Consider the following 106,154-nt stretch of genomic DNA (forward strand, 5'->3'; position numbering starts at 1 on the left):
ATAATTTCAAGAAAAAGTCAAATTTTGCTCAATTTTGATAAAAGTGCAAGGCTAACCCCTTACATTTGTAAATTTCCAGGAAAAATCAAATTTTGCTCAATTTTGATAAAAATGCAAGGCTAACCCCTTACATTTGATAATTTCAAGAAAAAGTCAAATTTTGCTCAATTTTGCTGAAAATGCAAGGCTAACCCCTTACATTGGTGAATTTCCAGGAAAAATCAAATTTTGCTCAATTTTGATAAAAATGCAAGGCTAACCCCTTACATTTGTAAATTTCCAGGAAAAATCAAATTTTGCTCAATTTTGATTAAATTGCAAGGCTAACCCCTTACATTTAATAATTTCAAGAAAAATTCAAATTTTGATCAATTTTGATAAAAATGCAAGGCTAACCCCTTTGCATTTGATAATTTCAAGAAAAAGTCAAATTTTGCTCAATTTTGATAAAAATGCAAGGCTAACCCCTTACATTTCTTAATTTTCAGAAAAATTCAAATTTTGCTAAATTTTGATTAAAATACAAGGCTAACCCCTTACATTTGATAATTTCAAGAAAAAGTCAAATTTTGCTCAATTTTGATGAAAATGCAAGGCTAACCCCTTACATTTGTAAATTTCCAGGAAAAGTCAAATTTTGCTCAAGTTTGATTAAATTGTAAGACTAACCCCTTACCTTTGTAAATTTCCAGGAAAAGTCAAATTTTGCTCAATTTTGATAAAAATGCAAGGCTAACCCCTTACATTTGATAATTTCAAGAAAAATTCAAATTTTGCTCAATTTTGATAAAAATGCAAGGCTAACCCCTTACATTTGATAATTTCAAGAAAAAGTCAAATTTTGCTCAATTTTGATGAAAATGCAAGGCTAACCCCTTATATTTGTAAATTTCCAGGAAAAATCAAATTTTGCTCAATTTTGATAAAATTGCAAGGCTAACCCCTTACATTTGATAATTTCCAGAAAAAGTCAAATTTTGCTCAATTTTGATCAAAATGCAAGGCTAACCCCTTACATTTTTAAATTTCCAGGAAAATTCAAATTTTGCTCAATTTTGATAAAATTGCAAGGCTAACCCCTTACATTTGATAATTTCCAGAAAAAGTAAAATTTTGCTCAATTTTGATGAAAATGCAAGGCTAACCCCTTACATTTCTAAATTTCCAGGAAAAATCAAATTTTGCTCAATTTTGATAAAATTGCAAGGCTAACCCCTTACATTTGATAATTTCAAGAAAAATTTAAATTTTGCTCAAGTTTGATAAAAATGCAAGGCTAACCCCTTACATTTCATAATTTCAAGAAAAAGTCAAATTTTGCTCAATTTTGATAAAAATGCAAGGCTAACCCCTTACATTGCATAATTTCCAGAAAAAGTCAAATTTTGCTCAATTTTGATAAAAATGCAAGGCTAACCCCTTACATTTGTAAATTTCCAGAAAAAGTGAAATTTTGCCCAATTTTGATAAAATGCAAGGCTAACCCCTTACATTTGATAATTTCAAGAAAAAGTCAAATTTTGCTCAATTTTGATAAAAATGCAAGGCTAACCCCTTACATTTGATAATTTCCAGAAAAAGTCAAATTTTGCTCAATTTTGCTGAAAATGCAAGGCTAACCCCTTACATTTGTGAATTTCCAGGAAAAATCTAATTTTGCTCAATTTTGATAAAATTGCAAGGCTAACCCCTTATATTTGTAAATTTCCAGGAAAAATCAAATTTTGCTCAATTTTGATAAAATTGCAAGGCTTACCCCTTACATTTGATAATTTCCAGAAAAAGTCAAATTTTGCTCAATTTTGATAAAAATGCAAGGCTAACCCCTTACATTTGATAATTTCCAGAAAAAGTCAAATTTTGCTCAATTTTGATAAAAATGCAAGGCTAACCCCTTACATTTTTAAATTTCCAGGAAAATTCAAATTTTGCTCAATTTTGATAAAATTGCAAGGCTAACCCCTTACATTTGATAATTTCAAGAAAAATTCAAATTTTGCTCAATTTTGATGAAAATGCAAGGCTAACCCCTTACATTTGTAAATTTCCAGGAAAAATCAAATTTTGCTCAATTTTGATAAAATTGCAAGGCTAACCCCTTACATTTCTAAATTTCCAGAAAAAGTCAAATTTTTCTCAATTTTGATAAAAATGCAAGGCTAACCCCTTACCTTTGTAAATTTCCAGGAAAAGTCAAATTTTGCTCAATTTTGATAAAAATGCAAGGCTAACCCCTTACATTTGTAAATTTCCAGGAAAAATCAAATTTTGCTCAATTTTGATAAAAATGCAAGGCTAACCCCTTACATTTGATAATTTCAAAAAAAGTCAAATTTTGCTCAATTTTGATAAAAATGCAAGGCTAACCCCTTACATTTGATAATTTCCAGAAAAAGTCAAATTTTGCTCAATTTTGATAAAAATGCAAGGCTAACCCCTTACATTTGTAAATTTCCAGAAAAAGTGAAATTTTGCCCAATTTTGATAAAATGCAAGGCTAACCCCTTACATTTGATAATTTCAAGAAAAAGTCAAATTTTGCTCAATTTTGATAAAAATGCAAGGCTAACCCCTTACATTTGATAATTTCCAGAAAAAGTCAAATTTTGCTCAATTTTGCTGAAAATGCAAGGCTAACCCCTTACATTTGTGAATTTCCAGGAAAAATCTAATTTTGCTCAATTTTGATAAAATTGCAAGGCTAACCCCTTATATTTGTAAATTTCCAGGAAAAATCAAATTTTGCTCAATTTTGATAAAATTGCAAGGCTTACCCCTTACATTTGATAATTTCAAGAAAAATCAAATTTTGATCAATTTTGATAAAAATGCAAGGCTAACCCCTTACATTTGACAATTTCAAAAAAAGTCAAATTTTGCTCAATTTTGATAAAAATGCAAGGCTAACCCCTTACATTTGATAATTTCCAGAAAAAGTCAAATTTTGCTCAATTTTGATAAAAATGCAAGGCTAACCCCTTACATTTGTAAATTTCCAGAAAAAGTGAAATTTTGCTAAATTTTGATTAAAATACAAGGCTAACCCCTTACATTTGATAATTTCAAGAAAAAGTCAAATTTTGCTCAATTTTGATGAAAATGCAAGGCTAACCCCTTACATTTGTAAATTTCCAGGAAAAGTCAAATTTTGCTCAAGTTTGATTAAATTGTAAGACTAACCCCTTACCTTTGTAAATTTCCAGGAAAAGTCAAATTTTGCTCAATTTTGATAAAAATGCAAGGCTAACCCCTTACATTTGATAATTTCAAGAAAAATTCAAATTTTGCTCAATTTTGATAAAAATGCAAGGCTAACCCCTTACATTTGATAATTTCAAGAAAAAGTCAAATTTTGCTCAATTTTGATGAAAATGCAAGGCTAACCCCTTATATTTGTAAATTTCCAGGAAAAATCAAATTTTGCTCAATTTTGATAAAATTGCAAGGCTTACCCCTTACATTTGATAATTTCCAGAAAAAGTCAAATTTTGCTCAATTTTGATAAAAATGCAAGGCTAACCCCTTACATTTGATAATTTCCAGAAAAAGTCAAATTTTGCTCAATTTTGATAAAAATGCAAGGCTAACCCCTTACATTTGATAATTTCAAGAAAAAGTCAAATTTTGCTCAATTTTGATGAAAATGCAAGGCTAACCCCTTATATTTGTAAATTTCCAGGAAAAATCAAATTTTGCTCAATTTTGATAAAATTGCAAGGCTTACCCCTTACATTTGATAATTTCCAGAAAAAGTCAAATTTTGCTCAATTTTGATAAAAATGCAAGGCTAACCCCTTACATTTGATAATTTCCAGAAAAAGTCAAATTTTGCTCAATTTTGATAAAAATGCAAGGCTAACCCCTTACATTTTTAAATTTCCAGGAAAATTCAAATTTTGCTCAATTTTGATAAAATTGCAAGGCTAACCCCTTACATTTGATAATTTCAAGAAAAATTCAAATTTTGCTCAATTTTGATGAAAATGCAAGGCTAACCCCTTACATTTGTAAATTTCCAGGAAAAATCAAATTTTGCTCAATTTTGATAAAATTGCAAGGCTAACCCCTTACATTTCTAAATTTCCAGAAAAAGTCAAATTTTTCTCAATTTTGATAAAAATGCAAGGCTAACCCCTTACCTTTGTAAATTTCCAGGAAAAGTCAAATTTTGCTCAATTTTGATAAAAATGCAAGGCTAACCCCTTACATTTGTAAATTTCCAGGAAAAATCAAATTTTGCTCAATTTTGATAAAAATGCAAGGCTAACCCCTTACATTTGATAATTTCAAAAAAAGTCAAATTTTGCTCAATTTTGATAAAAATGCAAGGCTAACCCCTTACATTTGATAATTTCCAGAAAAAGTCAAATTTTGCTCAATTTTGATAAAAATGCAAGGCTAACCCCTTACATTTGTAAATTTCCAGAAAAAGTGAAATTTTGCCCAATTTTGATAAAATGCAAGGCTAACCCCTTACATTTGATAATTTCAAGAAAAAGTCAAATTTTGCTCAATTTTGATAAAAATGCAAGGCTAACCCCTTACATTTGATAATTTCCAGAAAAAGTGAAATTTTGCTAAATTTTGATTAAAATGCAAGGCTAACCCCTTACATTTGTGAATTTCCAGGAAAAATCTAATTTTGCTCAATTTTGATAAAATTGCAAGGCTAACCCCTTATATTTGTAAATTTCCAGGAAAAATCAAATTTTGCTCAATTTTGATAAAATTGCAAGGCTTACCCCTTACATTTGATAATTTCAAGAAAAAGTCAAATTTTGCTCAATTTTGATAAAAATGCAAGGCTAACCCCTTACGTTTGTAAATTTCCAGGAAAAGTCAAATTTTGCTCAATTTTGATAAAAATGCAAGACTAACCCCTTACGTTTGTAAATTTCCAGGAAAATTCAAATTTTGCTCAATTTTGATAAAAATGCAAGGCTAACCCTTTACATTTGATAATTTCAAGAAAAAGTCAAATTTTGCTCAATTTTGATGAAAATGCAAGGCTAACCCCTTACATTTGTAAATTTCCAGGAAAAATCAAATTTTGCTCAATTTTGATAAAATTGCAAGGCTAACCCCTTACATTTGATAATTTCAAGAAAAATTTAAATTTTGCTCAATTTTGATAAAAATGCAAGGCTAACCCCTTACATTTGTAAATTTCCAGAAAAAGTGAAATTTTGATCAATTTTGATAAAAATGCAAGGCTAACCCCTTACATTTTTAAATTTCCAGGAAAATTCAAATTTTGCTCAATTTTGATAAAATTGCAAGGCTAACCCCTTACATTTGATAATTTCAAGAAAAAGTCAAATTTTGCTCAATTTTGATGAAAATGCAAGGCTAACCCCTTACATTTGTAAATTTCCAGAAAAAGTGAAATTTTGATCAATTTTGATAAAAATGCAAGGCTAACCCCTTACATTTTTAAATTTCCAGGAAAATTCAAATTTTGCTCAATTTTGATAAAATTGCAAGGCTAACCCCTTACATTTGATAATTTCAAGAAAAAGTCAAATTTTGCTCAATTTTGATGAAAATGCAAGGCTAACCCCTTACATTTCTAAATTTCCAGGAAAAATCAAATTTTGCTCAATTTTGATAAAATTGCAAGGCTAACCCCTTACATTTGATAATTTCAAGAAAAATTTAAATTTTGCTCAATTTTGATAAAAATGCAAGGCTAACCCCTTACATTTGTAAATTTCCAGGAAAAGTCAAATTTTGCTGAAGTTTGATAAAATTGCAAGGCTAACCCCTTACATTGGATAATTTCAAGAAAAAGTCAAATTTTGCTCAATTTTGATGAAAATGCAAGGCTAACCCCTTACATTTCTAAATTTCCAGAAAAAGTCAAATTTTTCTCAATTTTGATAAAAATGCAAGGCTAACCCCTTACCTTTGTAAATTTCCAGGAAAAGTCAAATTTTGCTCAATTTTGATAAAAATGCAAGGCTAACCCCTTACATTTGATAATTTCAAGAAAAAGTCAGATTTTGCTCAATTTTGATAAAAATGCAAGGCTAACCTCTTACATTGGATAATTTCAAGAAAAAGTCAAATTTTGCTCAATTTTGATGAAAATGCAAGGCTAACCCCTTACATTTCTAAATTTCCAGGAAAAGTCAAATTTTGCTCAATTTTGATAAAATTGCAAGACTAACCCCTTACATTTGATAATTTCAAGAAAAATTCAAATTTTGCTCAATTTTGATAAAAATGCAAGGCTAACCCCTTACATTTGTAAATTTCCAGGAAAAATCAAATTTTGCTCAATTTTGATAAAATTGCAAGACTAATCCCTTACCTTTGTAAATTTCCAGGAAAAGTCAAATTTTGCTCAATTTTGATAAAAATGCAAGGCTAACCCCTCACCTTTGTAAATTTCCAGGAAAAGTCAAATTTTGCTCAATTTTGATAAAAATGCAAGGCTAACCCCTTACATTTGATAATTTCAAGAAAAATTCAAATTTTGCTCAATTTTGATAAAAATGCAAGGCTAACCCCTAACCTTTGTAAATTTCCAGGAAAAGTCAAATTTTGCTCAATTTTGATAAAAATGCAAGGCGTACCCCTTACATTTCATAATTTTCAGAAAAATTCAAATTTTGCTCAATTTTGATTAAAATACAAGGCTAACCCCTTACATTTCATAATTTACAGAAAAATTCTAATTTTGCAAAATTTTGATCAAAATGCAAGGCTAACCCTTTACATTTGTAAATTTCCAGGAAAGGTCAAATTTTGCTCAATTTTGATAAAAATGCAGGGCTAACCCCTTACATTCAAATTAAAAACATATTCATTAAATGAAAATAAACACAAGGATACCAGTATTCACATTTCTTGGTTCAGTTCAGCACTGACATGTATTATTTTCAGTTCATAAGTTAAACGGTCTAACGCTAAAACCGTTGTACCTTAAGACGTGGTAGTTTATAAGGGGACTTGTTCTTTGGATATGATGGGCAAAAGTTGCTATTAACTGTTGAAATACAGCTCTTTTGCAGCACGTTGGTGATTTTCTTCTGAAATAATGTAATGATTTTTGTTTAACAAGTCCAGATATGGGCAAGCGCCTACATTGTACATTAATAATGAGGAAATGTGCGCTGGCTTACGCCGAACACAACTCAATATGATGTCACAAAAATAAGGTCTATTTAACGCTTAATTCATATATATATAGGATATTTTAAACTTTGTATATACACTCTGAACAAAAAAGGTATATATGTGTACAAATAAATACAAATGTATTTATTTGTACGCATATTTAAAAAAATTTGTAAACACTCCCAAACCCTAAGACGTAATGGACACAATTTGAAAACATTCAAAAATGAGACATTGTGAGACTGTCAAAATATCATGATATATGCTACTTGGTTGTCAGTAATTAATGAGATCAAGCGTCCTGTCCGAATGCTGTCATCTTTAAGAAAAGACAAATTTCTATCAATTCCTCGCGATGGACAAACCATCACCCTTTAAACAGAAACTTACTGTAATCCTTTGCGTCTAGCAACATATAGCATTTTCACAATTTTCTCAAAATGTATACTATAGGCCAAAAAAAAAATGTCTCCGGTTTCTGGTATGGAGCTTACCCAAAAAGTGGTGCGGCGACGCGGCTTTGTTTTTTTTTTTAACCTGATTTTTTTGCTTCAAATGTCGGCTGATGACTGCAAATGGTGCCCGACTAAACTTAGTGCAAATATATGGGAGTCCAGAGAGGCCACATAATGCTTATTCTCGACCATAACCCAATCTAAGAACACGTTAAAATTGTGCAGCAGCAGGATTCCAGTCAAACCAGTGAGTTTGGCGGTTTTGAGACATCATCTTTCATTGAAAAAAGCCCTTTTTCATTTTGCCGACACGCATGGCTACGGCGACGCGCGCGCATACCAGAAACCGGAGACTTTTTTTTTTTGGCCATAGCTACTGATCTGAAATTTTGACAGGTTAGTTTTCAATAATATGCTTCAGATTTATCGTATTTTATCCCTTGAAAATCATTTTTTTGCAAATGGTGTCCACTCAATGTCAACTGTAAACTATTCCATACACTTATTCATACAATCTGATGGTGTACTATAACAATCATATTTCCATATACCATCCAAAAATAGCTTCTGAAAATTTAATTTATTTACACTGTTTTATCAAGAAACAATTATTCATGCCTTTCTTTTTACATTATGTCTGCTGAAGGCCATCAACCACAGCACACTTTTTTGTTTCAAGCATTTAGTCATCTTTGCAAAGTTCTTACATGTAAGTCATTTTGGTTTTAGATAGAAATTTTAATTTCCATCAAGTTTTTTGTACCACTTTGGATTTGTACCACTGAGAAAGTCGACATGTTTTCAAATAGGGCTGTCCCAAATACACCAAAATATTCGAATATTTTATCATAAACTGAATTTTGGAATAGCTGTTGGCTGGTTTGAATATTCAGAAAAAAAGAGGAAAGAAAATCTACACACATACACACATAACTGTGATGTTAGCTTTATCGTAAAGTTGTGGGGCTTTGATTTTCAGAAACGAAGGCAACAATGCAGTAGCATCTGAGTATAATATACTCAGATGCCACTGTTTTTGGTCAACGGTACCTTTTTTGGTCGATGACAGGGGGTCCGCTCATAAGTCCAATGCCTCATTGGTCCGATGCCTCATAAGTCCAAAATTTCGGACTGATGAGGCTTCGGACTGATGAAGCTTCAGACTTATGAGGCATAAATTCTGCCTCGTAGGTCCGACGCCGCATAAGTCCGACGCCTCATAGCTCCAATGCCTCATAAGTCCGAAACAGTGTTTGTCCATTGTCGGACTTATGAGGCGTCGGACTTATGACGTGTCACACTTATAAGGCATAAATTCTGCCTCGTAGGTCCAACGCTGCATAAGTCCGACGCCTCATAGCTCCGACGCTTCATAAGTCCGAAACAGCGTTTGTCCATTGTCGGACCTATGAGGTGTCGGACTTATGATATGGCCCCAACGACAGTTCATTGTTCTCATCTTTATAGCAGGTTAAAGCCCAAGACAGTTAAATAATACTGCAAAGCACTCAAGCAGCCCATAATATGGATCGCTGCTTGCAAATTTTAACAGGCGTACTTCGCATAAATAAATATATAAATAAATAAAAAATGAAAAATAAATTAATAAATAAAATTTTTTTAAAAATTGTGCGTTGGCCCCCAAAACAGGAAGCAAAAATGAGAATGGAAGCACAGGATGAATAAGCCAGTTCAGTATTCAAATTATTCATGTGCGCATCGCAGATTGGACAATTTTCACATTGGACGATAAACAAAGCAATTGAATGTACACAAACCTATGACAAGTGCTAAGTTGACGAAATCAGCACTTGTTTACGTAATAAAAAAGACCGACTTTCACTTTGCACACACTTTGGACCGCAAAAAATACCGTGGGAGAAAGGCATAGTCAACAATGTTTGGATTTTTGTACTTTTAAACAAGAGCTTCACCTCAGTTTTATCGATACCCATTTTTCTTTAACACACAGGGGAATTGTTTATCAGAATGTAAAAACTGTCCAATCTTTCTGGGTGCAAACCATAGAGCTATATTAAATTACTAGAGCGCTAACTTCTCATTCCCCGCCGAGATACTTTGAAGCTGTCCTGAGCGCAAACATTTTGAATTCATGGGCGAGTTTGTAGAACAGGAATGAATTTCGATTGATATACTCGAAATGCAACGTGCAAGTACAACATACACAAACAACGTAAGCGCGTTTTTCTACGAGTATGACGGCAAAAATCATCTGCAGCACATACGCGCACGCGTTTACGTTGTTTGCGCAGAGCAAAATGAAACGCTCATTTGCTGGTTGTGCGTTTCGGTTTGGGAGTATCAGCTTCGATGACGCACCGGTATAGAACACAAATGCAGATATGTAAATAGCCGTACAAAAATCGTACTAAATTTGGAGTTTTCCTAGGGTTTGTGCATAAACATGGATGCACCCAGCAGGCTTCACTTTATACAGCAAGTTAACGCTCTAGTAAGTTAATATACAATGCAGCTCAATGGTGCAAGTTGATGTAGCGTGCTGGCTTATTGTTACACTATTCCTGAGTGTTTCTTCACAAAAGAAAATAATGATGCGGTCAAGTGACAGTACAAAGCAACAAACTGTAGGCAAGATTATGCACACGTTTTCAGTTACCGGTAAAGCTGAGAGCCCTGAGTGAATTGTTGAGAGCGACGTACATGTGGCTGCCGTTGAACTGCAGGCCGTAGACCGGACTGTTCCTTCTGTGATCGACGAAGAAACTCTGCAGTTGGGGATGAGAAACAGGACGGAACATTAAAGAGCGGCTGGAATATTGTGAGTGGGTAACGAAGTGTGGGGCTTGTGACTCATGATCAGAGGGTCAGGGGTTCGAATCCAGCAGCTGGCAATATGTTGTGTCCTTGGGCAAGCCACTTTACCCCCACTTGCCTTTCTCCACCCAGGATAGGAATTAGAAAGGAACATTAAAGAGTGACTGAAAATTGTAAGTGCGTAGTGAAGTGTGGGGTTTGCGACTAATGATCAAGGTCAGGGGTTCGAATCCAGCAGATGGTAATGTGTTGTGTCCTTGGGCAAGCCACTTTACCACCACTTGCCTCCCTCAAACCAGAATTGTAAATGAGTCCCAGCATTAGTTGGACAGTAACCTGCGATGGACTGGCGGGGAAATAGAAATATTCTCAGTTGTTTGGCCTGTCTAGGAAACGAGAGAAAAACTTTGTGGCTGGATAAGCCATATTGACTTGAGACAGATCTTACTCTTGCAAATATTTTTACCTTAAAAAACGTGTGACCATTTTGAAATCTTGACGGAAAACAGCAATATCTACCATGTTCATCAATAAGTTTTAAAGCAACATGGTGACATCGACCACATGATTTACATGCTGCCTGACAATGTCTTGCATTCACTGGTTTCATACATGGAACACTGCCCTCACTTGGTGAGCACTGACTAAACACTGCCCTCTGTAGTTCCCGCCAAACTGTACCTGCAGTTCGCTGTTCATGCGCTTGTCCCATAGTCTGGCCACACTCCACAGTGCCGTGCCGCTGGCTATCAGGAACTTGCCATCGGACTGCAGACGATACACCGTGTAGTCGTGGGGATCTTCTAGCTTGATGACAGGGGACCTAGAAGCAAACACACAGAAATACATGTACAAAACATCTCTTACTCCATGTCCAACTCCCTAGGCCTTCTTGCTAGGATGTAGCCTCAATCCTGCAAATTCCTCCAATTGGCCTCATAAAAAAATAGCATAATTCTTGAATATGGTCCGTGGAGGGGTGACCACTGCCTGAATCCTGCAAAATCCGGCAGCAGTGACTGTCAATATGTTGGGGCCCGGCCAGTGACATCCTGGAGCAGTACGGGGGATTTCAAGTATAATCCAGGCCTATATTTATGCATGGCTGAGCAAAAACAACACAAGGTCCGGCCCAAGACCTTGACAAAGTGCATCCTACGATATCATGCAGTAACATACTTTTGCCATGTAACCTCAATCCTCCAAATTCCTCCACTTTTGGCAAAGAGGATTTTGAAGGATTCAGGGCGGTTATGGTTAAGTAAAGGTCATAGGAACCTTGGTATTTTCCTTTCAAAAGGTACAACTGCCACTGAGTGAAAGCTCCAAAAAGATTGCTGTTACGCACCCTTGTTTAGGTTTTGAGCCATATTGTTGCTTTAAACATAAGCTCAAATGAATGAAATTCATCCAACGTAAAAGAGGATTTGGAATACTTGACTTTAAATAAAGCAATCAATTCCTGTACAGTGTTTTTTTTTTTTAATACAGACAGGCTCCTTAAAGTCAATATTTAAGTTAATATAAATATATTATATAAACTTAAATTGCAAACCAGATTTTGCTGTTCAGAGAGCAAAGTTCAAGATGTCAGTGATTGCAATCTCTGCACAATAAAGATCAAGGCCAATGTATGAGATATAATTGGAACGGACAAAGTCCAGCTAAAAGTTTATTTGTTTTCTACAAAAAAATGAATCAAGTTGAAACAGAGCCATGTGAACGATGGACATTGATTAGACCGGGTATAATGACGCAGCATTAGGTTTTTTAACTATCAATTTTTGTAACTGATATTTATCATACATGTAGTTAGAAGCACAATCGTCTTGGATTTTTTTCAAAAGAAATCGCAAGCAGCTTTAAATAAGCGAAGTTCTGGTTTCACCGCTGTGTGTTTTCTGCAAAGTAACAGCGAGTATGGCCAGGGGAATGACGCGGGTACTGGAGTGGGTGATCGTCTTGTATTTCACCAGTCACATTCTGATAACGATCTGCGTCGATTCACAAATGATCCTGCCGTCACGGCTGTTTCCGCAGGGGGTGAGTGTTGGGCAGTATTCAATCTACAATTTTTTCAGGGAGGGGGAGGATTAATGTTCCCTTTTCAGTAGTTTTGATCAAACATATTGCTGCTTTTTTTATTTTTCTAGTCGCTATTTTTTTTTCCTGAAAATCTCAGCCAACGTTTCTGACTAATTATTTCCGAGTCTTTCTGTCCTATTAAAAGAGTTTAATGCAAGTTTTGATGTTTTTTTCGCTTGAGATTTTTAGGGTTCTTGCTCTTTTTGCCTTCCGAAACTAAAATGAAGCCCTAAATTTTACGAATTTTTTTTATTATTAAGCCAATTTTATTTTTTTTGTGATCAGCTTCGAGATATCTTGACTGACCACTGCGAACGGTTTAAGGATCCCTTGACCTGCACCCCGGATCCCCACCCATGGTTCCTTTCCTTTGTCTACGGTGAATGCTTGTTGCAGTTTCCGTTCTTCTTCGTTGCTGTGTACGCCTTCTACAAAGGTACCTTTTGCTGGAATTATAGGGCCATCGTCATGAGTCACTACTGAGTGATTGACTATTGAGTGGTTGACTGAGTGACTGCTTGACTGAGTCACTGATTGACTAAGTCACTGACCGAGTCCCTCCCCGACTGAGTCCTGACTGACTGAGTCCCTGACTGACGGAGTCACTAATGACTGCTTGACCGAGTCACTATTTGACTAAGTCACTGACTGACTGAGTCACTGACTGACTCCCCCACTCCCCGACTGAGTTGCTGACTGACTGAGTCCCTGACTGACAGAGTCACTCCCCGAGTCCCTGACTGAGTCCCTGACTGACGGAGTCACTAATGACTGCTTGACCAAGTCACTATTTGACTGAGTCATTGATTGACTGAGTCACTGACTGACTCCCACACTCCCCGACTGAGTCGCTGACTGACTGAGTCACTGACTGACTGAGTCCCTGACTGACTGAGTCACTACTGACTGCTTGACCGAGTCACTGATTGACTGAGTCACTGACTGAGTCCCTGACTGACTGAGACACTGACTGAGTCCCTGACTGAATGAGTCCCTGACTGACAGAGTCACTACTGACTGCTTGACCAAACACTGATTGACTGAGTCACTGACTGGGTCAGAGTCACTGACCGAGTCACTTCGGACTGAGCCACTACTGATTGCTTGACTGAGTCACCGATTCACTGATTGATTCAGTCAATGACTGACTGGGTCAGAGTCACTGACTGAGTCACTTCTGACTGAGCCACTACTGTGTTGCTACTAACTATATTCACTTCTGACTAAATCCCAACTTACTGACTACATGACTCCCCGAGTTACTAAGTCACTTACTGGCTGACTCCCCCACTCCCCGAGTCACTGATTGACTGAGACACACTTGTGAGTGACTGAGTGACTGAGTGGATATCACTTTAACAGACTGATTCACCGAGAATAATTAATGTCAAAGTTTCAGTTCAAGTTCGACTAAGCAAGCTAGTCTGTTACATTATGTTTTGCCCTTCACAGACCTAATCTATGAACACCGTATACTCAGTATTAATTTCCCAAAGGCTTCCCAGAAAAACTCACAAGTTTACTCAGGAGGGATTGAGCCCACGACCTCCTGCATACTAGTGCAGAGGTCTTACCACTCGACCACCGAACTTGCCAGGATCAGCTGGCTGGTTTAAATCTGATACAGCAGCAAGTACCGCAACCAATCACTAATTGTATGATGGTCTTTTCCTTCTTTTCGCAAGTCCTCAGACAACACTGATTATACTGAGTAAACAGGGTATAAGAAATAAAGTTGGTGAAGGGCAAAACCGAATATTAAATTGGAAAGAATGTTGCAGCCTGACGCCACTGTTTCTTCATATATCATCTCAATGAAGGTCAGTCATTGCAAAAATGACAATAAGACATGAATCTGAGACCGAGAAACATTTCCAATTTTGTTAGGAAATACTTGGAAAATGTTCTTGACTCTCCACAGACTTTGTACGCAACTGCTGAAGTGGCAACATTCTTTCCATGAGTTTTTATTGATTGTTTTTCTAATTTTAATTTTTGATTCCTTTTTTAAAGGGAGCTGTAAGTGGATTCGCATCCCGTCCATCATCTACTCGGTCCACACTATGACCACCCTTCAGGCAATCCTATCTCAGATCTTGTTTCAGGACTTCACCAACTCCCCATCCCCAGGACCCACGACCACACAAGAAAGACTGCTACTGTCCCTGTTCTTCTGGCCCTACGCCATCCTGCCACTGTGTATTCTGCTGTTGGTGTCGTTCAGCAAGGACTACAATCCGAGTCTGGATACTCAGACCAACGTCCGTGCCGCTCGATCGACAAAACACAAAATGCGTTAGGTTGCTTTTAAAGTGTGGGGGGAGGGGGGATATTATATTGGTGGTCCCTCCCCGCTTTTTTAGTCCCCGAATAAAAATTGGATTCTATAGCTCAGAATAGGTGATTCAATGACTCCAAACTCAAAAATGTTTAAATTATGATCTGTTGCTCAACAAAATTGGTTAAAGTGGTCAGAAATTGCCTCAGATTCAGGCATGCAACTGGGAAGACACACAAAACAGTGGAAATTCAAGGATCTTTCCAAGACTTTATACAGTGTTTTTCTATTTTTAATGGCACACATGGGAAGTAACAAAAGAGGAAATCAGCTGATCCGAGGAAAAGTTGCCGATTTTTTGGGGCCCTTAAGTGGGCCTTGAACCTCACACCGTTAGGACGTCGCCCTTCGCACTTGCATTAGTTCTGATTAAGGTATTCCCCCCTCCCAATTTTGAGAAGCAATTGACACCCTTGCTCGTGACAAAATTGTGACTGTGACTTATGAGTTGACTTGGGATTTAATTGTAATTGACTTGTCTGCAACTTTAACTAGTGGTACAAGTTCGTAAGATAGGGTTTTTTTTTAGGAGGGGGATGAGTTAGGAAGAAGTTTCTTAAAAGTACTCACAGGCAGTTTGTCCGGAGATCCCACATGCGTACTGTGGTATCGTACCCGCAGGACAGTAAGGTGTTTTGGGACTCGTACTGCATGTCCAGTATACCGGCTCCGTGTCTCCAGTTACGACCAACTGACAGAATGTGCTTGCCGCTGAAGAGGAAGTTCAAGAAAAACATTAGTCTCAAATTGTCCTAGGTTTTTCTGACCATTGAAAAAAAGTTTCATATTAACAGAAAAATGTTTTAGCTGGTATTAGTTTGAGGAAATAAAGCAATGACAGAAATGCAAATGTTTCCAAATTTCTTAAAAATACACACACTGTGTCATCTTGTCATTTTTGCAATGAGAACTGATTTTAAATCAGCCTCTTAGTTTCCCACAAAATATAACTACCAAAATTTAAGTTGAGACCAAAGACAAGTTCGTTTAGAACTTACAGCAGGACTGTTCTTATCAGAACAAAAAACTACTTAGCAAAGTTGATAATAAGCAGGACAAGTTCTTTTCAGAACTAATATCTTCTAAGCAGTAGTTATTACCACATGGTGTTACCGCAAACCGAAACGATACCAAACTTTAATTTTGAAAAAAAGCAAAAAAAATAAATTAAATACTTAACGTTTGTAGCAATTCGGAAAGATGTTTATGAAAACATTGTAAAAGTAGGCAAAATATGTGCAGTAATGTTATAGTCACATGGTATTTATCACAAATCGCTATAAATCCTGTATAAATCTAAAGTATGCTGTTCCATATGTGCCATCGGCGTCGCATTTTTGGGCGTCACATTGTTAAGCTCTGGCTGGGATCATTTTGATCAATTTCATGCAAGACTTTCATGCAAGACGACCAGAGATTATTATGCACTCGAACTTGTTTAACTAAAATTAAAAATGGAAAGTGATAATTTCTAACAATTGTTTGTGTTCCCTGAACAGTTGTCTTTGGCAAGTGATGTCCTTAAAAAAATGGGATAAGAGTGGAAACATAGTTTAGGAAAAAATGAAGGAATCTTAACTCACTTTTCAATATCCCAGATTTTCAATGGTTGGTGGTCTGCTGTTCCTGCATTGCCCGTCGCAAATGACCTAGGTTAAAAAAAGGAAAGTTGAACAGATCAAAATCAACAAAGAGATACATTTTTCACATAAACTTATGAAGCAGTGTCCAAAATATCAGAATGACTATACAGGAGTGTTGAAAAACAAATAAGTGCACTTTAATTTATGCAATTTAGTCTTCAAAGAGATGGGTTTTGGGAATATACCTCTGGCAAGGGATTGCGTGCACAGACCAGACTCTATCCAGCACAGGGATGGACAGAACACTTGATTAATATTTGCTATTTACTTAATGAAAATTAGTCTTTTAAGAGATGGGTTTTAGAAATATACCTCTGGCAAGGGCTTGCGTGCACAGACCAGACTCTATCCAGCACAGGGATGGACAGCACACTCTGCTGATTTCAGCTATTTACTTTATGAACATTAGTCTTTTGAGAGATGGGTTTTGGAAACAAACCTCTGGCAAGGGCTTGCATTCACAGACCAGACTCTATCGAGTACAGGGATGGACAGCACAGTCTGCTGATTTTTGCTATTAACTTTATGAAAATTAGTCTTTTAAGAGATGGGTTTTGGAAACAAACCTCTGGCAAGGGCTTGCATTCACAGACCAGACTCTATCGAGTACAGGGATGGACAGCACAGTCTGCTGATTTTTGCTATTAACTTTATGAAAATTAGTCTTTTAAGAGATGGATTTTGGAAAAACACCTCTGGCAAGGGCTTCATTCACAAACCAGACTCTATCCAGCACAGGCATGGACAGCACACTCTGCTAATCTTTGCTATTTACTTTATGAAAATTAGTCTTTTAAGAGATGGGTTTTGCAAACAAACCTCTGGCAAGGGCTTGCGTTCACAGACCAGACTCTATCCAGCACAGGGATGGTAAGCGCCCTCTGTTGGCTGTGCAAACTCCAGAGATGGATGCACTGATCGTTGAGGCCGCCGATAATGACGTCGTCTGTCATATCAACCGAGGTGAAGTTGACAAAGCTGGGCAGGTGGTGCTCCGGCTGGTAACAGCCTAGCAGGGCGCCGGTGAGCTTGTGGTGCAGCAGCATTTTGCCATCACTTTAGTCGCGAAAAGACAAAAAAAGATCCAGGGTGATTTATTGTACAATGATTTAATGGACAATGTAATGTCCATGACAGAGATTTTAAGAGCTCAGTGAATAAACTTGAAAACAAACTTTTTTTCAAATCTTCAACAACTATCATCTAGTAATGCTCAAGGAAATTGCAGACTAGGAGTTTTGGATCATTTCTCTGAATCATTAATAAGGGAATAAATGTGTGCTCCGGAGGTTTTTATCACTCTGTTTAATACCACTTAGAGTCTGGGTGCTGATAATTACCCGAGCCGGAGGCGAGGGTAATTATCAGCACCCAGACTCTAAGTGGTCTTAAACAGAGCGATAAATACCGACGGAGCACATATTTATTCCCATTCATAAATACCTTTTCGGTAAAAAAAAATCATATAATTCGTTCAAAACATCCCGATTTTGTTCAACAAATTCACTTTATGCTTTTTGAAACATCCCTCCTGCAAAATAATGGAGTGTTCAGCTGGCGAGTAAGATGTAAACAACCCTTTTATGGAGGTTGACGCGCGCGTAGCATGTTCTGCGCGATGTCGCGCAGAACGCACCTGGCGCGTTGCGTTTTGAATTTAGAACTATAAAATTCTAACTCCCTGGTAGTGTTGCGCACGCCTACGTGAGGATTGTGAACGTTCAACCAATGAAACGATAAGAGGCACTGGATTTTTAGGAGTCCACATTTTATTGTGACACTGGAAAAGTGTTTAAGACCAGCTAGCCATGTCTTTATCATCCGTTTAAGACCGGCCACGTGATGGGCTCTCGACCAATAGGAATGCGTAAACTATCTTAGGTATTTATGAATATGATATCATGGTTAACTGGCTCTGTCAAGGACATTCCACTTCCTTTCGTAGCGCTTGATTTGCCCTCATGCTGTGCAGCAATATGGAGCTGTCATTTGGACAGATGTCTTTGGGAAAAGACGCTCACGAAAGTTGCAGTTTACACTGTAAAGCTATAAAGCCCTTCGGACAACCTCCGGAATTTGAATTTGGGGTTGGGTTTCTTTAACGGTATCCCGGTACCCGTGTTTTACCCGGTTCCCATACTACCCACAAATGCACACCATTACTCCACATAGATGGCGATGGCTATCAAGCTGACTGGCAAAAAAATCACTGAACAATACGGGTTAATTCAGTTGGCAGAGTTCCTTCTTTTTTTTCTAACCACTGAAATGGCATGGTACAGTGAGTGACTACGGTGTCCAAAGTATAAACCCTAAAAAAAAAAACCAGGAGGGAATATTGTGTCCTTGGGCAAGACACATTACCACAATTTCGTATATGAGACTCATTACAGCTACATGAATACGGTTGCCTATAGGGTTAGTATGAAGCTTCAGAGCGTTAAAGTCTTTGTCAATCGTTTTTTGCATCCTCCATTGCTTACCATGGAGAGAGACCTAGAAAACAAAAGTTACACTTGGAAAAAAGCAAGTGCTAATTAACCACTTGGTGCCGGAGTTTATATTTGCCGAAAATTTCAAAATTTTCAAAAGGCAAAATTTCCCAGCCAGCTTCTGATATATACAGCCAAACGCCACAAATACTGATTCGCAAGAGTGATTTTAACAGTAGTTGTACGATATTTCTTGCCAAAAACTCATATGTTTCAATACTCTGTGGTGTGCACTGAAGCATAAATTGTACAACGATAGGCCATGCACAATGGTCAACACACGGTCCGCCTGCACAGACTTCACAGACTTTGTGTGTGTGTGTACAAAAAGGCACGAGGGATTAGCGTGTTTAGATGTCACCCGGAGGTGAGTCGAGGCGATCGTGATGTCTTAATCCGTCAGCCGTGCCTGGGCACAAAAACAGCCGGTGCGTGTCATCATGATGGCCTCCGGCACGAACTGGTAAAGAGCAAACAAATGAAGAACAAATTCAGCCGACTTCCACGCACATAACATTGAGCAAACTCACCAGCCGCTCATGAGGAGTTTGTCCTTCCTGACGACGAAGCGAGACACGTCACCTAACTGGCCCAGGAAAGACACCAGGGGTTTCTTGAAGATGCGGCCCTGATCGGTCAGCCGGTAGCAGTGGACTTTGTCCCCCTGGCTGGAGTAGAGATGCTGACCGTCCAGCTGTAGCCATGGCAGATACCTGCAAGAAAAGAGGATTGGGAAGACTCTTAACCCATTAAAGCTATAGTCCATCATTTGCAGCCATCCGAAAAGTAACTGGCGTAATTATTGTTGAAAAACATACTTGGTTGAAAGATAGTAAGGGGACTAAACTCCCTGTGAAATTATTCTTTCTGGCAAGCTGTCATTTTGAAGTAATCAACGAAAGAAGGCCTTTCCAACGGTGCGTCTTAAGATGCACCGTAGGAAAATTTAAATTAATAGTTCGTTTTGTTATTCGGCGAAGCGCGCGCAAGCACTGGCACGTTGCTATAATTCGTCGGATCAGTGCGCGACATCGCGTATAGCTGCAGTCGCCTCAGTGAGAACACGTCTCGGACGCTGAATTCAGGCCCAATTCAAAACATGATTCAGCAACTTTTGATTTGAAATTGAGATCCTAGAATGCTGTTTTTCTCGGAATATACAGCTGAAGCTGAGCTGAAACTTCATCAGGTTAGTTGTTCAGTATCCTTCATTAGATATTGAACACTTTTGTTGCTTTAAACGAACAAAATGCACAAATTACAAATGATGGACTATATCTTTAAAACACTATTACTACATTGAACATGTGTACATATTTACACTGTAAACACCGCAAATAAAGAAACTTCACAAACTCATTGGAGGGGCCATAATTATCAATCTGTTAGTCTTATGATGACATCATTTATATATCCTTTGGGGAATGTTAGCTACATTTTGATACGCAGTTTGCTACCAAAGACTGTAAATCGTCCCAGATTGACAACTGTTTATGAAAAATGATGCAGAAACCATCGATATTTCCTGCCATTTGTTTCGGGCAGTGTCACATTGTCACACAGCAATTTCCACTCAACTCGCGTAGTCTTTAAATGAGCAACTTTTCAAACTACATCATATTTCAGAAACTGTATTGGATGATTTACAGTCTTTGGTAGCAAACGGGGTATCAATATGTAGTTAACAACATTCCCTAAAGGTCTGTATAAATGACGTTATCATAAGACGATCAGATTCACCGGCACACTTACCTAGTTTTGAATTTACACAGAAGGATATCTGTCTTCTGTCCTCTAGACCAGTTGAGTGAGATACGGCATTTGTCCTTCAAGCTGACATATCTAGGACTGCTGGATTCAAATGACAACACCAAAAATGTGCACTTAAAATAGATTCCTCATATCACAAATGCTATTCTGGATTTCCCGATGTCAATATGTTTTTATCTTTGGATTTGGATTTTACTCAATCTAAAAACACTGGAAAGTAATTAGGCCTAAAGCATCCAAAAATTTACCTATTTCCATTTCCGTATGGAATTTTGTACGTTAAGTTTTGTTTGTCTCAGATTTTGCGCGTTTCGCGTCCATTTGTACATCATGTAATTGGACAATATTTCACAAGCTGTGTTGACGTGATTCTACCACGATAGGTTAATTTCCACGCACTGTATCTGTGTTAATGTAGGTACAAATATCAACTTATCAACATCTAAAAATTATGTTTATTATGCAAGTCGAATGATGGATTTCTCTATGTGCATTTAAAAATTCTTTAAAAAAGTCTAAAACACATGTGTGAATATCGTTCCCAAAATTGTCAATTTTGGGTCAGTGGTTTATAAATTATATGATAGGCTGTGAACATGGAAACATAATGACATTTTCAATATTTATTTTACATTAAAATGGAAGGAAAAGTGTTAACAATATTATTCAGCCATAACCCTTTTCGCAAATAGCAAAATACACTGCTGCGTAAAGCATTATGGGCAGGATAAGGGAGCAAAGAACCACGCACGAACGCCGTGTTCGAACGCGCACGCCGTCGCCACCATGTGAAGCCATGCGGCGTACGCGTTGACAGCGTACGTACGCGGTCAATGTCCCTGAGTCTTCCCGTGATGCTCTCGGATTTTGCTATTTGCGATGAGGCTTATTAACGTACGGCCTAAGTAAGTTGTATCGACCATGTTGATTAACAAATTTTGGATGAATTACCCACCCAGTTTTGTAGTAGTTACAGTTCTTTGTTTCATCCTCATCCTCGTGAATATTGATAAGGTGCTTGCTGATTGGTCGCCACACAGCATCCTGTCCAATCAGATCGCTGAGTCTCCTACACACCTGGGCTGTCTGTCCGATGTCCGCAATGCTCAGATGTTCCAAAATGACCAACAGGACTTCGTCAGGCAAATCGAGCAAACTTGCCATAAATATCAATCAGGAAAACCTGGCGATCTCAAAGTTCCCTGACCCCTGGTGCGGTCTAAGGACTTGAAAACGCTCACTTTCGGCTGTTTCCGCCTTCACTCTGTTCTGAATTAACTTGAAAGTGACCGAGCGAGAACTAACTAGGGCTAGCCTAGGCTTACGCAATATTCAATGTTTTGCTTTGCTGAGGCAAATCTCTCGTGTGAATATTATTAACGCGGAAAGATTTATTTAAGACGACGATTTAATCACTCAGACCGCAGTGACAACACGTCAGATTGTTCAAATTCGATCCACAATACTCCTAAGGGTCGAATCCAAGTATTACAATTACTCAGGACCATGCAGAAGTGGTTTAAAATCACTATTTCTTTAGTCAAATTTTACCTGGTCTCAGATCAGACGGCCGACAGCAAAATGTTTGTTGTTCAGTGTAGCGCCCTCAATGGCATACTGATATTAAGACGTTAGAGGGCGCCATATCCAAACCACGGTATACTTTTTTCGCTCGAAGCAATGCACTGATCTCCAGTATGCAATGTGTGTAGCTAAAAATACTTGACGACACTTTTCCGTTATTCTTTCCCGTGAAATCAATCATCATAAAAACGGACCGCGTGATTGGCACTAGATCTCGGATCATAATGGATATGTAGGCCTGCGATGACCCAATTTTTGATTTTATTTGGCCAGCCAATGATGGAACAAATTTTACTATGGAGTAACGAGAAACTTTCTTATTTCTTTCCCTCGACCATAACTCCACTTCCGATTTGATGGTGTATTTCTCCTCCATGTTAAGTTCTAGGTTGAGAGATCAGAAAGTAATAATAGGGATGTTGTCAGCGTTTTCCGTCTTTCATAAACAGACCACCAGCAAACGTAAACAAAGCATTAGGCAGTTGGCGTGTCTTCGGTCTAAGACAGTGACACAACATAGCAGGTGCTACTAGCTTGGTCGTGACATCCACAAAGATCGACGGCAATCAATCGACTCAAATAATTTTCATAGACTTTAATGAGTTATTATGAAGTAGGGCCGACTAAGGCCAAAAAAAAAAGTCTCCGGTTTCTGGTATGCGCGCGCGTCGCCGTAGCCATGCGCGTCGGCAAAATGAAAAAGGTTTTTTTTCACTAAATACAAGATGATGTCTCAAAACCGCCAAACTCACTGGTTCGACTGGAATTCTGCTGCTGCACAATTTTAACGTGTTTTTAGATGGGGTTATGATCGAGAATAAGCTTTATGTGGCCTCTTTGGACTCCCATATATTTGCACTAAGTTTAGTCGGGCACCATTTGCAGTCATCAGCCGACGTTTGAAGCCCCCCCCCCAAAAAAAAACAGGTAAAAAAAAAAAATAAAAAGCCGCGTCGCCGCACCACTTTTGGGGCAAGCTCCATACCAGAAACCGGAGACTTTTTTTTTTTGGCCTAATGAGATCAATTTTTTTTTAAAGATTTGTTTTGGTTCGGGGAAGCCTGAATTAACGGACTTAGGGTGACGTGTTATTACAAGTACAAACATAAAATGGTTTCGTAGGAATTTTCCACGCGCATGATGATACAGCAAATAAACCCAACTGCTGAACTAGAGTTGGAAAAAGACAAGAAAATAATGTTGTTCATGTAGTCTGGTTCCCTGATCCTACTTCAAACGAAACGGAGCAATTTATAGACGTCAGGGATTTGTCAGGTCAGGGAATAAACCAGGCAGCTGGCTAGCTTCCTGCGTTCACTGATGTGTAACCGATTTGCAAAACAAAATGTGGACTGACGAAATTTGGTTCATTTGGGGATGTATTTGAATTGAAGAAGACAAACATATCAGTTTTTTCAAACGATGGTTGACCGACCATCGTTGGAAATTGAAACAAACATTCCACTTTTCTTGAAAATGACAGCACACCGGTGCCATTTCACAGGATGAGACTAATAGGCCTAGGTATTTTGTTTTATGTTTGCAAATGTAAAGGCCTAACCTTTTAAAAAGGTGAAAGACTCGATCGTTGTAACTTCACGGCATACGAAATAATTATCGAGCTGAACTTTTTTCCACATGTTGATCTCTGGACAGTGCATGCAATTTGCATCACTTGGTTGGATGCGCCTAGCTTGGCATCAACACGTGCTAATGTAATGTTTAAAGAAGGTGGGCCTATGCAACGCGTTAAGAGTCCGAAAAAGACGAAAGTATGTTAGACCGATCGACGTGCTGTTTTCTTTCGGGCCAACGCTTACTGGAAGCGTTGGACAAATGTTAACCCGACTAATTATTTCGACAAACGGTACATGCATATCACAATTTCATTTTTTTTAAATTTCTTTCTGGTAATGCCCAAGGATTTCTCAAAAGTACCCTAGGCACTGTAGCTCGCAAGCCTGAAGAAACCTGTAGAGAGACGACAATGAGAAGAAATTACAGTTTTAGAGGTGGGAGGAAAAGTCCAGAGGAATATTCTGGGGGAAACCCACGGAATCAGGCAGGGACTGAAAACCCAATCCACATGTTGACCTGGGTGGGATTCGAACCCGGGTCACAGCGGTGGAAGGCGAGGAAAGTACCGCTACGCCAACCTCTTCCAAAAAGTAAAATAACTAAAGCCTTTTTTAAAATGCGTCCCTTACAAAATGGTGACGCGAAGCTATATTTTACTACCGTTGATGCGGCGTTATTTTGTTTGCGTCGGACAAACGCTAGTACCCGACGCGTTGGGCCAAAATCGGCCCGACTAATTATTAGTTCGACGTCAGACCAACGGCGCATAATGTTTCTGGGTGGAAACAACCGACATCTATCCTTTCTCGTAGGCCTAGGTTATTAGATAGTGAGTAGCCTATTGGGCTTAGGCTAGATCAAGCTTAATTTGAGGAATTTCGTTTCATTATTGGAACCCTAGTTGCAATCAACAACCTTTTTCGGAGAAATGTCTAACATGCTAAAAGTATATCTTCTTTAACGCAATTGGCACTCGACAAAAAAAAATCCGACCAGAGGGTTTCACGATAATACATTCTACAATAATTGTGCAATAATTAATTCCCGAAAGAACCCTTCCCGCCCAAACCAAAATAAAACAAAAAGGTGAACGACTCGTATATATCTTTAGTCGCGTATGAACTGCCAAGCTTTTTTCCTACGTGTTGAATGATCTGCAGGTGACATTGCATTAGTGCTTCTGGCTGGATGACCCTGCGTGACCCTCGTTGACCTCAATTGACCCTCTTGAGAGCTTGACAGACAAGATGAACTTAACCTAAATCTTGCACTCGGCTGAGCTTGGTGTTAGTGCATACAAATTCCCCAATGATTTGTGTCTGTCAAGTTCATCGACACATCCACACGATTCGAACTTGCAGCCTGAATAAAGGACTTCATTCTCTTATTCCGAAAAGTAAAAGAAGGATTTAAAAAAAAATGCGTCACTTATTCGTTTATTAAATTAATCGCTATTACAACCATCCAAATATATCAATATTTATGTGTGTGCAGCTGTAGATTTCTCAGAGGTTTCAGACAGCGCACTGTTTTCACTGAATTGATTCATTCTTTAATCACAATGGTGGCAGAAAATTTAATTACAATTAAAACAATAACACGATCACTTTGCACAGGGTATAATCGTAGACAGGTTGATAACAGGGAATCGAAGTTGTGGGCGGGCTAATCAATGCCGAGCGAGCTGCATTTTGCTCGGTACGATTTTGGAGTAACTTCATTGGTCATGGGTCTCATGTCGTAACAGATTTAGAAGCTCTACGATTGCACCGTCTACGCACGTGTACCCACGAGATCGGAGGACAATCCAAATTAATTAACATGCCATATTTAGTCTTAACAATAACAACTTCAAGTCACCTTTATTATATCCCACATAAGGGTAATTTAAAACGCTCACACCCAGTATACAAACAATTACATACATGGTGTCCCCCCACCCAAAAAAAAAAGTTGTGCAAGGAGATATCCTTTAATTTCTCAAAAACTACTTAACATGAGTATTTCATCTTGATGGAGCATATTAATTATACTCTTGTGTATAATCAGTGAAAATGCCATAGAAATCCGTTCATGCAAACCAGAGGTCTAACAGATTGTAAAAGGCTTTGAGTTTTTCACCCGTTCCCATGGGATTTACACAGTTAGTGATATCAGTGCACTGTCATGGGCCTTTTCACTCAGATTTAAATTAAGTTAACTCCTGTATCATTATCTCATAATTGGAATACGCGAAAAACTCATAGCCTTTTATAATCTGTTAGTTAATTTGCCATGTTTGCATTCGAACGGATTTCCATGGCATTTTCACTGATTATTCACATATGCTCCATCGAGATGACATGTTCATGTTAAGTAGTTTGAGAAATTAAAGGAGATCTGCTAGCACAACTTTTGGGGGACACCCCCTGTAAAGGCATACACTCAGTTACGAATAGTAAATTTCGGGTCCCAAATTAGACTTGGTGCCAAGTGGGTAATTGTTTTGTGTACGGTACCGGTTGGTTACTGGCTCCACGCGAAATCTAACGACTTGTCATTAAGTCTAGTCCCACATCAATTTGGTTTAAGGTGAGACTGATGCAAGTCTATGCAAGTCTAATTCACAAGTGACAGTCAGTCGGCCAGTATGTATCGAGGTACAAAGGGAAAGGAGTCTGGCCTCTCGGGGGCCAGTACTAAAGACCACTATAGTCTATACATGATGCATATTTCCATGGACGCCGAAAGCTACCACGCAGTTCGGAGGAACTTAATGAATAGACCCTGGAGGATGTCTTTTTATTCCTCAATGAATAGACCATGGTCACAAGAAGCTGCATCAGTGTACATATGACGCAAAACTGACATACAGGCACCATGGAGGAATAAGAACACATTCCTTCATGCAGGCACTAAGCGATGTTATCCTACACCTACTTCACCTACACCTACCTACTTTCTTAGCTGCATCATAGAGCTACTAGCTCTATGGCTGCATGCACCATACCTCAACGATAATGTTCTGTGAAATTGGAAACCCAGCTGCATGCAATATTTATAGCAACCAGATTTGTGTTTGGCCGTTCCTGGAGATACCCTGAGGTTGGTCAGAGACCGCACTAGCATGCTAGCTGCTGTTGTGACTCTTCCAAAGGAATGTGTTTTGAAAGTTTTTTTTGCCGACGAGATTTGTTCCCAGCTTAGGAATAGTAATGTTGAGACTAGTTCCCAAGCCTGGAGGAAGGAAAACAATCTCCTCCGAATCCGTGGTGCCCCAACTAATGTAGCGCGACTAACAAGGAGCATGCATCCGGCTTCGCTCTGTGTTTCCTTCCTCCATGCTCTATCCGAGGGCATGTAGAGCATTCTTTTGGAGATGTAGGCCTAGGTCGGCAGTGTTTGACCCAGGATCGCCCCGGCAAAAGGACTCGGTTTGGAAAACATCATCATCCGCCAAACATGATCAACAAGCGTAACAGACGGGAAAACACTCAGAACCCATGTGCCTCAACTACCTCCATAATGATTCGACTGGATTATTGAGTGCCTGGTAGTTTAGTAATCCTCTGACAGCATCGGTCTTCAACCTCTGTGACCTCTCAACAAAGTTTGCACAGCGCCAGTCCGCCGCTGCGCTCAGTGTATGTTGCGCGCCTCACACCAGCAGCACCACGCGAGCAACCCACAACAGTGTACACAGACCTTGACCTAACAGTGCTAAATACATCTTGTGGGATTGTATTTGTAAAAACCAGCTGTGTATTGTGAGAAAACTCAGTGCTGTATGTTTCTCAGGCACCGACGATGAACAGCGATCCGTCGCATCTGGGTGAGGATGTCGGCGGGGAGAAAGGAGGTGGTTCAGGCGAGTCTTCGCCGCTACGTTGGGAGGAGTTGAACTCTAGAGGACAGGACAGTAGCCCACCTGGCTACGAAACAATTGTGAGTCTTTAATTTACTTTAGACAGTTACGTGGCCTCTAGCTGCCATGGTTATCATGAGGTGTTCTGTGCAGTCACTGCACTATCTGGGAAAAGTAGCTTCATATCTCAATCATAATATATATCATGTCTCTGCTCTATATGGCTCAATTGATCGAAACGTATACATTCATCGTAGTTATATTTTCACCATGTTTGTCGTGCACATTCTCGGCTTGAAGCATATGCTACATGGTTATCTGAAAATTTAATTGGGACTCTCAATACTGTAGCTCCATGGTATGGCTATTATCATGAGAGTCCCAAAATAGAAAACAAAAAAATAGACTGGCACATGCACCAATCATTTGTGTCAAAAGAAACATCTGGTATACCGGTACCCAGTCTCTATTTGTACATATTTCCATAGTCATCATGCCACCACACTGAAGGCTCAATCTTCTCAAAAAGTTGGACATGTATAGTCTTAGGCTTCAAATTTAGACCGTCACGGTTATATCATAGGCCTGAGCCATGGTTATTGTAAGTTATAGTCGCAAACTGTTAAAAGAAAAGTCTCCTTAAAAAATGAATTGAGAACAAAAACTTGGCAGGTGAAACACTGAGGATGTCTTTGCCTCATGAAAATTGTGGAGAATTTTGTTGACGGAATTAGAGTGAGTAAAGTTGGTCAGATATGTTGCCGTTTTTGCATGTTTTTCTGCATTCAAGGTCCCAGTCTGACTCCATGGTTATAGTGGAAATGGTTATAGCTTAAAAAAAACTTGCCCCATTGGCGAACCCTGCCGTCGAGATAATCCTCATTGATCGAATAGGCGTACGTTCTTCAATGTGCGAAATGAATGAATGCATGAATGGCAAAGCAGAGAGCAAGGGGGCCCAACCTGAACTTTTACGGCTGGCAAAATGGACACATTGTTGCGTGTGTTTGCAACTGTATCGCACGAGTCAAAGATGTTGAAATTCACACTCCCTTGTCAGGAATAATGTAAACATACTAAACGTATTGTGCGCTCAGTGTGGGAACAGATAGGCCTACAGTTGTACTACATTTGTAGGCCTATCTGTTCCCACACGGAGCCCGTTCTTTCGCAGAAGTTTCTTGCCTCTTCGCTGTAGATTTTTTTCGTCATCCTTGCTTATTTTTTTTTTATAATAGCAAAGTTAATCTTTTACGTATGTTTTCCCACTTCCATTAAAACTATTTGACATCCCTTTTTTGGTTAATTTTATTGAATTTGAAAAGTGCACTTCTAGTTCTTTAAACATTTTAAATTGTCTATTTCTTTTTCGGGCAACTGAGGGCGCTGTTGCTGTGGCGTCATTTCAGGAAGACACTGTTCAGTTAAGGTTTTTTTTTGTTCAAAATAATGGTGAATTTGCTCATTGAAAATGTATGTGAGAAAGGGTTGCTCATTGGCTTACTGCCATGTAGTAGCACAACAACGATTCACCAAAATAAGAACATTTATGACACTTTAAAACATCCACAATTCCAAGCATTTTTTGTGTGCTGAAACAGCTGTAGAATTGATGTTTCTACCCGGAAAGACATCACAGTAATAATTTGCTCATGATTGTGGGAATTCGCCTTAGCATAAAAAACAAAGGGGCAGCAAAATACCCTTCAAATGGCAAAACGACAATTGCGAATGGGGCACAAAGGTGCATTTCCAATCAACAAAAAGTACATTGCATAGGCACTTCAGTACCTACGCTATTTTACATTCGCCGGGAGGAATTCCTCCTGGCCAAATTACCCGCTACGTCCTACATTTGGGGTCCGAAGCACAACGGAGGGGTCGGGAGCGAACAATTATGTGCAACTTTATTGCTTGATTCGACCTTTCAAAGATGTTGAAATTCAGCACTCTCTACGTAAGTCGGTTCTTGTCACGAATACAGTGGCGCACTCAGGATTTGGTTGGGTTGGGGGGGGGGGGCTCCATTTTTTTTTCTTTTTACTTATTTGTTAAAAGTTGAATTTTTTTCCAAAAATGTTGCCCAAAAGTTTTGGCCGCGTAAAAAAATTGGGTTTTTTTTTTTAGGGGCGGCTTATTTTGACGTTGGTGGCGCCACTTATACCCCTATTATACTACTCGAAAACAGGCCACGTTCATGTCACCAAGGCCAAATCGTGGGACTACAAAAAAATATGGTGCTCCACTGCACGAATAATGTAAACATCGTACTACAGTATTAATATTCCAGGCCGGAAAACTATAAAGTTCCAGCGGGGGCGCCTGTAGCTCGCAAGCCTGAAGAAACCTGTGGAGAGAAGACGAGTTTTACAACCCTTGCGCGAAAAGAGTAGTGCTAAGTAGGGTCTCGATAAGACAAGACAACAGAATTGTATGCATAATGCATAATAGACTCATTTGCATATCAATGAAACTAATGACCATATCAATGGATTATGTAAGCATAATAAAAGAGCGCATTGGCGTATGGAAGTTTTATCGGACAAAGGAAGGGTCTGGAAATTGTATTGGACAAAGGGAGGACCCGCCCCCTAGATGGAATATCGGACAGAGGAAGACTTGAACTGGAATATCGGACAAAAGAGAGACGCTGGATGGAATATATGGTACAAAGACGGGTGTCAAACGTTTGAAAATGACTAAGAGTATCATTTGTATTCATTCAAGCAGTGTGCTAACAGTGAATGAAAACATTAAAATGGAGGCCACACCAACAGAGCGCCAATTAAGTCAACTCGCTGGAAATCGCGTGAAAAATGTTTTTACTCTGGGGAAAATGGAGTAGTAGTGCAGTGGGGGCAGTATAGGTAGTGCCCCGCCCCTTTTTTGTACACGTTCTAAGGGGAAATGTGGGGGGGGGGGGCGGTTTGAGGAGCAATGAGGATCCATTGTGAAGGGTATCCATTGTTGTTGCATTCGACATGGGCGTAGCAAGGGGGGGGGGCCAAGGGGGCGCTTGGCCCCCCGGAAAAGCCAAGGGGGGGGGGGGGGCGAAGAAAAAGAAAGAAAAAGAGGTGTGAAGTCATATTTGCTATTAATTTGATACACATTTAACAAAATGGGCGTCTGTTGGGGTGTCACTGGGGGTGGGGTGGGCAAATGTCCCCCGCCCACCCAAAAACAAAATGATCAATTGAGAATATGCTAGAGAGAGTACAAGGATTTTAGGGGACAATTAATTTGCTTTGCCCTCGCTACAAAAAAATCCTGGGTGGGCCCAATGAGTGGCAAATTAAGTGCTTTGCCCAAGGGCACACGGACCACAACCCCAGGGCGAAATAACAAGAGTTGTTTTATTTCATACACTTCTCTTTTTTTCGCCATAACTGATTGCAATGGTACCTCACCAGTTTTCCTCTCATACCTAAACGAAGAAGTTTCAACAGTTCGTACAGTGTAGCCACGAACCATTCTTTCGTTGGCTCAGAGCAAACTTTTTATTATGCCCTGCAAAAACAAGAAAGCCATAAAAAAACATGTATTTTTAGATGACAAGCATATGTTACATAAACTCCAGGGACTAAGAGGCTCCGTCAAACTCCAAATTGAAGTCTACCGACACTGTTTCTGTTTTTGAGCAGTCATAATGTGAACCAAAAAAGTGGATCACGTCTCCCATATTAGGCAGCTTTTTTCTGCTTCTCATACTTTGACTGGATGGCTGGCTTTAAAAAAATTGTCATCACAAATTAATATTCATGAGTAGAAACCAGGAAGAACAACTGTTTTAATCAAAGACAAATGGACAATAATTTCACCCTCTCATTTCCAACAAGCCTCCTTCTACAGTATCAGATGTAGGGTGGTGGTTGCAATTCCCTACGCCGTTTAGCAGCTGCCTAAATTTATAAACTATTAAAATGGGACCAAAAAAATAACAGAGCAAACTTTTATTATGCCCTGCAAAGACCAAAACCACAAAATGCATTATTATTTTAGAAAATAGGCTTATGTAGCTTATGCAGAAAATTAATGATTCGTACAGTCTAGCCACGAACCATTCTTTCGATAATTCAGAACATAATTTTATTACGTCTGCGCCGTTCAGCAGCTGCCTAATTTTATTAACTATTAAAATGGGACCAAAAAATAACAGAGCAAACTTTTATTATGCCCTGCAAAGACCAAAAAGCCACAAAATGCATTATTATTTTAGAAAAATAAGCTTATGTTGCTTATGCAGAAAATTAATGATTCGTACAGTCTAGCCACGAACCCTTCTTTCGATAATTCAGAACATAATTTTATTCCGTCTGCGCAAAGACAAAACAGCCATAAAACGTGTATTTTTAGATGATAGGCATGTATTACATTAACTCCAAGGACTTTAGAGTCTTTTTTGTTGTTGTTGAAAATAAGCATATTTTGTTACTTATGCAGAAAATTATTAATAATTCGTACAGTCTAGCCACGAACCGTTCTTTCGATAATTCAGAATATAATTTTATTCTGTGCAAATACAAAACAGTCATAAAACGTGTATTTTTAGATGACAGGCATGTGTTTCATTAACTCCAAGGACTTTAGAGGCTCCGTCAATCTCCTAATTGAAGTTTGACGTTTTTATTTCCGGGTAGCCATGTGCAGCACCAGAAATGCGCTTCAAAGGTTAGATTATGTGTTCCATATTATTTGCCGAGGCAGCAACCAACTTCCAATTGAGCAAGCAGTGATCAAACTCCTTTTTTTGTGCCGTAGTGTGGTTAGGGTTTGTGACTCATGATCAGAGGGTCAGGAGTTCGAATTCAGCTGCTGGCCATTATGTTGTGTCCTACTGCAGACTTCATCCACACTTGCCCCTCTCCACCCAGGAGTATAAATGGGTACCGGCATTAGCTGGGGAGTAACCTGCGATGGACTAGCATCCCATCCAGGGGGAGTAGAAATATTCTCTGAAACCGGAGATAAATGCCAAACAAATTCATATATAATCCCTACACAATGCATCCCCTAATCCTCTTTTCTATTGAATACCCTTCACAATGGACCCTCATTGCTCCTCAAACCGCCCCCCACATTTCCCCGTAGAACGTGTACAAAAAAGGGGCGGGGCACTACATATACTGCCCCCACTGCACTACTACTCCATTTTCCCCAGAGTAAAAACATTTGTTCACGCGATTTCCAGCGAGTTGACTTAATTGGCGCTCTGTTGGTGTGGCCTCCATTTGTATTTTTTCATTCACTGTTGGCACACTGCTTGAATGAATATAAATGATACTCTTAGTCATTTTCAAACGTTTGATACCCGTCTTTGTACCATATATTCCATCCAGCGTCTCCCTTTTGTCCGATATTCCAGCTCAAGTCTTCCTCTGTCCGATATTCCAGTTCAAGTCTTCCTCTGTTCGATATTCCAGTTCAAGTCTTCCTCTGTTCGATATTCCAGTTCAAGTCTTCCTCTGTCCGATATTCCAGTTCAAGTCTTCCTCTGTCCGATATTCCAGTTCAAGTCTTCCTCTGTCCGATATTCCAGTTCAAGTCTTCCTCTGTCCAAGGGCGGATCCAGGGGGGGGGGGGGGGGGGGGGGGGGGCCAAAGGGGGCCATGGCCCCCCCCCCCCAAAACGAAACCAATTTTTTTTTTTTTTTATGTGACATCGCAATAAAGGCAGGCAATGAGTACACCACCATCTTTTCCTAAAAAAACATTGGTTAAGGTGGTCAGAAATTGCCTCAGATCGCACCACAGAGCATCTAGAATCCAATTTTTTTTCGGGGCCCTTAAGCGGGCCCCGAACCCCACGCCTTAATTTTTTGACCCACTTTTTTGGGGGGACCAAAAATTTTTTTGGCCCCCCCAAAAAAATTGTGTTCTGGATCCGCCCTTGCCTCTGTCCGATATTCCAGTTCAAGTCTTCATCTGTCTGATATTTCAGTTCAAGTCTTCATCTGTCCGATATTCCAGTTCAAGTCTTCATCTGTCTGATATTTCAGTTCAAGTCTTCCTCAGTCCGATATTCCAGCTCAAGTCTTCATCTGTCCGATATTCCAACTCAAGTCTTCCTCTGTCCGATATTCCAGTTCAAGCCTTCCTCTGTCCGATATTCCAGTTCAAGTCTTCCTCTGTCCGATATTCAATCTGGGGGGGGGGGGGGGGGGGCGAGTCCTCCCTTTGTCCAATAACATGTTCAGACCCTTCCTTTGTCCGATAAAACTTCCATACGCCAATGCGCTCTTTTATTATGCTAACATAATCCATTGATATGGTCATTAGTTTCATTGATATGCAAATGAGTCTATTGTTTTGTGCATTATGCATAACATTCTTTTGTCTTGTCTTATCGAGACCCTACACACTACTGAAAAGGCATATTCCAAAGGATTTGAGTAATTGGTGGACATAAAAAAGTCGTCTGCTGTGAAACAGTCGTCTTTAATTCGCGAAGTCTCCTGCGTGAATTGAACGGATTTCCTCAAAAGGTATTAAGACGCATAAGAAAAAACATGGCGCCCTCCATACGACTGTTTACGCGCGATCATAAATCCACTCCTTGGATAAAATTAGATTTGTAGTTTATTAAACAGTGATACTTCCTTCGCGCGACGTGAGAGTATTGAAATAGATTCTGTTCTTCGTCAGGCCCTGTTTTGTTCTAAATTGACCGGACTATTAACGTTGTGCACTTTGATATTTGACTTTTGGCGGACCCGCGTGAAATTGGATGCACGCCCTCTCGTGATTGACTTTGACCAGTGAGCAACTCCTTGTCCACCTCTAATCTTATTCGAGCTCTGATTGGACGAATTTAGTTTATGACAAACGAACTCAACTTCTCTTGCGCACGGAATGCACGCAGGGTCACCCTGCCAGGGTGTACATTAATTGTGACACGTGATATACCCACATTGCTTTGCGAAGCAGCGTTTCCTTCACAACATTTTGTGAAATGGAGTGGATACGAGAAGTGTCGGAGTAGTCGGCAGGTTCGAAACCACGCATGCGCGGAACTTTGGGATGAATTAATGCACCTGTTTGCTAACCAGCGCCCAATCTCGTGAAGCTGTTAAGCACAAAGAAATGTGCTTAGCACAGGTTACAAGCTCAAAACTCAATGTAACATGACACCCCACGACGTCATCATGACGTCATCTCAATATCCATCTATAATACCTCCCTGTCTATATCTTGACATACCAAGTATCAATCCAATCGCACCTATATCTGTAGTTATAGGGCTTAAAAAATGCACCTTTAATGTAATGTAACCTGACACCTGATGACGTCATTATGACGTCACATCAAATGGTATCTAGTATAAAACATCCCATTCTACGTGCATACCAAGTCTCAACCTAATTGGCCTTGTATTTAATGCAATGTAAATGACACCCGATGAGGTAATTATGACGTCACATCAATTTGCATCTAGAACATATCCCTGTCTATGTATTTACATGTAGCAAGAGTGAACCTAATCGCACCTGTAGTTCTGTAGATGTTATTATTCCTCCATGATTCTATTAATGCTTTTAACAGGTTTGGGAATTTCTGAACTCACGTTTCTTGACCTCTCCCATGCCCCCTTTAGACTTCAGCTGCCTTTTTACGTCAACAAAGAGATACCATTGAAGATGGAACTCGGTAGACTTGTCCCCTTGTAGTCCTGGAGAATAGAAACCAAATAAGACATCATCAGTGACCTTCAACTGAAAATGGCTTTCAGAGATGCGCATCGATTTCGGAAAAACAAATTACTTATACTTTCGCTCACCGATGCCCTAAACATTTCCAGCTGTTGAAAAGCCGGATGCTTGGCCGTTTTTCATGTAAGGTGCCGCAAGCTAAAAAAAAAAAATTGTCTATAAAGAGTCATTTATGATATTTTTGTTGAAAATGTAAGCCCCGAACTTCACCTTTGTTTCCTATACATGTATCTTTATTTTCAATCTTAGGTTAAGTAAAGGGGACGAACCTGTGTTAACAGGAACGGAGTGCCCATCTCTCTTTCTTTAGCGATTGGGCCAGACTCAATGTAATGCTGTGGGGGGATCGCCACACCTCCTCCACAGCGAGTCTGTTACCTTCCCAGCATTGAATAATGCCAGTACCCATTTAACATCTGGGTTGAGAGGAGTAATTAAGCGCCCTACTCAAGGGCGCAACACGCACGGCCACAGCGGGGCTCGAACCCACAACCTCACGATCATGAATCCTGTGCTCCACCGCTAGACCACACGTGCCCACAATTTCCATCTTCTTAATGTCATAATTGCCGTAATTGCTATGAGAAAAACCAGCGATGTCATCTTAGCTTCAGCGTTTCATCAGCTGCTTCAGCAGTAGTAGGTACCAGAATTGTTTTCGTTTTTTTTATGGCCACAGCTCTCTTTTATGTGTTTCTTTGCTTATACTGATTGTACTTGCGGGTAACTGAGCTAATAATTTATTCACAAAAATGCATCGCAGGAACAGCGCGCCCTAAGATTTCTGGGAACCGACATCGCAATGTAAAAAGTGCCCTTCACAAAACTTAACACCAGAAAGGCGTGTCTCACTTCACTTTTTTATGTTAATGCATAATTAAGTTAAAAGTGTGTGACTCTCACATGCAAAGGCATGCTAGAAAGATTTCAAGTCGGTTTAGATGCTATCCAATTTAAATGTCTCAATTTATAGAGCTATTAGTACGGCAGATACGTGATGGGATTGTGCCTTTGATGGTACAATCGTTGAATTTGGCACACAGTCAGAGTATGTCATGAGAAAGATAGATAGTTGGCCGGGGCCATCGCAGATTTGTAAAATAAGGGTAGAATAACAAGCAATGGCAGCCATTTTGAACATTTTTAAAATTGCTTGTTGTTCTAACTACATTTTCTAAAGGACAGATCTGCGACGGCCCTATATCCAACTATCTTTCTCATGACATACTCTGGCCGTGTGCCAAATTTCATGCTTGTATTTTATCATCAAAGACACAATTCCCCCAGATATGTCCCCTATATCATGCCCCACGTACTAAATCCCTTTGACGTCAGTTGGAAACTTGTAAGAAAAGAACACGAAATTGATTTTGAAACATCAGTCAGTTAGTCCAGGTCTCTCACAAACATTGAGACCTGTGCACATGATCTAAGCACTTCTCAGCTCAGTTCAGTGACCCGTTACTTTGGGTCAAGGACGCGCGTGTTGTGATAACACCTGAAGTTTGGCCTTCAAAACACAAGAGGGCGTACGTTCGTCAACACGGCAATCGTCACTGCCCTTGTGACGGGTATCGACAAGGTGACTTTGACAAACCACGGAGAAAAATAATGCGAGGTGTGCGTTGATGGACTGCACGCGATCGCTGGCTGTTAATGCAAAGGTCCACTTGTTTGAGTTGGAACGCGAGTTGGGGAGATTTAGCGGATATTTTGTGGATTGGGGTAAGCTCAGACTAAGAGCCTATACTGGATGTCCATCATGAGCAACGGGAAGGCTTCTAAGTTGGTCTTCGAGGAAGGGAACGGATTGGCCGGCCGAGACAACGTGAACTGTGTTCTCCAGCTCGAAGAGTTGACTCCACCGCAGGTTGGTCCGTTCGGCATTTTGCTCTTCTGGGTTTTTGTGCCTCGTTGTTTTTCTGGTCTCGGTAGGAGGTAGAATAAAAAAAAATTGATTATGTAGTTGATGACAGCAATGATTCGAAACGTGGTATGTCTTGTTGGCACCTTCTGAAACACTCCACATTGTGTTACTTGAGTTAGGAGTTATTGTGAACAGATACTCACATTTCAAGAGACTAAAAACCCACTCTATTCGAGGAAAAAATCACTCGCACCGACTGAAACCAGGTACCAGACGTTTTAGGGTGAAGTTAGTTCAATCGAATAGAGCGACATTTCTCTCGACGGTTTCCACTGGAGTGATAATGCTTTTTCAAGGTATTTCGATGGAACATTTATAGGGTGTTTTTTCACTCTAAACGCATGGCCCCTAGTTCCACCCTATATAATTATACAAAAGTCCGCATTACAGATGACAAAAAGAGCTGTGGAGTGCCTTGAACCATCAAAGATTTACACGACATACTATAGTTACTATACTGAAAGTTTCGTCAACCGATTTCCATTGACATAGATGACTTTTCTGGTGAGTTTCTGGAGTAGCTCTTCAGCATTACGATAGTAGGACCCATAGGCAAATTATTCCGCTTGGAATCAGTGTCGGAGCTAGAACGAAGTTCGTCAGTTTTACGGAGAAATGATGTAAGTTTGCAAAGAACTACTGTGAGTGTCAGTAGAGTCACAAGGGTTTGCCCCCCGACCCCGGCCATTTTTATCTGGGGATCAACACTGGGAAATCCGTACATTATTCCACCAGATGTAGGCCAATCCGGTTTTTTTTAACAACACTCATTTTTTTGCAATTCATATGCGTACGTGCCGATCAACTACCGTATCAAACAGTAATCATACGATAATGACAGCATTGAATTGGTGCCATGTTTTACGACCCAAAGGGGCTTTTGAAGAATTCCATCAGGAAAAAAATTATTTTCACGTTTTTTTCAGTGTCTTTGTTCCTCAGGTCAAGGTAGAGTGATATTCAATTTCAAAGCGATATGGTTTCAATATTGCACGGTTCCTGCATGGACAATACTATCAGGGGAAAATCATTCGAAGGGAAACTTTTCTGTGTGTTAAATACAATGGTTTGACGATTTGACTCTCAATACTTTGATCTTTTGAAAAACGAGATTGATATCACGACGGTACGTACGTCGGTCTTTTTGGCTGCTGATATAGGACGGTGTTTTCCACAGACATGAAAACAAGCTAGATCGGATCTCGGAAGCTGCGCCTGTGGGCCAACGAATTCATGTTGTCTGTGCATTAGTCACGTGGTATTACCAAGTAATTTCTGGAAGAAGTAGTGTTTTGAGTTTTAAAAAAATCAGGTTTTTAACCCCTGGGACCCCATGACGACCTTTGACCCCAGTTTGATCAAGTGACATGTTGGGGCTGGGCTACTGATGTGTATGTAGGAGCAATAGGCAATGTCAACGTTTGTTACTAACTAACTAACCAACGCTACACCGGCCACAGCTAGAGGGCCGGTTAAGTGACCCTTTTTGTACCTATCGACTAACTGACCGACTGACTAACTGACTGGCTGCTTTTGTGAATTAGACTTGCGTAAGCCTTGCCTCAGCTCCAAAATTGGATTCTGCTCAGATGACTACCTATCTTAATCCCCTGACCAAGTTGGTCTGGAGCCCGACTTACTTGGCTTGGCTTGTAAGTTGTTTTAATAAATAAAAGTAGAAGCAAACATCCATGGAGTCAGTTGCAGTTCGTTTGTCCGTCCGTTTGTCAGTCACTTTGTCCGTGGTCTGCTCCTGCAGTCGTCCGCTTTTGCATTTTTGTGTCATCGTCACGAAGTGAGGTTTTCGTAGTTGGGCCCTACCAAACAAGCCACCTAAGTTCGAATCCCGCTTTGGGCGGCTGTAAAAAAATGTCTACTTCTTTTCCGATTTCTGGTTTTTTTTTTTAATGTTATCCTTTTTTAATTTGTTTATATATGTTATACAAATTTCTGAGTTTTACCTCACTTCCTTCTTTTAATTGAGTTACTCGACCCAGGATTGCGGTTTTTATTAGCTCATTCTGCATACGAAACCAACAATTCCTGAAAGGTTCTCTAGCACATTATAAACTCGGAAGACATCTATGGAGATAACATAATGAAGAATGTTCATGATGACGATGTCATATTCCCTCTGTAATAGAGGCAACATCTGATATCAAAACAACTTCCCAAAAATATCAATATTCTGTTTATTTTGCACAGGAATCTGCGATGCTTTTAATGGAATTGTAAAATGAATATTTGAGTTTTGACTGATAGATCGCCGATCTTGAATGATTGAAGATGACTCCTCTGCTCCTTCAATTTAGAGGGAGATAATCCGTGCGTGTATGTCATTTTTGACCTTGGCTTCGAGATTCGTCTGTTTGTGATTCGGCGTCTTCTATATGGTTGTGTACACAAACGGGAAATAATTATGGACCTGGTTGTCATTATAGGAGAAATGAAGACAAGCCTGGATAATGAATTCACCGCTTATATACCCCTGGCCATGTAATGTATTTTTTTTTTAATGCAATACTTGAAAATGCACGTTTGTGTCCCATTTAACCGTATTTTCAATTTTCATTTTGCCATTTCTAAGGTCATTTTGGTACCTTTTGGGTTTTTATGCTCATGTGAATTTCCATATTCATGAGCAAAAGTGTGATGTCATTAACCTCAATGTTACAGCTATTTTAGCACCAAAACTTGTCAGAATTGTGGATATTTTGCTGTCGTCAATTTTCTTTTCTTTGGTGATTTGTTGTTGTTTCAGTACATGACTGTAAGCCGGTGAGCTAGGTTTTTTTCACATTCATGTTTTCAATGAGCGTATTTTGGGTTCACAATTTGAACAGAAAAGTGAACAGTGTCTTCCTGAAATGACGTCACAGTAACAACGCCCTCATTTGTCAGGAAAAGCGTGGGGAACGGTTTTAATGTTTTAAAATGTGCGCGTTTGAATCAAGTTAACTAAAAAGGGATGTCAAATAGTTTTCACACATTTAAGAGGAGTAGAAAGTGGCACAAAATATAAGTTCCCAAGTAATGATCCTGTCATGAGCTCTTTTGAGGCTGTGCTGTGGCGGATCCAGGATTTTCCAAAGGAGGGAGGCGGGGTTGGCGGGGGGGGGGTTGAAGTCCATGCTTTTCAAGAGGGATTGGGGTTGGATTTGTTGGGGGGGGGGGGGGGGGTTGAGGGGTGTTGTTAGCTACCCGAACGAATAAGGGTAGTACAGGATGTTCCCCCCAAAACATTTTGCAAGCAGATATCCTTTAATTTCTCAAAACTACTTAACATGAGTATTTCATCTTGATGGAGCATATTAATTATACTCTTGTGTATAATCAGTGAAAATGCCATGGAAATCCGTTCATGCAAACCAGAGATCTAACAGATTGTAAAAGGTCATGGGTTTTTCACCCATTCCAATGGGATTTACACAGTTAATGATATCAGTGTATCAGATTATCATGGGCCTTTGCACTCGGATGTAAATTAAGTTAACTGTGTAAATCCCATCCCCTTGGAATGGGCGAAAAAACCATAGCCTTTTTAAGTCAGATCTCTGGTTCGCATGAACGGATTTCCATGGCATCTTCACTGATTATACACAAGAGTATAATTAATATGCTCCATCAAGATGAAATACTCATGTTAAGTAGTTTTTGGAAAAAAATTAAAGGATATCTGCTTGCACAACTTTTTGGGGACACGTACCCTGTGTGTATTTTTTTTAAAATAATGTTTCATTGTTTTCCAAAATGATTTGTTTTGTTGAATTTTTGTCTGATTTAGCAGGCTTCACACTAAATGTAATGTGGAATTCCTCTTGGATTTAGTAGAAAGACTAGTCAAATACTTGCAGCCGGGTTAGGGAAGTTAATGGTTATTACAAAAAAATAGGCCTGAAAGTAATCGTCATTTTGTGACGGCGGGCGTTCACCATGCAGAAAATTCGTCCAGCGTGTTTCGAGGCTAAAGCTTCGCACCGCCGGCAACGGTTTTGTGTCGGGATGCATTACGGCCCCCATCGCTCGGCCCCGGTTAGGCTAAGTGGACAAAATTGCCCCGCGCGTTGGGACTGTTCCCGCCATGCTGCACGGCGCATACGCGGCCCACCGACCGTAGTGATAGAGAATTATCTACGGTGGTTTCATTTCCTCTCTAATGGGTGTTTAATTCACCATGAGGCATGACTATAGACCCTCGCAAGGACAGGATAAAGTGTGGAGATCAAATTCAATGTCAGAGCAAAAAACAAGAATTGATTTTTTCCGTCTTAATATTGCCATTATACCTTCAAACTTTGATGTGCTTTTAATTTTCAGGTTTCTCTCCGTAAACATTGCCGTCAATAGTTTTGACAGTGAAAATTGTCTGGATTGGACATTTTAAAATTAACTGGCGTGCGGAAGATAGGGGAAAATCATGTCTATTCGATGGGAGGAAATTATCTTTTTGTCCCCTGTGGTCATCTGTCGTGAAGTAAACAAGTCTGCGCAGGTGCGAGGTCAAAGGTCAAGAATCGAAGTCAAATCCAAACTTCTCCTCTGATATTTTTTGGCGGGAAATAATTTCAACATGATATGAGATTTGACCGTCAGATATAGAGAGTTTTTGTTTCTGCAGGACTTGAGTTTTCGGCTGCATTTATGCAGTACAATGTACAATGAAGTTTTCTGAGGAACACATTTTGTGTAACTTTCTACTCCTCTTAAATTACAAAAATTATTTGACAACACATTTTGGTTAATTTTATTGAAAGGCGCACTTCTTTAACTTTTTGAAATTTTGCATGCTTTTCCAGACACTTGAGGTCATTTCAGGAAGACCCTGTTCAGTTTAGGGGTTTTCTGTGCAAATTGTGAACCAAAAATTTGCTTATTGAAAACATTTGTGAGAAAGGATTGCTCATTGGATTATGTACTTACATAAGCCAATGACAAGAGATTTTATGACAGCAAATATCCAAAATTCTAGCAACTTTTTGTGCTGAAATAGCTGTATAAACATTGAGGTTTCCGCCTCACAAATTTGCTCAAGAATATGGAAATTCGGATTGTCACAAAAACCATAACTTTAGGCACCAAAATACCCTTGAAAATGGCAAATTGAAAATTGAAAATAAGGTTCAACGGGACACAAGGTGCATTTTCACGGATATAATGAAATAATATTGCATGTGCCCTTTGAGGCTATAATGCAACAAAGTCCAAAAAGTTGAATAGGACTATAGAATCCAGGAGTATTAAAATTGACCGAAGTTACGCCACACCTGAATGCATTCTGGAACCTAAATTATGAAGTATTGCATCAACTCTCAAAATGTCCTTGTCAAGTTTGACCCCAATTTGACTCGATACCTTTCAGGGACAAAAATGACAGTTTTGCCAAGGTTACCGAGTCAGATTTAACCCAGAAATTGATCAGGATCACTGTCTTGATAAGTTTTATTTTGACCCAAAAGGTGTCATTTATGACCCCAAAAAGGGTTTTGCCAACATAGAACCCAGATTTCCTTTCAATATGACCAAGGAATTTTTTAAAGTGCACCTCAGTTGAAGCCAAGACTTGGTGTCAAGGCCTCCACGTACATGTTGTATATCGGACCCAAATTTTCAGGTATAAAGGAACTAGCTAATAATTGGGCTACATTGTGTGGCACAATAGCCGACGTGACCAAAAACTCCAACCAGCTCTACCACAAATCGTGTATAACACCTTTTCACTTTATGAAATTTCATTTTCTCTGCTTGAAGTACTCCTTTGTCACGGAAGTTGATATATAGGCCACGTATAATGGAGTTTAAAACGTTACTGCTGACAGAATTTGATGAGTTTTTTTGGCTTCTTTTGTATCGACACCCCATCGTCGAGTACAGAGTGGTTATCGATTCAGAAGTAATTCGACATGATAGACCTTTGTTGTGTATGCAGTTGGTATACTGGCATAAGCTGACTTGTCGTCTGTTATTTATTGCAAGACCGGGAATTCTAAAAGAACTAGTCATAATTGTTCCAGCGAGATTTGCGGTTCTTCATGCAAAAGCCACATACGTATACCACTTATGTTTGCCCACCGCAGTAATTTTTCCCATTGGAATTTGTGGGCACTATTCTATATGCCATTGATATAAGATTCTTAGTAGCCTAAATTGTTCATAAATTTTCCACAACAATGCATCATTCCTGTGCTTTATGTTTAAACGTGTGTTTTAACCTCCAAATTGAAAGGAATTTAAGGCGTTTGAACGTTAACTAAAATCGAAAGGGGAAGACAATTATTTTTGTGAGGCCGGATCTCGTGAAAATGGCCAATTTGTGTAACTGATTCCGAATGAATATTTTTAATATTTTAGTTGATAATTGTATTTGATCTCGGTCCTAATTAGGTCCTTTTAGAGACTTTTCAGTCGTAAAAGGAACTTGTCGGAGAAAAACCAAGAAATGTTCGGACAAAAATAAGGAGAACATGAAGCAATTTTACAGGCACATTGAAAAAAAGGTATTTCTACAGAATGTTTGTATCCCTGAATGTGAATCCTGGTAAACTCTAGTTCTTGTAAATAATGCATTCCAGCTAACACAGCTGAACATCCTCTCAAAAAACACGGTTACCATGGTGATGATACACATGACATATTTCCCTTTGGCAGGATATTGACTTAACGGAGCTACCTCCCGGACCGGCGGAAAATGACGTCCAAGGTGATGACGTCACTGATTGGGCCCCCATCCGTCAGAGTGCCTTCAACAAGGTAAGTCCATTCAATGTGCACATTTTTTTTTTCATGTTGGACTTTGTGCTATAGAGGTAATTTTCGACTGGCTGAGATTAGTAACACGCCAATCGGTAAACCACCTGCGCATGCGCACATTAAAAAATGGACGATTTTATTCATGCTCCGACTTATGTACAGACTATTTTCATGTTCTCTTTTGATTGGGTGAAAAACAATGTTGGTCATTTTTAGCCTATACCTACTTCTCCAACATGGTGTGAAATCATCCATTACCGAGATAGACAAACCGAAACATGAAACGGCCGTTTCATGACTACCCTGGAGGGGTTTGATATAAATAGAACGTAAATAGTCTGTTTTCCGTGGAATAAACTGCAAGGTAGGTTTGTTAGTTAATATAAACCTTCTTTTACGAGAGGTCTGCGATTCTATTTTTGATTCCCCAGAACATTTTTAACACTGTAAGGTCTGGCATGAGATTGTAAAATAAACAAATATATATCACACATAGAAATTATTATAAACATTCCCTTTTTATAGAGTTCCCAACGGCCCTACCATCAATCATATTTGTTTGGTCCGAGTTCAGCAGAACTTTTCAGATTTAAGGTGCGAATGTTAACTTTCAGATATTCCGGGAAAAGTGCTCTGTACTGTGTGCGTGCAGTTGGTTCTATCACGCCTAAAATTACGCCGTTGCAACCGGCTGTTTCCCCGGTTGTCATGACCGCTGTACGGTCGGTGCGTGCCCCTCCGTTGAACTGTTTCGCTTATGTTTCAAATTAAAAAAAATTCTCAAATGTAAGAAATTCTTGAACTTCTGACACCTGTTCGCACTTACAGATTGTTCGATAAATAACAAGCAAGACAGTTTGTACAATTATAGTTGGAGGACAACAAGTGCGAGTGCACAATAATCTCTGGCCGTCTTGCATGAAAGTCTTGCATGAAATCTATCAAAATGATCCCTGCCAGAGCTTCAGATGCAGAATGCGACGCCCAAAAATGCGACGCCAATGGCACATATGGAACACCATACTTTAGATGTAAACATAGATTTATAGCGAATTGTGATAAATACCACGTGACTATAACATTACTGCAGATATTCTGCCTCCATTTACAAACTTTTCATAAACATTTTTCCGAATTAATACAAATATATTTTGTGAAGAATTTAATTATTTTTTTTGCTTTTTTGGTAATTTAAAATTGGTAGTCATATTTTTGGGTCAATTTTTGGGGACAAACACATACAAAATAAACGCGCATGCGCATCGATCGAAACAAAATCGGTGTTCCAAAAACCGTCATCAATAGTGTATTTTATGACGACGGCATTTGGTCAATTAGTCAATTATTTTTGGTCACTTTTCGGGGACAGACAGACAGACAGACAGACAGACAGACAGACAGACCGGTCGACCAACTACCAAGTGACATATAGAAGCTCCTGCAAGAAAATGATGCATATTATTGAAAAGACAGAAGAGTGTTCATTTCACAGTGTTAAACGTTCCTTCAAGGGTAGTGTGACCCGTGTTTTTTTGCGGACTAATACGGAAACTTGGGCTTGAAAAGTCAGGCACTTTTCCACTGCTCAAACGGTAAACTTTGACAGTTTTGGATTCGCATCGAATATCAATTGTACGTCTCTTATGGGGATGATTATAGACGTCTAGTTGGGAGTGGAAAGTTTCTTTGCTTTTGATATTTTTGAAGAAAAAGAAAAGGTGCGGGATTGCTCGCAAAACGTCACGTGTATTACTGCCTCAAAGCGATATGAAAAGCTTTAATTGCTCACGTAGTAGCCCCAGTTGGTGTTTACACTTCAAATTTGCCTATGCCATTATTTCAACTGAGCAATATAATATGGCAGGCGCTGTCGTTGGAAGAACATGCTCCCGAACAGTTTACAAACCCTTAAAACAAGATAACTTGGTTCTTATCAGTCCATTAAAGATTTCTGGACTTCATGGCACTCAAGTGCATGCAGAACTTTGTACTTGTTCACTTGTTAAAAAAAAGAAGAAGGCCGATACCATTTAACCACATGTGGAGAATAAATCACTTTTGGTCTTTGATTTGGCCCGCAAAGCAAATAGGTATAGACTAAGGGTTGTTACCAGTTTCTATTCAGAGAGAATAATATGGCTTTTCATATTATGATAACGCGAATCAAAATGGCCTCCGTTTTGCAAACGTTCAAGTTTTCAAGTGGCAGTACTTGACAGCGGTGCGAGTTCAAGCAATGGCCTCCCAAGTTCTCAGATTAATTGGATGTTTTTGCCACAGACACTGAACAATTAAACTCCTTCAATATTTCAGGTTTTGGTTAAGCTCATTATGAGTCTTGGTGCTCAGTACTCGTCGGCACTTGTAGTTGATCTGTTGTTGAAACACTAGGATCAAGGGAGGTTGGAGATGTTTTGGAAGATACAATAACCGACAAGGAAATTCCAATATCATTTAGAAGAAGGATCTACAATCAGTGTGTCCTCACGACAATGACTTATGGGGCAGAGACATGGGCAACAACCAAAGAGATGGAACAAAAATTGATAACAACACAGAGAGCTATGGAAACGAGAATGCTCAATCCATAATTACGGGACAAAATCAGACATACCTTCATAAGACCCTAAAAACAAAGGTAAAAATAACAGAAGATCAAGGAAATGAAATGGAGATGGGCAGGGCACTTAGCAAGAAGACAAGACAACAGATGGACCAAGAGACCCACAGAATGGCAACCAAGGACAGGCAGAAGAAGGGGTAGACAAAGGAGATGGAGAGATGAAATCACCACATACATGAACACGGCAACATGGAGTAGAATGACAAACAGAAGAGAATGGAAACTGCTTGAGGAGGGCTTCATCCAACAATGGAAGACCACAGCCTGATGATGATGACTCGTTTGCGCACGCGTAATGACTTATGACCCCGCGCGAGGTCATCCCCAGCCATGTCCACAATCAGGACATACTTTTTGGCTACAACTTCATTTTTTTTTGCCGATGATGTGATACGGTGAATATCCCTTAGCCGTTGGAATCAATGCCCATTTGATCGACCCCACATTCAAGATTGAGGCACCGATAGGCGTTTTCTGAATCTCGGCTGACTCTCTCCCATTAGGAACTCTGGCTCAACATGCAACCGTATTCTGGTGCAGATGCATCACATTATTATAATACGAGCCAAAGTTTATATGAGGCCGAAGTTTAGATTGTTTCCAATTTTCACAAAGACTCCTACATGATCCCGAAGCCACAAATGAACCCGAAGCCGGAGATGGAGTCGTTGTTTGGAAAACTCCAGAAAATGAGACTTGAATGTGTTAATATTTTTCCATAAACCTAGTCTGCCTCAGTTATTTATGAAGCCCGGTTCATACTTCATGCGAAAGCGAATGCGAATCGAATTTGACGTCATAAAACATTCGCCGCGAAATTCGCCCGAGTTGAAATATGTTCAACTTTTACGAATTCGCAGCGCGAATACTTGCCACGACGTCACAAATTCGCGTTCGCTTTCGCTTTCGCGCAGAGTATGAACCGGGCTTGAGGGTGGCATTGTTAGTTGCTGCTTCGCAAATCCAAGGACGAATCGAGCTAAATGGTGGGCTTAAATCGGTCATGCTTTCTTGCACCTTCAGTATTTGGTATTATATAGCGCTTTATACCAAAGGTCTGAACGTGCGTCACAATTATATTACCCCTGTTCATCAGGCCATGAGACCAGTTTTTGCAGCAGCTCGAGATCAGCGCATTCTGGTCTCTACCTTCACAGGTACCCATTTTATACTCCTCTGGGTGGAGAGAGGCAATTGAAGTAAAGTGTCTTGCCCAAGAACACAGGCACCATGTTCCCTGTCGGGGTTCGAACCCACGTACAACGGCGCGTGAGTCGAACATCGTAACCATTGGACCACAGTGGACTTGACCATTGTTGTAATTGGCTTATAGTTCGAATTTGACATCAAAATGTGCCTGGTGAATTTGTGAGGGATATGACATGAATTTTGCATATAGAAATATATTTTTTTTATTGGCAAATATCCATTCCTCGGAATACATGAAAAGAACAAACAACAACAACGAAATACCGAACACAGTTTTTGCTCAGGAATATGGAAATTTACATTATCATGAAATCGGTACCAACAAATCCTTGGACATGGCAAAATTATGATTGGAAATAAAGTTAAATTTGTCACAGTGGCGCATCATCTTCAAGGACTGAAAACAATCTATTACGTATAGCCCTTCTCAGTAGGCGACCGTACTTTACAAAAAGGGCACTTGTAGTACAAAGAAGATACCGGTGACATTTTGACATCTATTATGAACTATATTCAACTTGTCATCTCTCCGTGGAATCTATCAAGTGTTTACACAGGCATGTATTAATGATACGCGGGACCATTGATACAAAAGTAAACTTTATTATCATCGAGTGTTTCAATCTGCGGTGATTTATAAAAGTTACCTGTATAAAAAGGTTTCCCGACACATCAGACATCACTTTAACCATTCATTACCGCCCATTTTTTCAGCAAATGGAATCGCCCGAGCGTCGTCTCGGCGCCAAATCCAGATAAACCACAATGGCCCGTCAGTAGAACAAAAAAAATGAGGTGCAAAATCTGCAACGAGCAGTTATTCTTTCGAATTCCTAAACGACCTCATTTTTCACGTTTAATCTTTTTGTTTTCTTCAAAAGTCAGCGTCTTATGTAAAGTCGTTAAAATTGGCTAATAAATTGCACCCTATCTTTTGGTTGGGATAGTCTGGTTCCCGGATCTTATAATTCTGACGATTTATAATGAGACGTCACGGAACCTGACTGTTTTAGGGGGGGGGGAGGAACTTGCAGATTTTGATGAACAATAGACAATATAGACCCGTGATGTCACGCCATTGTACAGACGCATATTTTATTGATATGCATACAATGTAAAGAAGTGCGGGCTGCATTTTTCATTTAGCATTTAGCAGCAGAATATTGATGAAAATTGCAACCTGAAATTACCTATGACTCCGTCAGACTTTGTCTGATTCCCATGCATATTCTATACATCATTGGAAAACTTGTTCAGTGTCCTTCCCAAAGAGCCCAAAACCCCATTTTTCAAAGATTGGCCCAAGTGACATGGCTTTGTGCTCGTGGGTCATATGGAGCCATGTTCGATAGCAGCCTACATGTATCAGCCAGAGAATAATGACACCATCCCACAAAAGTACAGAGCACATCTTGAAGTAGCCGTTTTCAGAGATATAAAAACTTAACAGCTTTGATCATTCGACCCAGTCATCGGAATACTATTGTCTGTGGATCGTAACTCAGCATTTTCTACTTTTTTTTTTCACCCCCAGCAAATCGACAGAGTCGACAAGGTAATCAAGGGCGCCCTCAAGTCACAATGGAAGCTGATCAAGTGGGTGATCTTCGGCGTTCTGATTGGTCTCTATGCAGCTTACGTCATCTACGCCGTCGTGTTGGACTTCCAGCGCGCGCTGGCGCTCTTCATCTTCTCCTTGCTGGCTCTGGCGTACGCCCTCTATCGGCTGGTGAAACACGTATTTGGGGCCAGACTGGTGTCTGCCGTAGTCGGCTGCAAGCAACAGAAATGCGGCTTGTTCCTCAAGGAGCGAAGGCTGATAATAAATTGGTATTTTGTTGAATAATGTCTTGTCAAGAAATCAAAGTTCCTAAGAAAGCACATGCATTGATATTAGCCTGAAGAAAGCCAAAGAAAGAAGACATTGAAGAAATTCTAAGTTGGGGGGGGGGGTCTATGGAGTGCGAGTCCATCGTAAAATCCACAGAATTAGGCAGAGACGAAGAAACCAAACCCACATATAGACCTGGTGGGGTTCGAACCAAAGACATGCGGTAGGAAACGAAAAAAAAACAACACTTGCACTGCAGCAACCTGCAATCACAGATATAGATGGTGTTGATATGCCACGAAGACGTTTTCCATGTTAGGTATTATGAAACAGAGGACTTCATTCAACAGTACCAAGAAAAAAGATAAGGACAAGAAAACCGTATAATCTGTTTCTACCGTTGTCTAATGCCGCTTTCACATTGACTTAATTTTGTAAAAAAGTGATCGTTATTACAGTCATTGCGGTTAATATACCGTGCGTCCGCACTTCATTTCATTCCTCAGAAAAACTAAAATGGTAATTCTTCCGCGACCCAGCTGACCCTGTAAAACATACCGCTGCTTCGACAAACTTACAGTCGACAAACTACAGTTTTCAGGCTTTCCACACTTGATATAATTTGGTTCAACTGACAACAGTCTTCGTAAACTTGACAATTACTGTCCGTTAGTTTTACCCAAACAAGTCAATAGCTAACATTGCTGAAGCTGAGAGTTGTTTTACCAACTTGTTTTTTTTCTTGGGTATTAATTATATGAAAATTGGTCATATCAAGAATCGTTTATCACTAATGAATTTCTAAAGCATGATACTGAACCAGGGATTCTTATACATAATTTTTTTTTTTGCAGTTTCATGTACATACTGTTCACGGGCATTCTCATCACGATGTGCGCCCTCAGCGGCGTGATCGACTCAGTCATCAGCGAACCGGAGCGCCTCAAGTCGCTGTTCGGTCTCTTCTGCATGCTGCTGTTCGGCTTCGTGTTCTCCAGGCAGCCTGGAATGGTGAGAAGTCTTGGACCTAGACCGATTCCCTTAGTGCAGATTTGAAATATGCAAACAACAACAATTAACTCTCTCTTTCTCTGCTTAGCTGACATAAGGCTGATATACCTCTTCCGTGTTAAGGTAAAGGATTCGCCGAAAGCACTTCACCGACTATGTTCGACATCAATTCAAATTTACAGGAGAGAGTTTTTTCCACTTTTTTTCGCACCTGTGCTTGAAGAACTGTTTTGAATATGAGGCGTAGGATCAGACTAGTTCAACTTTATCTCCAACTCCTTATTAAGATTGACCTTGGTGTTCTGGTGATATATGACTTGAGAAAATTGATAGAACGTGCACTCATTTCAGTACCAAAGAAGACATGTGTTGGGTTTGCTTCCACATGTGCCATAGGCCATAAGACTTACAATCTGGGCACCTGACCCCCGAACCAGACTAAATCGTAAAGGTGTTAGTTTGAGCGACAACACTATAGCTAACTCATAGTTCGACTAGCTTCGCTTGAACTCATGCTAGTCGACCATAGACTAGTCCAGACAACTATTCAGACCCAGCCTATCGTAGATGGTCGCATCGCGGGTTACCAATAGCCGCGTGCAACATGTGTACACACAACAGGGAGCCATGAGCGAGAAGCTGCGTGCGCTTTCCTTCACTAAGTCGCGCAAGGCATGGCGGGAACTAACATGGTGCAGCAAGATCGTACCTATGGGAACGAGGTTGACTACCGTTCGACTTAAGGCGATCAGAGGTTAATGCTGTTGCGCAGCCGCAACATAGGTCACAAATCAACCACTAGTCGACCAAAAGTCCAATATGCTGTGCACTTTTTAAAGTTGATGTCAAATTTCGGACAAATTAAACTGACAATTTGTGCGTCTTCTTGCTCCCAGATCAACTGGCGCACTGTCTTTTGGGGCCTCTGGCTCCAGATGTTCCTGGGCATCCTGATACTGAGGACGCAGCCTGGATACGACGTCTTCAACTGGCTCGGCGGGCATATCGAGACGTTTTTAAGTTACACCAATGCGGGGGCGGAGTTTGTGTTTGGCCCCGCCCCACTGTCGAACCACGAGATTCTGTTAATCGTAAGTAGAAATGGACAAGATTATGGAGAAACATGTCCTTATTCAAAATCGGTGTTTCACTTAACAACAGGTAAAGTACTTTTTTTGCACAATATCAATGTTTGTTGGTCTCAGAGGCAGTCAGCCTACAGTCTTCTCTGTATCTATCTTACTGGCCTACTGACCGACTGACTGGCTGCCTGCCTCACTCACTTACTGGCAAGGGGGTATTACTCTCGCTTAAGTCTAGCTATTGCCCAAAAGTTTGAAATGGGAATACCCCGTATTACGCCAATAGAATCATCACCAGCACACTCTCGCAAAAAGTGGTCCGGCCACCATTCTATACACAACCTCATTGGCCGGGGGTTTTGTGCGTAAACCTTATCAGTCAGCCGATCACACTCAATTGACTTCGGCAAAACCGCAAGTCCCATCATAAAGTATAAGTTAAACCGGACCATTTTTTTCTCAAGAGTGTGTTTCTAATGATGGGCCAAATCCAGACCATTGCGTATAGACATAGATATACATGGAAATACTTCATGTGAATAGCCATTCGGAATCGATTGGATAGAATTTTGTGCCCTCTGCCGGGGACCAGACTTAGTAGGGTTGTCTACTCTTGGTTTTGTCAGTGATAGAGAGGTAACAGTGCCACTGATATTGGTTCTCTTGTGTGAAGGTGCTACCGGTGATCATATTCACCAGTTGTGTCTTTGCTTTGCTGTACTACTGGGGTGTCATGCAAGCCCTGATTATGGCTCTTGCTATTCTCATGCACTTCACCATGGGCATCTCCGGAGCCGAGTCCTTTGCTACTGCCTCCAACATCTTCGTCGGCATGGTAAGGAAAACAGATCTCTATTGAAGAAGACCATTTAATAGCCATCCTGCCATGAGTTAAGCAATTTTTAACTTTATTTTCGACAGTATTTCTTTAAGAGACTTTCATCTTTCTAAACACCACGAAGTGCCATTCCTTGGTATCGGTGTCGAAAGTGCGTAAAATTCATCCATGATGGTTGGCAAGAGACTTTGTCCAAGTTGACGACACATTTTCACCCTCAATAAGGAGAGACGTATCTCCATTTTGCTGTGTGATGGAGTCCGTTTATTGATAAGTGTTTGTGAGAGTTTTCTTTAAATAAATCTTGAATTTTGCATTTTTATGCATTGATGGCCAACAGTTGCCAACCGCCGGTAGACAAAAACCTAAGATTTCAGAGGAAAGCTCGAGGATATATTGTGAGAGAGTACTCCGAGAAATACTTTGCTGTCAAGATACATACACACGTTTCTACTAAATTCACTTGGCATTCCAAAAGGAAAGTTTACTGACAAAAGTATGATGTGTAATAATCGTGACAGAACCTTTCACAAAAGGCTGCATATCGTCAGCACTACGAGATTTCCGCCGTTAATTTTTTTCGTGGTTAAAAGTGGAAATACCGTTTATTCAGACACTTGATTTGGCCGAGTGCCGATATACAACGATAAATCTTGGAACAGTAGTCTGGAGGAATAAACAATTTGTTTTATAGGAAGGTTAAATAACCAACATGTTTTGTTTTTATTTTTGATAACTTCTGCAAAACTGCTTAGTGACTGGATTGACCTGCAATATATAAATTAGAAAAGTTAGCGAGTATGACGGCTAGATCCTTGCAGGATCATTTGAAATTATCATAGGTTCGTGTTGTGCCGGACCAAGTTAAATTGAGTGATATTCTGATGACGAAAGACAGACCAACTCACCCTTTCCCGTGTTCGTTTCAGACTGTGGCGCCCCTGGCCATCAAGCCGTACCTGAACGACATGACGGAGTCGGAGATGCACGCCGTGATTGTCGGGGGCTTCGCTACTATTGCCGGCAGCGTGTTGGCCATTTTCATCTCCTTTGATATAAGCGCTTCCCACCTCCTGGCGGCGTCCTTCATGTCGGCTCCTGCTGCTCTTGTGACCTCCAAAATGTTTTACCCGGAAAGCAAGAAGCCAAAAACGGCTTCGATTTCCAACATCAAGACGGCCAAAGCGTATGTTGACTTGTGCTACAATCTTCTGTAGATAGTAAAAATATATAAGAATATTGAAATATCAACGAAGAATATTTAAAGCAATAGGCCCTAATAAAGTTCAGGAATCATCACAAAACATTCAAAACATGGTGCGGTCGCTTGCAACGAAAAGAAATTTGCAGTTCCTACCTTAAAACATACATGTATGTGCATTTTCGTGTCATATTGTTACTGTACTAGTCAGAAATTAAAGTCTTCGTTTTAGGATGCATGTAATTATATCTGTTGAATTTTCACAAAATAATGAAATAACGTCCCCGATATTTTAATTAAATTAATTTCGTGAGAGGGCCGACTTTTCGGTTTGCTGGTAAAAGATGTATACGTTAAACTGTATGATGCTCCTTTATACTGTTCGGGAAAATAAAGTTTGTAGACTGAATACCATTTATTGTGAAAACATCAAAACAGAAATAAAATTTATAAATTGCAAACAACCGTTTGATTGCAGAGTGGAAAACAACGCGTTAGAAGCCATGTATGTGGGTGCCATTGATGGGCTCAAGATCTGTGCCTACATCATCGGTAACCTCGTTGCCATTATCAGCGTTCTCGCCTTCGTCAACTCGGCACTAATGTGGCTCGGATCCCTTGTGAATATCGAGGATCTCAGTTTTCAGGTAAACCAGTAAATAATCTTCCCCCCACCTCCAAAACAGGTGTTAAAACTAATTTTCCTTTTGACTTGTTTCTTTATACATGTATATTTAACAATGATATTGCATTCCAAAACAGTGGCTTTCATCTTTGAAGTTAATCACCTTATCCGATCTCTACCTCCGCCAAAACCCACATCTACGGGGTTCGAAAGGCTTCGCCTATACTACTAACGTGATTTGTTTTACACAAAGGGCGGTAGGAGGCACCTGGTGTCAAAAAGTGTCCACTTCATTCTTTTCCCTTTTTTGATTTTGCGAAGATGTACGAAAATTGCAGGATTTTCAGCCCCCTTTCAGTTTCATTGACACTTTTTTTTTTATCCCAATGCCCATTTCTGTTCATTCAGCTGATTTGCCGGTACGTGCTGTATCCAATCCCCTGGCTGCTGGGCGTGGACGGTCCGGACTGCCTCATCGTGGCCGAGCTCATCGGCGTCAAGCTATTTCTCAACGAGATCGTGGCCTACGGCCAACTGTCCACCTACGTCAAAGAAGGGGTAGTCTCGGTAATGATCTGCACTGTGTAAAGCGACTTATGCGAGATGTTTCAGTGACATAGCACCCACTTTTGTTGAGGTGTGTCAATGAAAAGCGCCCTCTTTTGGTGAAAGCTACACAAGTCGATGAAGATCTGCGATGAGTACACGTAGAGTGATGTTACATCATCGTGACAAGAATAAAAGTTTTTCGCTATTTCTATTGCAGAAGTATTTTTAGGATTATGTTTATAGCCTCATGCTTATTACGATGCAATAATTTCAATGACATCTCTTTTTTTTCCCTTCAAAAAGTTCTAAAGAATGAATAAAATTGCTTTATTTGTATAACAGTTAACAGCCATTCCTGGTACTATTTTTTTTGATGACAGACTCGCTCGGAGGTTATCGCTACCTATGCGTTATGCGGCTTTGCCAACCTGGGCAGCATTGGGGTCATGATGGGCGGACTGATACCGCTGGTGCCGCATCGCAAGTCCGAGGTCTCACGGCTCTGCGTGAGGGCGCTCTTGGCGTCCTGCGTCGCCTTGTTCATGACGGCTTGCATTGCAGGTATTAAAAGCAAAAAAGGCAAAGAAACAAACTAACAAATACACGGGCATGCGTAGCCGATAGACCGACAAGCAAAACGACTACAAAACGACGCTCTGGACTCACCCTGACAAATATTGGAAAGCCCTCCCCGCAAACGACGAACGGTTTACGGTTTAACAGGTTGACGGTTAACAGTATCAAACTATACCGACAAGTACCGACAGGTGAAACAGACTTGACATGCACCGACAAACACGTATTCAACACGACGCCCAGTAATCCGTCAGACTACAAACACTGGGTACCGACAAGCACATGACTTCACATGTACCGATGTGTCCGACAGTATACCCTTAGTTAGACTTCCTCGAAAAGTTCTGAAGAGGATAGCCACCAAGTACAGAGTACCAAGTTTCAGTTAGACTATACCTCGAAGTACCCACACGCACAACAGACAACCGACACTAAATACCGACAAGCACAATGGACTGCATACCAGTACCGACAAGCTTTTATTGAATTTAACGTCGGGGAATCCGATAGTAAACCATTTCAGTCAGACTATACCTGGAAGTACCTACACGCACAACAGACTACCGACACTGAGTACCGACAACCACAGTCGACTACATACCAGTACCGACAATTACGTATTCCACATAACGTCAGGATACTCGGCAGTAACCATATCATACTACCAAGAACCGACACGCACAAACTACTACCGACAGGGATTAAACAAGTACCAATCGTAATCAAAACTATTCCAAATAGCTGAACGTATACAACTATCTTCCGATGACTATCAGACAATATGCACTTTTTAAAAGGCATTCACGATATCTGACAATAACCTATACCAGAATACCACATACATTCGCACGCCAACTTATACTGAGCCCCGGCCATTTAAATTGTCGTTTGGGATATGAACAAACATTTTACAACTGTTTCTTCTGCCAGGGCTGATGTATGACGAGAATAAGGTGTTCCAACCAATTTCGCCGGGCGGAGGGGGTAATTTGAATGCTACAGCAACGACCGCAGCTGTATAGCAACAACGTCAGCAATGCAAACGACATCCATAGACCTTTGATGTACACCGAAAGTGTGCAGTGAAGGTGAAGGTTGCACCGACAGTTTTCTCAAACGGATGGCAATTTTTGTCCCACAATGCACCGTAACATATATATTATCACCGCAAACTTCCGGACTGGCTGCTATCGGTAAAAGGGTCTATGATAACGTAAAACTGTGAATTAACATACTGTTGATAGGCCGTATATATTCACAGTCATGATGCGCCACACGATGTGCCAAATGGCATGACTTTGTTTACCGACAAATTGTTTCTACATGTATTGCTGTACTCAATTGTTGTGTATTACTCTAAGTTGATATTATTTGGAATTTACAAAATTATTATTTTTACGATGCTTACATAACATTGGGAGCGGCTTTTATTATTATACTATAAGTTCAGCATTTATTTGAAGTGGGGCTGAGGAGAATGTTTATCAAGATTGAATATTGAAGTTTATTAATCGATTAAGGTTCCGATTAGGAAAACCTTTGTACAGCTTGTTGATATGCGCTTTCAAATGACAGTAATCGCAAAAGTTCTTGATTGCAAACCGTACAATGCAGCACCGAGACTAGTAAATCGAGAGTGCGCCATCCAGCGGCTTAACTGGACATTTTTTTCAGGAGTTTCTATTGGAATACTGCGATGCGAGACCATCTCCGCGTATGTACTTTATAATCATAAAAGTAAAACAGAAAAATAATCTGTTTATTTATGTGATGTAGATGTGAGGTTTTTAAATTTTATACAGGGTCATAAAATATCGATCTATCTGCACAAAAACTGTTTATTATAAAAAAAAACCCGATAAGATTATAGAAAAGCCGAAAGTTAGTATTGGCGCATTTGTATTTTTATCGATAAATTGATAACTTTTGAAAAACGTCTATATTCAGAATAATGCCAAATGCAGTGTAGTCTATAATACAGTATTGTATTGCGGAACATAGTTTTTTATGCACGCATTCCATCCAATATGGATCATTGTTTGAGAAGTAAGAGTATATACAATGTAGCTTGTTTGCGTGCGTGTGTGAAATATGGAAGTGAAGTGTCTGTAAGGTTGGTTGTGTATTGTTAGACGGACATTAGTGTCAGATTGTCAACAGGACAAATTGTCAGAAGTCAACATTTTTCAGAAATATAGGTTGGAACAAAAAATCAGTGGATATAGTTTCTGTCAGGATGGAACTAGAAAATGAAAACCTTGTCGGCGTACTTGTCGTGTACACGAACCAGTCAGTATTTGTTTGAAGAGGCTTGGTGTGAATTTTTGGATGTGATTTTATTATGAACTTTTAACCAAATCGTTGTTTTGTTTCATTTGTTACTTTTTTTCTGTCACCTATTAATCACGCATGTTCACATTATAGATATGTTTTAACTATGGCCCCGCACTATGTATATGGCCCCGTATACGTATTTCTTTCTACAGTGAAAGCATTTCTTTCGGCATTTGTCGAACAAAATCCTTCAGGGAGTTACGCCGGGGCCATAGTAATGGACCGATCCATTCAATCCCATTAAGCCCCGCCCAATAGTGCTTGGACCATTCACAGCCGTGACAAATGTCGGACATGCGTGTACCAAAGTCCGGCACGTGGGCACGCGCGTATGACGCGCGCGGCTGGAATCCGGTTCGTTAGCAAAAACGTCATACACGCGCGCGCACCACTGATTACTATTACTAGCACCCATTGGATAAACACTCAAGTTGCGTTTGATTCCGGTTCCAATGGTTCCAATGCTATTTTAATGGCCAGTGGGCGTGGTTTTAACTGACGTCATACTAACGAACCGGATATGCAGTGTGGCATTAGAGAGGATCGGAGCACGTGTTGAATGCCCACGTGCGCAGTGGGCGTGGTTTAATGGATCGATATCTATCGTTCGTTACTGACTTCGTCATACACGCGCACGCACAATGAGTACAAGCGCCCATTGGCTAAACACTGAAGTATATCCACAGTGGACATATCGTCAAAGTGAAAAAAAATGTACTCATTCAAATTGAAACATGAAAACTCATCAGTCTCAGTGGCGTAACCACGGGGGGGGGGGGGGGGGGGGGGGGGGTGGCCCCCACACATTTTCCACCAGGTCCCCCCCCCCAAATACTGATAATGATCCTTTTTCTCCTTTTTTTTGGTAAGTTGCATTTTTTTTTCAGTTAGTCTAAGGCTTACTGTTTACAATATCTGATGTTCTTATGTCTTATGGGGCCCAACAGGAAACAACTGCAATAGGACGTTTGCGATATCATTCCCCCAATATATTCTGATGCCCCCTCCTGTGCCCCCCCCCCCCCCCCCCCCCCCACTAAAAAAAATCCTAGTTATACGCCACTGCTCAGTCTTTTTTAAACTCTGTGCGTGGTTTAAAATGTCACGTGCCACTCACTTTTCTTCGAATAGACCCTCATAAAACTGTCGAGTTCCGAGTAGTTGATAGAATACGTGTTGGAATACCAGAGCACGGGGTTTGCCGCAACTTCAATAGTGAGTTTCTGTTGAAGTAACCGGAATCGATTCCGAATAGTTTGGAAATGGAGCTCTATTTCTTTGGAAGTTGAGTCGTGATATCGCCAAATCGGGTATTTACGAATCTTTCGAGATTCGAGTTCGAGCACAAATTCTACGGCTTCCTTTGTATCATTCTTAATTCCTCGACAATGTATATTATTGTGTAATTAAACGAGTAACATAATATGTAAGTTTCTTGTAACGTTTTGTTTTGAATATCTCATATCGTTAAGTAAAATGTACCAAGAAAATGAAATTAACAAAAGAAGACTGAGTCAACTTCTTGATTTGAAGGATTTGTAAAGTTACAAACTTAGTTGGCTTCGAAATGTCCAGTCTCGTGTTTTAGGAAGCAACCAAAAAGACCCAGTAAAAATGGATGCAAAGGACAGGTGACCGCAATGGACAGGTTTAATGTGTGGTCTGATTTGAATCGTCCAAAGCAAGCGTCATACATTTATATCAATTTTCGGCGTGCAAATCGCAATTTGAACGTCCCAGATGTAAGGGAATGTAATTCAGTTGTCTCTCCTAAGCGGTACTATGTGTTATTACTTTGTTCCCGTTCTTTACCCTACGGGAACCAGTTGTGGTCGGGGGACCAGTGACCGTGCGTAACACCATTGCACGGTCCACCAACCCCTGGATGCATTAAACTTACATAGTTTTAGCTCTTAAGAAGAGGCCGCCTACCAGCGATGCGTGTCGCAATCCTGTGACTTATCCCGTTCCGTTATCGTTAACCCGTGCTTTTAAATCTGCTGCGCTTTGATCTTTCTTCGTGGTTCGTCTTCCGAGATGCGTAGAACCAATTACCCTTTTAATTAAATTCCATGGCTGGCCAAGATTTCAATGCATCATAAAAAAGGATAATTTGCATAGTAATTTGGATTAGTACATGGACAGGGGATGTATATTCATGGATCGAATTCAGAAGGGTTAAACTTTGAAGCAGGCATTGTATTATCATTTAGTTTTCTAAAGAAACGATTGAATAGAGTTCATTCATGATCATCGACTGATAGGCAAATATACCACCCTGTCTTAACCGACTTTGTGTAAGTGTTCGGACAGAAAGTAAATGATCATACTTTTTTTTGGGGGGGGATTGAGGTGGTTTTTTTTTTCAAATAGTACGTCAAAGTTGTATCTGACATTGTACCAGCATTGGTTGTCTGTATGCATCTGTTGGTGACATACCTTATGGCATATCAACAGAGTATACTTATATCATCGCATATTAGAGGAGTATAAGCCATAGCTCGGTATACCACCAGAGTATATCATGGTATCAGAGTATAATCACATCATGGCATAGCAGCAGAGTAGGCCTATACTTATATCATCGCATATTAGCCGAGTATACTTATGCTCATATCTTGGTATACCACCAGAGTATATCATGGTGAGTATACTTACATCATGGCATATCAGCGGAGTATACGTACCTTTATATCATCGTATATCAGCAGAGATGTGTCGTTACACATCAGCAGAGAACACTTTTATTATGGTATATCAACAGAGTATACTAATACATGTAATACTTATATCATGACATAATATCATCAGTACAAGTTAAATCATGACACGTGGTACGTCATCAGTATAGTATATGGCATATCAGAAGAGTTTACTTATATCATGGTTTTTTTCTGATGGTCTGTTAGATGCACCACATCGCATTTATAAACCCTTGACAGCGGCCGGACCTTGTTAGCCTGTCACATCTTTCCTCTCTCTAAGGACAACTGATTGAATTATTATCTGTCTGGGTTTGTTTTGTGGCATAATTTCCTGGGGCATCATATATACATAAACTGTGTAGATTGTGGCAATCCGTTCTTCGTTGGTACGGTTGTCACTTTGTTCGGCATGGACATGGTTAGTTATTACATATTCCTGGTAAGGATGCATACAGAGATCGCCTGCTCAAGTGTACTCATCGCGTGATCGTTAGCATTCGGAAACGGCCCATGTCAAGTGAAAGACAAATATTTTCAGTTGGTTCAGTGGGACATTTATTTCATATCTGATACCATGACAGTGACAAAGCGTCTTAAAACACTGCAACAACATAATTAGTTAGCTCGGAAACATTTTCAAGAATTCAAAACTTGTATAATCTGAAATGCCCTTAATTTAAAACAAACAGTCACAAGGAAAGAAGAAAAGTATTATAAAGGTTAGAACAAAATACGGATGATCACCAAAGTCATCGAAGCTTTGAGAAAGGGTCACCGTGACACCTACGGCGTATGCTCTCATCTGTTTGAATACTTGTTATTTCTATTCACTTCTATACGACATTTTGTGTGTGCGCACGGCTAAATACAGGGTGAGTAAAAAAAAAAACGAAACCCAAATGTTGCGACCATTGTTTTAGTGAAGTTCTTCATGTAGCACTTTCAAATTCTAGGGTAAAAAAGCCTAATCATTAGCTTTCTTTTAGTACAAGAATCATTCAAATCACTCATGTACTTTCAAGTTACGGAATTTTAAACACAACCACCGTTTTAAGGTTCTGTCCACGGATCACAAAAAAGTTCTGTTCTTTCAGTAAAATGAAAACAAATCGCATAGGGATGTGTGTGAATTGTTTTCGTTTTGCTGAAAGAACGCACACCTTTTTTGTGATCCGTGACAGAACTTAGTTGTGTTTAAAACTCCGTAACTTGAAAAGTACACGAGTGATTTGAATGATTCTTGTACTAAAATAAAGCTTATGAATTGGGCTTTCTTATCCTAGATTTTGAAAGTGCTACATGCAGAGCTTCACTAAAACAATAGTCCCGACATTTGGGTTTCGGTTTTTTTTACTCACCCTGTATAGAATAAGAAGAAAGAGTTTGTGTGCAAGTTCAAACACTTGCGTAAAACATGTCCTAACTGACTTTTGAGTGAAATTTGACGACGGTCGGACGTTGTGTTAAACGCCTCTTGACTTCAAAAACTGCGATGTTTGAGCCGTCAGATATTTAGCCGTGGGTGTCTCATGGACTTGTATTTCGGGGGTGACCTAGGCGTAGCATGCCCGCATCTAACATTTCAATAATGGTCACGATTTTCGCGTTCTGTTGTATGATAGTATTTCAATGGCCGTGATTTGAAAACATCCCGGGCTCGGATTTGTGTGAAATGACGTCAGCAAATCAGGTGAGGTGGGAACATTTTGCCTCCGTGTTGTGGGTACTATTAAACTTAACAGGATGTATGCAATAGCTATATCATCCAACTTAGAAAAGTCGGCTGTGTGTTTATGGTCGTTTGGCGTTTGCCTACTTCGTAGGCTTTTAAATGCGGTAAGACACGTAAACTTATTCTTCATTTTGATTAAGTCGGACAACTTCAATATAGGCCTACAAAGATTGTTTTGGGTGAAATGGTGATTATTCCAATAAATGCCCGTTTTGTAAGCTTCCGTTACAAGTCAATGCAGCTTTGGTAACTGATGACGCATTTCGTTGGGTCGTGTCACACATGAAAAGAAAGTGTATACAAACGTTTAGCGTGTTCAGTGTTAATAAGCCATAGTTCTCATGCATATGTTGCCTCATCACAACAGGGAACGTGATGTCTTTGTCACCAAATAGATGGACCTTTTTTTACAATTACAACGAATGGCTTGGCGCGCTCTTGCAATTAACGCCCGTCTGATAGTTCCGTTTGGATTTAATTAATACAAACAAATGAATTCAGCTGCATGCGCCAAATGTCACATCCTGCGTCGAGTACAAAACGGAAAGACTGGTAAAACCACCTTTAATTACTTGAATGGCATTAACAGCTTGAGTGATAGGATGTCAAAATGTGCGTCAGTTATGGCGGTCTGGTAACCTGTGAAGAAGTGTTTGTCGTTATTGATGGCGACACCTGGCAACAAGGTCGCTGTGAATGGTGCGCGCTTACGTTGAGGCTCGACAGCTGTTCTGGTCTTGATCCCAGACTACTGTTGCATACGGACGCCTAGCTTACAGGATTAGTTCTAACTTATATGTATATCAGATTGCCTCATTACCATAGACCTATAGACGCCAAAAATGCATACGTTACTTCTAAAAGTTGAAAAATACTCGCAATTCTCCAAGATGTTCAAGATATGTACATTAATGATTGATTGCTTGATTAACCAATTGTTAAGTTTTATCAATCCTGGCAGGGTGAATCCAATTACTTTGGGTCTTATTCCATTCAAAGATGATCACCGTAAAGCCGGCTTGAAACCCACCTCCAATTTGAAATTGGATGGACTGTCAGGCCCAATTATCATCCACATATCTCAGATATACAAGATCAAAGTCAGGTTCATATTTTGGGACCCTTCATTTTAACGATCACATAAAAACTCCATCGGGATCGAGAGACATTGACATCGTGATTCGGTAATGATTTGGTCGGCGTAAATAATTTTGGGCTGCTGTAACTTGCCCACGACCTTCACATGCGCAGAAAGGCCGTTGATCTGGAATGCAGACTCAGCTTTACAATAAATACTTTTATAAATAAATAGGGGGCCTACATCTTTAAATGAACCTTTTAAAAAGTGGCACCCTCCTGACTTAATCGGGAAATGGGTCTTCGCACACAGGGAAGGTCCTTGGCAACCAGCTGTCGTTGCGTAGCGTGCAGCAGTTGACGTACTGTGTCAGAACGCGCTCAGGCGAAGTTCGCGGCATGGAAATCACTTTCGCGCCAATTAACGTCAAGTCGACCCAATCAAGCAACGTGGGCTTTTGAACAGTAATTATGTTTCATAAGTGACCCGATTGGTGTCCTTGAAGAGGTTTTGTTTAATGTTTCTTGTTGTCTAGAGTAATTTGTCTCCATCTTATTATCCAATTAAGCGCAATGCATTGGAACGGGTGACCACCAGGTTTTTTTTTTTAATGATAATCTGATTTCTCTTGGGATGCAACAGCATGAGACCAATCGTGATGTAGAAACATTTTATAAAGCAACTTTATCAAATGATAAAAGTTGCTTAAAAGACGGGCATTTGTTGACGGCGATGAAGTTATTTCCACCGATTATCTTTTGTTAACCTTGCCCTTCAGTTGAATGTGCCATTCAAAACTCGTTTTACAGTACAAGTTTAACAAAGCGACTAACCTTAGAATTAAAACCATATTGGCCAAATGTGGGTATCACTGTAACATCACAGTAACGCCATGGTAACGCCTCGTTAGCTACATAGTAACACCACAGTAACTCCAAAGTAAAACCGAAGTAACACCACAGTAACTCGACAGTAACACCATAGTCACTCCATAGTAACAACGAAGTAACACCAAAGTTACACCACAGTTACGCCACAGTAACTCCACAGTAACACCACAGTAACACACAGTAACTCCACAGTAACATCACAGTTACTCCACAGTACACCACAGTAACACCACAGTAACAAGGGCGGATGGGGGGGGGGGGGGGGGCAACGGGGGCCATGCCCCCAAGAAAAAAACGAACCACAGAGTATCGAGAATCCCCCCAAAAATCGGGGCTCTTCAGTTGGCCCCGACCTCCACGCCGTAATTTTTTGGACCCACTTTTTGGGGGCCCGAAATTTGTTGCCCCCCCCCCCAAAAAAAAACCCCATGGTGTTCTGGATCCACCCTTGCACAGTAACGTCACAGTTACCCCCAAGTAACCCCAAAGTAATCTCACATTTACAACCACAGTTATACCACAGTTACCCAAAGTTATTCCATATAGTAATACCACAATTACACAAAAGTAACACAAGAGTTACACCATAGTAAGCACCACAGTAACACCACAATTTCATCACGGTGACACCATCTCTTATGAAGGCAAGTCATTTATATGCAATTTCATAGCCGGGCAAAGACTAACAGTAAATATTTCTCCCTCAGCATTGTTTTTTAAACGTCATCGAAAAATGTAATCTTGCAATCCGCTTTTATTAAACACAGCCCGAAGGCTTATATCTTATTACCTTTTGTTGAAGTCAAATTGGTCAAAATTGGTTGCAGACAAATTCTTGGAACGACGCAGCAGACAAAGTTAACGGCCTCAGATAGATATTCTCGCCTCAGGTATTTGCAAGTTTGACAAAAGGATCTTTGTATTCGGTCCAGGTAAGCCTAGACGGGCCATGGCAACATCTTTCATAACGCCATCATCGCAAATAGAGATTTGTTTTGTCTCCGACAGACATAAAGACATTTACAAAAGGACAGTATTATCTTGCAAGCTTTGTCGTGTATGTTTTGAGGGTATAAATCTGCTGTGTCGAGGCCCTTCATGCATGGGGAATCATTTCACGAGAGCCGAATTGTTCAACCGCAAACTGCGCCCCAAGAAACACTTGACTCCTTTCTTTCTCTTCCATCGTACTTTGAACGAGAGTTACAATCAGCAAAGCCATAATTCGCATTTTAACCAGTCTTAAGATGAAGAACAGCAGTGAACAACGGAAACAACATTAGCAAGGGTACCAATGTTTCAGGAACTTCTATTCTCCATACCAGTTTTGGTAAATGTTTGCCAGTTGGATAAGCACCAACGTCAAGATAAAATATCACACCTGTTTTGAACACTTGTATAATCTTGTGTTTTAAGTAACACTCCTGAAAACAAAAGCCGCATAGAACTGAGTAGTGACGTAAAAGATTTCATTCAATCGGTCATTAGTTGACAACCAGGGTTTACTTTGTCTCAGCGCGGTTCTCGTCAAACCAACCCGACCGGTCTTTCATTCGCGCGCGCGCGGGGAAAATTTCCCCCGAGTCCGGCCAGACGCACCGAATTCAAAAGACTAACTCGATAACAGCCTGGCCTGACCTTTGACACACGAGCGGAGCAAGGGCCCGTGAGGATAACCCTAGATCTCTCGCTGCCCTCATTGTTTCAATTAGGCTGGAAGAAGGGAATCGAATGACCCAAACATTATCGGGAAAAAAACATGACAGCTCAGATGACGCCAAAACGGAGGCCCGGGTCCGATAATTTGGGAAACGCAATATTTTAACTTTTTGGGGGGCCGGGCGCGAAAAGAACTTCGCCCAGCTGACATTTCAAATAAATTGATCAATGTTTTGGCAAGGCGGTGATTTATCAGTGCTGAAATTGCAAAAAAAATTTGAAAGGTTCCCTTTCTGCCGAGTGAGAATTGGAAGATGATGATTTGCAGGTTATGGATTGGTTTTGGCAAGGAGGGTATGAAGCAATTTCGAGCCACTTCTGGCCTCGCCTTCGACCGGATGCGCAGAAAATTGCATGATGAATATCGATTTAGATTAGCTAAGAAAGCTAGTCGTTTTTTTCTTCCTCACCAAATTTGCAGAGGCAACATGTTCTCCGAGAGGTTACTGACAGTTGCAGGTTTCCCTCAAGATTTGGACTTCGCCCCGGAGTACCCTGGTTGGACTCCCACCGGGGCGTCAGAGGTGATAAGATTTTAAGTCGAGTCTTGACCGCTTGGGCTTTGTTGAGCTCTTCATTTATTCCTCTACAGGGATGCATCCACTTGTAAAATAGGACTGAATAAAGTTTGGCTTAAAGTACACTGATGTTAGCTCCCCATCCCATCATGATGTATTGCTCAATTTGCTCGTGATTATACAAATGATAGCAAAACGGAGTGTGTTTGTAATATAAACAATTATTTGCTAAAGGTGCTCCTTATTTCAAAAAAATTTTCGTGTCATACAATTGAAAATTATTTTGAGGTACTTTTTATTCAAAATTATGTTTTAGTTACTTGGTACTTGTACACTCTTAGAAAGGTAATTACTCACTTATCACACGCATCCACACACCTGTTTACGTTACATACCAAGTGTGGACATTCCCTTGGTTTCGTGTAGTTAAGAAAAATCAGTGAAAAAAACTCATTTTTCTCAAACTGTGAAAACTCTTTCAGCCCATTTTTTTTCCCCTTTAGTGTTTCTCTTCATTTTGCCACAGATAAACCTAAGCCAAAAATGCTTCTAAACTTATTTTCCAGAAATGGGGAAACACTGTGTGGACTTGCCCAAGTCCACACAACGTCGCCTCTACCTGGTTTATGTGGACCTCTTTTGTTCGGAAGTCCACACAGTGAATGTAATGCCTACCCAGTCAAACTTGACAAGTTATTTCGATAACTCAATTTATCAAGTCACCATAACTCAATTTGTTTCTAATCAGGACTGTTAACGGGAAAATCTTTACCCTGAATGGGATCCGATTCGAAAGCTAAAACGATCGGTGCATACGTGTACATTTCTGTACATTTCCGGTCAGTTCCCAAGAACTATACAACCCATTCAATGTTTTAAGTTTTACTTGAGAACGTGCCACGTGCAAAATTGATGTACTGACTGACTGTGTCAAAAAGGAAGTGACCCGAATTAGTCATTTTTTTCTCCTTATAAAAAACATTCAATTTTTTTTCTGAAATATTAATGGCGGTTGTGGTATGTTTTCCTTTGCTCCATTTATCTAGGTGGGAAAACATCCATGTTTCATTGATTTTAACGGGTATTCATCAGTTCGTAGAACGGTCATGATCAATGGTTGAATGACATCTGAATTTTGTGATCTTCATATAATATTAGACCTAACTTGGGAATATAGAGTACGCAAATTACGTGAATTTTTTACAGTTTAAGTCAATGACATGTACATGTATAGTTTATGGCTTTGTTTTTTACGAAATGGAGCGAGCCACATATTTTTACAAATATTTTTTTCTTCTAATTCGGTCACTATTTTGGACTCACCCTGTATAGGCCCACTCCCGGAACTGTATTAGAATAACTTTCATCATGTCAATCTGTAATCCAGCATGACATAGCCAGTATTCCTCATCTTGTAATGCTGTTATAAATACTTCCCAGAGATGGATCTAAATGTGGGCGGGACTTCATGTACTCTAAGGCGGGGGTGTATCAGTGTGCCGTCTTAAGATAATGTCTGGGTGACAAGACGTCGAGTTATAAAACATTACCGGTTCTCTGGCCAAGAATAATAGCCGCCAGCGGCGCTTAATGCGTCCGGGCTTCGGTTCGTGGGCCTTCGCACATTATTTTTAGCGGCGAATCAAAACACACTGCGCGGGTTATGTCGTCGAACGAAAAATAGTTTGACGGACTAATGGGGATCGGTAAAGCAACTGCCATTCACTGTTGACCCGAATTAGACTAATGGGTCACAGTGAACACATACATCAGTAGCATCCAGTGCCTGTTTTCTCGACAAACATTGTTTGTCTTCGTCTATTTTTAAGCGTCGATAAGTTGGCAATCGATCCAAATTTTGGTCTATATTAAACTGAGTGTGTCCATGTAATTTTTTTTTTCAACATTTTGGATTGTCGATGTTTGCTCGTAGAAACTTAAGGGGCCAGGGTGAACAAAGAACAAAAGTTTAAGACTGGTACCTTGACAAAATATAGGGAGTGCACTACAGGCAGTATGATACTTGATTGATTCTCGTCATAGGAAGTCCAGCAGAAAGGGAGGCTCCAATATTTTACTTATTAAAAGAATGCCATGTTGAACGCTAGAATGGAAATTTATTGTGGAGTTTTTATTGTTTTACAGAGTTGCATAATGCAACGGATTAATTGGTGTTAAGGTACGTACAAAATATAGGCGCATACATAACACGCAAAAGTCGTATTTTCTGTAAATCGAGGTTCTGAAACTTATTCTGGTTTCCCGAAACGCGAAGTGATGCATAATTATTCATTTCGTAGGTCTGTGCAGTTCAAAATGGTACAGTGCTGGACCGGAGGTCCCAATTTCAAATCCCGCACCGGCCAATTTCAGCCAATAGTTTTAATTTAATTTTTTTTAATTGAGTATTTTATTTTACTCTGTGACCACCCGAGGGCGTGCATTTAGCCGACATCCTTACCGCGTATACCGGCAGGTATATACGGACCTCTTTCCCCTCAGCCCTGGGGCTAACCGGCACTAATACCCGCCCCGTTCATCGATCCCGCGGGGTCCCTACCTCGGACCGTTCGCGCGGCGGTGCTTCAGCGGCTGAATTTCAAGTCGGCCTAATTTTGCCACCGACCCGCTCGCCCGGGCCCGCAAATATTTTTTTCGGCAACCAAGTATAGTCACTGACCATAATGCGTGAACGGAATGGCCCTCGTACTTGACTTGAATTGAAAAGTCATCCAGAGCCTTTAATATAGGAGAAAAAGGAGCCTTGAAAAAAAACACACAACCACGATTAGAGACGGACAAATTCTCTTTTGGGGGAAAATGTGAAAATCTATTGCAATACAAACTTGTCCTACAGTTGATCGAAAATAAAAGCCAATCACAATTATAAAACCACTAGGTGTCGGTTCGTATATACGTTTGGAGTCTAAGCTTTATAGAGTCATTCGAAATCACGTGATGCATAATTTCGATCACGTGATATGTTGCACGCAAGCGCACCAGTGGCGTAAATCTGTGCCGACGAGTGGGGGATGGGGGATGGCCAAAATCTAAAAAAATACGCCGGCCGTGGATATTCAAAAAACGGGGGAGGGGTGGGGGTGGGGCTAGACACAACATTACACTAGGGGGCGCTGTTCGTGATACAGAATGTGTGATGTGCATTTCATTTCACTCGCGCGCTTACGCGCCTTAACCTTACATCAAAACGGCTCATTTTAAGTTTTTTTGTACTTTTCCCCTCAGTAATCCAGTACTATTGAACACATTTTATTTGTTGGACAGTTCGAAAAATACCTTCAAATCCGTGTTTGGTTTCTCACTACGAAAAAGTTGGGGGGGGGGGGGCCATAGCCCACCCGGTCAAAAAGATTGGGGGGATATATACCCCCACCTCACCCCCCTTCGGGATTTACGCCCCTGATGCGTACTATGGCAATCGCCCATACTTGGATGCAGAAGAAAATTTCGCCGTAGGCCCGGGCTCTTATCATCATCAGTCCGGGGCCTAGTTAAGGAAAAAAAAATCTGCGGCCCGCTCCGGAGAGAGAGAGAGACACGGGGAAGAAAATTCTAATCGGCGGGGGGAAATCGATGGCGAGCGGTGCCGGGGACACAGGAGACGGGCGGAAGTCTGGCGCGGATTTCGTCACCTGTGGAGAGGTTTTTGGGTGATAGCGAACCCCCAAGCCTCTGGATTTCAAGATGAGTACACGCGTTGTGCTCTGCGTTATTCATTTAGTCAATCTGGGGGTATAGAACTGGTTGTCATGTAAATCTCTGAGCTTATAGTAATCATACACTTCCCGTGCATAGGCCTATGCGGTATATAAGGCCTAAAAAAAGAAAAAAGGAATTCGCTGTTTTTCAAGACCACCTCAATATGTGGATATCTTGACGGTTTAGAAAACTGTGCTGCATTGCTCTTCTACCTTTTTGATCACTAAAGGTCGCAAATCAGACATTTCCAGACACAAATAGAATGCCGTGTTAGATTTTTCTGTTCAATGATACTTGAAGTCTTTTAATATCTTACAGACATTTCGAAATACTAAATTTGGATACCTTTTGTGAGAAATATCTTGGTATTTTTTTTTACCGGGAATGTACATCCCAATTAGCCTAGCAAATAATGGCACCGCACCAGTATCGGTTGTTCACCAAGACCGCCAAGTATTGCTTATTTCCTGAGGGACTTCCGTCCTAGGGTCCCACTGGCCTATTGAGGGCTCCCTCCCCCTTCAAACATGGCGGAAGGTAAAGAAAAAAGGCAAAGAAAAAAGGCACGGAGTTTGCTATTCTGCATGCCGACGCAGCGGCATTGATTTCCCATTTTACGAGGAGCTTTTTGAGTCCCCTGATTGTTTTCGAAAAACACCGAAGCCTAGTGGCATTTACAGGTGCCTTTTTTGCCCGATTTAAGGGGAGTGAAGTGGCTAGCATGTGGTGTAGTGTTTACGCAGTTCGGATCCCCAGGAGTATGTAGAACTAGAATACAAGACCGTTAACGGTGCTTTAATGTGAATAGATTGCGGTTTGTGTTCAAGCAGGGATTTTATTGGAGAAATTAATCTCGTATACATTTTCTGTTACTGACGGTGAAATAATTGGTGACATAATTGTTAAACTAAACTTTATGATTAATTGCTTCTCGAAATGAAGAGTGCAAAGTACCAATTCTGTGTATGTACCAGTTCTGTGTATGGTACATAATTAAAGATATAATAATTACCGGGAATGGGTCATTTGGGAGACCGGGAATGGGTCATTTGGGAGACCGGGAATGGGTCATTTGGGAGACTTTCCCGTAGACTTGTGCACAAAAATCTTCAAACTTCAATGTGCCCTAACCCAATATTCCCTTGTCCTTTCTCCACGAATTTCGGTATGTTTACTAATAAGACCACGAGCAACAAATATAATCTAATTGCGACAGCAAAATTGTGCCTCTAAAGGGGGGCTGTGACATTAGGGAGACATGAAAATCATCTCCCTAATGCCCGATGTCTCCCATCGTGCGAAGAAATTACGATAACATGTCTCCTTAATGGTACCTTTACACGTATAATTGTTAAAATGAATTTTACAATTCATCGTCTTCTCGAAATTAGGAGTGCAAAGTACCAATTCTGCGCATGGTACAGAATTAAAGATACTACGGTTCCACTCACTTCCCTATCCCGCAATATTGAAGAAGCCTGTCTAATTACTTTTCAGATTTTAGCAGTTCTATCGAATGTTACGAAACAGACATTCATGTGCATACATTTTAGCATTTCGGGCCTAAAAGAGTTCGTAAAAATTCATCGGAATTCGATCTAGCAATGACCAATTAAGAAATGCATTCGCTGGCGAGTTGAAAATGATGATCTTATGTGATTGGAAAGAAATGGTATTCAGCAATTTTTTTGTTGAAACTATTCTCTAGGGAAGATTTGAAAATTTTGACATACTAAAAATGAAGCCCGGAAAAACCTAGCTGTCACAGATAAATTATGCTAAATAACCATCTTTCGTAAGTGAGGTATTACTTTAACTGGAAGACTATTTAGGTTCGGATTAGTCGTCTGTTTCACCCAGTAATCTGGGATCTGTCCACGGGCCATCAAAACCATCCCCCGCCACTCTAGGATTATAGGGACTATACGTGTTGCATGCCTGGGAACCAGACTATCCCAGGCTATCATCCCTCAAAAAGGAAACCCAGAACAGCGTGACATGAGGATGAAAGAAAGGTGGCGGCGGGTCAGTTGGCACGCTCGAGGGACGTATTAACCCAGTGAGGGTTTTTTTTTTTAACAGTGGTGCCCAAGCGTATAAGCCTGATCACATCACGCACTGGAGGAAGAACACGATCCCAGTGCGATAAATAGCGGGAAATCAACCAGAGATTATGCCGAATTGGTAATCAGGGCAGCATTTTGAACGAAGACATCGCCAAATGCCAGGCAATTGAGCGTTTGGGAGAGCAACCGAGCCGAGTTAATTTTTTTGTGCTTTTTAGAAATTAGAATTAATGCAGGAGCTTTTTAGAATCATTTAGAATTAAGAAGAATAGGGTAAACTTGTGAAAACTGCCGGTATAACTTTATACACTATTTTGCTGGTCACAGAGGGCGGGCTTTGTCTATACTTTGTACCTATCTCACTGACTGATTTACTCACTGGCTGACTGTCACTTGTGAACCGGGCAGTGGTATCGTATAGGATTACCTCGCATTGCTAATGAATGGGCTAAAAAGACCAAAAATGTTTGAAAAAGACTTCCAGTGAACATACATTTCGAATCAATTAAATCAAATGTTTTGTACTCTGGGACCAGCTCTGCCTGATTTTGTTACACGAAATACACGAACTACACGAACTTCATGTACACGAATTTCATGAACAAAAACCTTTTTTTTTCTGAATAAGTGTTTTCTTTTCCTAAAGAAAAAGAAACCCGAAGAAAATGTAATTTCTTAAAACGACCAAAAAATGTTTTCAAAAAGCCATCAGAAATTATAAATTTGAAAGCACACTTTACGGTTACATACAGAAAAATGACAATGAAACATCGTCATTTCACAAATCCAAATTGCATTTGTAGACAAGCATTTAATAATGTGCGTCCTCGACCTGATTATATTTTAAAGTGAATAAATCCACCCGCGGTTAAAATATTTATGTATCCCATAATTCTTCTTTTTACAAAAATATTTTTTATTTCATTCCTGACGGCATTCCCTTTTATTCACGTGCCATACTTCAATGGGAAACTTGTCTGTAATTTTCCCGCCGTAATTGCATTTGTTCCTTTGTGATACAAATCCACGATGTCATTATCGACAATTGGACAATTGAAGAAAGAGGTCGTGCATTGATGCACCAAGGCCGTGTGATTCGGTATTCGTGGTCAGAAGGGACGTTATTGTCTCGTGCGCCATTTTCAGAACAATCTGTGACGAGCGGGAAACAGAAACTCTCGTCTGCGTATCTTGCAAAAGGTCGCCCCTCATTACGCACGTCGTGCTTGACCGAATTACGGATTAAAAGAAAACAGAACCCAAACAATTTAGTGGTTGTTTTTAACCGGAGAAGAAAAAAAAGAAATTGTGTGTGAGTGAAGCACTCTGGTACGCATCAATAAGGGAATGAAATGTGCTTGGCCGGTTTTTAACACTAATGTTAAAGACCGGGTGGAGTCTGGCATGTCTGTGTGTCAAGGTTTTTTTTTAAAAGGCTTGAAGAGTGTGCGCAAGCACAAAATGCAATGGTTTATGAAGAGGCTTGTTTATTGAATATAGGTCTTTACATGGTACATATATATGCTCCGATTTTACTGTCCTCTGAAGTCACGGTTTGGACGTGACAATGATTAATCTGTTTTGTTTTGCTTTTTTTGGCAAATTTGTTTCTTCCAGACTTGGGATAGTTAAATATCACAACATCATCGCCATGAAAACACCCAGTAAGGTATCGCTATTACGCAAAACATAACGCTGATGATGAAAAATGTGGCCAAATTGCTTTACCAAGGCTTAGCACGCCCACTTGGGGTCAACATGCCAAAGTAAATATTGGTATATGACTCCACCCAGCTAGCGGGTGCCACGCGAAACGCGGCATCCCGCTTGTATATATACTTCATAGTGTACAATGCTTTGTAAAAATGTTGTGAAATTGTGTGTCATCGCAAAGACGGACACTGTATCTTTTCCTTCAATTCCCTTGTCAGTTCCTGCCATATTTTGACATGACCGAGCAGCAGTTTCACAACATGTTTTGACCGTATTGATCTCAAAGTGAGATAATATTAGCTCGATATAATACTGGGTCAACTCACACCTATCTCTCATTCCTTTGGAGCTCCGCTGGAAAAAAAGAAAAACAAAATGCTTGTCTCATCTTCTTGCGTCTATTTCCAGGCAGCTGCCCCGCAGTGCGCTATGAATATTTAGCCCCACCGCTGCGATATCAATTTCCTTACGGTGAATGGCCGCTCCGAGTGATTTTTTTTGTGTTCGTCTTCTCTTCTCTCTTGTTCTTGTCAGCAAAGGCTTTCAACCATTTCTCGGCTTTCCAAAGTGCCCTGAGTGGCGGTGTTAAGGGCACAATGTCACTAATATTCCCGCTACTCGATGGGATGTTTTATTTAAGTATCGGTAGATTCCACCTGAATTAAACATGGCGGCCAAGTGAACGATCTGTTTGTACGTAATCTTTACTTAAGTTTGGTCGATTCTTGTTGTTTAAATGAACCGGCATACATTACGAAAACGAGTAGCGTATGTGTACAGAGAGTGTTGAGTAAAAAAACCTATTATATCGTATTTAAACATGATTATTCCTGACAATGGAATTGGCACAATTTGTCACGTGACCACACGATGATCGATATTGCAGAATGAAATGAATGCAGGCCTGAAGCAGTAGGGACGAAGCTGAACCGACACATAGAGAGGAAAATCTTATCGGAAATACAAAATGGATGACACATCGTGTCCGTGAGTGTGATGACTACTCATCCCATGTCCTCACGTCTGACGTTTACCGACAAGCAAAATAACAAACCACGAGGCATGTTTTCCCTCATAATGAACGGTGTATATACCTTTGCATTTCAGTTGATGTAGTGAAGCACAGAGCGTCTTGCTGTCACAGCTCGGCATCACGTGGCCACATGCTGCTAGTTTTATGTAACCTGGTGCAACGCTTCAAACTGCAACTGTTGAACACAGAAAAGATGTTTAGTTTGCAATTAAGGGATACCAACCAATAATGTCATGCGATGTATACAACATAAAATTATAATTGGTTCCCAGCAGTCTTGCTAAACACGCAAATAAGTTGCTTTATAACAGCTTCACAAAATTCGACCCAATTTTGTAAAGTTGGCCCAAAAAGGCATTTTCACAGGTAACCTTTTGCTGCAGCATTTTTAAAAAATAATGCTCAGCAGCTCCCGATAAGTATACAATTTGCTTAGCAGGTATAAAGTTGCTCAGCATTTCAACGAACAATTTACCAAATTCAGAATGTGGGCTCAATTCAGTTTTTTTTGCGGGTAACCCTGTTTTTGCTGCTGCATATTTTGCATGCTTAGCGGCGCCAATGAAATTGGTACCGGATCGTTCAGCCGGACCCTGCCGGATGTTTACACCGCGCGTCTTGCTCGGCCGGGGCTATTTTCACGCTCCCAGACCCACTCCCAACGCCCAGTTAGTTCGGCCTCAATTTTGCTGTTTTCCTCGGAAATAGGGTACATGATTTCATGTGCGATAATATACAACACCTCAAAATCGGGTTATGGAGCCTGTAGGGGGCGGGTCATATTAACCTAGTATGAAGATTCGCCGCGTCTATAAGAGGTTATCGCAAAACCGTGTTGGGGGGCATTCTTTGTTTGGATGATGCGATATTACGCTGTGATTTCAAATCTCTCAGCTGGCTTCAGTGACCCCTTTCTTGCTTTTGTGAGGATGCTTTTTTATAGTGCTGGTATTACGTCACACGATAATTTGATTTTTGCTGGTATTTATGGATAGTGATTTGGTACGGTTTTTTTTAATGGTTCTGGTATTACGTCACACGATTATTTGATATTTGCTGGTATTTACGGATGGTGATTTGGTACGTTATCAATGTTCGAAAAGTTGGTTTAATTTTCAAACATTGATATGAAACATAGGGTGGTTATGTTAGCCGGGGAGATGCATTGGGATTTTTCCATCACCCACTTGTTTTTCAAGAAACAAAATGGATTTGAATAAAATTGTCTCCCCTGTTATGGACGTGCATATAGGTTCAGTGTACAAAAATCATCATGATTTCAACATCACAGCACATCGCTTTGAGTCAATACTTTACTTTCTGGAGCGTTCGGCAAAATTTGGCTATTGTCGATGGGGACATTAAAAAAAGCATTGGAGAGTCCGACTTTGTCGATATGCTGCGGTGATGGTGCACTAGTGTAGCGTGTGTAGAATGCTCGTCAATTGAAGAAGTCAACATGATGTAATGAGTTCATTATTAAACGCGGCCGACGACAACCCACTCCTCGATTAAATTATGTCTGCCCCTCAGCTTCGAAATCGATGATCGACCGGCGTGGGTCGGGTGAGGGGGGGGGGGGGGTTGAGACAGAGGGGAGGGGAGATGGAAGGGGGAGATTTCAACCCACTCCTTTCCATGATTTGAGATCTACCGTGGCGAGTGAACCGGCAGAGTTTTTGTTGACAAACGGATGCCTGTACTCTAGTTTGTGGTTTCAGCTGTGCGTACTTGTCTCCCGCGTGTGCCGCCGGGCAAAGGCGGCGATTCCCTCGTCAATCGGGGTCACTGAGGCACGGTACCGAGATTGCTCGCATTTTTGTTAAAACGCGAAGTAATTGATTTTTTTATATAAATCTAATTGGCGCCCTCAAATAACCGTAAGAAGTGCCCCGCCAGTAATTTTCAACAATACTGCCTGAAAATGCATATGCATTTATCAGTCAATAAATTGGCCTTACCAATACGAACAATAATTGTCGTCGCATCTTGATCGACCCCACCAATCGCCGAAGTTGTGTCTTGTGTTCTGTCTGTTTTTTAATTGTCCGATAATTATCATAACATAAAGTTCAAAAGGTAAATGACAATGTTCTTTTTCAGTCAATTTAAGTTGATTCTCTGTGGACCGTTTCTTACGGGGAAGCATCGAATTCCGTTATTTTGACATGCTATTCACGTGCATTGGTTCATAAGAGATTATTAGGTCAGCCGGCATCCACGCTCCGTTCAATACCTACCTTCACATTTGTATAGCGTTGGCTTGGCTATTGGAATACACACAGCAAACCTCCAGATGCAGAAACACGCTTGTTGCTGCCCGCGTATTTGCACAGACAAGTCGTCAATCCCATCAGCGGCAATCGATTCGATATAACCCAAATTTGCACACCAATTGAGGGGATCGTGACGGTAGTGGCTTGTTGAAGGGGTCGGGTTAAAGTGACGTGTAGCTGAAATATTATTTTCTCGTCCCAGGGAACCACACCAAATTCGAAATTCGAAAAGTATGAACATGTATGGCTCAACGATAGAGGACAAACACAGGGAGGGAGAACAAAAATCCTTTCAGTCCTCGAGCGTTGGGTCTTTAGTTGAAAACAGTCCTCGATCGTACGGTTAAGTGCGTCCATGGGAGTGTGTTATGTCACAAGGAAAAAGGGAAACACAAAGCATTGTCCTCGGGCGTACAGAAATTCACGACTGTGTTTTTGAGGTGTGTATGCATACATGGTTCCTTATGGGGCAGTATGATATGGTACACGGTACCCTGTGGAGACATGTGAATAATAGGGAACACAAGATTGTATACGTCTCCACAGGGCAATTTCTGTAGCTGAATACGTCTCCACAAGGTTATCACGAAATAGGCATATGGATTTTACTCAAAAACTAGGAATTTCCAAGGTGTGTTGATCCGTCGCAAATTGGAGTACTTTATGCAAGGGATATTAAGTCCGAATTTCAACCCAGGAAATTAATTCTGGTTAAATAAGAGCATTTTAACACTTTCAAACTCTAAAATGTTTAAACGAGAACAAAGAAATGACTCCACAAGGATACAAATTCCAGCATGTATGAATTTGTACGTGTTTGTTTTCATTACAAATCCGCCGCTAGAGTGAGCCGTTAGTATGCTGCATAGTGTATTGGTGACATTTTTTTTTTCATTTTATGAGTGTCCGTCAAAATGAAAATTTACTCATGTGATTTCATCTCTCTGAAATCAAATCTTGATATATTTTTGTATTACGCTGGCCATGGCTCACGAATCATGTTGAAAATATTTTGCCGGTTTATATTGCATTTCCCCCGGGTATAATAATTTTAACTTTAACTTATTAAATCGTCTTAGACGGAGTTTTGCCCCCGAGCGGGTGATGGGAGAGCGCGCTTCCCGGGAAAAAAATAACAAGCCCCCGTATCTGTTGCTGCCTATTGCCCGCTCAAGGCACTCCGGCAATGCATGCCTTTTTGTGTGCGGAGTCGCGTCCACACCATAGCGAGAATCACCGTCCTTTTTTTTGTACAGGGCAAAATATGAAATGATTATCAAACAAAACAAATGGGTGACCGCCAGGTTGATTCACCCCGTGTGAATTTAATTTACCGGAATGCTCAAAAAGTAATCCTTTTAATAAAGAAGCCAATAAGGGGCCATTTTGGCGTCGATTGTACCCCGCGGCAACGCTCACCGGATATCTAAGCATATCTGAACTCTTCCCCCTTTTCATTAAAAACCGTGACCGGAGCCACTAAAGCAGTCGTAGAAATTGAAGTCTGTGTCCTAAAAGGTGAAGATTCCTGGCTAATTCGTACATAATTCTCGGCCGCCGCGAACGCAAAGGGCGCGCAGTATATCTCACCGACCGTGCTACTCTGCCGTGCACGACGTGCGTTCCTCAATAAAAAATGATTAGTCAACGCGGAGTTCGCTAATTGCAGAAATATTCCGCGCGTGGTGTACTGACCGTAGGGTCGATGGCGTTTTGTATACGATACCGTGGAACGAGGAAAGCAATAATTCATAAAATATGAACCGATCTCCAATGTTTTGTAAATCCGGCGATCTGGAAGTAATCGGGCGGGAAATTGCACACATGCTGCATGTGTTTTGTGGAGGGTTGTGACGTCAGGGTACCCTTCAGTGTCGTCACATTTATTGATTTATTTTTTTTGAGGCGGGAAATAATGTGCGTATAGCGGAGGTGTGTATGACACACGTCAGTATTCTTACACCGTATTAGAATAATCAGACATGACATGACGACAGAAGTAAAATGTCCATGCTACTTCGCTGCTTCGCTCATACAAACGAAAAACACTTTTGTTTTATACGACGATAATCAAAGCGAAATTACACAAAATATAATGGATATACATATTAACAGTTCAAAATGTGAATTTATTCAGGCAGCACGAGAGGTAGGCCTGCATGCAAGATATGATGCAGGCTGAAACAACTTCAAGTGTACGTTAACTACATACACCCCGAGGACAGACAGACAAAGGGAGAACAACAGATTCTTTGTTGTCCTCGAGAGTTCATCTTTTGTTGAAATCGGTCCTCGGTCGTGCGTTTGTGTGCTTAGTCTATGGGAGAGTGTTATATTACAGGGACAAAGGAAAAGGCAAAGCATTGTCCTCGAATGTATAGTAAAACACGACTGTGTGCACAATAAGCTCTGGCCGTCTTGCATGAAAGTCTTGCGTGACGTTGAACGGAGATTGTGCGACGTGTGCGTACAAGCCCGGCCCGCCGTACGTCCCACGCTAAAATCACGCTGCGCTAGTAGTATGTCCCCGAAAATTGACCAAAATATGCCCCCTAAGTTTCCCATAAAATATAGCATGCAATATAGGCTACCACGTGACTACAACATTACTGCACAAATTTTGCCTCCATTTACAAAATATTCATAAACAACTTTACGAATTGTTTACAAACAGTTTTATGAAGTAGTTATTTTATTTTGTCTGCTTTTTTTAAAACTAAAATTTGGTAGTTGTACTTTATGGGAAACTTAGGGGGCCGGTTTTTGGTCAATTTTCCGGGGACAGACCAACCGATCGACCGACCGACCGACCACGAAGTGACATGTACAAGCCCCTGCGCCAGAGCTTTGAAAAGGAGTAAACATGTATACCTCGAAAAAATCCGACGATCAGCCACATCCCGCGGTGTCAGACTCTAATACAGGGGTTCTCGTCTCCTACGCTTCCGACTTCGTAGATCCTTCAAGGCTTCTTTCTTGGCGATTTTGACGCCAGTTGCTCTGTATGCCGATAGGCTGGTGTTTAGTACCTATCTTGTCAAGCTGCGAGACCGTATAGCCCAATCAACGTGGCTTTCATATCAGCGATGCGGATTTCCCTTTTTTCTCTCCGTTAGCTATACTATCTCCTCGTCTTCTTGAGCAGTTTCCCTCGCTGAGTCGGGAACAGATCTTGTGTTCAAAACCATAACTTAACTCCGTCAAGGGCAATTTTGTAATTTTTCGCAGAATTCAAACTGAGCAATGTACCTTGCATTCAAGGTCCTTTGCTTCCAGTTCATATATTTTTTTGATTTCTTTGATGGAAATGGACTCCTGTTTTGATGCTGATATAGCATTGAATCGTCCTTCAAATTATCCTTAAACTTCTCAAAAACCACTGCTGTATTAGATACACGTTCCTCTTCGGTCGACATAGCCAATCGGCAAAACAAAGCGATGAAAAAGACAGTAAGTGAGATAGCTCCATACGTGCAAGAGCCTGCAAGGGTAGTGAGGGGCGAAAGCCCACCATCCACCAGAAGAAAAGGCCAAATCGCGTGTTTTGTATCCTAATTTTCAAGGGATATGTGTAGGGAATGCAAAGGAGTTACGTAATATTAAGGAATTAAGTCTATGCGCCTAACAAATCTACATTGACTTCGGGTGGTTTTAAACAGAAGATATGATATTAGGCCTAACTGTTGTCCGGTTGTCCATACTTTGCTGGCATTATACTTTCCTGTTCTTTGATTATACATGATGACGTGAGGCTCTTTTCTTCTTTAGAATATTAAAAAGTGAAGTGTACAGAATTCCTGAGAAAGCGCAGCCGAAGTTTTAGAGGGGAAAAGTTGTACAGACCCTGCAAGTCAAGTTTCTCTTAGAAATTCTGTTTTGGAATGTTAGGGGCGAGAAATAAAAAAAAAAAAATGTGTCAAGTACGATCGAGACTTTGCGGTCTGGAAATTGAAAGCTGGCCAAGAAGATCGGCACACTGCAGGCTTGCTGGAGGAGACGATTCTGACATTTTTCAGGATTAGCGCGGCCCCGCGGAAGATGTGCATTATTAAATTTGATCGGCGCGTCTTCGGGCGGTTTAGATTTTATACAGAGATTATACCTGGAGGAGGGGAAGGTCTTCAGTTTAATAAGCTCACTGGATTATCTCCCGCCTCCCGTCGATATCTTGGGCAAGAAAGAGTGCAGAATGTTATCTTTATTTTAAAGGTACTAGGCAAATATACCTGACTTTCATTACTGAACGGGCGAGATATTTTAAACTTTTGGTATGGCTGAAAGAAGAGTTTTTATTGTCAGTTTTTTTTACTCCATTTAAGATTCAGATCTATTCTGACTTTTTTTCTCAAACCAAACAAACAAACGGTCGTGCCATATTGGTAGTATTTTTCCTACGTGGCTAAGGGGTGTGGAGGCTGAGAGCCCCCCCCCCCTCCAAACTCACGCTCACCCCAACCCCCACACCCACACCCACACACACCCCCACCCTAACCCCGAAACCCAACCCCACCCCCAACCCACCCCCAACCCACTCCAACCCCGCACCCCGAGAAGAAAATAGCTGAATCGTGTTTATACTGGGTCTCATATGATTAATGCTAAGCAATATTTTCCTGCTTAGCTGCTCCACGATATTGAGTCAAGGCGTGAATCTATTTTTTCATGCGGTTTATACAGCCAGTAGATTGAAGAAAAAAATTAAATTAACAATCCAAGTATATAAACACATTAACGAACTATAGCAACCACATAAACAACGTAAACAAAGCACCCAGATACGAATATGCATAATAATTGCTCAAATCTGTTTTGATTGAATCGTCACACACCTGCCCCAGCCCACAAACAAATTATGTCAGGAAAATAGACTTTTATAGAGTTCAGATGTTAAAATATGTTTTATTGTCTTCAGCTTCGAACTTTAAAGCGCTGATTATGCAAATACCACCCTGTGACCAACTGCGCACGCGTATATACATTATATAAATATTCATTTGTCACATGCTTTCACGATCACATCCTGATATATAATTATCATGGTAATTAAAATGTTACAAAATAAACAGTGTTCAAATCGGACGCACGCAGTGTAAAGTTTGTTCAACAACACTTCAAAATTCTCTTGTAAGTACTACGTTTCTTCATCTTGGTAAAAATGTCCTTTGGATGTTTCTCTCTGTTACCTCTGCAGTCAAACACACGTCATCACATCCCAATCCATTACATACAAGAATACACACAGGCAGTTATTAAAATTAATTTTACGAGGAATAATGTTTACTCTTCTGCAATCAACATTTTAAACAAAAAGATCACACACTTACACGTACTATATGTACAACTGCCTTGGTCGTTCATCTTTTACACCGTCTACAATATACAGTTCTCAGAGCGAGATTAGCAGTCTGATTAAAATAGAGTGCTATCTTCAAATGTCAAAATCTTTTTTACAAAAACAAAAATCCAACATGGCGGCGTCTGACCAAACATGGCAGACTAAGTTGGCCGCAGGCCATAACGTCACACTTTGTTATGCGTGTTCAGAACACAGCTGCTCGACGCTTGTTTTAATCAAGTAAATAAACTTCTTGGCAGTGTCACGATAAACTCTCAAAATTTATCAAAATACAATTTCTTTAAGTAGGTTTTCGCATTTTTGAAAACTGTGCTACGAGTCATGCTCGCGCGCCAATCGACAATCTCTGTCACCGAATAGACCTTATGCAATGCAGGTGTATGAGAGAGTGTGCTCTGGTATTTTTTTTAAATTTTGCAACAATGATGGCACCAAACCATTGCGTGAACAAAATTAATTGTTAACGTGATTATTTGGCTACAACTCATTTAATCAACGTGACGAATAGACTTCACGTGCACGTTATAGACCTTTTTTCACGAGTCGGCCATATTAAACTGAAAGCGTGGTAATCTCGTCATTTGAGGAACTTGCGAGTGGAAACGTAAGCAATGAAAATAAAAGTTCATTACAAATCATTGCCAGATTGCTCTGTTGAATAATTTGAAATTTGTGATTAAAGCATGATTAAACATATTCTAATGTTTTAAGCCACATTACAAAAAAACACGAAAGTGAGGCTTGAAACGTACTCCAATCATTAAATAGTCTGGCACCATCCCATTCAACAGCTTACAATAAATACAATAGATTCAGGGAACGTGATCAAAAATGGCTATTTGTGAATAAGGTCTATTCCAAGCTCTATCAAACGGTCATTTCAATTACAACAAACTTACATTATCGGTTTATGTGCACTCCAAATGCTGCACCGTACAAATTCAAACGGTTTACCCCTTTCAATTATTCTAAAGTGTTATTAAATCCCAGCATTCAAGGAAAGGTCTACAAACTGTTTCCAGCTTAGCTGGGTCAATGTGCTTTTTGAATAATGTGATCTCGGTAGCAAGTTTAAGCCTGTATCACCTTATCGCAACAAAGCTTAACCATTTTGAGGGGTTGAGGAAACAACATAGGTAACATTACCTCGGAATTTCACACCACTTCACGCCTGCGTCTGGGTGAATGACTGCTGTTCATTTCCATACAATTAACTGCTACAAGAACCCGTACCTTGAACCCATTGCCCAAAGTCTTCATTATTCACACTGGCTGCCTATATAAGATGTAGAAGAGATTTCAAAGTTGTGTTGCTCACTTGTCATTGCCTTCACGGTACATCGTGTTGAGGAACTAGCTCTTGTTTATAAGCCTGTCAGACTACTCCACTCCCAACGTAAGTCCTTTATTGACTCCCCCCAGTGCTAGAAAATCTTAATGTTCTCGCTCCTTTCGAGCCGTCGTTACCCATCTATATAACTCTACTTTACCTTATTTAAAGAAGAAGACACGCCACAAGTTCAGAATTTTTCTCATAACCCACCGAGTTTCTGTATAGTTCATTCCTTATTTCATTCTCTCTAAACTGCAGCGCATAGGGACCTGACTATGACATGTGCTTCATAAGAACTGCGTAATACCATAGCTCCATGGTAATACAGGGTGAGTAAAAAGAAACACCCGAAACCCAAAATTAATGTCGGGACTACTGTTTTATTGAAGTTCTGCATGTAGCACTTTCAAAATCTAGGACATAAAAGCCCAATTCATAAGCTTTCTTTTAGTACAAGAATCTTTCAAATCACTCATGTACTTTTCAAGTTACGGAATTCTAAACGCAACCACCGTTTTAAAGTTCTGTCCACTGATCCCAAAAAGTGTGCGTTCTTTCAGCAAAACGAAACCAATTCACACACATCCCTATGTGATTTGTTTTCGTTTTGCTGAAAGAACACTGAACTGTTTTGAGATCCGTGGACAGAACCTTAAAACGGTGGTTGTGTTTAAAACTATGTAACTTGAAAAGTACATGAGTGATTTGAATGATTCTTGTACTAAAAAAAAGCTTATGAATTGGGCTTTTATATCCTAGAATTTAAAAGTGCTACATGCAGAACTTCACTGAAACAATGGTCCCAACATGTGGGTTTCGTTTTTTTGACTCGCCCTGTATTATTGTTCCATTCGAATGCAATAGCTGATATCACTCTGCTAATAAAATTGAAAAAAATATATAAATAAACTCACAAGTCTTAAAGTAACTAACACTCTCCCTTGTGACTCACAACAGTCACAAAAGGGAAACGTTTTTCGTATTTACAAATTAAAAGTATACATTTAAAACAACATTTGGTCCAGAGTTACAAATCCAACGATAAAGCTTCGCTTAAAAAGCCTATACCTGTCCAATACTTAGGCGTAAACTTAATATCCACTGGTTTTTCCACGCTGATTTTCCTTTAATCAAAAGAATGCAACAAACACCGCTATTATATCACAGAGCCATCGTTAAGAAGTCAGCCTACTGCTCATAATACCATGTTGTGTATAATACCCTTAGTATTTTGCCGCTAAAAAGTACGTATATTTTATTGCAATTATGCAAATGGCGGCAAGAACAGATGGCCGGCTGTAATGCACCCAACGTATTTCAGCTGATGTTACCAAATTAATTACGACAGCATTTTGTGCAATAGAATACACAAGTTATCAAATAACACTCAAAACATTCAACTCCAGACACCAGTTTCGTGTCTACCGGAGACAGCTGAAATACTCAAACTGACTACGCAAATAACTCGAATCTGGCACAAAAATGCGCAAATTAATGTAGATTGCTCTATCAGACCCTGAACTACGGATGAAAGGAGTTGACACCCAATATCTTTGAATGTAATACTTTCCGACTGGATTCCAGCAAAGCCTACAAATACGGCGTCAGGGGCTTAACCACATATTTGTGTGTGTGTGAAAGCGGTCGACGGTAAAATTGAACGGAGCAGATAAAATAAAAACCCTCGACACACAAGAAAAAAAAACAGGTCAGCTATAGCAATGTTGCCTTGAGCTCAGGTTAAGCCGGAATGGGTTGATTTCTTTGAGGAAAGGCGGGTATACCAATCCGGCGGGAAATATCGATCGTGTCTGGCGTGAAAAAGGGATGTAACAAACTCGGCTTTTGTAGTCTGGGCCGGTTGAAATGTCGGCTGACGTTCAAATAAATCGCACAGTGTATAAAGAGAGAGCTGAACCATAATTGGAGTTAGTTCCATGCTCACTGTATGCAAGAGTTAGCATTGGATGTGCCTGAAAACTGTAGGCTAAAGGAAAACCTATAGCTACGCAACGCATTCACGGTACGCAATTTCCAGATTTTAATTATTCCAATACGCTCGGTATAGGCTTAATTCCTGTCAATGTACCCTTAATGAGACATGGTTCGTCATAAGTTATACCTTGGAGGCAAGGTACATTAATGAGACATTTCAATGTCTCCCTAATGTCACAACTCCTATTTAGAGCCAACATTCTATTGTCACATCAAAATAGACTACATCGATTGCTCGTGGTCCAAAACATAATTGCACCAAAATGAGTGGGGTAGGATACGGGAAAATAGGGGTTGGGGGTCATGAAAATTTGAAATCAATTTGCACACAACCCCATGGGAATGTCTCGCTAATGTACCATTCTCGGTAATAATAAATATTGTAGAATCGTTCACGAGTGTCCAAGCTGTTAAGCAAGAAATCATAAACAATTGCAACGATTTAGGAAAAAATATCAGTTGGAGAGAAGTAAAAAGCTGCATACCTTACACGACTTTCTGATTACTATGATCTGCTTAAACAAAGCGATACTTTTCCCCACCGTAATCCATTGTTTTACTCGGCAGACTTGATTTTCTTTCTATAGGGAAACCTTAAAGGTGTTGTGCGATGAATTTTCTTAGGAACACATTTTGTGCAACTTTCTACTCCTCTTAAATGTATGAAAAATATGTGACATCCCGTTTTGGTTAATTTAATTGAAAAACATACTTCTTTACAATTTAACATACTTTTCCGGACAACTGAGAGCGCTGTTGCTGTGATGACATATCAGGAAGACACTTTTCATTTTAGGGGTTTTCTGTTCAAATTGTGAACCCAAAATTTGCTGATTGAAAACATTTGTCAGAAAGGGTTTCTCATTGGCTTTACTGCCATGTACTTGCACAACAATAAATCACCACAGAAAAGAAAATATAGGCCAGCAAAATATTTTAAAATTCTAGCAACTTTTTGTGCTGAAATAGTTGTAACGCAGATGTTTCTGCCAGGAATGACATCACAGATTTGCTCCTGAATATGGGAATTCGCATTAGCATTAAACCATAAAGGCACTAAAATACCCTTCACAATGGCAAAACGAAAATTGAAAGTACGGTTACATGGGAAACAAAGGTCCATTCTCATGGATAGCGTGAATAAAAATTGCGTGGGCCCTTTTATCCAGTATAAAACGCAACAGCGATCAGTGTCACTAATTGCTATCTGTGAAGGATGAATATACAGCTAGGCGAATGGAGAATCAATTTCAAGAAGATAATCAAATTTCAAAATAATTTTTAAAAATGGGGTCAATTCTTGGCGCTGCTTTCTACAGAAATCTGCTGGGCACCGAAAGCATAAATTAAAAAAAGAAGGCAAAGAAAGGTTATCGGCAAAAATGTCACGTAATACACATTTCCTTTGATTGGTTTCCCTCTGATATTTCAGTATAATGTGTCTCAGCAATAATATTTTCTGCTATAGCGCGCAGCTCCGATTTCAACACAAATTCGGACCAACATTCACTGGTGTGAAATTGATTATGTCGATTATCAAAAGCGCAACTCAATCAGTGTGGACGCGATTTAATTGACCTGCAACCTTCCTGGCCTCTTATTACCTAGAGTGACAACCGTTTTCGTCACCGTCGGTTATTCGGTTAATTTCGCGAGTGTCGGGATTTTTTTTTTCTTCTATCAAGACATGGTGCCCGATGCATTCACCTATTTAAATGACGTGTCACTTTGCACGCATGTAAATGCACGCGTGAGAAAGAGTGGTGTACCTTTTTTTATGGGGCACCGATGTTTTGTTATGGCTATTTTCTTCTACCGTAACTGTTGTCAAACAGATATTTTAATAAAAACAAATCATTGGCTTTTGCGTCCGCGATGACCATTTCTCCACTTTTTCCTCTTTTGGGGATGGAGCAAAGGGACGAGCCTGCGCACAAAATATGGGCCAACGTGGCCAAGGAATTAAAAAAAAAAATCCCGGCCGAAAATATTTCAAATTCTTTTCAGTTAAATTACATGGGATAAAGCTGATATGATTTGATACATGTCCTTTGTTGAGCCCCGTAGTTCAAAGATTTAGGATGCTACAATTCACACAATATACTTTATGCACATAGCGACCATCGTAGAGGTCGTTCTTTGTTATATTAATGAGGTGACAACGAATGCACCACAAGCTTACTCAAGCATTTCCCTCTAAGATGGCGGCTACGCACGACGTCTATTTCCTCCAACACCAGACTCTGTTTCAGCAACACTGACTAAGCCTTACTCACGGGTCGGCCATATTCAATTGAAAGCGAGGTAAAAATCTTCAGTTTTGGAACTTGCGAATAGAAACGAAAGCAATGAAATAAAGTTAATTACAGATTAATACCAGTCTGCTCTGATGAATAATTAACATTTTGTGATGAAACATACCGTAATGCTTTAAGACACATTTCAAAAAAATAATGAAATTGAGGCTTGGAACGCATAGTCTGGCACCATCCCATTGAACAGTTTACAATTTATAAAATGCATTCAGGGAACACGATCAAACATGGCTTCTTCGTGAATAAGGTCTATTCCCGTTCTTTCCTTTTCTTTATCATCCCTCCAGCGACTTCTATTTCACACCACTCCAGTGACTTCTATTTCGCACCCCACCATTATAGATCTCCAGTATCGTTTCCCGCAGACGTAATTCTACCGTGGGCGGTTACCCCTTCCACCGAGACCCGCAGAAAAAGTGCATCATCAAAAATCACGCCGACGATCTTCCTCCTCTCAAACATTCCTCTTTCTACTTCACGCCCACGTCATTCCTCTCCACGACTTCTTCTCACCGTCCTTTTTATTTTCTTTCTCACACTTCTGGTTCTTCTATTTAATGTCTTGTTTCGCAATGTTCTACCACTCCTGATGATGACCTATCACCACATCAAGGCATATCTCAGTTTCTGTGCGCGAGGCACGAATCACTGTCAGAGAGTAAACGAAAGTCGAGGAGCCAATCACAGAGATTAGGTATCATGTGATACCCAATAGGTTTCCAATTGAGCCAATCACACCATAGATTGGATATCATGCGACACCAAATATGGGTATCATGTGATAACCAATACGGGCATCACGTGATACCCAATAGGTCTTTAGTTTCATTCCAATCTCGTATCCATTAATCGTTCTCTCCTTGCATCTTTCCACGTTATTCCTCTTTAATATGTTTTCCCTCTGAATTATCCAACCACGCATCTTTCTCGATCCTGCCCATTGTATGTATTCTCTATCTTACCTAGCCTCTCCGCAACATTAGCCCTCCTGTTCATAATACCCACACCATTAAATACAATAATCCTACCATCCGAGGTAAACGTCTTCCATTAATTATACACTATCACCTTTTCATCCTTAAAATTCATTCAAATATTTCCTCTCTTCTAGCCTTTAACTCGGCATCTTCTTTCTCAAATTAGGTTTTGCCCTTCTTCTTTCTCTTTAATTCATCTTCAAACTTTCATCTTCAAAAGTTTCACCTTGCACTCCTTATTTCACTTTGCCCGTCATAGTCCGATCACTCTCCCACATTTACACCGTACCCAGCCTCAAGCATCTTTCAACTTCACAAGTTGTTATTCTTCTTTGTTTTATTTTTTCTTTCCCATTGCCTTCTCTTATCAACTCTCACTCAAAACCACCAACTCTTGCGCGATTCTACGATGAATATGATGGGATACCTCTTCCAAAAATCCTTTAAATGGGTGTTTGTCTCCCGGCTAATTACTTTAACACTACTTTACATCTGTGTTTGTAGCAAAGTCCACACAAGTCCGGTACAAAGTAAACCATAAGTCTTTTCACAAGCCCAGTCACAAACAGGATATGAACAATAACAAAAAGGTGCTTTTGTCACAGTTCATAATTATGAACAGCTTGTGACTCGACTTGAAACTTTCAGGGCTTGTAATGGACTTGTGAGACTTGCGATGGACTTGTGAGGACTTGTAATGGACTTGTGAGGACTTGTAATGGAGTTGTGAGGGCTAGTGATGGACTTGTGAGGACGTGCGATGGACTTGTGATGGATTCATGATAGGCCAGTGTTGGACTTGTGAGGAATTGTGATGGCCTTGTGATGGACTTGTGATGGACTTGTGAGGACTTGTGTTGGACTTGTGATGGCCTTGTGATGGCCTTGTGATGGACTTGTGAGGACTTGTGATGGACTTGTGATGGACTTGTGATGGACTTGTGATGGACTTGTGATGGACTTGTAATGGACTTGTAATGGACTTGTGATGGACTTAATTGTGATGGACTTGTGAGGACGTGCGATGGGCTCGACAACAACACTGCTTCACAAGGATTTGAACAAAACTGTCATCCACAAACGTCTGAAGCATTACGCCCTAAACAAATCGGTCGATCACTGTGACTACTCTGGAAACACCGACTTGTTTGGTAACACGAGACGAATGTTCCACTTCGTGTTTTGCCTTCGATTTTCTTCCTACGTCTGATCCACCTCTCTCATTCGACTTTCTCCTATAACGATCGCACTTGCTTCATTGGTCGCCCACAAGACTTTTCTCTCTTTACAATTTTTCTCGTTTCTCGACCCGCTGCGTTTTCTCGGACAATACTTCTCCCGAATCGCCACACTCGAAGGAATTCCTATTTTCCGTCTGTTTCAACCCCACATCCATTTATAACTCGCTTTTCTTTCACTGGGAAGGTTCATTTCTCAATCTCTTAAAAGGATTGCGCACACAGTGTGGATGAAAGAAACATATGAGAAAATCAAAAATAACTTTCATATTGGATAAATATTATTTTAACGATGGACACAGCCCCGTGTATAGGCAGTCTGACGCCATTCAGCTGTTGCATCACTCTCAGTGACCGGAGGCCGTTTGCGTGACGACTACCAAGAAAATCGGCTTAGAAAAAACCTGTCGATCAATTCGCTAGGGTCCACAGTGATAAATATAACCGTCCTTCGAAACTAGGTTTTTGTAATAGTTTGTATTCAATCCTTGTGGAGAAAAATATTCTTTTATCAAGAAAGGTAAAAGTGTGATGGTTTATTTGCAGATGTTAAATCTCAGATTTTAATGTTATTTGTTAAAATTATGTACAGTACTAGGAGACTGTCTACTCGTCCTTACATTTTAGTATATTAAATCAGCCTGTGTGAAAGTGAAACGTGCATTGGCACAAGCGATTGGGTGATATCTTGTATGCCTTAACACAATGGAGATGCATCTATACTGTGAATTTTCTCGTATTCTTTCACAGAACGTCACGTATTTCCCACGCAACTTCTTTTTAGAGTAGCTCAGATTTTTTTGTCCAGACAGCGAAGCAAGGTGTTAAACCTTTGACGTTGCGGAAAGACACGCACACCTGCGCACGTGCATTTTAATTCATCAGATTTCAGGCTAGCTTCAATTTAGCAGTCTCGCACTCTGAATGTTGGCCTTTGTGTCAATTATATTCCCCAAAACCGCTCATCAGGGGGACGGCGCCCCGCTGCGACAGGTGGAGGGGGATTCCTTTGAATCTTTGTTCACCCACCAAAAGCTGGATGCAAGTTCCTTAATCCTACCCCCAAAATCCGTACTGTCCACCCGAACGGCCTTTCTTTTTCAAGTGTTGTCTTCCCATGGAGGTATGATTGGGTGGTTATTAAACCAAACAAATGGGCCTGGATTTTGGGCAGAGGAGACCCAAGAACAACGAGAGGACTTGAGAAGATCTTCACGTTCTTCCAGAGCTTCATTTCGGGCCGGATTCCGTGACATTTACATCTTCCGAAGTACCGAAGCCCTACAAATTATACTGGGATTGAAAAACCCATTGTGATTATGTAAAAGCGGGGCGACAGAAGTTGTGACCCTGCCGAGAGTTGTTTGGGCCAACGACACCCCCTTGTCATTAAGTCCGTTTGTTGTAACTTTCACCCTAGTCTATTTCTCGTTTTCAACTGAGTAGATAAGATTTAAAGCTTTTATCCTACCGATTTATGCTGTGATAACTGAGCTGTGACGTGGAACATGCTGTTGGATAATCTACCGGCATGGGGTCTCGCCAACAAGAGACGACTATAGGAAATAAAAGACGCCAAATAACGATGTTCTTCAGAACTGTCATGAATTCTCTCACTGTAAATAAAGGTCGTTTCAATTCGCATATGCCCAACGGATCGGTTGAAAGATGTTGGTTTTTTCTTTTGACGTTTCGACACACGTAACCTACTTTGACAATAGTCCGGTGAAAATTCAGAACAGATGTCGAAACATCGAACTGGTATTTCATCTGATTCAGATTTTCATTGGGAAAATTTTGTGGCCTATAAACCTATTAGCAGCGATTCTTTCTCTTTTGTATGCCGAGTAAATACATTTTAATCCTTTAAAATGTTTTATATTCGTTGAAGGATTTGGGTTTGAAACAGTGTGTCCTACAATAAAATCACATTTTTAGCCCCATTGAAACGCTCGGACGAATTGGCTCTGCAAGTAGTTAACCATTATCAGCAAAACATTACCAATGTGAATGGGTTAAGAGAACATAATATCATGTCAAAATACTTTCTAGTCAAAATGTACGCGATTACACTTTGCAATCTCTTGGGCAGCAATTATTATAGACCATGTTACATCTGTTAACAAATTGACCTAGTACCCTCGTTTGTACGTGATGGTAATACCATCTGCGAATTTTATCCATTATTTGGCAGCTCAAACAGGCAAAATACGTTCCAATGTTCTAAGCAAAGGTGAATGCCTTTGGATCACATAACTTTTGGCTTTTCACAAGTCAATGTTTTCTTTTAAGTAGAAATTCAGATTTTAAGTACGTCGTATAAGTTTAAAGAAAGTTTCTTACAATGTAATTTGAAACCATCACAACAAAACACAGGCTTACACAGGCAGAACGTAAATACTATAGGTATAGCTTACTTTACAAAAAGATAAACACCAAAATGGACAGAAGATATACTGGTTAAGGACACCATGTCAGCAAGATGTGATTCTATCGAATATATACTCCACTCTGGGCATGCTGGTTGGAGATTCGATAGTTGGTTCCGGCTCGAGATGGTGGTTCGTCGTGGCCCGACGCCCGTTGGTGTATGCCACGCTGCTCTCAATGCTACTCCGTGGGCTGTTGGAGTTGAGCAGTCCTGCCTTCCGCTCCTGGATTTTCTTTATGATGAAGTTGAACCCCAGCAGCCTCTTGAAAGCCACGCGGAAGTCCCGGTTGAAGATGCTGTAGATGATGGGGTTCAAGGTGGAGTTGACGTAGCCCAGCCAGGTTAAGGCGCTGAGGAGGGGCGGCGAAGGGTCGCACCGACCACCGCACAACGGGGCGATGATGTTCAGAGAGAAGAACGGCACCCAGCAGATCAGGAACACCCCCATGATGATGCCGAGGGTGACCGCCGCTTTGTGGTCCGAGGCTGCCTGGTTGCCGTGGCACGAGGAGTCCGGGTTGTCGATCTTGCCCAGCCGGCCCATGCGAGCGTTCCGGACGCGCTCTCGCACCGCGCTGAAGATGCGCGTGTAGATGGCGATCATGACCACACACGGTAGGAAGAAACTGATGGTTGAGGACACCATAGCGTAAGTTGGGTTCAGATCCAGCATGCAGATATAGGAGTTGCTCTCCACGAGGACCGAGTCGGGGATAGGTGAGGGGGTGCTGAGGGACTTACCGGGGCCACCGAATTCCTTATGGAGGCCCAACTGAATTGGTAAGAATGACACCAAGGCAGACATAATCCACACCATCACTATGGCCACCAGGGCTCGTCGGTTAGTGATCCACCGGTAGTAGGCGAAGGGTTTCTTGATGTGCAGGTAGCGATCCACGCTGATGGCGCATATATTCAAGATGGAAGCTGTGCTGAACATGACGTCGAAAGAAATCCAAACGTCGCAGAATTCGGGGCCGAAGGCCCAGTATCCCAAGAGATCGTTGGCCATGCCGAACGTCATGACGAGGATCGAGACCAGGAGGTCTGCCATCGCCAGCGACACGATGAAGGAGTTGCCCGTCTTCCGGAGTTTATCCTCCGTCGCTACGGCAACGCAGACCAGCACATTGCCTACGATCGAGAGGACGATGAGCGTCGACAACACCACCGCGATGACGACGGTCTCGGCTACCGTCAGGTGGACGCTTTCCTCGCTAGACGAATCATTACCAGACCCGCCTTGGAGTTTGTAACCCGCACCGCTGGCCCCCGAGTATTCCCCGTCCGTCAGGTTATATCCAAGGCCGTCTCCAAGCATGGAGTTGTTGGGAAGACCCCCGGACCAGTTCCCGGTCTCCACTGCCTCCAGAATCGGTGGAGGGGTCGACCGGAGTTGCATATTTTCTCAGTACACATTCAGCTAAGACCCTGTCTCATGGATGCTCTATTTTGAAATTTACTGAAGATCGACTCTATTACACTTCTAGAACTTTCCGCATGCGCGGTTTTCCAGTTTCAAGGGACGCAAGCACCACCAACCTTGCACCGCATTATAAAAGTAGAGCTCCCCTTCTCGAATTGCAGACCAAAAATACTCCTTCTAACAGCTGAAATGATTAAAAACCCGTCCGTATCGGTGTCACATAATGTTACAGTTGGCGACAGATGCTCAGAGTGGATCAAGGTTTCTACCGAAGCCTCGCTAGCTGTTCATGTTGCACGACTGTGAATACTGGGGCCGAGTTCATTACGTTCGCCTTGCTAGAAAACGCCTGGTGCTGTGGACAACCGCGCCGGACGGGTAGCCAATCAAGCAATGATCGCGAAGATAGCGGGAAGTGGTGCGATCTCCAACTGCGTAGTCACACCGCATAAAATGCCTTGCAAGCTCTGCACGGTCGAGTATACCAAACCAGCCAAAATGCTCCACCGCTGGTAACGTCAGCGTAAGTACGCGGTCAATCCTCCTTTCTATGACTGTCCGCACTGCATGCACTGTCCTTTTCCCGTACTTTCACTGGTCAGGATAACTCTGCGACTGGTGTTTTAATCCGTGTCGTCACGAGCCAATGTTGCTGCGCACCGCCTCCTTCCCGCACACACCACACAAATCAATCTGACTCGCTCACGGATCGCGCGGCATCGAGGTCTCCATACGTGTGTGTGTGAAAAGAGATCAATACGATCACAATCGCGGCCCACACGGAGTGACGGTGATAAGCAACGCGCTGACGTAAAAGCAACCCATCCTTAAAAAAAAAACCACACACACAACAAAACAGACACCCTAACCGCCCCCGTCATGTTCACATTATAAACACATTTTTTTTGCAGATCGCCAATCGAAATGGTGGAGAATTCTACTGCGGAGATCTAGCGTCTTATGATCCGAAGGGTGACGTTTGTCAGTAAAAAAAAAATGCCTGAGCAAAAGACCAAGTCAGGTCTTTTTTCCCTTGTGCTTTGAAGATCAACTGCATGCCAATGACGCACCAGTGGTTTCTTGGCCCCTACGCACAGCTGTTTAACCATACTAATTTCCCTGTAACATGTCATTACACACGAAGAGGTGAAGTCAAGCGTGCGGGCTAATAGGTCAGCCGACAACGCTCGCGCCCGATGAAAAAATAATGGCATAATTTCATTTCTGTTGAACACTGTCACCTTCGGTCTTTTATGCTAAATTTGCATAATTGGACGACTCTTGAACGGCAAAAAAAAAAAATCTAGACCAACCATGACTTAGATCGGTTACTGACTTCTGTAGCCGAAATGGGGTCATTTAAGCATTTTAATTCGTACTCGGCCAAGGCATCCATTAGGAGCTAATGTTTCTCAACAATTAACTGATCACGTGACCCATTTCAGGTATTGTGGGGATATGGGGGATTTCTCGGTTTCCATGGTGATGCGGTGCGTGGGCACAAAATGTGCAGAATAACAGAATTAATCAATTTTTTTATGTCTCGTATTGAGAAAACCTTAACTTGCTTTTTTTAATGACGCGGGGTTAAAACTGTTTGCAATTTGCATTAATGTCTTTTGCTTTCTTCATCGATCATCATTATACACTACCACGACTGTAAACAGGCTTAGAGACCGAGAGAATTCGATATCGACATCATGTCGTTCAGACGTTTACAAACTATTTTCGGCACAAATCTATTTGCCGAAGTGATTTTTTTTTATTACAGGCCGAGAAATATGACGGATTTTTTTTCTCATGAAGTTACCCATAGTATTTAGTGCCAGAAATAGACTGCAGCATCCATTTTAAGATTTTGCAGAAATTATTCAATTTACGAAGATATTGCCGAAATGATTTTGAAAAAATCTTGGTTAAACGAGTGAAAAACACATTAAGCACGCATATTTAATACAAACAAGAACCATGTAGCCTGTATACATCTACGTGTATTTTGTAATCAACCGGCTAAGTAGAATTTTAAATGTGGTTACATGTCAAAGGCAAGAAGGATGTTTGTAATGTTCCTGCTTGATGAATGCTTCACGGCAGTGCTTGTTCAGCAAATTGAACGTAAAATGCCTGCACCGCATTCAAGCGGAAATATCTTAGTTATGATACAAACCAAAAAAGAGGGCGCCCTGTGTACAATCACGGATGAGTCTGTTGCCCGAACTTTATTCCCAAAAGGGGCGTGAAATATTTGTATTTACATGCTGAACTATGGTAAATCTGCGACTCATACATTCAAAGCACTTCACACTAGTTTTGGTTGCCAAGGATCATGTTGAAATCACAAACACGTATTGTTGAGATATAATAGACAAAGACAATATTAATACACAAATCCCTGAACAGTCTTGTTTTTATAACGGCAGCTTACAAGGTCACAGTCTGAATGGAAGAATACACGAAGATATTTAGAAAAAAATGTTGCAACCTGACGCCACTTTTTTTCTTCACATATCATCTCAATGATAGTCATTCATTGCAAAAATGATGATAAGACATGAATCTGGGACTGAGAAACTTTTCCAATTTTGTTAGGAAATACTTAGAACAATTTCTTGACTCTCCATAGACTTTGTACACAATCGCGGAAGTGGCGTCAGGTTGCAACATTTTTTTCCCAATATTTAGACGGCCTACCTTTAACAACGACTCTGTCTCCGGTGCACATTGTGTACTGCCATGCCGATGATTATGTGTAGGCCTACGTCTCGGCTTTTTCAACTGTTTCGGCTTCTGTCCATTGCTCAAATCCTTCCTTTTACTGGCACAGGCGAGGATTCGTTCCAGCTCTTTTCCGAATAAAAGACAACCCTTCGATTTGGCATTCAAAACTGCACAATACACTTTTTTCCGGTCACATCACTGTCGCCCGTGGAACTCCTGGGCGCCGCCATTGCTGTTCAAGCGGTACCTAACACTTCAGCTCACGGCTCCCGCTATTGGTTCATTGCACAACACACCGTGCTATGACATAAGGGCCTCGCTGATTGGTCACTTATAAAAACAGATGATGTAATAACTTACGCGGGTTTTAATACCGACAACGGAGACAAAAAAACAACTTTTTAGTCGAGATCCTAGCGGAAAAAATGGTCCAACGATTCACTGTGGATTGTACTATGAGTTTTCCAACATCTTCCTCTGTATTTTCATGTACAATTAAATTCATCACAATTTTTGTGTGTCACTGAGCTGCAAGAAAATCGGCCGTGTCTTTTGGTCTATGATCCAAGATATAAATCGTACTAAGCGGACCTACGAACCGGCTGCCGTTTCTCCTCGGTCGAGGACGGTACTCAGCGGTCCCAGCCTAGCCTCCAGTCGACCGTGAAACCACGGAAATGCGTTGGCGGGAGTTTCCCCGTTTTATTCCCCCTATCGACCAGCCTCTCTCCCCTCTCAGGTCTGCAGTCTTGCCTTGAAATAGAAAGCAAGGTGGATTACTCCTGACCTACTTTAAAGACGTCCTCTGTAAGATAAAGTTTGTTTTAATATTCGGTTCTTATATAGGCTATTATTAAGTATGTTCGTGAGATTTTCATTTTCACTCAGTAGGCCTAGGTTGCCATCGCTAAAAAAAAGTTCGGAAGAGTTTTTTTTTATGTGAGCAATACATGTAACTGAAATGTATGAAAATCACATTGTAAATTAATGGACACTGCAGGATTCCCACTACCCGGCTTTTGAGGTTGGCTAAGGAACGTTTTTAACACTATGCACTGTTCGCTCGTACCCACCGCCCTGCAAACAGGGCGCTGGGAGACGCTGATGAGCTTCACAGAATCTTGTGAAAGAAGTGGGGATGGCATTCTGGGTGACTTATCATGACCTATGTATAAAGCATCTGGCTGCAGCTACGTAAGCCAATGCGCGCAAATGCTATCCGAAAACTTTCCCATAGAATTGCAACACATTCCATACCGGATGTGATTTCTTTTTCATTGCGGACCATGTGAACAAAATTTGAGCGTCGCATAATATGCAATTTGATCCATCGTGAATTCGAAACGGAGCCTGAGCAAGTGACGAGAATTGAAATTTACCAAACAGACACGAGTTTTACATATTTTCCTACTCTATTACGCTTTTCAACGAAAAAAAAACATTTATGAATGTGAATAAAAGAGTGATGACTCAGTGATGGCCAACTAACGGCCGTTTAAAAAACTGTGCAGGGTCGTGGCCTAACCGTAAAACGGCCTGATTTAGAGGTTCTCCAGATTAGAGATTCATCCCCCCTCGTCTATACTTCCCTAGCCTGTACATAAGCGGTATATGCAATGTAGTGGACCATCTATGTTCAAGACTTAAATTTGGTCTTGACTCCCATGATGCAGCAAATCACAGAAGAACATGGTAAAGACATCGCGGCGGTAGAGGGCGCTCTCAACAATATGAATCGTATCGATCCACTCTAACTTTAGCAGCCGGACAAGACAAATTCCGCATAGCATAGCTCGAAGTAGTTTGAACCGGGCCCTCATTCAAAAAGCCTATCCGGCCCATTCCCGAACGGGTCTGCGTTAGGTGTTTCATGCATCGCGTGTCGCTCACATCAATCGTACGAGCTTGATGCCGCATAAGAGAATTCGAGGCGTAAGAGACCCGAAGCTTACCCACTCCCCAGCGGCAGCACTCAGGAAAGTAATTGCCAGCAAGCCATAATATCCGCGGACCTTCCCCGTGTATCCAAAAACTAAATTGATCCAGGGGCTTTGCCGATATCCTCACACTTTTCCCCCCTCCCATGTTTATTAAAATGCATGATACCCTTTCTCCTTCTCTCCAGGGTAGGGAGTTGTAAACTGTATACCCGACAACAAGCCACTATATATTTTGTTTTTATTAAATCGGCAGAAACACACCTGGAGACATGTCGGCCATAGGACGTGCCTTGTCACACACTGGAAATAATTATTGAATTCTGCATTACCAGACCGCACAAGCAGAAAGAGAGCGCTACAGATTTTATTCAATTTGGTAGGATGACCTTCTTTTTTGTTTAATATTAAAAATGATACTTAGAAGTGGCTTGGCACGTGAGTAGCCAGAATTCCCCATCTCTAAAATTAATAAAAGTACAAACTTTTAAAAGTACAGGTGTCGACGGCAATCTGAGTATTCAAGAATCTGTATGAATGGAATCATAATGATTTAGTCCAGTTATTTATTTTAATATTTTGACAAGAATATACAACTTGTTTAAAAGGCGTCACCGTGCTATCGTCAGATAAAACAATTTGCTTCAAGAGGATGGGGAAGGTTTGAGATAGAAAATCACACTGTAAACAAGTTTTGTGTAAATCCTGTTGAGATTTGTCCGTACTCTCCAACACATTTTATTTTTTTCTCCGTACCACTTTTTGTTTTATTTGATTGTTTTAAATGAAACCAAAACATTTTTTTTTGGGGGGGGGGGGCCTCTGCAACCTTGTGCAATGGGTACCGGCATGATTCTATGCTGGGAAGGTAACATACTCGCCGTGGAGGAGGTGTGGCGATCCCCCCCCCCCGCCCCCCCCCCCACCCCCCAGCAGCATTACATGAAGGAGTCTGGCCCAATCGCTTCGAAAGAGAGATGGGCACTCCGTTCCTGTGAATACAGGTTTGTCCTTTTTACTTTTTTAACCTTCTGAAAAGGGCCTTTTGGGGGTTGATGATGCGATGCTTACTTAAAAATTTCGCCAACTTGTTAACAAAATATGCTGATACGAAATTGTATTAATGAAAGTGTTGTGCTTGTGCAATATCAATTGCGCTCGAGTCTTGGTTATTGAAACACAGTTGAACGATCGGATACTCTATCATTATCATAGCTACCAATTGCGCAGAAACACATCCGGCCAAAGGGGTGTTCTCGTTTACTCCCGGCGACAATTTAATTGGATCGATAAATTCTGATCACACTTCATTTCACGAGTTCCAGAAATTACAAACGGACCCCTAAATGTATGCTTTACCCAAGGACGCATCCCAGGGGGTGGTAAGGCTTACTACAACCCCCCCCCCCCCAACGATTGACCCAGTTTAATAATTGAATATTGATAAAATTGTATGTCGAAAAATTTATGATCCCAGAATAACGTCATCTGGATATGCAATATTAAAACATTGGTCTTGACTCATTGCTTTAGACCTTTGGTCTTTGTATGCGTTGACCGTAATGCCTCCTCCATCCCTTAAAAAATAATCGACTTGGTACCCCTACCCATCCCAGGTCCTTTTTAGAAATTCCTGGATCTTCCACTCCCCCAACCCCTTCCCACGTCCGATTCGCTCCTCATCCTCCACTGACAAAAAAAATGTCTGTTGTTGACTTAGAGGTTTTTCTTCCTCGGTGCTAATTGACTGTCCTGGTACAGTATCCCTTTTCCGTCCCGTCGCGTTCTTGCTCTAGCCCCATTCCGCGTTTGCCTTCCTCTCTATCTTTTTCTCTCTCTCGGAGTCCCGTCTCCGAAGACGCATCACACAGAGACACAATTAAGGCCCCACAATTCGGTTACTTCTAACGAGCTAGCTGCAGGGGCTATAAAGTGAGCGGAGGGAGGGGAGGGGGGTGTCTTCCCGGGGCCCGATCGATTCCTGGCTCGCAGTCTTGTAATCGACCCTCCTACGCCACGCACGCTGACACGCGGTCCGGATCAATGACATGTTTTCAGTAATTGGGTTTTCCCAATCGGAGACATGGTTAAAGATGGCGTTTTATAGACCCCCCCCCCCCCCTCGGTGTTTCCTACCCTGGTCAGGCCCCGGGGTAGGTGAACTTACATGCGACCTGCGTGTAGTGCCCGCCAACCAGCGGCCATGCTAATAAGCGTCTATCGTCTTCCATTCAATGGAGCACGCCCTCAGGGGGTGTCACTACACTTGCGATACATTAAAGGCAAATACATCTATTGGTTTTTAGTTATGTACATTTTGAGACGGTGTAGAGAGTTATTTATTATGCATATGAGTTTTTTTTACGAAGAGCCAGTTGGCTAATAATAATACTTCATTTAGTTGTCCACTGTCATAATGTAATTAAAATATTTATCTGAAGCCTAGAATTCCTGCGCCTATAATACCATTGAACCCTAAACTCATGCTTCGGTTGAGTGAAATGAAAATAGCTGACCAAATTGGTAAGGCATTCTAGCTACAAATTCCTATAGTAAACAACCTCACGTTCGATACAAAACCAAGGCGAGCGCCCCCTTGCATCCAGCGTTGTAACGGCACGACACCGCGCCAAATTCACAGCGGGACAAAAAAACAAGGACCTACGAGCATTCCTACTAGTAACGGCAGATCGATGATGTGATGGAATCTTTCATTCGATGATAAAAACATGGAATTTGGCACACAGTCAGAGTATGTCATGAGAACGATATTTGGCTATAGGGCCATCGCAGATTTGTCTTTTGAACAAATAGGATAACAAGCCATGGCAGCCATTTTGAACATTTTGAAAATTGCTTGTTATTCTACCTATATTTTTCTTCAAAGTGCAAATCTGCGGTGGCCCTATAACTAAACTGTTTCTCTAGGGCATGTTCTTCCTGTGTGCCAACTTTCATGCTTTTATAATCAAATGAGCAATCATATATTGCACCAATCTGTCTGACTGTACGGGTAGACATTAGTTCTTCTGTTTGTTCTGTTTTTTGTTTGTTTTTTGCTCCATCGTGGTGGTATTTAATTGAGCACATACAGGACGCATGAACTTAATCCTTGCCTCGGGGGTTTGCAGAGATGAAGCTTTTGATCTCATCAGACGGCCTATAAAATAATATGGACCGAGTTGGGTTTTTTTTCCCGTGTGGCATTTGTGGAGGGAGTTCGCGATCGCTTTTCTCATTTAGAAACCTTTTGGAATGAGCATAATTACTTTTAAATTGAAAAAAAAAGGATCTACAGATATTTCAATTCTGGCTTAAATTTGACAGGTGATCTGTTTCACTTTACATGGCATCTTTTTCTTTCATGAAATATTTTCTTTTCGTCAACGCACATACGGCACGATTTCTTGAAGCAGCGTACCTAACGTTTAAGCTGACCAATTTTTTTTTTATAAACTGGAAACTGAACATTATTTTGTAAACAAAAAATAAAATCTAGTCACAGTTAACTCAGCATAAAATTGAAGTTCAGCATTCGATTGAAGTAATTTTTTCTATTCAAATTCAATTATCTTTCAAAATAACTAAAAAATGATCTTCACTTGGTAAAATAACTGACAGAAATGTTAGCCGAAATCACCTTCCATGGAAATTATTTTGACCGGTTCGTATGGAGAGCGCCACCTACCGCGTTGAAAGTGAAGTGCCACGGACAGAAGAGGGCGCTCTAAAAAGCTGTAGATAAGAGGCTGTATTTTGAGTTGAGAGAACTAATTTCCAGAAAATCGATGGGATTTTTTTTTGGAAGAGGAAAAATCATCTAAAAGTATTTGTTTAATCCTGTCAAAGCAAAAGAGGGTAAATTAAGCTTTAACTTAATGTACGTCTTGAACACCTTATCTTGGAGAGTTGGTGTTAGATTCTACGACAACTTATTTAAGGATCTGCACCGCTTTAAACCGATGTGAAGCATCTGTTATGGACTCGATAAATAGCGCCCTCTGTTTACTTGATAAATACCGCCCTCTATTGAGATATAGAAAGAGCCTAATAAAATGACGCCCTCTATTGACTGTACAGTTTAAGTTAAATGCCCGTAAAAAGTTCAATAGCGCCCTCTATTAAGATTACTCTCTGGAATTGGTGGTTGAATGAGTTTTGGGGTATTAAACGGTTGATGAAAGTCTATTCTTCTGCTTAAAATATCTTTGTACTTTTCACTTGGGTGGACCTAAACGTATGCTCAGTTGTTAGTTAGTTGGGAAAGTTGCTTAAAAACCACAACACTACAACAACAAAAAATAACAACAAAGAAATGAAATAATGCTGACAACACTGATTTTGGATAAATGTGGCTCAAGCCACTCGGTATTTATTGTACGTGAACCGCATGATGCATCGTTCAAATCAGAAAGTGTGAATAATTTCAGCAGAGATGACGAAAACCTTGGAAGCAAGCAAACACGGATACAGATGGTCAATTATACACGACGAACTCCCAACAAGTATATACAACCATGCATAGAAAAATCTTTATAAAAAAACTCACATTCATACACTAAATCCATTAATGTAAACGATACGTGATACATATACATGATTTAAAACACAACATCATGTGTATAAAAAAACTTGTTTATTATATTTTTACAGGAATAGAACTTTGGAGGATTTGCTGATGCAAATTAAGTAATATCAAAAACTGATAATACTCCCCCGAAAATGATAATAATAAAAATCGACTACTAAAGTTAATAAATAAATAAATAATTTCACACAGCTCGCCAGCCCTGGGCGATCCCAGGGTAGTAACGCATGCGCACATGGTAACGTTCGGGTAAGCAGCAAAACTGTTTTTTTTTTAACGGATATCCCTCCTACAGGAATCAGTGTACAGCATTCTTTCTCAGACAAAAGTCCCACAGTGCAATGCAGCATAAATCTTGATGACGTACATGTACTTCCGGTGTATCCATTTCTCGCCAATATGGTAGCCATCCGATGTGTCCTTTCTTAAGCCAAGGTGGCAGTGTGACCGTATTAGACCACACGGACTCCAACTTATGTTGCATGAGGCAAAACGATCGAATGGTTGTGACCAACCAACGTATTAGCTGATGCAAATCTGTCTGAATTCAGCTTTTTAATTTGAACTCGCAATTTCAACTGGTACAAAATATTCAGTAGGACGATTCTTATTGACGAGAGCTGTATTTAAATACTGTGCTCAATTTCAAACCAAAAAAAACATGACTAAACAGGCGCCAACATTTGCAGCAAAATAAACACCATCACGAAAATGAACATCGTTGAACAAGCGCATGCCCAAAATGGCGATTTCACAACCCGTTTTCCTTGGCCTTTATCCGCCACATGAGGGCAGTATAGGGGCACACGTATGAGTCAAGTTCAAACAATCATCAGTACAACTTTTACATGTTTAAACAGTTCAAAATTAATGTACGATCGTGAATGAATACAATCGGTTACATTTGAGATTATTTACACTTGCTTGTAACCATTGTCAAGTGTGACAGCGCCCTCTCTCGAATGATTATTCACAGTCATATCCTTCTTTAAAGCGTCCCAACAAATGGACGATACACTTATTGCTATACTTTAATACTGCTTTCATATTTTGTATTCGATACTTTGAACCTTAGATGCTCACTTTAAACCATTGTTAATTGGATAATTAAAAAAATAATTAAATTATATTTTTGTAACCATGTGCAAACATAAAATTCCCCCCTCTTTGGCCAACAATAGTTTCGCATGAAACACCAAATATTATGAATAAATCAATAAACTTTTACTTTCGTATGATGTAGTTGTAAAGCGATGCATCAGTATGGCTGTAGAAAGCACGTGACTTCGATTATGATTTAAAAAGGGCCGTATGTTGTTTACTTTGAGCACATCCATTTGTTACATAATCATGCTCTCATGTTTTGTAGTTGGTGACTTGGTTTCCATCCCCGTTACTTCAGCCGAGACAATGGATTTGCACATGAACGAATAAATGACAAAAATGAACAATGGACTGTGTTTATTAGGAAAGGGCGTAATCATACATGTCGCCGCTACACGTTAATTCAAATGGAATAGAGCTTGTCCGCCACCATGAATTTTAATTTTCCTCTGACTTGTGTTTTGTTAAAAATAAGTGGTTTATAGCTGAGAATTAAAATAGCAAGGAAGAACCGGTTTGTGCAAGCGAAATTCAGGGAATTATCCGTTGATATTAATATCTTGTTGAAAAAATTCCAACATCATTCCAAGAAAGTTGCCGCCGTGAATCAGAGTTTGTGAAGGGGAAGGAAAGTTGGTTTTGCTATCACCATCAACAGGGCCGTTCCTCATTTTGTACCTTTTATGGGATGTGAATTAAATTGGAGGACGAGAGGCTCTGCGAACTGATGTATTTTTTTTTAGAAAACATTTGTCTCGCAACCAGCTTGTATGGAAGATTTCCGTTTATTTAAGACTTAATTCACCGGTATGGATACCAGTGTAGGTACAAGAAATAAATATCAACGGATTATTCCCTGAACTTTGCCTGCACAAACCGGTTCTTCCTTGCTATTTTCTCAGCTATAAAACCACTTCGTTTAAGAAAACACAACTCTGAGAGAAACTAAACGACTCATGATGGCGGCCAAACTCCATTCCATTTAACTTAACATGCAGTGGCGACATGTATGATTACGCCTTTTACCAATAAACACATGAACGAATAAATGACAAAAAATAACAAAAAAAGAACACAGGGTCGATTGGTGCTAATTTATAGGTGGAAAAAACTGCATTTATTCTACAAAGACAATTTATCAAAATGAGGAGACATTGCAGCACGACACATACCAGGGAAGACTACAGTGTCTATTACAGGTTGTCATTTCAAGTAGGATCCGATTTTCAACGATTACAACGTTTGCCAACGATTGTCAATGTTCGCTGACACAGGCCTTACAAGTTATTTCAGAAATTAAACATGACAAAAACGTATCCAG

The 106,154-nt window shown here is 40.5% G+C and overlaps 4 protein-coding genes across 6 annotated transcripts; 2 read left to right on the forward strand and 2 right to left on the reverse strand.

The window, feature by feature from the left end:
* Positions 1–9,543: 9,543 nt before the first annotated feature.
* LOC119720824 (F-box/WD repeat-containing protein 4-like) lies at positions 9,544–22,646 on the reverse strand. 2 transcript variants are annotated; one of them, XM_038190678.1, is made up of 8 exons: positions 21,657–22,646; positions 20,684–20,782; positions 19,462–19,644; positions 17,259–17,495; positions 16,380–16,445; positions 15,367–15,507; positions 11,055–11,196; positions 9,544–10,324 (listed from the first exon to the last, which is right to left on the reverse strand). In XM_038190678.1, the coding sequence occupies exons 1-8, from the start codon at positions 21,863–21,865 to the stop codon at positions 10,208–10,210; spliced, it is 1,194 nt and encodes a 397-aa protein (XP_038046606.1). In that variant the 5' UTR covers positions 21,866–22,646; the 3' UTR covers positions 9,544–10,207. The 2 variants fall into 2 exon arrangements, with proteins under 2 accessions (XP_038046606.1, XP_038046608.1); XM_038190680.1 differs by having other exon boundaries at positions 20,684–20,779; positions 21,657–22,643.
* On the forward strand, positions 11,999–14,774 carry LOC119720825 (sigma intracellular receptor 2-like). The gene is made up of 3 exons (XM_038190681.1): positions 11,999–12,416; positions 12,744–12,894; positions 14,472–14,774. Exons 1-3 carry the CDS (start codon positions 12,294–12,296, stop codon positions 14,756–14,758), a joined length of 561 nt encoding a protein of 186 aa, XP_038046609.1. The 5' UTR covers positions 11,999–12,293; the 3' UTR covers positions 14,759–14,774.
* A 3,914-nt stretch (positions 22,647–26,560) lies between the features above and the next one.
* LOC119720118 (solute carrier family 28 member 3-like) lies at positions 26,561–58,393 on the forward strand. 2 transcript variants are annotated; one of them, XM_038189668.1, is made up of 11 exons: positions 26,561–27,787; positions 43,985–44,086; positions 49,453–49,748; positions 50,604–50,760; positions 51,657–51,851; positions 52,516–52,677; positions 53,610–53,866; positions 54,360–54,528; positions 54,915–55,073; positions 55,436–55,616; positions 56,562–58,393. In XM_038189668.1, exons 1-11 carry the CDS (start codon positions 27,650–27,652, stop codon positions 56,651–56,653), a joined length of 1,908 nt encoding a protein of 635 aa, XP_038045596.1. In that variant the 5' UTR covers positions 26,561–27,649; the 3' UTR covers positions 56,654–58,393. The 2 variants fall into 2 exon arrangements, with proteins under 2 accessions (XP_038045596.1, XP_038045597.1); XM_038189669.1 differs by lacking the exon at positions 26,561–27,787 and adding an exon at positions 36,968–37,282.
* Positions 58,394–92,709: 34,316 nt separating this feature from the next.
* LOC119720119 (dopamine receptor 1-like) lies at positions 92,710–95,472 on the reverse strand. The gene has a single exon (XM_038189670.1). The coding sequence runs from the start codon at positions 94,460–94,462 to the stop codon at positions 93,104–93,106; it is 1,359 nt and encodes a 452-aa protein (XP_038045598.1). The 5' UTR covers positions 94,463–95,472; the 3' UTR covers positions 92,710–93,103.
* Positions 95,473–106,154: the final 10,682 nt, after the last annotated feature.

Source organism: Patiria miniata, unplaced genomic scaffold, assembly GCF_015706575.1.
Source record: "Patiria miniata isolate m_02_andy unplaced genomic scaffold, ASM1570657v1 HiC_scaffold_9, whole genome shotgun sequence".
NCBI lineage: Eukaryota > Metazoa > Echinodermata > Asteroidea > Valvatida > Asterinidae > Patiria > Patiria miniata.

Bases quoted from the DNA above. Each gene is read 5' to 3' on its own strand.
- LOC119720119 (XM_038189670.1), bottom strand. From the start codon at position 94,462: ATGCAACTCCGGTCGACCCCTCCACCGATTCTGGAGGCAGTGGAGACC.
- LOC119720824 (XM_038190678.1), bottom strand. From the start codon at position 21,865: ATGGCAAGTTTGCTCGATTTGCCTGACGAAGTCCTGTTGGTCATTTTG. The intron at 16,446-17,258 runs GTTTGTTTGCAA...TTTTTAACCTAG, and splicing joins AACGCAAGCCCTTGCCAGAG to GTCATTTGCGACGGGCAATG. The intron at 15,508-16,379 runs GTGAGTTAAGAT...CTTCCTCTTCAG, and splicing joins AAAATCTGGGATATTGAAAA to CGGCAAGCACATTCTGTCAG.
- LOC119720825 (XM_038190681.1), top strand. From the start codon at position 12,294: ATGGCCAGGGGAATGACGCGGGTACTGGAGTGGGTGATCGTCTTGTAT. The intron at 12,417-12,743 runs GTGAGTGTTGGG...TTTTGTGATCAG, and splicing joins CACGGCTGTTTCCGCAGGGG to CTTCGAGATATCTTGACTGA. The intron at 12,895-14,471 runs GTACCTTTTGCT...CCTTTTTTAAAG, and splicing joins TGTGTACGCCTTCTACAAAG to GGAGCTGTAAGTGGATTCGC.
- LOC119720118 (XM_038189668.1), top strand. From the start codon at position 27,650: ATGAACAGCGATCCGTCGCATCTGGGTGAGGATGTCGGCGGGGAGAAA. The intron at 50,761-51,656 runs GTGAGAAGTCTT...TCTTGCTCCCAG, and splicing joins TCTCCAGGCAGCCTGGAATG to ATCAACTGGCGCACTGTCTT. The intron at 51,852-52,515 runs GTAAGTAGAAAT...TCTTGTGTGAAG, and splicing joins ACCACGAGATTCTGTTAATC to GTGCTACCGGTGATCATATT.